Below are 137,847 nucleotides of genomic sequence, written 5' to 3' on the forward strand. Positions count from 1 at the left end.
AGGTGAGCTGGTTGCTGGAGGCTCTCCAGGGCTTTGGTGCTCTGGCAGGTGTCGGGACAAACCTGCAGAAATCTAGACACTTGGGAAAGAAGATCTCAAAGGCTGTCTGCCTTTCTAGGTAGGTCTGGGAGACAGTAAGATTCAGGAGTCAGGAACTTGCCTCATCGCTGGCCTAGGGTGATTTATTGCCTTGTGGACTCTGCCAGGCGTTGTGGGCGGTGACTCTTACATAGAGAACATTCTAGCGCACACCTGTGCGCCCAGGCTTCCTCCAAAGGCAATTCCATTGCCCATGAGCCAAGCATGAGACCAGTATTTTTCAAACTATGGATCAGCCAAGAAATCAGCGTAGTTGGGTCAAGATCAAACTTTTTTTAAAGAAATAGGACAGAGTGGAAATTATATCAGGCGGTAAATAGAGTCCCATGAAAGTTTTCTCAGTTGTAATTGTATATATAAAGCCCCCGACCCCCAACGGTATTACTCCTACCCCACCTTTTTAAGGGAAATCCAATCTATGCCACACAACTACAGATGGAATGCCAACAGTCTGATAGAGAGAGGACTAGGATACAGTTTTGGCCTTGAGGGCCTCTCAGCTCAGCGAGAAGTGGTTCTAGTCCCTAGTAGGGAAGGGAAGAAAATGAAGAGGCAGATGGTGATGGAATCCTTTACAGAAAAACAATCCCTGGGCAGTGGGATGGGGAGTAAGAGGAACCTCCATTTCTTACTTTATCCACTCTGTGTTATTTGAATGTGTTGCAATGAACATGTATGATTTAGCACTTTAAAAAGCCCAGTAAAAATATAAAAATGCACAAACGAATAAATGAATGAAATGTCATGTAAAACTCCTGACCTGGGAGAAAGAAAGGAAACCAACATCCAGGGAGCCGCTTTCAGACACAGGCTCATTTAGTCCTTTCAATCCAGCAGGAAGAGGCTCTTGATCCTCACCCTAAAAGCGGAGAGGCCAAGGCCCTGGGAGGGGCGCACTCTGCCCCATTTCACCACCTGGTAAGGGACAGAGCCCATGACGTTTCCGCTACAGCCTCTCTCCACTGGCCAACTAAGAAAAAGGGACCCTGACTCCAAGAACTTTATTCTACGTACACCTGAAATCTATGTAACTTTACTAAAAATTGTCACCCCAATAAATTTTAATTAAAAGAATATATATATATATAAACAGAAAAAAAAAAACTTTATTCTAAAGCTTTCGTGAATACTAAATGTTATCTTGAATTTTTAAAGAAGGAGTCCTTGTGTTTTGGGAGGTAGAGGAAAACTTGCCGGGTAGCTAGTCTTGGAGACAGAGGGCACTTCAGTGCACCAGGGGAGGAGGGAAGCAGAAAGGAGAGACAGCAGGCAAGTCCTGGTCTCCGGCCCCTCTCAGCCCCATGCTGAGTCCTCACGGGACCCTGGTACCAGCAGGGGCTTCCTGGCAGGCCTTGCCTGCCACAGTCATCAGGCTTCCCTGTCTCTCACTTGCCAGCCTTTGCAACCTGAGCCCTTGGTGCCGTGGAAGCCCTCCTGCCTCACCTCCACCAGGTTTACCTCCCCCAGCCCCCATTCTTCCCCATTATCCTCTACTATTTGTCTCCCGCCACAGGAAAGGGAAGAGAAAGAACAAGACTGTGGCTGGAGTTGGATGGAGAGACACAGTAGAGCTAAGGGAATTTGAGTGTCTTCTTAAAAATCCCGGCTGCATCACTTCCGTCACCATCATGGCTACTGATCGTGTTTATTAGGCTTTCACCAGGGCCAGGCATCAGCATTCAGGAATGTCCCAGAATCCCAGGTCACACAGGCAATCCGTGGCCAAGCCAGCCCTCCAGTGTGCCTCCAGAGCTGTGCCCGCACCCCCGCGGTAGGGCATCCTGCCTCTTGTGGTCCTGTCCCAAAGGAGAACAACTTGTCCTATGGCCACGGGAGCCTTGAAGCCTGCCCAGTTAATACAAACGCTTCCTTCCCTCACTGCTCTGGCACCCAACTTCCTGTTAGAGGCACATCCTTTTATGGGCCTGGACCCGCTCGCTAGCTGACCGGATGTTTTCACCACCTTCCCTGGCTCAGTGAAGTGTCTGCCTCAGTAGAAGTCATGGCACCAGGTCTGCATGCCCCCACTTGCTGGGATGACCAGAGTTGGCACCACCCCAGTTGACCGTATGCTTGCTCCATCCCTCTGTGGAGGGATGGCTGTCCCTTCCCTCCCAAGACAACTTATTGGCGTACACATGTCCTGCAAATGGTCAGCTTTATTGCAGATTACAGACGGCCAGTGAACAAGTCACTGCATGTCTTGACAATGGCTTATGCCTCACCCTGAGAAAGGGTCTCATTGCTCCCAACCAGGTTCTGGCACCCCAGGGCACACAGTGACCCCCAAGGGACTCTTCCCAGGCTTTGAGCTCAGCCACCAGACAGGCAGCTTCTCTGCCAGCAGCTCCCTATGTTGGAGACCCAGAGGTTGAAGAGAGCGAAGAATCCAGTCCAGGGAGTGGGGCAGGAAATCCCAGGTACTAATTCAGGACTCATTCATTATCAGATGCTTAGTGTCAGCACAGTGCCAGGTACCAAAGAAGTGCAGCGGACCTTTAAGGATGTCTGCACAGGACCAGAGAGGAATGGGCTTGGCCTCCTGCCACAGGGCCAAAACCTGGAGAAAAGCTGTCACGACCAAGGATCTTATGAATGAAGAGCTTTCAGATGCTCAGGGGTTCAGGTATCAGGACCTCTCTGAGAAAGACCCCCAAGCTCCTTCCTTGCAAATGAAGGCAACTCAGGTGAGTAAGGGCTTCCACCTGGAGGCAGAGAACTAGGTCTGCCCCCCAAAGGAGAGAGGCTTCTCACCTACACATCACTTTCTGCCAGTCTCATGGCCTGGTTCACAGGAGCCACACTCACCTCCAGCCTTCCTGACTCTTCCTATTAATGGACTTCCATCGCCATATGGTCCCCACCATCCGTGGGGGAGGGTTTTCAACTCTGCAGACATGGGAAGGTTAAATGACCCAATCAGGGATGCATTGCCGGCAGTAAATGAATCAGGACTCCAGTCTGGGTCTCTAATACCTCCTGCGGCACTTTCCACTTTTCACCATGTTCATCTTTTACCAAGGTGGTCTTGTGTCCTCTGCTAGACTGAAGGCCCAGGCAGGGCAAAGAGCGATCTCAGTTCCTTACTTTGTTGGTTGGTTCTGTCCTAATCACTAATCACAGAGTGAATGTAATCGTGGATGGATGTAATTAAATGAACTTTGGCAGAGACCCTCACCACTCCTCCCAGTTTTAACCCAAGTATTTCAAAATCTTATTTTTTCTTCCCTTTGGTGGCTTCTGTCATTGGACTCTGTGAATATGTAGAGAGCTTCTGAGTACAGACAGCTGAAAAAGGACAAAATAAGAATAGTCGATTGGTTGATAACAGAATTGGAAAGTCTAGAACCATGGGGGAGGGCACTGGTCCCAAAGCTACTGGAAAGAGATGAGGTGGGGTGGACAGAAGCCTCCCTAGTCCTGCAGGTGGCTCCTCCTGGTTGGTGGAGATGGGAGGAAGAGCCCAAAGGGCCTGCTTTTGTTCTATCTTGGCCAGTGCCCATCCCGAGGCTCCTGTTCCCTGAAAAACTGGCTGTTGGGTACTCACTGAGGAATATAAAGTGAGGCACCTCCCTGCAAGGGACTGCTGTAGGCTGGCCTAGGACGCAGACCCTCTGCCCCTGCTAACAGTGCTTAACTGAACCGGGCCTCTGCCACCGTGCCTCCTCCTGCAGCCCTGATGACTGTTCCTCTCTGTTTAGACTCTTTCCCACTGGCATTGATTGTTGCTTTTATTGGCAAACACTATACCAAAATAAAAATAAACACAAGCGTTTGTGCAGACAGAGAGGAAAGTGGATTCCGTGTCTCCAGGGCTGGGAAAAAAATTGCTCCAAGACCCAGTGGTCAAACTGACATCTGATCCTCCCCTCAATTCACCTCTGCAATTTTTATAAGGATGTTTGTCTGTCTCCTTCAACCTCGCAGGGTGACAGCCACCGTCTTCCCCACACACCCTGAGTGCTTGGTACACAATTCATAGTTGTGGACTGACACCCAGGCAGGGCTGTTCAGGAAGCCAGCATTTAGGGCTAGGCCTGGCGCCTGCCTCTCAGCTCCAGTTTCCACATGTAGCTGCCCCAGTGGCCAGTCAGCACCCCAATTTGGGGTTAGGGGTTTGGTCCCAGAAAGGTAGACAAGAGCTACACAGCCAAAGAAACTTCCCAGTGCTGTCCTGTGGTGTCCAGTGCCTAGGCCAAGTGTCCTGCAAGCTCAGTGCCGTGCTTCTGCATATCATCTTACCCCCATTTCACAGATGTAGAAATCGGGGCTGACATGCTCGTTTGCCTTACCAAAGTCATATAAGCCTGCTGTTCAGATGACAATCTGAAAGGACCTGGACTTGTGCCTAGACTCAAGTTCTTCATCTGTAATATGGAAACAATGACATCACCTCTTAGGTAAGAATGTTACGTATGTTTACTTGTTTACTGCCTGTATTCTGCTCTAACTGCAAACTCCAGTAGGCAGGGACTTTGGCTTATTCACGCTATGTTGTCAGAGCCTGGAACGAGCACCTGGCACATAATAGATGCTTAATACTTGCGTCCTAAATGGAAATGACATAAGCCCATGTCAGGCCCTGGCCCTTTGACCTGCGGGTACTTGCTATGTCCTCAGTTTTCCCCAGACTGGTGGAAGGAAGCCTCAGGCTGGGGCTGGGGGAACCTACTGCTGGCCTCGGGGCAAGCTCAGCAAAACCCCAGGAGCAGGGAGGCCACAACAGTAGACAAGGGGCAGGCTGTAAAGCCATGTGGACTTGATGGCTTCTCTCTGGCTTAAGCCCTCAGGTTCCCTTTTTCTTTTTTTATGCTAAAAAAAAGCATTTCTCTGGTCAGAGCACAGCGTGGTGCTGCTTCAGAGGTCCCAGCAGAGAAGACCCCTGCCCCGAGCTGTAGGTTTCTGGAGAAGACACAGGGTAGGCAGCGGGAGCAGACGCCAGACCAGGCCACGGAAGAGGCCGCCTAGCTAGCCGGTCCCTGAGGAGGTAGGCGGGGCCCGCGGGGACGCCGGGAGGGCGTAAGGGGGCTGGGCGGCGCCCGCGGGCGGTTCCCGCGCTCCCGCGCCGCTCCACCTTAAGCGCCCAGATCTCCTTAAGCGTGGGCGCTAGAGCCGAGAGCCTGGGGGCGGGGCCTCCCATGCAAATGAGGGGCGTGGGCCGGCGGGCCGGCGGGCGGGGCGCTGACTTGACGTCAGGCCCACGGCCCGGGCAGTTGGCTCGGCGGCGGCGGAGCGGCAGGAGCGGCGGCGCGAGCGGGCCGCGCGGCAGGGCGCGGGGAGCGGCGGCGGCCGAGCGGGAGCAACATGGCGCCGGCGGGCGGGGGTGGGCGCCCGGGCGGCGGGCCGGCCCGAGGGCGCCTCCTCCTGGCGGCGCTGGTGCTGCCGGTGCTGCTGTGGACGCGGGGGGCCCGGGGTCAGGGCGACCCTCAGCGGGGCGTGATTTTGGGCATGCGGCTGGCGAGCTGCAACAAACCGTGTGGAATGAACCCGGATGGCATCATCTTCGTGTCCGAGGGCAGCACGGTGAACCTGAGGCTGTACGGCCACAGGCTGGGCTCCATCTCCAGCAACCTGATCTCTTTCACCGAGGTGGACAACTCCGAGGCCCTTCACAACTCCACCCACTGCCCTGAGTTGACCAAGGACCTGGTCGTCCAGCAGCTGGTCAACGTGAGCCGCGGGAACACGTCCGGGATGCTGGTGGTGCTCACCAAGTTCCTCCGGAGGAGCGAGAACATGAAGCTGTACGCGCTGTGCACCCGGGCGGGCGCGGATGGGCCCTGGCAGAGGTGGACGGACAAGGACTCGCTGCTCGTCATGGTGGAGGAGGAGGGGCGCTTCCTGCCCCTCTGGCTGCACATCCTCCTCATTTTGGTGCTGCTAGTGCTGTCGGGCATCTTCTCTGGCCTCAACCTGGGGCTGATGGCCCTGGACCCCATGGAGCTGCGCATCGTGCAGAACTGTGGCACCGAGAAGGAGCGGCGCTATGCTCGCAAGATCGAGCCCATCCGGCGCAAGGGCAACTACCTGCTGTGCTCGCTACTCCTGGGAAACGTGCTGGTCAACACCTCCCTCACCATCCTGCTGGACAACCTCATCGGGTCCGGGCTCATGGCGGTGGCCTCCTCGACTATTGGCATTGTCATCTTTGGGGAGATCGTCCCTCAGTCCCTGTGCTCCCGACACGGGCTGGCTGTGGGTGCCAACACGATCGTTCTCACCAAATTCTTTATGCTGCTCACCTTCCCTCTCAGCTACCCCATCAGCAGGCTCCTGGACTTTGTTCTGGGCCAGGAGATTCGCACCGTTTACAATCGGGAGAAGCTGATGGAGATGTTGAAGGTGACAGAGCCCTATAATGACCTTGTGAAAGAGGAGCTCAATATGATCCAGGGAGCCCTGGAACTACGGACCAAAACCGTGGAGGACATCATGACCCAGCTCCACGACTGCTTCATGATCCGCAGTGATGCCGTCCTGGACTTCAACACCATGTCGGAGATCATGGAGAGCGGCTACACACGCATCCCTGTGTTTGAAGACGAGCAGTCCAACATCGTAGATATTCTCTATGTCAAAGACTTGGCCTTTGTGGACCCCGACGACTGCACCCCCCTCAAGACCATCACCCGCTTCTACAACCACCCGGTGCACTTTGTCTTCCATGACACCAAGCTGGACGCCATGCTGGAGGAGTTCAAGAAGGGTAAGGCCTGAGCCACTGTCCGGCTGCGTGTGGTCACGCCTCTCGGGCCAGTTTAGTCTCTGCTGACCCTAATGTTCCTTCCCTGGGATTCTGTCCATTTGCCCATCACTTCTAGGCCTCTGAGGTGAACGGTATTTGGGGCAGCCTCTGCTGTCTGCAAGGTCCTGTGCTTTGCTTCAGGTGAATCAGCTGAGCAAGGCCTTGGGAGCTGTCGATACAGGACAGATAGAGGCAGATGTCTTACGAAGGCCAGCACTGGGGCACCAAAATTAGATCACAAGCCCCATTGGGGTGTGGTGGGGAAGAGAGGGACCTGAGAAAACCTTCATCTGGGCCGGAGTGCTAAGGAGAGCCTTAAAAAGTGGGGAGACTTGGAACTTGAGGTAGAGGGAACCCCAGGAGAAGAGAACCTGCGTGGCGGGGGAAAGGGTGTGCTTGTGGCCCCGCAGGAGTGATAGATAGGCTGTGCAGGTCAGTGGTCAGTGGGGGAGGGGCTGAGTCATTTGGGGCCTTGTGAAGAGCCTGAAGGTCAGGAGGGTAAGTGTGCTAGGAGCTGGGAGCTATGGAAGGTTTGTGAGCAGGGGAGTGACGTCATGAGCTCCTAGCCCACAGAAGCTGATTGGGAGCTCTCCGGGCTGTGCCAAGTACTGCTTTTGACTCTTCAGCAGAAGCAGGCAGATTAAGTTTTGGTTATTATTCTGCCTTTCCCAGGTGCCAAACATAAGCTTCCCTCCTGTGGTCTGCTGGAATCTTCAGCTGGCCTTGCATCCCCTGTGTTTTTCTCTCTCATGGCTTCTTGGCCTGTTCTCAGGTCCTTAGGTACTTGGAGGGTTTACTCACCAGCCTCAGAGCTCAGGGCACACACCCCTTTTCTTTTTCCAACAAACTTTCCTCCCACCTCTGCCACTCCAAGCCCTCAGAGTGGCAGTAAACAAGCCAATTATGGAGTAAAACCCTCCTAGGCCATAGGCAGTGAGTGAGGAGGCAGAAATGCAGGCGCTTTGTGAAAGAATAGGGGAGGGGAAGAGCTCATCCTAAACCTGGGACTTTGCTTGTTTCCCATAGGTAGGGCTTCTGCTGGCTAAGGCCTTCCAGGCCACGTAGGGCCAGGAGCAGCTTCTGAGCCCTGGCTGGGAGCGAGCCCAGGCCCTTGTCAGTTGCTTCTGGAACACAGAGTACAGGGGAGCCTGGAACTGGCTGGGGCAGTGGCATAGGGAGGAGCTGGCCTGGCCAGGTTTGGTCTGAAAAGATGCTCAGGTCAGGCTGGGGTGGGGGTTGGTACCCGTCTTTTCCAGTTTGACAGACTGCATCTTAGCACCACATTTGAAGAGGACTTGAGTGACGTAAGCCCCATGGAGACTGGAGGAGGAGCAGAGGGATGAGACGGCTGGTGGTGATGGCACCACCTCCGGGGAGTTTTGGGATGCAGACCTCAGAACTGTTTCTCCCAGGTTCCCTGAGCCTGGGACAGAAAAGCAGTGAGGCTCTGTGCCCCACCCCCACCCTGCAGCCTTTGGGCCTTGAGGACTTCTCTGTCCTTGATCAGGAACCTGGTTAAAACTCACCAGGGCTGCTGCTTTCTCCCCACCCCTGTGGTCTTTGGGACTGCTGCTGATGACCCACCCTACAAGCATGTTGGCACCATTCAGCCCAGCTCTGGATCCAGCCAGAATGGATGGGTTTGGCCAGGCTTCTGGGGCCCTGATCAGCAGGGCCGAATCCTCACAGGGTGGGAGCTTCCTGGACTTGCTTGGCAGGGCCATCATTGGACTCTTGTAAAAAAAAAAAAAATGCCCCTCATGAAGCTGGGGAAATAGAGGTAGGATGTCTCAGGCCAGAGCGCTGCTGAGCGGAACTCTCCAGATGTTTGCTCTCCTCAACAGAGCTGTGGAGGGGGTGCTGATAATTCCATGGAAACGCAGGCATGGTCTGCCCAGTGCAACATGAAGATGTGGGTGTGACAGGATGGCCACCCCTAATGAATACACCCTGGGCTTCATGCCTGGTGAGCTCGCGGCCTCTGCTCTTCGTTCAGTCATTACCATGCTGCCCGCCCCCACCCCCCAGTATTGCCCCTCCCAGATCTTCCCATCTGGCATCTACCTTTTTAGTCTGAGGCCATCTAGGACATGGCAGTTACTTAGTGTACACCTGCAACTTAAGAGGTTTTCTTTACAAATCGGGGGTTTGCAAGGCTTCTTTTTAGCTAAGAAAAACAAGTGAGCACAGTTAAGGCAGCCAGCATTGTCAGCACCCTCGGAATCAGCTGGGGTGCCTTCAGTGGACCCTCCAGCACCTCTAAGTTGGGTGAGGCCCTGAGCTCTGCCAGAGCCTTGCAAGGTTGCTTTGTCTCCTCCCAGCTCCCCAGGATTGTAAGGTCCTTGAGGGTAGAGTGCTCAGTGCCTGGCAAGGAGAGGAACAGGAGGTGCTGACACACAGTGAGTGAGTCAAACAACGGATGGATGGATAAAGGAACAGCGAATGGACGGTGATTGTCTGGCACGCCTTACTGGTGTTCTTGCTGTTCCTTAAACGCACCTTGGCACTCCCGTCCTGGGGCCTTTGCCCTGTTCTTCCCTCGGCCTGGAATCTTCTCCCCAGGTGCCTCACTCCCTCATGTCTGCTGCACCCTCACGAGAAGGTGAGGCCTTCCAGTCACTGTTCCAACGGCAACCCCATACCACCTTGACATTCCCCATCGGTCTCCCTTGCCCCATGCTGGGTTTTCTTTTTCTCTTAGCATGTCTCCCTTTCTAACTGCCTCACTTTCTAACTGCCGTGTAATTAATGTTTACTGTGTTGTTTATTGTCGTCTCCTCCCATTGTGATATAAGTTCCAAAGGGCAGGTCCTCCGTTTTGCTCGCTGAGGTGTCCCTAGCCCCTGGAATGGTTCTTGGCACAGAGACGAGCTCAATAAAAAGTGACTGAATGGGTGAATGGCCTGTGAGGTTTGAGAAAGAAAGTTACGTCCATTTCAGTAGTGTTAGGATTTTGAGGGGCTGATAAGGGATGAAGAAAAGTGGGTGCTTGACTTTTGCAGCTGCGCCAAGAAAGAGGAGGAACGCTTGCAATGACACGTGTATTAATGGTTCAGGTCAGAGTCTGAGAAGCAGTTTGGGGTCTTGAGAGTGATGCATAGTTCTCCATCCCCATGCCTCAGTTTCTCTGTAAGCAGTCTGTGACCGTCAGGAATCAGTGGGAGTCACGAGTATGCTCCTGCACACTTACAGGTGGGCGTGTTCCCCTCGACTAAGGCAGGGGCTGCCAGCTTCCGGCTGCTTCTGCCTCCCAACTCAAGCCAGTTCCCACTCTGTCTTTCCTGAGCCCCATACTGTGCCCAGGCGCAGCACTAGGTGCTGTGGGACCTCTGGGAGAGAGCCTCCAGGTGGTGAGAGCTGTCAGCGCGCTGAGAGAGGCCCCTGCCCTGTGAACTTTGGTCCTTCTACTTAAAGCTCGCCTAGAACTGTTTGCTGTGCGGGTGTTGTGCTTGATTTGGTCTATAGCTGGAAACCTTAGAACAAAAGCTCCCTGGGTTATTCCTGGCCCAGCTGCATTTTTCCTGCATCACAGATGCTCTCCCAGGCCCTGGATGCAAAGTATGAATGAACTCTGCAGGAGGGGGTTGAATCCCACCTTCCAGCTTTCCTTGTGCCCCTCCCTCCTTCTGTGCCCTTTCTGCCCTTCCCGGGTACTTAGCTTCTCTTTAGTTGTCCTATCTATCCCCACCCACTTTATAACCTTCTAGCCCCCTGTAAAGAGCTGGGACCAAACTTTACCCAGCTCGGCCACTGACCCATAGGTGACCTGGGACCTATTACTGCTCATAGAAAGTTTGTGGGTTTTATATTGGAGGCAAAAAAAGCTAGAAATATTTTCATTATAAACTCCCATGTTTCCGTCTATGCCACATCACGTTTCCCCACCTACTTACTTTTATTCCTGAAGCAACTTTGGAAAGTCAACAAAAAAACAGTGCATAATTTTGCATTCACTTTTGGCTCCCACCATCTGCCTGCCACACTCAGTATCTTATTTCCCCCATTTGCTTTTTTCCTCCATTCATTCAACAAGCATCTCATCTTGAAGCCAGTGTGTCAGACCCTGTGCTCGCTGAGGGGGCAAAGAGGACTGACAGCCCTGTTCCCAGAACTCCCAGGGAGATAGCCGTGTAAACAGCGCAGCTGTGCCCAGCTCAGGTCGGTGCCATGGGGCCAGGCCTGCGAGGACTGGTCCTCACGGAGATGGCAGGGCCAGCAAGCTGTTGTGAACGGCTGAGGTTTCTGGTTGGGGTGCAGGTTGAGGGTGTTGTCATGTAGCGTAAGTGGGGAGAGGAGGGAGCAGAGCCAGTGTGGTGGTGCTGGGGTGAATAACTGGCGGGACCCTCTGTGCCCAGCCTCATGCCCACCTAAGCTTTTCACACCTGACTATGTGCACGGACTGCCCGGGCGTTTTGTTAACATAAAGTTTGTAGTCAGTGGGCTTGGGTGTGGCCTGTGAGGCTGCGTGTCTGACAATCTCAGAGGCTGCCCATGCTGCTGGCCCTGGGCCCACCGAGCAGCATAGAAAAAGGGTGAGCCCATCCGGCAGGTGCACAGGTGAGGTGCCATGTGGGGCCAGGCCCAGGCCCAGGCCCAGGCCCAGAGTCTGGGATCAGCTGAGAGCAGGCAGAAGCTTGGTCGAAGTGGCTCCTGGGAGGGATGAGAAAGAGCTAGGTGGGCATGGTTTGGGGGAGGCATCCCATAGAGGTCAGGTAGGGCCAGGGCCAAGCACAGACTGTGCTGGACCACGGAATCTCAGGTGCTGGGAGAGGACAGGCCACCTCCAGTGGGGGTGAAGGCAGCACCTGGTCTCAGACAGCTCCACCCGGAAACGGAAACGGCTGGGCTGGGCTGGTGATTTGATCTGGAGAAGCTGCCTGGGGGCGACTGTATCTGAGAGTGACAGGAGCTGCCTGCTGGGGCAGAGGTGCCAGCAGGGCAGCTGACAACACGCTGGCCAGGCTCCTCCTCACCTCCTCAGTAGTGCAGTGCTTGTGGGCACGGAGCTTGGCACCTCTTGCCCTCGCTGGCATCGTGCAGTCTATGGGAGCTTCCGCCCAGGAGCCAGTGTCCTGTTTACAGTTCTGTCCTAACGCTGTCATTTGTGCCCCAGAGGTGCTGCCTCGTGTCTAGGGCCCAAGAAGAGCTTAGACCACCCCAACAGCATCCCGGCGTTTACGTTTCAAATCTTCTATTTTTCGTTAGAAAGCCCAGCTCCAGAGTTTTCCTGGACACCGCTGGTCAGGATGGGACCTATTGAACAGATGTTTAACTTTGAAAATAGATGGGCGCGCAGAAACACAAAGCCACCCAGGTGTCCTGCGGGGAAAATGAATAAGGGGCTTGTCTTGCCAGCAGTCTGGGAAGACACTCCAGAGGAGGGGACATTGCAGCTGGATCTTCAAGGGTGAATATACACGGCCTTTCCTACTTCTGTGCCTCTCATTCTGGGAGAACTTGGACTAGACCACAGGATGAGACGTGAGCTTATCAAGCCTTGGCACCAACTTGGGGTTAGGCTGCTTCTGCCTCTTGTCACTGCTTCTCAGGCCTTTCTAGAGGGGCTTCGAGGTCAGGCCACCTCATGCCTTCTTTCTCAACCCCTTCCCCCATGCTGGTACTGTCACATAGATGAGCCGGAGACTGGAACAGCAAGGACACCTTGAGGGAAGGGAATGGTGCCCAGCGTGGCATGTTCCCTTTGGTCTCAGTCTCCTGGAGGGCAGGGGCAGTGAGGCTTTTATGGGACTCTTTCCTATAGGCTGCACAGCCAGGGGAGTGTGTATAGATGGCAAGGATGGGCGAGGCCCCTCGGTCACTGTTGCAGTGACTGATTTTTAGCAGAGCCCCCTGGTTCCTTCAGCTCATCCTGGCTCTGCCTTGATGCCTCCCTTTCCTCTCAGGGGTTTTTTGAACTTCTCAGCAGAACTTGCCAGGAGGGTGTGAGGGTGATGGAATTTCTATGAGATGCCCAAGATGGCCCCAGCTATGAGGATGGGGAGCAGCTTTCTGGCGCCGTTGCCATTTGTTGCAGCCCCAGGCCTCTCCTGTGAGCCACTCCACCTGCCATGGGGCACAGCTGTCCTGGGACAGGTTACTCGTCTTGTCACACCTGTGTGTGCTGAGACATCCCGCTGTCAAAGGCTTTGCGGCCATGGAAGAGTCTCCGGCTCATTTCATAGACGGGAGCCTGGACTTCTTAGTCTGTTGTTGATCCATTTATCATGTGATTTTCTTTCGACTAGTGGTTGTAATAAGAGAGATACAGCGCGTGGTCAGAACTTGAGAAAACACAAAAATCTACAAAACAATACACGAGCCTGTGACCCAGAAAGAACTACTTTTAATATTTTGAATTATTGTAATAACTTAGAAATTTAAATTTTTGTCTTTTTAGTTTAAAAAATCTTTTTAGTTTAAAAAATCTTGTAACGAACAGCAAGATCAAAACTGTTTTTGTTTTCACAGCCATGCTCTCCCATTAGCTGCCCATATATGTTTTCACATTGAAATCACAATCTCCCAGTAATTTTGTGCCCTGCTTTTCTGAAACAGTTTAGATTGGATCTTCAGGTTTCTCCTCTGATAAGCAGTGAAATCCTTTCTTTTCTCTGGGATTGTGGGGAGGAGCATCTGGGGTGACAGTTGAGCCCAGAGGACCGGAGCGTGCAACCGCAGCCTGTTTTGTGGGGGTTAAACCTGGTGTTGTTGGACCATTCGCCTCAGGGTATAGCCGGAGCCTCTTCCACGCTGCAGGGCCCTCTCACCAGCCCTGGGCAGGGACTGGGCAGGGCTCTCGATAGACTGGTTTCCCGGCTCTCTGGAATGCTTGGTTTCCGGCCAGCAGAAGCCAGGAGCCTGGGATGGCAGGGGATTCTCCCCCCACACCCCAGGCAGGCTCACTCCCACACACTCACTGTGTGCACACACACTCGCTGACACAGACAGGCTCACGCCTTCACACTCCCTGCATGCACACAGGCTCACTCTCACACACTTGCTGCGTGTACACACTACTGACACACACAGACAGGGTCACTCCTACACATTCACTGCATTTACGAGGTCTGACAATTAGGTTCGTGAACTCATACTAGAGAAAGTGCTACAGACCTCATTGCTGAGTGTCACTACGGTCACCTTTGAAGTACTCCCCTGGGGAAGCTATGCACTGATGCCAGTGCCTAGTCCACCCTTCAAAGCAATTTTGGAACTTTTTCTGGAATGGCAATCAGAGCTGTGGTCGTATTATCCCTGATGTCCTGAATGTCATCAAAATGTCTTCCTTTCAATATTTCCTTTATTTCTGGGTAAAGAAAGAAGTCATTGGGGTCCAGATCAGGTGAGTAGGGAGGGTGTTCCAATACAGTTATTTGTTTACTGGCTCAGAACTCCCTCACAGACAGTGCTGTGTGAGCTGGTGCATTGTCGTGATGCAAGAGCCATGAATTGTTGGTGAAAAGGTCAGGTCGTCTAACTTTTCCACTCAGTCTTTTCAGCACTTCCAAATAGTAAACCTCGTTAACTGTTTGTCCAATTGGTACAAATTCATAATGAATAATCCCTCTGATATCAAAATAGGTTAGCAACATCATTGCAACAAAGTTCGCGAACTTAATTGGCAGACCTACTACGTACTCTCCCCACACACAGACAGGCTCACTGCCATCTACTCACCCCACATCCACACCGACAGGCTCACACGCGCACTCTCCTCATCCGCACACATACACTCACCCACACACACAGGGAGGCTCACACACACACATACACACACTCTCCCGCAAACTCATATTCACCTCCCACACACACACCGAGACAGGCTCACACACATATACACCCCACACCCCCCCCACACACACACACACTCACCACCCCCCACATCCAGGCTGGCTGACTCACACACGTACCCCTCCTGCAGGCGCTCACGCTCCTTCCCTCCTGCCCTCTTGCCCCCACACATACATGCTCAGTCACCTGGCGTCCTGCTTCAGACTTATACTCATCTCATCAAACTTCCCTAAGAGTAGGTTAAAAACTGAGCAAATGCTTATGTTGTGGAGTTGTTTCGCGAAAGCCATCGCGTGTCTGACAGCAGCAGCTGTCCTGGGGGGGGTGGGGGGTGGTGGTGAGGGCTCAACGGGGCGGCACTAAAGGGCGCAGCTCAGTGCCTGGCACCATGGCCTCCTGCAGTCATTGTTCGCCCGTTTAACAATCGCTGTTACTACTGTCCGAAAGGTGCCCCAGTTGGCACTGGCACCAACTTGGGCCATGGTGGTTCTCACACTGGCTCAGGTGGCAGACTGCCCCACTGTCTGGGCGTGGTGCCTTTCTTGGAATTACGAATACACCGAGGTCAAAAGAGCCCACTCCACTCCGGTGTATAATTACCTGCTAATTCAGATGCTATCTTATCCGGACCCTCGTGTGTATATGGACCCTCGTGTGTATATTAAGGGTAACAGAAGTCGGAGCTTAAGGAAAAACCATATGGAAGAGAAACTTACAGCGGAGGCACTTCATTTCCTTACGTGTTTCCTGCAGATTGGAAAACGTTAGGCCTGCCGTTTGCCAGCACGCCCGTGTTCTGAGGGCAGGAGCATGTGCTCAGGAGGGCCGTTCAGAAGGCGGGCAGGGCAGGGCCTGACCACACTGACCTGTGGACCTCTGCCTGGGTCGGGCTCACCAGGCGCGCTCCTCCCTGGTGACCCAGTGAGGGAAGGAAGAGGCTGTGGTAGAAAAGCAGGGGGATCCAACGGAACAGAGACTCCCCAGGAAGCCCATTGTCCCTGGAAATGCCCCAGCCTCAGAGCTCTGGGACAGGGAAGAGCTGAGAGTGTGGGTGGGATGAAGTGTCTGTCCTCCTTCATCGTTAACTGCCACTGAATACTTACCACGTTGCGTACGGCGGGGTTTAAATTCCTCATACCCCTCTGTTCCGGCAGGTTTTTAAAAGAAACTACTTTAAAATGCACTCTTCTCTTTAAAGCGTAAATGCTTCTATGTCATTTATTATTTTTCTATAAATAATAGATTCTACAAATAAATTATTCTATAAATTATTCTATAAATAATTATTTTACAAATAATTCAATAAAATGTGCAAAGTAAAAAGAGTCAACAGTAAAAACGAGAATTCTCGTTACCTGTCCTTAATGCATGGCTCAGAAAAAAATGAAGATTCTCGTGATCCGTACGCAACGTGTTAACTAGTCCTCCAGTTGCTGGGGTGGGGAAATTGAGGCTGAGAGAGACTGAGAGTCTGCCCCAGTCACATGACAGCTAAGTGGCAACCCCAGATGGCTCCCCGGGACTCCCCCTCCAGAGGCCAAGCTCGTAACCACTGTTCTGCATCACTTCCCAATGAGGTTGTGATGTCGTAGATATTAAGAAAGACACCAGAAGACTGGGATTCTCCAGTAACTCCAGGTTGGAAAACTTACTGTCCGTTCTCAATTTTTAAAAATTGAGATGTAGTTGACATATGACATATTACTTTCAGGTGCACAATGTAATGATTCTAAATTTATATCTATTGCAAAATGGCCGTCACGATGAGTATAGTTACCATCCATCACCACACATAGTTAACACCATTTTTGTTGTGATGAGAACTTTTAAGATCTGCTGTCTTAGCAACTTTCAGCTGTGCAGCACAGTGTTGTTAACTAGCCATTACACTGTGTGTCCCATCCCCAGTCCTTACCTGTCTTATAACTGGGAGTTTGTACCTTTGACCCTCTTCACCCATTTCGTCCCCCACCCCTGCCTCTGGCAGCCACACCTAGATTTGCTTGAAAGTGAACTTTTCCTGGAAGCAAAGTACTTAAATCTCAAGTATACAGCTTGATCCTTTTTCACAAAGGAATGCCCTTGAACTTACCACTGAGCTCAGGAAACAGACCGGTCCCAGCAACCTAGATAGAGGTTCCCCCACGTCCCCTCCCAGTCACTGCCCCCGTCCATCCCCCCCATTCCAGTGTCCTGGGTTAGTTTTTTCCGTCTGTAAACTTGTGTAAGTGAATCACACAATGTGTGCGCATTTGTGTCTGGCTCCTGCTCAGCACCAAGGGGATGCCCTGCATCCTCTGTGCAGCTGTGTCGCTCAGGCTTTCCGTTGCTCTGTAGTACCACAACGGAAATGGTGGCCGTGGCGATATGTGTGCACAGCGTTGGGAGTAGAAATGCCAGGGCCTAGGGCGGGCGTGATGAGAGTTCTCAAGGGCTCACATTGGGCCCACAAACTCCGGGACTGTCGGCTATTTAGTAACTTATCTTATTTTAGCCAGTCAAGTAGGTACATGCTGCCATCTCAGTGATTTTAGTGTAGATTTCCCTAGTGTCATCTGTTATGGTCAGTGCCTTTGACACCCTGTTTCAGATTCTAATAATTGTCGATATTTGTGACGTCAAGCACTCTGATCTTTGTTCCTCAAAATTGTCTTGACTGTTCTTAGCCTTTCTCTTGGGGATTTATGGACTTGCGTGAACTGCATTGACTCTAGAGATGAACTTGAAGGTTTGACGTGTTTATAACAATGATCTTTTACCCCTCCGTGTATTTATGTCCTTCATTTCTTATGAGAATGTTTCATCGTTCTCTGTGTAGAAGCCGTACACAACGTTTCTTAGTTTATTCCTAGGTATTTGGTGATTTTAAGTGGTGTCTTTAAATTTTTATTTTCCAAATGTTTGTTGCAGACTGTTCCAACTGGGGTGGGCTGCAGTTCAGTTCAGACAGCAACCACCTGGGGTTAGCATTAGGTTGCACAGGTCTGGGGGCTCAGCCCTCTGTTTGCTGCCTCGCTGCAGATGCCAGCCACAGGTGGGGTTCCAACACCCCGGTCAGGTTCAGTAATTCACTGAATGACTCACAGTGACTCAGGAAACTGCTACATTTATGATGAGTTTTATTTGAAAGGACACACGCAGGATGAGGGCTTGCAGTCTCGGAGGCAGGGCTTCCATGTCCTCTGCCCCTCGAATCAGGGTGTGTCACCCTCCTGGCACATCAGTGTATTCACCAACTGAGAAGTTCCTCTGAGCTTTGGGGCCCAGAGTTTTTATCAGGGTTTCAGTGCCTTGACATGATTGATTAAATTGTTGATGGAGCCGATCTCCAGCTCCCTTCCCTGGAAGTGGGGCCACTGAGCATTTGCCCTGGATCTAGGGGTCTGCCTGCTGTCGTGTGATTAGCATAACAAAGAAACTACAATCACTCAGGAAATTCCAAGGGTTTTGAATCTGCCCAGAACTGGGGTCAAGGACTAAAGATAGTCTTTATCATACCACAGGAGCATAGAGAAATAACAGTTAATTTTTGTATAGTGACTTTGAATCCATTGGCCTTGTTAAATTTGCTCATTAATTCTAATAGTTTATTTTAGATTTCTACACACATAATTATGTTGCCTGTAAATAATGGCATTTTTATTTAATTACTACTCAACTGTGTATATTTTCTATCTTGTTCTTGCCTTACTCCACTGGCTAGGACATAGTGGGAATCACTGTCATTTGAGGTCTCGGGGAAGCTTTCACAGTTTATCACTAGGCATGATTTTGCTGTCGATTTTTTGTAGATTTTCTTTATCAGATCAAGCAAGTTTCCTTCTCTTCCTAGTTTGCTAAGAGTTTTTATAATGACTAGATGTTGAATTTTACCAAATGCCTTTTGAATACCTGTTGAGATGATTGTTTAATAATTAGTCTTTTTCCGTCTTACAACTAATATCCCAGTTTAGGTGAGCAAGTCTGAGCATACCGAGTGCTCCCTGTCCCTCCTTCCCTCACCCCTGCGGCCGCTGCTCCAACCAGCAAAGTCAGGTCAGCGCTCCCTCTTCAGGTTTTCATATGAGGGCCTAGAACGGTTTTCATAGGAAATTTGGAAAGGTTTGTCATATGATTCCAAGTTACCAACTGGGGTTCACCAAGGAAAACAGAAAGATGTTTCTTTTCTTTGTGAAGGGGATAGTTCAGTAGAAAGCTAGTCGCAGACCTGATGTAGCTGGATGTTAGTGAGCTGAGTGTTTAGCAGGATTTCTTGTTACATCTTCAGGACTAACCTGGAACACGTGGGCCCGGTAATTGTGGTCCAGCTTTGAGATTGATTGCCTGTAGGTATTACCTGGTTGCACACACCGGTCCAAGAAATGGGTGCCTCACAGGCAGCAGTAGGGAGCTATGGGTCTAAGCAGAGGTGTGAGAACAGAGGGGCTCCTCTTGCCAGGGGGGCCCTGCGAAGAGAGCACTGGGTGGGGAGGGAAAAGCAGATTAGGTTGCGCCAAGGGTCAAAAATCAAAAGGCGGGAACCCCTGGGCCCTCCTGATCACTTGCCTTGCCCTTCCTATGCGCATTGGCAGGCGTTGGGCCAGCATCTTTCATCCACTTCATTTTCCTCTGCTGCGTACAAATGCTGTGTTCCTCTCTGCCCTCTGGACCGTACCTGGTCTCTGGCCGTGTCCTCGCAGAGAGGTTCCCACATCACTGAGGATGCAGACTTCAGCATCTGAGCTCACGCCTTAGGAGACTTTAAAAACCTGTCCTTAGACCCAGCGATTCCCCTTCTAGAAATCTATCGTATAGACATGGAGATATAACCCAAACATATTACAAGGATTTTCGTAATGGCAAAAACAGGGGAAGGGCCCTCTTTGAGAGCCCAGTGGGCATTGACGTTGTGTACATACACATGGGCACAGTGAGATGTGATGAGGCCATTCAGGTTTAAAAAATACTCTTATGACATGGAAAAAGGACAAAGACTGTTACATGATAAAAAAATATATTGTCTTTTATCTGTGTATATTAATTTTAAAGACCAGAAAAAATACTCAGTTAACAGTAGTTGTGTTTAGAAAGCAGGATCATGAATGATTTTAATTTCCTTCTTTCCACTTTGTTACCAGTACTAAGAAAAAAATCGTGAAAAATAGATGAAAAGGAAAAAAGAAAGAAAATTGAGGAAATTATGAACACTGTTGATGATCTTAAGGAATTATTGTATATATTGAGGTGTGGTAATATGATTGGGATTTTGCTTTTAAAAAATGTCTTTATCTTATAGAGATACTTACTAACATGCTTGTAAAATTTATAGATGTTCACAGATAAAATCAAAATCGGGGATTTGCTTCAAAGTAAGCCAGTGGAGTGGGTGGGAGGAAAGAGGAAACAGGACTGGCCAGAGGAGTTAATTGTTTAAGTTAGGTGAAGGGCCCTGAGGGTGTAATTATATTATTTCCTCCCTTTTGTATCTACTTGATATTTTCCATAATAAAAGATTTTAAAAAATTAGAGACTACTGCCTAAGGGAAAAATCAAAGGCAGGAAGACCTGTCCCGCCCACCCCCAGTGTGAGAAACCAGCCTTAGGTCTCTTGACATCTGCTTGTCAACTGCTTTACCCTTAGGGCTGTCTGGTTAAAAGAAGGCCAGAATCCCTCCATGAGGTCCTGGTCCTGGGCTTCGTTTCCTCCCAGGAAGAGTGGGGTCAGTCCTAAGACAGGCATGTGGAGCAGTACCGAGCCCTCCCCCCGCCACGTGCTCAGCCTGACTGCTCTGTAGTTAGGGGGAGATGGGCCCCGATGGGGGAGACCTTGGTGTCTGCTGTGGGAATGGACAGCTAAGGCCTGGCCATCTATACAGGGCTGTTCTAAAGGGAGCTCTCCAAACTTTTGTGATCACACACCCTATTAGAAAAGAAATTTAAATTTGTACCTCCATTCATTCAAAAGGTATGAACATGTACTATTTTCTAATACATATGTTATAAAAACAGACACAAACATTTTTTAAAGAGGTGAAGATGAAATAACCGTAATTTTTAAATGTCTTGCTAATAGTTACCATTCATATCTTCTCTAGCACATACTTTATATATATAATTTCTCAAGGCACAACGTTCCATTACGGCACTATTAGTACTGACAGTGGCTGTATGTCTGTTTCAAATCATTTTCTTAATAGTTTTGATGCTCTGGCCAAGCACTCTGCCCGGACTTCTGGCGCCTGCTTGCCCTTGCGGATTAACAGGCTGGCAGGGGCAGAGACGGCGGGTGGCCTCTGGCCTCCGTAGGCCCTTGTGCTTGCTTATTCCTGGGACTTCCATGGTCAGGGACCCTGTGTATAAACAAAAGCTGAAGTTGCTCATTTATTTTGGATGAGTCTCTCCTTCGGAGACTCTGTTCTGAAAGGTCCCACACAGCTGGCCTCTGTGTTGTTCGTGTGTCTTGCTCCGGATGGCGAGGCCAGTCTCCCGGGAAGTCTCTAGAAATCATTTTACGTGCGGACCATGGGCCACCGTGTCTGCTTTACCATTTCTCTTTTCCATGAGGCTGTCTTCCTATCACTTTCTCTCTTGTTTTCTGTTGTACTCTTTTTATCTCTGTCTTGCCTTCCATTTTCATTTATTTCCTTTAAAAACATAACTAGCTAAAATGCCATCTTTTCATGGGTGGTATTTATGGAGTAGCTGACTTATTGAGCAACTGCTGTATATTTAGCCTCGTGCTAGGGGGTCAAGGAATGAATCAAGAAATAATGACTAGGGGCCAGCCCAGTGGCTCAGGTGGTTGGAGCGCCGTGCTCCTAACACCGACGTCGCCGGTTCGATTCCCACATGGGCCTGTGAGCTATGCCATCTACAGCTAAGATTGTGAACAATGGCTCTCCCTGGAGCTGGGCTGCGGTGAGCAGCCAGAGGTTGGCGTGAGCTGCCATGTGCTGCCATGGGCTGCCGTGTGCCACCATGAGTGGCCAGTGGCCATCGAGAGTGGCCGGCAGCCAGGAGAGCTGCCATGAGCTGCTGTGAGTGGCTGACCGACAACCGACTACCTCAGCCGGGGGGAGCGCAAGGCTCATAACACCAGCAGGGGCCAGGGAGCTGAGTCCTACACAACTAGACTGAGAAACAACGGCTTGAACCGGAGTGTGGGGGAGGCGGAAGAAGGTGGGGGGGAATAATGACTCTTATTAGCACTGGTGAGAGTGTAAGTTGGGCCCCCACTCTACGGAAGGTGATTTGGAGGTGTCTGAACACTTGGCCGAGTGACTGCATGTCTATAAAGGAATCGTCACAGCGTGGCATGCAGGTCACAGGATGCACGGGCGGGGACAGTAGGAACAACCGGAAACAAACAGATGGGACACACTTAGGTCCATCCTGGCATCCACCAGTTCCACGGGGAGTCGAACCGAGCTTAAAAAGTAAAATTAAAGCAATATATTTATTGTAGAAAAGTGGAAAATGATTAAGAACTGAAAGCCATCCTTATCCTACCATCCAAAATGTGCCTATTTTTGGTGCGTCTTATTCTATCCAGTAAGTCAGCAGTGAGATATGAGATGTGATCACAAAATACTGTGAATGTTTAAATTTAAAAAAAATTGATTACAGTAAAAGACACATTGCCATTAATCCCCCTCAAAATACTCCCCCTCACTTCGAACACACTTATTCCATCCTTCTTGCCACTTTCTGAAGCAGTTCTGGAAGTCCTCTTTCGTGAGTATCTTTAGTTACACTGTCATGGCTGCCTCGATGTCCTGAATCGATTCACAACGTTTACCTTTCATGGTCTTTGGTCTTTGACTTTGGGGAAACATTTTGACTTTGGGGAAGAGCTAGAAGTCACGTGGTGCCAGATCTGGTGAAGAAGGTAGATGATGACACACCGTAATGTTTTATTTGACAGAAGTTGCTGTACCAGAAGTGATGTGTGGGAGCGTTTCCGTTGTGATCACAAAATATGGTGAATGCTGCTGCCGTGTGCCATCCAACGGAAAGGCAGGGATCTTCAATATGGGGAAGCAGAGCGTCAAACCTTAGTAACAGTGTGTGACAAGTTTCAACTTGTTCAGTGCAGTCAGTCGGGTGTGAGCTATGGTTAGTCGGGTGTGAGCTATGGTTCAGAGAGGTGTTTTTTGTTTTGTTTTTAAAGATTTTATTGGGGAAGGGGAACAGGACTTTATTGGGGGACAGTGTGTACTTCCAGGACTTTTTTTTCCCAAGTCAAGTTGTTGTCCTTTCAATCTTAGTTGTGGAGGGCGCAGCTCAGCTCCAGGTCCAGTTGCTGTTGCTAGTTGCAGGGGGCACAGCCCACCATCTCTTGCGGGAGTCGAACTGGCAACCTTGTGGTTGAGAGGACGCATTCCATCCAACTGAGGCATCCAGGAGCTCAGTGGCAACTCAGCTTAAGGTGCTATGTTCAATCTTAGTTGCAGGGGGCGCTGCCCACCATCCCTTGCGGGACTCGAGGAATTGAACTGGCAACCTTGTGGTTGAGAGAACGCGCTCCAACCAACTGAGCCATCCGGGAGGCAGCTCAGCTCAAGGTGCCGTGTTCAATCTTAGTTTCAGGGGGCGCTGCCCACCATCCCTTGCGGGACTCGAGGAATTGAACCGGCACCTTGTGGTTAAGAGCCCACTGGCCCATGTGGGAATCGAACCGGCAGCCTTCGGAGTTAGGAGCATGGAGCTCTAACCACCTGAGCCACCAGGCCGGCCCCAGAGAAGGTGTGTTTTAAAGTGTGTAATAATCATCCTTCATCATGACAATACTCCGTGTCACACATCGTTTCTGGTACAGCAATTTCTGTCAGATAAAAACGTTATGGTGTATCCTCATCCAACTTATTCATTGAATCTGGCACTGTGCAACTTCTGGCTCTTCCCCAAAGTCAAAATGACTCAGGACATCGAGACAGCCGTGACAGTGCAACTAAAGACACTCACAAAAGAGGACTTCCAGAACTGCTTCAGAAAGTGGCAAGAACAAGGGGATAAATGTGTTTGAAGCGAGGGGAAGTATTTGAGGGGGATTAATGGCAATGTGTCGTTTACTGTAGTAATTTTTTTTATTTAAACATTCACGTTATTATTTGACCACACCTCATATATTGCTTTTCTCCCCCTCTCAAAATGAGGTGTCATTCTTTTCTGATTACAAAAGGGAAAAATACAGAAGTAAAACATACTGATTTTAAAATGCATTAAGCCAAAGCGTAAGAGAGCAGGGCCGATGGCTTATGCGGTCCTATCGTGTAGCCTCTGCTTTGCAGACATGGTGAGCACCATCTCTTTGGATAAACCCCTGTGTGCCACAGCCTTTTTGTTCCCTGGCAGCAGAGCACATCCTAAACCACCTGGGACGGCCCTCCTGGGCACACCTTGCACACCAGCCTGGGTATTTCCTTTGTATTAAGGTATGTCTGAGCCCAGGGTCCACGCAGTTTACATTGTGACACACACTACCAATCGCGAAGAAGAAATTTCCTTGTTCTGTGCTGCGCTGTTTTAGTCTCTGGGGTCTGATAATACATTTTAGTGTAAGTGAAAATGGACCTCCTCAGTGTTCTCGTAAGTTGCTCATTGATTAAACACTATGCTGGTGCCCTCCAGCCCAGCCCTCTGTGGGGGTTGCCCACCCACCTTAGATCTGTACAGGGGTCTCCTGCTGCTGCTGCTGTGCCCTGCCTGTCCTTCCGCCTGCCTGCCTGCGACTGCCTAGCTGCGATCAGCCCGCTCCTCCAGCTGGTGGAGGTCAGCACTATTAATAGTCACTTAATCCTGCTGTGGCGGGGCCAGGATGGAGAGAGGAGGAGAGGATTCTCAGGAAAGGAGGGCTCCATGGGAGGGCCTGAGAGCTCGGGCCAGTCCTGAGGACCTGGGAGCTGGGATGGCGGGAGGTGGGACTTGCCAGGATGCCAGCAAGGAGGGTGCCGAGGACACCATCTTGGGTGATGGCAACCCAAGTCTGATCTGGGGTTCCAGGCACTAACCAATGACAAAGGCAGCCAGAGCTGGTGAGTATAGCCTCGCAGGGCCCTTGTGGACTCTGAAACCCAGCACCTAGTGATGTGTCCTCCTTCTGGTCTTTGAGAGATGATAAAGCTTTTTATGAGGGAGGAAGACATAGCGGAGGAAGGCAACTGGGCTTCCTGGGGCCCTCGGCCCCGCCTGTGTGTGTCCAGCAAGGAGTCTGAAGCATGCCGTGCTCTAGGCATGGGGTGGGAGGAGGGGTGGCACAGTGCAGGCCTGGCCGAGCTGTGGCCTGCTCCTTGGGGACATGGACACCATAGCCGTGCAAGTGCTAGGAGAGGAAGAAGTGGGGCATGGGCTGGGCCACCCAGGGCTGAAGGGTAAAGAGGTGGCGGGGGAGGGTCTTCTCAGTCCTTACCCCTGTTCCAGGTGGCAGAGGATCTGCCCGGTCCCTCAAGGTCTCTAGAGGCCTTGAATGCAGTTCTGTGACTTGGGAAGGGACCTGGCTGGACAAAGGGTGACAAAGGACGAGGTGGGCAAGCTGGCAGCAGGTGTGGCCCAGGGGAGACTGAGGGACAGTGGCATCAAGATGCTCCTTTCCCACAGCCAGGGCACCCCTTTCTGGCCATGCTTGGGTTGAAGGCTCAGGAAGCCCCACGTCTCAGAGGAAGCAGTATGAGAGGCTTTTAAGTTACTTCGATGTGCATGCATCTTTCTGATTCTGAAGTTTGGACTACTGATGATGGAAATTCTGAACTTTCTACTCAGAAAAGTATGAAAAAGAAAATAAACCCATCCTGAATCCCCTATATTGTTAAGTTAAATCATATGAAATTGTTTGTTGGTCAAAAATAGTCGAATGTCAGCAATTTCATATGAACATTTTGCTGTTTTTCCAGTCTTTTTTCTTTGAATAAGGACTGCTTTGAAAAATGAGGGAGTCAGGGCCGGCCCGATGGCTCAACTGGCTGGCTGGAGCACGGTGCTCCTAATGCCGAGGTCGCCGGTTTGATTCCCACATGGGCCAGTGAGCTGCGCCCTCTACAGCTAAGATCGTGAACAATGGCTTTACTCCCGTGAGCTGGCGTGAGCTGCCGCGGGGCTGCCATGTGCTGCCAGGAGCAACCGGTGGACGGCAGCCAGCATAAATGGCAGGCAGCCATCGTGAGTGGCTGGCAGCTGGCGAGAGCTGCCGGGAGCTGCTATGAGAGGCCAACCGACGACCCGCTGAGGGGAGTGCAAGGTTGAATACAGCATGGGCCAGGGAGCTGTGTCCTATACAATTAGACTGAAAAAAACAACGGCTTGAACCAGAGAGGAGGGGGGAGGCGGAAAAAGGGGGGAAAATACACATAAAAAACAAAAAAGAAAAATGAGAGAGTCACAGCCTTTGGAGTAGATGTGTTATTTAAAATTTCATGTTTCATTTCTTACCCCAACCATCCTCCAAATCCAGTTATCCAGTTGAATGGATACTAATAATAAAGTGAGATAATTCATTAATAGAGAATTCTGTATTAGATTTAAATTCTATTCGCTGAGAATCATAAACATGTAAGTCCTAAGTTGATGTTCTTATTTTAAATGGTAGATAAATTAAGTGCTTTCTGAATTACAGAAGCTTCTCAATTACTGAAATTCAAAATAATTCCTTCTCTAGCCTGTATCCCTTCCCCTCCCTGTGTGAATTGAGTCCCGTGTCCCACTGCTCTGGGCTTGGGGACCGTCGGGACTAGGGTTTCCAGGCGGGAATTCCTGCCCGTTCTCAGGATTTTATTTTCGCTTTCCCGTTCCCGAATCCTGAGAAAAGGTGATCGGGAAATTGGGAAAATCTGCTCCTTGAACCCAGGTGGTTGGTAGTGTTGGCCGTCACTGTGTGGAAATGATTCATCGATTCATCGTGGAGAACGGAAAACAGTTTGTATCTCGGGATTCGGGAAAGTGAAAAAGAAAAAAATTCCAGAGAACAGGCGGGAATTCCCGCTAGTCGGGACCACTACTCTGGGTTTGGGGACTCCCAGACCAAAGCCCCTGCTGTAATGGACTGGAGGCCAGTGGAAAAGATGCCATACATGTAAATGCACATTACATGTCTATAGTGACTGCTTGGGGTGCTGGAGGAGGGGTTGTGGTCAGTGAGGCCTCAGGGAGAGGGTGACGTTTGAACAAAGACCTGAAGGGGAGAAGTTGTGCAGAGATGTGGGGGAGGAGCAGCCAGGTAAAGGGAGTGACCTCAAGTGTTTGAGGGACAGCAGGGAGGGAACAGGGGGCCTGACTGACAGCACAGGAGAGAGAGGAAGAGGAGGAGACAGGGTGAGGGGCCAGCACCAGGGGCTTGGGGACCTGGCCACTGAGGAATGTGGCATGAGGCCACCTGACTTCTCTGGAAGAGGGTCCTCTTGCTGCAGTGTTGAGAGTAGACATGGGTCTAGGATGAAGCAGGATGATGGTGAGAGGCTGCTCCTGCCCCATCGGTGAGAAAGAGGCTAGTGGCCCAGAATATGGCAGAGGCCGTGGAGGCTGCCAGAAGAGGTTGGATTCTGGGTGCCTCAGGCAGACAGAACTGATGGGTTTGCTGAAAGGGTTGGAAGTAGAAGGGTAAAGAAACAGGAAGCAAAGTTTACTCCCTTACTGCCCATCAGCTGGAGAGAGGGAGATGGTGGGAAGAGCAGGAGCTTGGTTTTGGAGGTTAAGTTCAAGGTGTTAGACATCCATGCAGAGCTAGCTGTTAGCCAACAGTTGGATGTATGGGTCTGGAGGGCACAGGAGAGGGCTGGGTTGCAAATAACTTATTTGAGATGCCTTGATGTATAGTTTGTATTTAAAGTCACAAGACAAGGGACCAGGTGCAAGGACTGAGCCCTGAGACCCTCCGCATTAAGAGGACGGAGCAGCCTCTGAGGTCAGAGGGACACCAGGAGAGCAGTGTCCTAGAAGGACTTCCAGGAGGAGGGAGAGAGTGGCCCCTGGTCGGAGGCTGCAGCCTGAGCGTGAGACCTCCAACAGGGAGGTCACTGGTGACCTTGGACAGGGGAACATTCTTCTAATAGAAAAAATGGCCCCTCTGGGCAGACAAATTCATAAAAGCAGACACAGCCCAGGCTCCAGTGGCTGGGGCAGCAGAGGGTGACTGACAGACCCCTGGCTCAGCACCTCTGTGGGGAGCCCCAACTGGCTGGCCAGTCAGTGCCAGTGTGCCAGTCTCTTACCCTGCAGAGTAGGGGTGCCAGGTGGTGCCCCAGGTGTGCACTCCCACAAGGTACCCATCTGGAGGGTGCTGCCACAAGAGGGCGCCACAGGCACCAATGGGTTCCACAGACAAAGGAGCCTGGGGTGGGAGGCTGAGAGTAGCCCCAGATGGCGCTCAAGGAGTCAGCTCATTGCTCCTGCAGGAGGGACATTTCCCTCCTTTAGAGGAGCCACCAGCCTCTCCCAGGGAGGCCCAGTGCAGCCCATGACTGTGGGTTGATGAGAGGTTTCAGTGGGGAGCACATCTCAGGTTACTGAAGCTGAGTCTTCAGGGCCTCTGACTCCTGGGGTGCGAGCAGGGGGCTGCTAACTGGGCCGCCTTCAGACACGCACTGCGTTCCTGGGCCCACGTGTGCAGAAGGCAGGACAGGCACAGAGGATCATTGCTCACCCTAGACTCACCAGTTCCCTTTGTTCTTGCCCCTTAATTTTGTTTTTTCCCTTAATGTTTTTCTCAATGAAAGAAGTATAGAAGTAAAACATGCCCATCAAATGGAACAATATAGAAGGGTATAGAGTAAGTGATAAGAACCCCACACAACTTCACGTGCCCTCAAAGTGACCACTGTGCCCTCTTCTGGACATTTCCAGCCCCTCCCCCACGCCATCCCATTTCTATGCAGGCAGATGGCACCACACATTCTGTCCTGTTACTTACTCTGCCACTAACTGCGTGTCTCATGTTTTGCTCCACATTTCATCCATCCAGCCAGCCCTGCCACCTCGTCCCCAGGTAGTTGTGCCCCGTTCAGCTTTCCTGTTGCATTCTCTCTGCTTTGAGGTTGTGAAAAAGAATGTTCTGATGACTCCCTCTGCCTTTGTGAAGAATACATCCGTAGGATAAGTTCCCACAAGTGGAATTTCTGAGGCCAAGGTTGGGACCCTTCGTTTTGAGACAAACTAACAGATTGGCCTCCTGAAATATGCCTGCCTTCCTTGCACTACCAAGCATTGTACCTGTGAGGGCCTGTCTGTGTCCCCAGCGCTGGGCATCGCCAGGCTCAGTGTGCCAGGCTGGAAAGGGGACCAAAGCTATCTGCTTAGTTCTTTCTGGTTCCGTCTGATGACATGGTCCAGCTGGTGGACCCAGGCCCCTTGGAGCATTGTTCTCTCTGGAGGGCTGTCCTCCAGCAGGCAAGGACATGGGGGACGTGCAGGGTCCTGGCCCCAGGACCTGGTAGGTGTCTTCCTCTTGTTGGCTCATCTCTCGAAGATGCTGGGAAATTTTTAATCGCGTCAAGCCATGGTTTTGTCTAGCAAGGTGCTGAAAGTGTTTTGACTACAACTCGCAGCTGGAAGTAAGTGTATCTTAGTGACGGCCACTGTGTGGGTGAAAATGTTTCCCAGAACAGTGTCCCCTCACCATGGTGTTGTCCTCGGATACGTTTGATTTTGTTTTTTTACAAATGCTGTGAGAACTGGGATCTCTGCTCTCCCTACGAGGCCCCTAGGGGTTCCAAAGAGGGGTTGGGGGATTTCTGGTGGCTTAGAGACCTGGAGAACGTCCAGAGATGTCCTTAGTGAGGCCCTAAAGTTGGATGGTAAAGGGGAGGCTATGAAAAGACTTGACTGTCACAGCTCTCCCGGGGCTTTCTCCCTTAGCCTGCTCCAAACCTGTGTCTCACATGGGGCACACCGTTCCTTCACCCTGAGTGTGGGCCCAGCCCTTCTGGGCTGTCTCCCTGTTGTCACACACTGGGGTCAGGGGCACGAGAGCAGGGTGGGAACCCAGGAGGATCTGGGAAACCCTGCCAGCCCATAATGCTGTGGAGGCTGTCTCCTTTTCCCCCCAGCTTTCTCTTGTTTTAGGTTTTAGGATGGCCCTTCTCCGATTACAGTGCCTGCCGGCCTAATTATATCCTGGGTAATTTGTTAATGACTCTGGGCAGAGAGTCTTTGCCTGGGGTGTGTCACAGCCCCGGGGCACCTGCAGGGGAGTTTTGCCCAGGAGCTGGGTGAAGGAGTATGAATGGCCCCTGAGGCCTCATGGTGAGTGGGCTCAGGGGCCTTCTGGGGGGCCCCAGGTCCCGCTGGCATTCACCTATCGCTGACAGTGGCCACTTCTCTGTCCACGGGTTGCGAGTGTGCATGCTTGCCTCCCCGGAGCCCCTCGTACCTGGAGCTAGCACGACCCTTCCATTTTCATTCTACTGAACAAATAGTCCTTAATGCCTTGACATTAAAAAACACTTCCAGTTTTCCTTTTCATAAAAGCAATAGACACTTCAGGAAATTCAGAAAAGGGAAAAACCAGCCCTGACCCCACCCCAATGACTCATGACCCCAAGTGTGTTAACATTTGGTGGAGGCGTCTCATGACTGGTCCCTTTGCTCTTGTTTGACTCATTGCATTGTCCCCCAGGGAAGTCCCACCTGGCCATCGTGCAGAAGGTGAACAACGAGGGTGAAGGTGACCCCTTCTACGAGGTCCTGGGCCTGGTCACCCTGGAGGACGTCATTGAGGAGATCATCAAGTCCGAGATCCTGGACGAGTCTGATATGTACAGTGAGTTCCACCCTCCCCACAGGCCCGGAGCCCCTTTCCTCCTTAGGCCTGGCACCTGCTGTCCTGGGTGAGAAGGCCACAGTGCGGGGACATGGAGAGCCGGCCCCCTGAGGCCCAGGCAAGCAGGGAGCACGCTGCTCAGAGCCGGGACAGGAGGCTGCTTGGGCCTTTGCCTCAGGGTCAGCCCGGGGACCAGCCCTGCTGCTTTTGTGTGGAAGGGCGGCCTGCGGCCCAGTGGCGGGTGGGCGGACTCCAGTCTGTTCCTGAGTCCACTGAGGGGACAGCGTGCTCAGCTCCAGGTTCCTTCTCTTGCAGCTGACAACCGAAGCCGGAAACGGGTGTCTGAGAAGAACAAACGGGACTTCTCAGCCTTCAAGGATGCTGACAACGAACTCAAGGTGAAAATCTCACCTCAGCTGCTCCTGGCTGCTCACCGCTTCCTGGCCACAGGTGAGAGCGGGAGGAGGGCCTTGGGCGTGACAGTTCCTTCTGCTGGGACACAGTCACGGGGGGAAAAGGACTGGGCCCCGGGCTGCTGCCCCTTGGGATGAGGACTGCACAGATGCCAAGTGTGGGGAGACCTGGCTGCCTCGGGGAGGGCAGGACAGCTCCCAGGGCTCGGTCTGTGATGTGCTTTGCCTATGAGCAGACTTCTAGGACGCGTCTGGGTCACTTTTGAAAATAAGTCCTGGGAGGACCTACAGTGGGCCCGTCGAGGCTTGTGCAGGAGGAGGGAGAAGGAAGCCCTTCCCCGTGCCCCGGGCCCGCCCAAGTGCAGCCCGTAGCCCATGCCCAGCTCCTCTCCTGTGAGGGGCCTGCAGCCAGCTCTGTCCACGTCTCTCCTGCCTCCCCTCTGCCTGCATGTGCTGGACTTGACCGCAGGACCTGGCCTCTAGTGCCGAGTCACAGCTTTCTTCTCACCTGGGTCACCGCTCCCATGGGGACCTGGCCTCCCTACTCTGCCCCCACCCCAATCTGACTTCCTTCCCAATCTTTACTTGCTAAAGGTGTGACAATTCCTTCTCTGTCTCCCCTGCCATGATACGTGTGATGTTGGCAATGAGGCTGACATGTATCAGGCACTTGATTTATACCCAGAATGTGCCTAAGTGCTTGTACGTATTGTGTCATTTCCTCACAATGACCCTAGGAAGTTTCCATCCCCATTTTACAGATGAGGAAATGGAGAGACAGGTCAAGTAACTCACCCGAGGTCATGCCCCGTTAGTGCAGGAGCCACCGTTCAAGCCCAGTGGGCACACAGACTCCAGTCTGACCAGTCCAGAGCCTGGGCGCTCCCTTCCTGGGGGTGCAGAACCAGAGGAAAGGGCCGGGCAGTGAGGGAGCTGTTCTCCTCTGTCCCCCTGCAGAGGTCCCCCAGTTCAGCCCTTCTCTGATATCAGAGAAGATCCTGCTCCGGCTGCTCAAGTACCCGGATGTCATTCAGGAGGTCAAGTTTGACGACCACAACAAGTACTATGCCCGCCACTACCTGTACACGCGGAACAAGCCAGCTGACTACTTCGTCCTCATCCTGCAGGTGAGCGCCCGCTCACACCTGCCCTCCTCGCTGAGACAGTGGGGACGCAGGCTTCTCTCCCCGGAGTAGAGCGTGCGGCCTGCCCTGAGTCTCTGTTCCCTGTTGTCTGTCGTCTGCCTGAGTGGCCGTCCTCCAGCCCTCCGCCCCCCACAGCTCCCTCTTGCCTCGTCCTTTTCTCCTCGTCACTCTGTAACCCTGACCCTTTGTTCTTTCAGGGGAAGGTGGAGGTGGAGGCTGGGAAGGAGAACATGAAGTTTGAGACGGGCGCATTCTCCTACTACGGGACCATGGCCCTGTCTTCGTCCCCCCCTGGTGAGTCACTGGCCACATCTGTGCTGCCCTCCAGCAGGCCTGGTGAGGGAGAGGCAGCGAGTGGCCCCAGAACCTCAGCATTTAGGTGTCTCATAACTAGTGGTGGCTCATAACTTATTTAGGTGGCTCATAACTAAAGCCACCTAAATAGGGAGAGGGAGATCTGCCAGGGCCGGAGCTACGGGGCCTGGAGGCGGCAGCCTGGGAGACCAGCAACTTGTTCCCTTGGTGGGGACGGGAAGGGCTTCTGAGAGAGGCCTGCAGGGCGCTGAGAGTCCTGAGAGGGCGAGACCAGCCTCCAGGGGTGGGGGACTGGGAGCAAGGACAAGTCAGGAGCCCAAGGAGGCTGATGGTGCTTGGTTGTGATGGGAAGTAGGAAGCTGTTGATGGCCTTGAGCAGGGGAAGTGTGGCAGCAGCATGGGCCAGCAGGCTCTGGTGGCCCTCACTGGCTGTCACAACAGGAGGAGAGCTGAGAAGAGGAGTCAGGTGGACGGAGGCTGCAGGGCCCGGGAAGACCGGGACAGGGAACCCAGGGTGGGGCTGAAGGGTCCGAAGTACTGTGGTTGGGAGCCAGGCCAGGGCCAGTGGAGACTTCTCGGACTTAGCCGCCACGTCTTGCTCAGGGTTGGTTCTGACAGAATAAAGGGCCTTGAGGGCAAAGATGATACCGGACACCCTCCAAGAGAGGTTATGGCTCATGCAGGGAAGGGCTGCTCTGGCCACCCCGAGTCCTCAGTGTCTCCAGTCATGGGTGGCTCTGGACCCCGTCAGAGGGCCCTTGTGGCTGGAGTGGGCGCACTGCAGGTGAGGGCCGCATCCCACCTGGGCAGTTCCTCACGGGTTGTGGGACCCCTCTGAGCCTCGAGAAGGGCCCAGTTTGCTGTAGACTGGAGAGTGGAAGTCTGCTTTGGTGCTAGGGGACAGGCCAGGCTTGACAAAGAGGACCCCATGCCTGAGCCAGCTCCTGGAGGGAGGGAAGCAGGGGAACACAGCTTCCAGAACGTGGTTTGGAGCAGGTGGCCACCCCGCCCCCCGGCTGACTCTCCGCCCCTCCTGAGAGCACCTCTTACCCTCCAGCTTGGGGAATCTGGTTCAGAAGAGCACACAGTCATGGGACATTTCCTCCAGGCAGCGAGGCCTCAGGACTGGGTCAGTCCTGGGCTCTGTCTCTTGACCTGGCGGCCCTCAGTTCCCACTTGGAAGGGCTGGAAGGGAAAGGAGATGACTTCTGAGCAGGCCTTGGGGGTCTGCCCTGAGCACCCTCCCCATCAGAGCCGTGTCCCCTTTTCCACTGTGCCCTCTTGCTGCCCGAGGGAGCCTGGACAGCTGGCCTGCTTCCTGTGGCTCCATGTCCTGGCCCCTGACCTGGACCCCACCCATCACTGACCTTTTCCTCCTTTGCTCCAGTGCCTTCAACCCAGGTCGGGTGTCCGCCTGGCAAGCGGAACTCCCTCCTCTCCTGGCTATCAGGTAACCTGGCATGGCTGCACAAATTTGCACTGCCACCTGTCTCCTGAGCACACACACCGCGGCTGCATTAACCTGTTCACACTTGTGGGCCAGCCTGGCCTGGGGTCCAGTTACTGGTGGCTTTGCTCTGGTCCTTGAAGGGCTTCCCCAAAAGTGTGTTGTGTGGTGTGTTGTGTTTTGTGCACACGTGCACGTCCCCTTAAGGACTGAAGAACCTTCGGGGATGCCCACACAACACACAATAACACAACACACATACAATACACAACACACAGAAACACACACACACACACACACACACACACACACACACACACACACACACAGATGACAGGTTGTGGCGGAGGGTTGCTCCCAGCCAGGCTGAGCTATTCAGCCCCCGAATCAAGGTCGCTCCCAGACCTCAGCAGGATGGCTTACTTGTCAGCTCACCAGCTTTCTCTAAAAAGCTTCCCACCTTTCTTCATAGGCTTTGCTGTTCATTCTGTGGCTGCTGGTATGAGATGGGGTCCAGGAAGCAAAGGGGTACAGCGGCTGGGCAGTTACTGCCTGTGTGAATGCCGTCTCCGCAGTTCCGAGCTCGGTGATTCCGGGGGCTGACTTATCCTCCCTAAGTCTTGGTTTCTTCATGTGAAATGGGAACAATACATGTGCCCACTAAGAATTGCAGGGAACAGTGAGGGAACTGATATAAAATGTTTAGTTGGAGCTCAATTATTATTTGTTTTTTCTCTATTGCAACTAAAATGTGACATTTCAGTCAAAATATTTAGGAAAAGACCAAACACTATATTCTGGTTCTGGCCTTTGATATGTCATACTCCTGAGCCCTGTCCTAGGACTGGTGGGAACTGTGCTGGCCAGACCATTCAGTTTGAGGGATGCCCATCCGTGTTCTGATGCAGCAGAAGGTGGTGGCAAGTGCTGCCCTTGTCACCAGTGTCCTAGCCTGGCCTGGTGAGCCCGGAGGAGGTTAAGACCATGACGGTGTTTTGGAGCTCCAGGCTCAGTGCGTGACTTAGAGACGTACCTGAGCCCCCACAGCCCTGAAAACCTAACACCTCCGTCAATTGTTTCCCATTTTCTATTCCTGCAGCTGGGTTTTTTCCTTCGTAACCACTAAAGCACACTATCCTATTGATCCTCTTCTAAAAAAAAAATGGTAAAAGGTGGATTGGAAGTCACTGGTCCCTTTCAAACATAACCAACTTTTAGTTGGAATGGGAAGCTGGTAATGGCCTTCGAGCAGGGCTGTCTGATGAACACAGATGGGCCATCTGGCGCTCATGGCCACCACCCCAGCCTCCCTCTTCCTCTGTGCACTTGCTCTGCTGTCATGTATGGCCTGGAGTTGGCGCGGACAGATGTGAATCCTGATGTTTTTATCTAATGTGGGACCAGAGATGCTTTTCCATAAGCTTTCTAGTTAGAGTTCCACCAAGTAGACGTGCCTTCATTTGTTGCTGCCCCCTTACATGTGACATAAACCTCTTTATGAAAAACATTTGTTGTGTTTAAGATTATGTCCTTAGACTATTCTTTCAGAAATGGAATTACCAAGTCAAAACCCCCTATTTTTTGTTACATATATTGTTTTGTTATAATCATAAAAGTACCAGAACTTATTTGGAAAACTGGGAAAATAGAAAAAAGTCTAAGAATATTAAGAAGCATCATAATTTCATTATTCAGAAACAACACTTCATATTTTGGTGTATACCTTTTTAGGGCCTCTATTTTTAATAGGCCATGTCACTAATTGGTGTTGGTTTTAAATTGAGTTCCTGTTACTGGTGTGTTAAGCATTAATTTACAACATTCCAACATCCAAATAATTAGTATGAAATATTAAGTGACCCCCTAGTATTTGTTTTTTCCTAGAACTTATTCAGAAGTACATTAAGTTCTAGAACCAGAACTTCCTTCAGGTACAATAAGTGACATGTGCACTTGACATTCTCAGTGGATACTACCCGGTCGTGGAATATCCAGAGTATTATCTTCTGAGTTTTCTGAATGACACTCAAAGGTGGCATGTCCCTGATTCAGGGTTACTTGGTTACAGCTCTGTTGGTCATTCAGTCACCTGGATGTTTGTTAGAAAGGCCAACTTAGTAGTTAGTAACTTAGCAGTTAACTCAGCAGATGAGCTTAGTCCACTTCCTGTTTGAACAAGCCAGCCTGCCTTCACGATTAACGTCTTTGTGGATTTCGTTGTTTTCTAAGTGTTCTCAAGAACAAGAGCTCATGATGCACATTAACGTGTGTGTGGTTCCCTTTTCAAACTAAGGAGCATGTTCCTTCCTCATTTGAAGTTGAGTCACCCCCCTTTCCTGGTGACAGTCAATGGAATGGAGGCCTGCGCTGCCCCTGGTGGCAGGGAAGGGCACTGGGACCAGCCCCAGTGGTGGGGTTAGGGGGCAGCCTGTAGCTGTGGGGCCCCCCGGTTCCTGGGAGAGGAACCTGCTACCCCAGGTGCCCCGGCCAGGCTGGGTAGGACTGTCCACACAGAACAGGTCATGTGCAGAAGACATGTTTGACCTCCTACGAGCATTTTCAGATGTGAGCAGGTGTCACATTGGGTGTGTGTGAGTGCAAACTGTGTACTCTTCCTTTTAATATAATTTAAACTTCTGCGGCTTATATCCACTGACATAAGCTGTTACTGAGATGAGGGGAGCAGCTGCCTTGACCCATCAGTTGTTGAGGAAATGAGGGGTTTGTAGCCATAAACTTCCTGCATCTTTGGTTTTTGTTTTCTGTTCTGTTTGTTTTGGTGGATGTTTTGATACTTATTGCACAACCCTGCTAAACAAATGAGTCGTTTGCTTTGATGATGTCGGTGAGAGCCTGTGCTTGGCCTTAGGAACCGTTCCTGTTCCCGCTGAGCGTCTGGGACGAGGTGGACAAGAGGCTGTGAGGGCACCAGGGTGCCTTGGGGCCTGACAGCCTGTCTCTCCCATAGACCGCTCCCCGTCCCACCCCAGCCCCCTGAGCCGCTCGGCCTCCCTCAGCTACCCGGACCGCGTGGACCTCCCGAGTGCAGCGCCCTTGGCGGGCAGCAGCAACCAGCTGGGCAGCTCTGTCCTGGGCCAGTACGTGTCTGACTTCAGTGTCCGGGCGCTCACGGACCTGCAGTACATTAAGGTGAGCTTGACCCGTGCCGCCTTCAGCCTCGGCTCTGCCGCAGGAACCAGCGGCTCACCCCTTCCCCCAGCACACCCCACACATGCTGCCCTCTACCCTGCTCCTCACCCTCCCACAGGCTCCTGGAGACACCGGCTGCTCATAGCTGTCCTCTGGACTCACAGCCTCCTACCTGCTGGCCTCGAGCAGGCTGTCCCCCTGCCCCCCACCTGCTTTCTGTGACCCTCGGCCATCCCTCTTGCAGATCACCAGGCAGCAGTACCAGAATGGGCTGCTGGCCTCGCGGATGGACAACTGCCCTCAGTTTCCCCTGGATGGGTGCACCATCTGCACGGAGAACCTGGCCGAGAAGCCGGAGCTGCCCATGGTGGATGAGACGACGACTCTACTGAACGAACGCAACGCCTCTCTGCGCAGAGCTTCCCCTGAGAGCGCCATCTGACAGGAGGGCCCGGGGCCCCCCGCCAGCTCCACGGGGGCCGCCCCAGTGGGCCCACCTGAGGACAGGGAGCCTGTCAGGCCAGATGGGGTGCAGATGGCCCATCTAACCGAGCAGCCAGGTGGCCCCCAGCCCACGGGGGAACTGGCGTCTGCCAAGGACCTGTGAGCAGCTCGGAGCAGCGGCTGCCCTGCCCTGGACCATGGGTGCTGGGCGGCCACCGTGAGCGAGGTGTTTTTTACTGGAGACTTTCTAAACTAGGCTTATTGCTCCTCCTTTTAAATATCATTTGGGGAAGGGAAGACAGGGTTAAGGAACTTTAAGAAATTGTTTTTTTCCACAAAATCTTTAAAAGGGGTGGGGTTTCTCACCCCAGGAAGCAATAGCCATAATCTGCTCCCAGCCACGACCTTTCGGCTATGTCCCCAACTCAGGGAGCCCACTCGTCCTCCCTCATCCTCCAGAGACGGGGTCCCAGAGGCCCACTGGAGGAAGGCTTTCTCTTGGGAGGACAGTTCTTTCCAGGAAGCAAAGAACCAAATAGTACTGAGAACAACTGGGACACGTGCATGGAGGCTGGTCTTGATGTCACTGAGGCCGAGGGGTCTGGGCAGCTGTGACCAGGGACAGATGCTCCCAGCGGCAGAAGAGCGTGCCTACTCCTGTCACTCGCTAGATCAAGGAATTTCTAAGAACTGCTGATGGGCCCTCCTGGTGAGTTGGGGCCAGTGAGATTCTCACCCCTGTCCCCATTGGTTCGCCTCATATCTGCCCCTTTGGACAAGTCTCCCCTTGTAATGGGGCTGACCCAAAGTGATAGGCAGGGTCTCCCACCTTTCAGATTGCTCGCCCCTGCTCCCTGCTGCTCTCACTTCTACCAAAGGTTTTCCCCTGGGTGGGGACAGCATCTACATTTGAGGTGACTTGGCTGTGATACTCCTTTCAGTTCTAGGAGGGAATCTGGTCGTGCATTGCCAGCAAGTGATACCATCCCTTCCCCAGCCCACAACCAAAGTCCAGTCTCAGACAGTGACCCAGGAACCCTGCTTTCCAGACTCCCTACTTCTAATCCCAAACCCCAAGGCTTCTTGGGGGCTGAGGACTGAGGACATGTGGGAAGCCAGCGTCAGCAGGTTCTGCATGGCCTGTCCCCTGGTCACATGGGGGACCTGCCTGTTCACACACGTCCAGGACCCAGGAAAGATTCCCACCTCAAAGGCACACTACTGGCAGCCCTGGATCCCCCATGTCGTAACCCTACAGTGAGGCCTCATCCTGGCCTGTGCTGAAGCTGGTGGTACTGGACCCCCAGAGCTCCACGCCCACAGGAACTCTGGCCCCAGCGCCTTTCCCTGGGGCCGAGTCAGGCCCTGCCGCACAGCTCTAGGCTCCCCATTCCTGGGAGGCTGTGGGACCAAGGACCGTGTTGGCCCTTCTGTTTGGTGGCACAGTTGCTGGGGCCCAAGATCGGGGGGGGGGGCTCTGCAGGCCTTGGGCCTGAGTATTGTTTGTTCACTCCTTCCTCAGCCAAGTGCTCTGCGCTTCAGGTGCCTGGAGAACCCTAAGTCTTGGGACCAGGAAATGTCTTTCACCAAGTATGCCTGCCCCTGGCCAGTCACAGAATTTATTCCTAAAGGTCTGGAGAGAAGGTGATGACACCCATGGGTTCTCAGACACCAGACCTGTTTCCTGTTGGGGGGACCCCTTAGTTTTCTACAGGAACAGCTTGCTTCCTGAGTGTACACAGGAGCTTGCAAAGCGGTGTTCCTGAGACCCGGGTGCCAGGCGGGGCCAAGTGCATTGCCCTGAACCGAGTGAGTGTATGAAGTACAAGGAGTGGGCACACACACTTCCACAGCTACCTCTCTGCACACACAATTCCTATCAACAGCGCGCCCTCCGCCCTTGCCCTGCCCTTCCCTTCCCCATTTATAATCTCTTCTTGCAGAGGGTTGTAATGACTTCCAGATATTATTGGTCCATGACTTCTTCCTCCCAGTGCAATTTTTCACTTCCTATTCCAACCTCTGGTTCCTGGGCTGAGCCCTACCTTGGAACGGGCCCGTCCCTGCGCGTCTGCCTGTGTGAGGGAGAACCGTGCAGATGGCCTCCTAAGGGGTAGGCAAGTCACAGCCACCGTAGCAAATGACTCTTATTTATTTTGCGTAAGATTTTAATTTGTATATTTTTGTGATTTATTTTGGCATTGTTATGAGTTTGACTCTCGGGGAGTTTTGTTGTTACGACTCTTGTGTCTTTTGTCACAAAATGATAATATTTGCTAAACAATATATGGAATTTATTTTTTGATTGGTAATAAAAAATGAAAAATGAAATCTTGGTGAGTCTACGGTTTACCTATTTGAGTTCCGTCAATATTCGGTACTTCTCATAGAGCTAGAAGTGTCTGTCACCTTTGTCAGGGCAAGTGGCAAGCATTCTATAGGAGCTGTTTAGCAGTAAACAAAGAGACAGAAATGTAATTTACAGCACATATATAACCATGGCTGTTGTCACAGGAGCTGCTGGACATGCGTGATAAAGGTGCTCAGCGGCCACAATTGGGAATCCCGTCGTGAGAGGGACACCTCGGGGTCTCCTGCCTGTGGGTCCTGGATGGGCAGTTGGAATGAGCAAATCGGCCCTCCGCTCTCCCCTGGGGGCTGAAGGAGAAAGGAGCCTGATCCAAAAAAACAGGATCACATTGTTTTTTAACATGCAGTTGCCTTTTCGTCTACCCATGGGCTGGTCGTGGTCTTGAAGTGGGAGAGCTCATCCCGGAAGAGCCTGCCCGAGACTGAGTGACCTCACTGCGTCCACTCCTGCGGTGCTCATAGGTACCTCAGCTGGGGCGTGTGACAGTGTGTTAAGGACTCAGTGACTCAAGCCAGCTGTCTTCACAGCAGACAAATCGGGAAGAATGTTTAAAGAAAGAAAGGCACTTGGGTCGGCAGAAAGGACATTCCAGATAAAAGGAATTACATGCAAAAACTTGTGTATAGGTGGGAAGAGTAAATTTCATCCATCCGGTTGTTCCACACCAGGTTCCACACTCCTCAGTCTAATGAGGCAGACCTCCTAGGAAGACAGTCACACAGGGACCCCTGGATTTGCTGTTACCTCTACCGGGAACACACTTTCCCCAGGTCTGTGAGGCTCACCTCCTGCTCCATCTAGGCCTCTATGCAAATGTAACCTCCTTAGAGAAGCCTTCTGTCACCCTCCATAAAACAGCTCGGCCCCAATCCTAACTGCCAGATATTAAAACACGATTTGTACATTTCCTGTTGTCCCCATGCTGGACATGCTCTAGAGATACTAGAACCTAAGCTCTAGGAGGGCAGGGACTTTCTTATTTCCACATAAATCCCAGCACTAGAACAGGACCTGGTACACTGCAGGCACTCAATGCAGGAAATACCTGTTGAATGAATGAGTGAATGAATGAATGGGTCTATAAGATAAGCACTAGATGCTACTAGGTGAGAGCACACAGCTCCCACAAACTTGACCCATCTAGTAAAAATGGTCGAGGAAGACCAGCTCCAGGAAGTGACGTTTGCAGACTTGAGAGAGAAGCAGGAATCAGCCAATGAAGCCACAATAGCTATGGATTTAAAACTCAAATATTTAGATAAAACATGGAAATATCTTGAACCAAATAACCAGTAAGGCAAATGGCCTAGGGAGAGTCAACGAGGGACTTGAAGATCAAGTGGCAAGTCTGCTGACGCTGTGACTAACCAGGGGGTGGGCAAGCATGGCACAGGTGGGAGGAAGCAGTTGGAGCAGCACTGTGAGGCCTCTCACTGTTAGCGGGAGGGCACTCCTGAGCAGCTGCCCTGCGCTGGATTCTTTAGGCCTTCGGGGATTGATGGTTTTCTGAGTGTGATCCAACTGCTGCAAGTGTCCGTACAAAGGTTTTCCCAACAAAATGAGTTATAGGTCATTTCCCCAGGGAGCCTGGGACCAAGGAAGAAGTAGAACTGCAGTGACAGATGCAGGCATTCCTGACAAGAGTGGCTGGGATGGGACTGGGGTGTTAGGTCGCGTTGGACCTCAACATCCTTGTCGAGTCACACGCTTCGTTTTTCTCCTGGAAAATAACAACATGAAGTAGAGGCGAGGGTCCAAGGTTTCCTTATTTTCGCCCCAGGGCTGCGTCTCCGTCCCTGGACCCACAGCAGGGTCGGGCTCCATCAACATGCATCCTACGGAAGTTTAGCTTCCCGGGGCCCAGTCCCGGTTTTCCCTTCGGCCTTCCCCGCCTCCAGGTCGGTGGTTCCGGGGCCTTACCTCAGAAAGCCGCACGTCTCCCTCACCGAGACCTCCGCCTACCGCTGCCCGCCCCGCGTTCCAGCCAGCGATCTCCCAGAGCTGGAGCCGGCCAGTGCAGTGGGTGGCCACACCCCACCCGGAGCCCCCAGTCCACCCCGTGGGCTGTCAGCCCCGCCCCCGGCCGGCCCCGACCCGCGCCGTTTGTTTACGCCCAGGCGCAGCCTAGCCCGCCCCCTGGGCCCGCCCCCACGCGCCGCCCATTGGCAAACGGGGCACGAGGCCAGCGCTGATTAGTCGAAGGAGGCGCGAGTCTGGCGCCGATTGGCCGGAGGAGGCGGAGGTAGGCTGCGCAGAGGCTGAGAGGGGGCAGCGGGCGATGGCGGCGGCGGCGGGGCGGCTGGGCTGGCTGCTGGCTGCGCTCTGCCTGGGCCACGCCGCCGGGGAGGCGGCGCCGGGCCCGCGAGTGCTGGGCGTTTGCCTGGAGCAGGCCGGGGCCGCGGGCGCGGCGTGGGCGCGCGGAGCGGAGGTGCCGGCCGCGCAGGAGGCCACCTTCCGCCTGCGCCTCTTCGGTTCGGGCTTCGCCAACAGCTCCTGGTCCTGGGCGGCCCCCGAGGGGGCGGGTTGCCCCGAGGGCGGGCCGGCTGTGGTGCCTGGTGAGGCTACGGCCCCGACAGGCGAGTGGCGCGCGCTGTTGCGCCTGCGCGCCGAGGCTGAGCGCCCACAGTCGGCGCTGCTGGCGGTGCGCGGGGAGCCTGGCGGCACGGCTACCGGGGAGGCGGCGGCCCCCGCAGGCGAATGGCGCGCGCTGCTGCGCCTGCGCGCCGAGGCCGTGCGCGCGGAGCTGAGCGGTGAGACGGCCGAGGAGGCGGTGCCGCCCTGGGTGCTGGGCCTGGGGGCGGCGGGGCTGCTGGCGCTGGCGGCGCTGGCACGGGGCCTGCAGCTGAGCGCGCTGGCGCTGGCGCCGGCAGAGGTACAGGTGCTGCGCGAAAGCGGCTCGGAGGCGGAGCGCGCGGCGGCTCGGCGCCTGGAGCCGGCGCGGCGCTGGGCGAGCTGCGCCCTGGGCGCGCTGCTGCTGTTGGCCAGCCTGGCTCAGGCGGCGCTGGCGGTGCTGCTGTACCGCGCGGCCGGCCAGCGCGCCGTGCCCGCGGTGCTGGGCAGCGCGGGGCTCGCGTTCCTGGTGGCCGAGGTGCTGCCGGCCGCCGTAAGCGGGCGCTGGACGCTGGCTCTGGCTCCGCGCGCGCTGGCGCTCAGCCGCCTGGCAGTGCTGCTCACCCTGCCGGTGGCCTTGCCGGTCGGGCAGCTGCTGGAACTGGCGGCGCGGCCCGGGCGGCTGCGCGAGCGCGTGCTGGAGCTGGCGCGAGGTGGTGGCGACCCCTACAGCGACCTCAGCAAGGGCGTGCTACGGTGCCGGACGGTGGAAGACGTGCTCACGCCGCTTGAGGACTGCTTCATGCTGGACGCCCGCGCCGTGCTGGACTTCGGCGTCCTGGCCAGCATCATGCAGAGCGGCCACACGCGCATACCCGTTTACGAAGAGGAGCGCTCCAACATCGTGGACATGCTCTACCTGAAGGACTTGGCCTTTGTGGACCCCGAGGACTGCACCCCGCTCAGCACCATCACCCGCTTCTACAACCACCCGCTGCATTTCGTCTTCAACGACACCAAGCTGGACGCCGTCCTGGAGGAGTTCAAGCGAGGTAACGGCTGGGAACCGCGGGGGGCTCGAAAGCCTGTGCCCCGCACCCCTATAAAAGGGGTGGGAGGTTATGGAAGCCTCTGGAGAGCAATGAGACCTGTAAGTCCCCTTTTAAAGACGATGACGGCCTTACAGCTCTGAATGACCTTTTGAAATATTTAAAAGTTGTCCTTCAGAGAGTGACACAGTGCTAAAGACAGCAAAACCCCCCTTTTCCTGGTAGGCCCCAATTTGGGGAGGTATGTCCACTAGGCTCCAACCCCCAGGTCTTTCCCTCTTAGGGTCATTTTTGTGGGTTTTTGTAGCAGGTCTAAACTCTTGGATAGAAACTAAAAGAACGTAGAAAAGAGTGTAGTCCCCAGGTCCCTGGAAACTTACGTGCCCACACGTACAAGTGCACCTCACAAGTAGTGAGGGTTGGGAGTCCCAATCTGTTTGCTGGTGGAGGGTCTTGCCTTTCATTTCTAGAAAACGCAACAGCTGTGAAGCACAGTGAAATGAGGGTGCCTGTGGCGTTTTCAGGTCGTTATTGTTAAGGTTGCTGATGGGCTGCTGCTTCCTGAGTGCAGGAAAGAGTGATTCAAAAATACCTTGCTGCAGGTGTGGAGCAAACTGCCACTTGGATTTGGATTTAACCAAAAGCAACTTCATGGGTGCTAATTCAGTCTTCCCTTCAGCTGTCTTTTTTTTTTTTTTTTTAAACTTCCCCCTTTTCTAACCCTGAGTAAGGTCTCTCAAACGTTCTCTCTTAACTCCACATTTGCATCCTCACCTTTGACCTTGGTTTATCCGAGCAACTTTAAGGTTGCACTCTCCAAATGTGAAGGTGTGGTTTCCTGTGCAGTCTTCTCATGGCCAGGTGTGGGTGTGCTCCCAGAGCTCCTTGACCGCCAGCCATCTGTGCTTCTCAAATCCGAAGTCCTGCAGGGTGAGCACAGGGGACACCCCAGGATTCTGGGTGGCCTTGAGGCTGGAGGTTGCATAATGTGAGACCAGGAAGCAAGCAAAGCCCTTGAGCTTCCTAGCACCTATGAGGTGTCCTGGCTCCAGCCCCCCCCCCCCCAGGTGTTCTGTGAGTCCCTGACAGTTGGGGAGTCTGGGCCTTGTGACCATGTAAGTCCTTCATTAGCGCTGTGTATACCAGACACTAGTGGGCACTCACGTGCATCATTTCATTTCTCCTAGTGGCTTGCCTAAGGAAGATTGTCACCTGGCTACAGTACTTGAACTCCTGTGCCTCCGATTACCTGGGAGGCTGCTTAGGGGGCAGCTCTGAGCGCTCTGCTAGAGAATCTTTTGGGTGCGCCCCACTGTCTCCCTAGAAAGTGGCCATACAGCCCCTCTTTGGGGCGGGGAGTACTGGGTGGGGGCCTGACAGAGCCTCTTAGTGGTAAATACTCCCTGTGGGCCACTGTAGTGTTCTAGGCAGTGGCGTCCAGGGTGCTGGGCCTTCGAGTCAGCGAGGAAGGGTTCGTTCATCCCGCCGCCTCCCCGCTGGAGACCCTGGGAAGGTAGGACTTGACATCAGGATGACACCTGTGAGCAGAGCACAGTGGCGCCTAAGGGTGTTTCACGATCACTGACTGGTGTGGAGACCAGTGATTCAGGGGTGCAGAGGAGAGAGGCTGGCAGGGTGCACATGGGCCTGGAGAGGAGACCCAAGAGGGCGTTTGGAGGGGCGTGGGGAGGATTTTGTGGGTGGCCAAGGGGCTTGGGAGGAGCTGCGGATGAGGCAGAGCACACGCACGGAAGCGGGGGTGGTCCTGGATGGTGGAGTCTGCTCAGTGGCCCGAGGCAGAGTCCTAGCGGGCAGCTGATGGGAAATGTAAGTGAAGGACCCCAGTGGAGGTAGAAATGGCCCCTCAGCCACAGGAGGAGTGGGAAACCTGAGAGGCGCAGGTATGTCCAGGGGAGGGCGGCAGAGGAGAGCCAGTGGCTCGGAATGTCCTGGAATTGGGAAGAGATCTGTTTATCAGGAGAGGAGCCAGCCTCCTGTCGTCTGGATCCAGCGAGAAGGTATCTGTGTCCTTTGCAAGAGCAGATTGGGTGCCATGGCGTGGAGTGTTGGAGTAGGCGACCCATGAGAGGTGTGCCAGCTCACGGACGGGCCTCCTGTGGACTGTGGCTGCAGAGCACAAGCCAGAGGGTGGCTGGGATGGGAGGCCGGGTTTACGTAGGTTTGGCAGGGAAGGAGAGGCCAAGAAAGACGGCCTGAGGGATTGCCATGGTCTGAGCCACGCCTGTGCTAGGTGACACTCTTGGAACTCTGGAAAGCCAAGCAGGTTTCGTGTGGCCTCATGCCAACCCATAGCTGCCTTACTAACAACTACTGCTAATGGTCGCTACTGCTTCTACTAATTACTGCTGTTAACAGCTACCACTGACAGTAACTACTGCTAACAACTACTAACAACTGGAAGCTGCTGGGGTGACTTGCAACCTGCAGGTTGAGGGGTGCGCCTCTGAGCCCTTGCCTCGTCTCCTGTGGTGAGTGAGGGCCACTCTTGGGGCAGGATGGCCGCCTCTTCCCTGTGACACCTGGAGCTGTCTCTGCTGCTCATGCAGTGTGGTCCTTTGGCAGGTGTCACGTGTCCGAGTCCGAGTCCTTCTTAGCCTAATGCCCTTCTTCATTCTGCTTATGAACAAAGGGCTGATTGCAGCCTTCGTGGCCCCGAGGTTTTAGGACTTGGTTCCCGACCTACCTGCCCAGCGTGTGAGGAGTGGTGCCTCTCAGTTCCTGCAGCTGGAGTCCCTGGATGGATGGCGGTGGGATGAGCCATTTGCCCCATCCTGTGCTTCTGGAGAGCTTGCCCAGGGAGAGCCCGCAGGCCCGGGCTGGGGCCAGTGTCTGTGTCCGGTCAGCCAGCCAGGGGCCCCCATGCTTTCAGAGCATTTAACCTTATCAGATGAGAGATGAACGTAATTCCTGCCGCTGCCGTTTCTCACTGTTGCCTTCTGGATCCCTCAGACACTTCTGTCTTGAGATGAAATCACATGGCCACTATTTTAGGGGCAGGTCACTGAGAAACTTCTGCCTGTTTCATAAAGGTTTGAAGGCAAGAGAGAAGTGAGTGTTCCGCAGGTAACCCCTGCCAGAGTAACTAGCTTCCTGGAGGGAGGGAGCTGAAATGGGTCATCTGTGCTCGTAGATGGCCAGCGAGCGCCTGGGAGCCTGGGCTTTCATTCCACAATCTGAGAAGACTGCTGGCCAGAATTGTGTGTCATGCCTTGGCCTTCTTGACATTTGTTTCTTGGCAGGGCCGCCGTGGCCCTTGTAGAAACGGAGTCACTCCCAGCACAAATATGAAGGGGTGGAAAGCGTCTAGGAGTGCTGCGTTCCCCATTCAGTGCCCGGCTCAGCCGCAGTGGGCAGCTCCTTCTCCAGGGAACCTGGCCTTTTCCTTCAGAAAGGGGGACACAGTGTAATGTGGTCATTTTACTTTTCATTTCTGTCTGAGGATATCAGAGCATCCTCTAGAAGAAAAAGAAGGGTGCTTTCTTTCCTTTAGAAGGGCGCTGAGGAGAGAGTCTCCTGAGACCCGGTCTGTTTTCTCTAGTGAAAGCCAGTGGGGTGTGGCGTTTAGAATGGACTCAGGAGCCAGCTGCCTGGGTTCGAATCTGGGTTTGTACTTCGGTGGGTTACTGACCCTCCTCCCATGGCTGCATTTTGTCTTCACGCTGTAAAATGGGAATAATCATAATAATGTATGCCTTGGAGAGTTGTCAGAGGGCTCAGCGCACTACTGAGTGAGTGCAGCCCTCGGGGGTCCACACACCATAAGCACTATATACGTGTTACGGCTGCACACAGGCGGCGCCTCACAACCGATGGCATCTCAGATGTGATGGCGTGCAGTGAGTGTGCCTGCATATTCCTTACAGCCTCATCCTTTCTTGGCGTCTGGTTAGTAGTCTAACAATAATCATACAGTAATACCTTTGAGTCTGGACATTTGCATTCCACCCACCCAAGTATACCCAGTCTACTTGGTACAGGGGGAGGGATTGGCACGGATGCTGAAGGAATGGGTGCAGCGTGCCAATTAAAGTTTGAAGAGTGTTTATAAACTCAGTGCCTTGCGATTACGTACAGGGTGACTCAAACAAAGACGGGAACTCGACTCTTCTTTACCAAGGTTCTGGAAGCATGGACCTTACCCTCTTTCGCAGTCTGTTCTCACTGGGAACCATTGTGTGGTTGGCATGTGTCCTCGGGTCTGGCTCCGTGGCTCTGCATGGCCCAGTGGTCACCGTCACGCAAAAAGGTCACCATTCCGATCTGAGATGTGCTTTAGGTGGAAACACCAGACTTCAAAGACTTGGTACAAAAAAGTAAAACATCTATTATTAATATTTTTTTATTGATTGCATGTTGTGGTATTTTGGCTATATTGAGTTAATTACAATATATTATCAGTTTCACCTGGGCTTTTTTTTTTCTTCCGCCTGGCACCCCCCTCCCCCCGCCTTCAGTTCAAGCCGTTGTTTCTCAGTCTAGTTGTGTAGGACACAGCTCCCTGGCCCATGCTGTATTCAGTCTTGCCCTCCCCCCGCCCCCCCCGGCTGAGGAAGTCGGTCGCTCATGCTGGCTGCCGGCCACTCACGCTGGCCACCAGCTGCTCTTGGCAGCACACAGCGGTCCACGCCAACCTCTGGCTGCTCACGGCAGCCCAGCTCCAGGGAGAGCCGTTGTTCACAATCTTAGCTGTGGAAGGCGCTGCTCACTGGCCCATGTGGGAATCGAACCGGCGACCTCGGTGTTAGGAGCTCAGAGCTACAACCACCTGAGCCATTGGGCTGGTACTCCCTTTTTTTTTTTCCCTAATGTAGCTACTCAAAAAATTTAAATTATGTGTGTGGCTTGCATTGTGTTTCTTTTGGACAGTGTAAAGTTCTACAGATGAAGAGCAGTCACCTGAAGCAGAGTAAATGCCTGAAGTTCCCCGGCATTGTGCTTTTTGTTTTCAAGCTTATGTTTAAACAGACAGGAAGCCAACTGTGAGGGACAGGAGGGGGACGCTCGCACAGCTGCTCTTCCTCCCACATGGCTAGGGCTCTGACTGGTTAGTTACCATTTGTTTGCATCCCCTGGATGACCTCACAGACCTTGGCTTCCGGAAGAAAAGGGCAGCTTTCAGAATTGGGAAAACTGCCCTACGAGTCAGACTGGGGTGCCCCTCTCGGCTCCCCCACTTAGACGGTCCCGGGAAGCCTGTGCCCTGCGTCTGCAGTCTGTCTGATGCACCCTTGTCTGAGCCAGGTTCACAGCTTGAAGCCATGCAGGCCCAGGCCTCCCTGCAGCTCTGCTGCCTGCTGGTGGCCGTGTGAGGTGATCGCAGTGTCAGGGGTTTAGCTTCCTCGCCTTGGAGGGAGGCCAGTGCCTGGCACCTCGTAGGAGCACAGTGTCCGTGTCTGTCGGTGGCCTTGCACCAGGTGGGACCAAGAAACATGGGTCCTGCTGTAGCAGGTGCGTTTCCTCCCCCAGGGAAGTCCCACCTGGCCATCGTGCAGAAGGTGAACAACGAGGGTGAAGGTGACCCCTTCTACGAGGTCCTGGGCCTGGTCACCCTGGAGGACGTCATTGAGGAGATCATCAAGTCCGAGATCCTGGACGAGTCTGAGCACTACCGTAAGTCTTGCCTCCCATTAGTTTTCTGGCCAGAGATGTGCTTTCGGGGCAGTGGGTCTCAGGTTGGCGCTGTTGCCCCCTGCGGGAGGGCCCACTCCGGTGCCTGCTACGGAGCTGTGGTGGCCCGTCCAGCGGCGGCCTTGCCGTTCCAGTGCCTGCATGGGGCTCTGCCCTGAACGGCCTTTCCCAGTCTCTCCTCACTCCTTTTACTTCTCAGGTGCGTTTGTGCATTACTGAAGTGTTCCCTCAAAGAACCTGCTCTTCACCACTGACAGGGTCTTCCCAGGACATGGTCCTGGCCCGTGGGTGTGTCTTAGAAGTGTCTGTCTCTTAAGGTTGTGGCAGGGTGGACGCAGATCCCATGCTTGAAGGCTGGGGCGTCACGTGGCACGTAGGACATTGGGCTGCACCCCTGTGTGCTGTCAGGTGAACTGCTTTGCCCACCCGTGTGTCCCACAGTGCGGCAGCTTTAGTTTTCGCTGCTGCCGTGTGGCGTCAACGGCCCCCAGTGTGCGTGCTTCCCAGTGAGTGGTCTCCTAGTGACCAAGGGTGCCTGTCACTTTGCTGCAGCTCCCATGTCATGTTAGCATTACCTTCTCCCAGCTCCAAGGAGAGGCCTGTACTCCTCGGGGTGTAGCTAGAATGTGGGCCACTGCCCGGCCTGGGCTCCAGCGTTACTGTGTGAGCAGTGCCACGGGTGTGGTCTCCAGGGCTGTGGAGGGGGTGCAGGCAACGTGCTCCTGGTTCGGTCGCGTTGCCGGGAGGGCTGCAGGTGCCTGAGCTGGCCTCTGCTCGCCCACGGCCCAGGAGACAGCGCGGCAAGGAGGCGGCCCACGGGTCTGAGCGCCCCCGTCAGGCGGAAGGAGGACTTCTCCTTGTTCAAGGTGTCCGACGAGGAGGAGAAAGTGAAGATCTCGCCCCAGCTGCTCTTGGCCACCCAGCGCTTCCTTTCTCGAGGTGAGGGTGGAGATGGGCCGTGGCTCTGCTCCCTTTGCTCCCCGTGCATGGGTCAGAGTGCGCAGGGCAGACACCGACAGCTCCCGTTCCCAGTGGGCAGGGGTGTCAGGAGACCCCATGCTTCTCCCTGCAGCCCTGCAGCAGTGACACTCAGGGCCCTGAGGGGGCCAGGCTGGTGTCACCTGTGTGCGCCTCGGCCGGTGGTGCATGGGGCTGCATCCAAGTGGTTCGTGTTGGGGCGGGGCCTCGGCTCCCAGGCCCACTGGCAGCACTAGTTGGATGGACAGCGGGCGTCGGGAGGTGACACAGGTCACCTGGGCCTGGCGGACACCATCCCTTTTGTCCGCCGTGGGCAGAGGTGGACGTGTTCAGCCCCCTGCGAGTGTCGGAGAAGGTCCTGCTGCACCTGCTAAGGCACCCCAGTGTCAACCAGGAGGTGAGGTTCGATGAGAGCGACCGCCTGGCAGCACACCATTACCTGTACCAGCGCAGCCGGCCGGCGGACTACTTCACCCTCATCCTGCAGGTAAGTGGCAGCCTGGCAGGGACAGCCCCGCAGTGTGGGGGCGCCGCTCTGTGTGCCCCCAGCAGCCAGGTAATCCACGTGTCTCGGTCTCCCTTCCTTTACTTCCCAGGGCAGGGTTGAGGTGGAGATTGGGAAGGAGGGCCTCAGGTTCGAGAACGGGGCCTTCACCTATTATGGCGTGTCTGCCCTGACACTGCCGTCCTCAGGTAAGCGGCAGCCCCTCCTGGGCCCAGGGTCCTGGCGTCCCTTCCTCCAGTGCCATGCGTCCTACGGGGTGGGCGGCTCGGGCCTGCTTGCTTTTCCCTCTCTGGGCTGTGCAGGGGGCCCGGGCAGCAGCCTCTCAGGGCTCGTCTTTGCTGCTCACCCCCAGCCCTGTAGAACCTGTCCCCGGAGGAAGTGTGTCTGCCAGCTCTCCAAAGTTCCTGGCCACTGGCCCTTTCCAGGGTGGTTTGTGGGATGCGTCTCAGAGGCCGTGCGTTGGCCCTGCTCCCAGTACGGCCTCCCCATCACTGGGTGTCCTTTCGCTAGTTCACCAGTCCCCAGTGTCCTCGCTGCAGTCCCTCCTGCAGCCGGAACCAGCCGACAGCACCCGCTCGTCCGCGTATTGTCCCGACTACACTGTGAGGGCCCTTTCCGACCTGCAGTTCATCAAGGTAAGGTGATTGTTGGGTCCCCCAGGGGCTGGATCCCCTGGGCGCAGTTTGTGTGGATCGAGAGTAGAGTCCGCTGGAGTCTGAGACTTCCGTCAGTGCAAACCGTGAACTCGCTCTGCAGAAACATGGCCTTGGCTCCCCAGAGGCCCCTCTGACGCCGTGGTCTGGTCCCGTCTCAGGGTCTAGGCACCCGGCTTATTTCTGAGATCCTAGAAACACTTTGCTTGGTCCTCGTCACTGTCCTCAGCCAGCTTGCGGTTGTCACTTTCTGCTCATCCTGCCGAGTGTGACATCCCCCCCTGGTTCAGGTGCTCATGGCAGGAGGGGTGCTGTGACCTTGTGCCTCACCATCTGTCCTCCAGGTCACACGGCTGCAATACCTCAACGCACTCCTGGCCACACGGGCCCAGAACCTGCCACCGTCCCCTGAGAACTCGGACCTCCAGGTCATCCCAGGGAGCCAGACCAGGCTCCTCGGTGACAGGATGGCCGCGGCAGCAGGTGAGCGCCATGTGGCCATATCCCGCTGTGTCGATCCAGAGGTCACTTGCCCTTCGCGGTCCCTGCCACTGGCATCACAGACGTGTCTGTCTGCCTCACGTTCTATCCTTCCCATCCTGCCACTCTTCTTTATGCTGGTTTTAATAGCTCGGATGGTACTGAGCTATAAACCAGCGGGCACTTGAGTTCCTGAAGCTCTGCGTTTCCTCTCCAGGGCTGTTAGGGAGGGTGGCTCAATTAGAGAGCAGGTGCCAAATGGGAATAAGTTCAAACATTCTATTGGCCATTTAGGATGGGGTCAGATCCCCTGGAAAGTGAAGGTTTGGGGTCACCAGTGGACCTGGCTCAGAAGGCGGGTGGCCATGGACACATCCCAGCTAGAAAGGACACATGCGGAGGCGTGTGATCAGGTCACGCGTGTATTGAAAGCGTGTTCCTCACTCAGGGTCCCACTGTATGCAGGAACAGCACATGGGAAGACAGACTCTGTGATGCGGGGTGGCAAACTCCCCGCTCGCAGGGCAAGGGGGGGATCAGAGGACTGAAGACTGGGCTTCGGGGAGCAGTGGTCAGCGTCTCAGAGCTTGCTCGTCCTTGTGATTCAAGGAAGTTCTTCTCTGTGGTGGAGCTCCTGGGGGGGCTCGGGGATACCCCAGGGCTTGGCAGTCCCACAGGGCCTGGCTCACCCCCTGCAGCGGGGACACCGAGCTCCTAGTGACGCTTCCTCTGCCTGGCCCTGTGCTGCCGCGTTCCTTGTCCTGACTCTTAAGGACCCTTCCCTGAGGTTGGAGAGGGGGTAGTCACGCCGTTTTCCATGGGAGGGATCGGAGGCAGACGGGCTCGGCACCCTCGCCCGGGGCCTGTGCATGCCCTTGGCCGTTGGCTGTGGGGACTCACGGGGACAGCTCTGCTGGCTCAGACCCACGCTGTAGGAGACAGGTACTTTGTGAGAGGTGACACAGAGAACCCCCCGCAGGGCCACACTGGTGGATCAGCCCCATTACCCCTTCTCTGGGTGTTGGGAAAGGGCGTCCCGGGTGGGGTGCACTGCGTCAGTGCCTGCCACCCCTTCTGAGTGAACGAACATCCACGCCACTTTCCAGGCCGGTTGCACTCCTGTGTCCCACTGTGGTGGGCTTTGATTCTGCGACGTGCCTCTGACACAGAGGTTCACCTCCACACTAGACTTTATTTTTATGGGAGCCTTTTGTTTTGTTTTCTTCCATGGGAGTCTTTCCTGGCTCCGTCAGCTACCCAGACGGCACGTGTCATGCTCAAGAGACAGGATTAAATCTGAGAACAATGGTGTTCTCTTCGTTTCTTCTCGGACCACATCCTGGTTCTTAAAACTCCTCTTTTGGCTTCAGCTGCTCGCTGGACAGTCAGTTCTCTAAGGAGAAATTCATGGTGGCTCTGTGAGCCACTCCCCTTTGTAACGATTCTGTCGCCATAATGTGGGTGATTTTCCCCTAAACACAACCTGATGTTTGCCCCCGTGAGACTCTCCTGCTGTCTTTTGACTCCTGCCTCTGTTTGCTGCAGTTTCTCTGTGGGTCTTAGTGGGCACACATGTGGAGTGTCACTGGGGGGCACTGCTTCACTAGTGCAGGTCACAGCCACTCCTGGCGGCCTGGGCGCCGGAATGGCGCAGGAGGCACGATGGTTTTTAACTGCCTACAGCAGGGTCAGCCAAGTGGACAGAGGGTTCTTGTAAATAAAGTTTTACTGGGACCCGCCCGTTTGTTGATGGATTATACGTGGCTGCCTTTCAGCGCCAACAGTGGAGTTGAGGCATTGTCACAGCCTGCAAAACCAAAACATACAGGCTCTTTACACAAACGGTTTCTGACCCCTGGCTGCCATTTCAGACTTGCAGCAACTGCTCCGCGTCATGTTCCCGGGCTGGGTTTCTGAGGGAAGCCCACTGGCGGCTCCATGCTCTCTGTCCCTCCTGTTCCGAGCAGCAGGTGTCCGTGTGCCACTGTCCTGGCTCCCTGCCCAGCAAGCGTCTGGCGGGCGGAGGCACTGCCAGTTCAGCTCAACACCCTGTCTCCCCCATCTGTCTCTGTCTCTCTCTGCTCTCTCCAGCCTTCCCAGTAGACCTTTCCCTCTTTGGCACATTTGGAAACTACAGTTGATAATTGACTGTGGACTAGTGAGCGTTTTTTGTTTTAAGAAAACACCCAAGGTAAATATTTTCTCTTTCGCCTTGCTTTCCTTTCCCGGCCCTTTAGAACTGCTCCCCTAGCCTGGGAGGCGTTTCTCCATGGGGTGTGTGGGCCCTTCCTGTCTCTTTTTGCTACTTTTCATTTCATTTTTCTGGAAGACAGGAGGATTCATGAAATACCTGCCCAGCCTTGGACGCTAAAGCTCCCTTCCAGGGCAGGTGCCCCTTGCCCAGTGCAGTGGCTTCGGCCTCCTGGGAGCAGAATCCTCGCCTCCTATGAAGGCGTTGTCAGGCTGACCATCTTCCTGCAGGCACTCCCGGCTCTGCCTCCACACCTCCTGGGGCTCCTCTGCCTGCCCTGCCCCTGCCTGTCCTAAAGAGGCAGCTCTGATATTAATTCTCCTTCCCCTCCCTCCTCTAGGGTCCAACCACAGCAGACCTGGCCTCCCAGCGGAGGAGAGCCCTGGGCGAAACCCAGGAGTTTAACTGCTTGCCAGGCAGCCCCGGGTCTGGGGACTAGACCAGCTCGTGGGGAACGGAGAGAGCCCAGTCGAGGAGTAGCTTCCTGCCAGCCTGTCCTGTTCCCTCCAGGCCATGTTTTAGATGGCCCTTTGAGTCGTGGGGCCTGGGCTGTCCTCGGAACCAGACGTCAGTGCCAGAAGCCTTCAGCAGGTCCTGCCTCTAGGATATGGGGGTCAGCCGTGCACTGGCCTGCTTCTGAAGAGTGAAGGGACCATGGCCATGTCCAGTCCCCAGGTCCAGGCTTTTCCTTGGGACAGTGCAGTGTCTGTATCTCCTCGGGCCCAGCTGCGATGTGAGTGCACGATGACTGCCTGTGTGTGGCCGTGACCTGTACTCTCTGTGTCTAATCTGCCAGCCTGCTGCTGCGGCAGCACTTCTGAGCAAACCGAGAGCACACCCATGGCCTTGGCCACAGTGAACCTTGTGGCGTCCCTGACAATGGCCTGTTTCCTGTTTCTAAGCACGCCGCAGCCTGTCCCATGTGCCAAACCTGGAAGCACGACACCCCCAAGTCTGTGCCACTAGTCCTGCTCCCTCCTGTGGAGGCGGCTTTTCTGACTTCTCCCAGAACTCTAAGCGAGCCGGCTGGCTCCCTGGGGACTAGGAGGTCCCTTCCTATTGCGCCTCTACCGGCCCTGCTTAGTTGTCACTTTGTGTTTTAACGAGGTCATGTGTGGGATGAAGGGCTCTTTCTGCTGCACCTAAACCTTTGTCGTTGGATCCCAGGGAGATCTATGTCACACCTTCTCCTGTGCCTCCATGACATGCACGGAGAGCACGAGGGAGGGAAGGGCTGTAAGGACCAGGTGGATCACCATCACCTTTCTTTTAAAAACATGACATCAGAGTTTTTCTTTCTCTGAAACATTTTAAGCTCTGCCTTTTTCCTGTCCCTCACTCGGGAGTTTAGAGAAGTGAGAACAAGAAAGAATTCTTTTTCTTCTGGTTTACCTCTAATTACTCTCCACTATTCAGCTGTATAGAAGCTGGGGCCTCACAGGGACCTGGGATCTTAGGTTAGATACAGAAGGAGGATTTCTGGAACCTTCCTCAAAGGAATCTGGGTCCTTATGTGTGACCAGCAGGAATGCAGGCCAAACAACAGTGGCCTGCTCGCTGAGTTCTCAAGGGGTTCTCTCCAAGAGCAAAATCCTAGGTGGGACACAGACAGATCTGCGAATGACGTCATTTTGTTACGATGTTGGGGAGCTGCGGGGGGAACTTGACTCTGTCACATCAGTCACATGTGGTAACATTGGTTCCGTTATACATCATTTTGCTTAAAGTCGCAGGACCTGTTGATGCTAAGTGAGGACTGACTACTAGAGAGTCATCTCCAGAGCAGTGGTTCTTCACCTTGGCTGCACAGAGACTCACCTGGCAAATGAAACATACCAGGCCCACCCCGGGGAGGGGCTAATCAGTCAGTCTGAGCATCAGGATTTCTGTTTTTGAAGTAATTTTAGATTCACAGAGAGTTCCAGCTTCCCCTAAAGTTAACATCTTACATCACCTTGGTGCCTTTGTCAAAACTAAAAGGTTAAAATTGGTATGAAACTGAACTCAATTATACTTCGTTTGGCTTTTACCAGTTTTTCCAATGTTCTTTTCAGTTGCAGGATCCAGTCCAGGAGACCAAGTTGCATTTTGAGCTATTCCTTTTTTCGTAACTTTTTATTTTGAAATACAGATTCATAGGAAGTTGCAAAGTTAGAGGTACCCGTCACCCTCTTTTCCTCAATGGTTACGTCTTACATAGTCCTAATACCGTATCAGCCAGGAGTCGGATGGGGGCACTGCGGATGTAGTTCTGTATCATCTCGCTTTGGGTGACCACCACCATAGTTGCAACACAGGACTGTCCCACCCCACCAGGATCTCCCTCCCAACCACCCCTCCGGCTGCCATCCTGAACCACTAATCTATCTAGTCGTCATCTCTATGATTTTGTCATTTCGAGAACATTGTATAAATGGGATCATACAGTGTGTACCCACTTGGAATTGGCTCTTCTCAGCGTAACGCTCTGGAGATGCATCCAGATCGTTGCATGTTGACCATCATCCCTTTTTGATGGCTGCGTGATACCTATGGTGTGCTCATTGTCCCGGTTAACGATATCTGGATGGTTTCCAGTTTTTGGCTATCCCAAATAAAGCTGCTATGAACACTCATTATAGGTTTTTGTGTAAACATTGATTTTCTTTTCTCTGAGGTAAATGTCCAGTAGTGCAGTTGCTAGGTCATATGGTCATTGCATGTTTAGTTTTTTTAAAGAAACTGCCAAGCTTCTTCATAGTGGCTGCACCATTTTACATTCCCACCAGCAACGTACGAATGATCCAGCTTCTCCGAATCCGGGCCAGCTTTTGGTATTGTTACTGTTTTTTATTTCAGCCATTCTGGTAGGTGCTGAGACATCTCATGATTTTCATTTGTGTTAGCATAATGGCTAATGCTTGTATTTTTATGTACTTATTTTACTTCGTGAAATATCCATGTTTTTTGCCAATTTTCTGATTGTTTGGTTTTTTTTTACTGTTGAGTTTTGAAAGTTACATATTTTAAATACTAGTCCTCTGTCAGGTTTTCGGTTTATATTTTCTCCCAGTCTAGCTTTTTTTTTTCATCCTCTTACCAGGATATTTTACAGAACAAAAATTTTTAATTTTGATAAAGTCCAGTTTACTTATTTCTTTTATGGATTGTGCTTTTGGTGTCATGTCTAAGAATTCTTTACCTAGTGTTAGATCCCAAAGATTTTTTTGTAAAATTTTTATAGTTGTATGTTTTATATTTAATTCTGTGATCCATTTTGAGTTCATTTTTGTATAAGGTGTGACACTTAGGCCAAGGTTAAGGTTAAAATTTACATCTTAACTATATACGAATGAGGTTGTCTTTTTATATGTTGGTGGGCAATTCATGTTTTCTCTTCTGGGAAATGCCTGTTCATGTCTTTTGTCATTTTTTTCCATTGAGTTTATCTTTTTCTTATTTATCCATAAAAGTTCATTATATATCCTGGATTCTAATCATTTGTAGGATAAATGTGTTGCAGAAAGTTCTCTGTTGTGTAGCTTATCATTCTCCATATTGTGTCTTTTGATAGTCACTCTAAATTTTTCTGCAGTCAGACTTACCAAATAATTTATGGTTTTTTGTGTCTTAGTGAATTTTCTATCCTATGGTCATAAAATAGTCCCCTACATTATCTATCTGCACGCGTATTGAAGTACACTGGGAACTGATGTGTGCGCTACTCCATCCCCTTTATTTCTCCCCAGATGGATAAGCAAGTGTCTGAGCAGCACATCTTTCCCCACTGTTCTGCGGTGTCCTCTCATAAAGCAAATGTTCACACACGTGTATTGATTGTGCAACTTGATTTGTTTATTGTTTCTAATAGTCTTTTGGTGGAGTCTTTAGGCCTTTTGCATACATGCTATCATATCTGCAAGTAGTGACAGTTTTACTACTTCATTCCCAATGTGGATGCCTTTGCTCTCTCTTGCCTGATCTGGCCAGGATTCCCAGGACTGTGTTGAATAGGAGTGGGGAACACCTTTGTTTTGTTCCTGATCTTAGAGGAAAAGCTTTCAGTTTTTATTGAGTATGATGTTAGCTAAGGGTTTGTCAAAAGTGGCCTTTATCATGTTGAGGTAGTTTTCCTTCTACACCCGTTTTATTGTTTAATCATAAATGGGTGTGTATCTTGTCAAGTGCTTTTTCTGCATCTATTGAGATGATCATAATATTTTTATCCTTTATTTTCATACGGTGTATCACATTGATTTCCATGTTGAAACATCCTTCCATCCCTGGAATAAACCCCTTGATGATGATGTATTCTTTTTAATGTATTATTTGATTTTTTAGTATTTTCAGAGTTTTTGCGTCTATGTTCATGAGAGATATTGACCTGTAATTTTCTTTTTTTTGTATTGTTCTCACCTGGTTTTGGTATCAGGGTAACATTGCCTTGTAAAATGAGTTAGGAAGTATTCCTCCAATTTTTTTGAAGACTTTGAGGAGTGGTAGTAAATCTTTTCAACATTTTTGGTAATGTGGGTTTTGTGGTGGTAAACTCCCTCAGCTTCTGTATGTCTGAAAAAGCCTTTATTTTTCCTTGATATCTAAAGGATAGCTTTGCTGGATGTATTCTTGGCTGCTGGTTTCTCTCAATATTTTAAATATTCATTCCGCTCTCTCCTGGCTTGTAAGGTTTCTGCTGAAAAATCCAATAATCTAATGGGATTTCCTTTGTAGGTTACAGCCTTTTCGCCCCCTGGCTCCCTTTAGAATTGTCATTAACTTTTGACAGTTTTAATATACTGTGTCTTGGAGAAGGTCTCTTTGCACTGAGATTATCAGGTGTTCTGTTAGTTTCTTGAATTTGAGGGGCCAGTTCTTTCCATAGGTTTGGGAAATTCTTGTTACTTGAATAGGCTCTGTTCCCTTCGCCCCTCTCTTCTGTCTTCTGGTATACCTGTTAATATCATGCTTGTTGCTCTTTCTAACGGAGTCAGATAGTTCTCGTAGAATTTTTTCATTTTTTTAAACTTTGAGTTCTCTCCCCACCAGAGTCATTCCTAGATTTCTATCTTTGAGCTCTCTAGGTCTCTCTTCCAACTTGTCTGCTGTTTTCCATGCTCTCTAATTAATTCTTCATCTCATTTATTGAGTTCTTCAGATTCAGAATTTAGTTGCTTTTTTATAGTTTGTCTCTTTTGTGAGGTACTTTTATTTGTTGATTTTATTCCTGAGCTTGTTGAACTGCCTTTTTGAGTTTTATCTCACTGAGTTTTTTCATAACCACAATCTTGATTTCTCTGTCATTTACATCAGTCTTTGAGTTTGGTTTCTGGTCTTTTCCTTTTCTCTCTGAGCTACTTTGTTATCTTGGTTATTCATGGTGCTTGATGGATTGTTTCTCTGACTGGGCATTTGAGGTAGTAAACTTTTTTAGGCACTGTTTGGTTCTTAACAATTGACCAGGTTGATTAAGTCTTTTATTTTCCAGCAGATGGTGCTATAATGCAAGTTTTTGTTTTACCTGCTCTACTGCTGCCTCTGGGATCTGTGTTGGCTTTGGTCAGAGAAAATGCCCCTTATTCCCCAAGGAGGTTAGCATCCCATGCCAGGCTCACCTCAGTGTCGGGGTTCCATCCTGTGGGAGATGGCAGGTGACGGGGCTCCAGAACTGTGAGTTCCCAACACTGTCTCCTTGTAACCAGAAGCTGTTAGCCATGCTGTGCTATCCCAGATGTCTCTGCTGGGTTCCACCGTGATGGGTGGGCAGGGGGATGAGTTCTCAAGTCTGCAGCTTTGCCTTCTTGCTGACAGTGGTGGCCACTAGTCTGTTGCTGCATACCACTGTATCACATCACAGCCTGGTTTGGCTGCAGTTGGAACCTACTCCTCAGGAATGTTGCTTCTGCCCATCCACCCTCTGGGCTGCTGTGTGAGGGGTGCAGCATGACTCCTTCCCCACTACCGTATCAGCTGGGGCTGCAGCAGGCAAAGGGAAGCAGCTGTGCCTTCTCATCAGTAATGGTGGCCAGGCGTCTGGCTGCCACACCTCTGCCACCTCTCCACCCGTCACCAGGTGTAGCTGCAATAGGCCCTGGCCCCTCTGGGCCTCTGGGCTGCTGTGGGTGGGATGCACCCCGACTCCTTCCCTGGTGTCACACCAGCCTGTGTGCCCCCCCCCCCGTCTCCGTCCTTCTCCTGTCCTGCCTACCCCGCTCGCACTGACCCGCCCACCTTTACATGTCTCAATGCACAGATCTCAGATGTGTTTGTTGAGCAGGGAATCCTGTTTGAATTAGTTGTCCAACTTGTAACTTCAAGGGGAGAAACCAAGGACTGTCCTTGTTCCGCAATGATGCTGACATCGCTCCTTTTTTTCAGCCTACAGATGTCCAGTTGCTCCAGCACCATTTGTCTTTCCTCCATTGACTTAACTTTTGAACCCGTAAAAAATCAGTTGCACATATTTGTATGTATTTCCAGGTTGTACTGTCCCATTGATCCATGTCCCTCCATCGATGCCACTGTCATACTACTGCATACAGGCACTCCTCGTTTTATTGTGCTTCACAGGGGTTGCATGGCTTACAGATGGAAGGCAAAACCCTCCACCAGCAAAAAGATTACAGCTTGCTTTATCACCATGGTCTGGAACCAAAACCACAACGTCTCTGAGGTCTGCTTGTAATAAGGTTTGAAATCAGGCAGACTCATTCCTCCATTTATCCTTTTTCAAAATTGTCTTAGCTATAAATTTAAAACTACTATTTTATCTACATCCTCAAAAAATCTTGCTGGGATTTTAGCAAGCACTGCATTAAACTTGTATATCCATTCGGGAAGAACTGACATGTTGACTATGTTGTATCTTCTAATCCATGAACACAGTAAGTCTTGCTTGATCTCATTCTTGTTTGATTTCATTCATCAGCATTTTGTAGTTTTCGGCATACGAGTCCTTACATACTTTGTTAGATTTACATCTAAGTATTTCATTTTTTGAAGCAATTCTAAATGGTCCTGCTTTTAATTTTGTTTATATGGTCACTGCTAATATGTAGGTCTTTATCTTATATCCTGAGATCTTACTGAACTCCTTTATTCTAGATTCCTTAGGATATCCTACATAGACGAGTGTGGCGTCCACATGGTAATGTTGATACCCGTGTCCCACCCCAGGGATTCTGATTTAATTGTCTGGATATCAGTACTTTTAAAACTTTTCCTCATGGTTCTAATAAGCAGCTGAGGCTGAGAACCACTGCATTGAACTTGTCCATCAACGAGTAGAGATGCTGCAGTGCATGCGCCAACTGCCCAGCCTGCCTTTCTGCACTCGGGCCTGTCATGCTGTCAGGCCGCATGGACAGGCTTGTGCTTGGCTGCTGAGGAACACAAGGCCTGGGCCTGATGGCCTGGCCCCTCCCAGCCCAGAGCACACGACTAGGCTATGATGGATAACCAACCAGTTTTAATGAACACAAAGTATCAATATGTATAAAAAGGTATTTTTGTCAGTCACGTAAGTGTCCCCACTTTCTAGATGGGGAGTCGTCTTCTCCATGGACTAGAATACCTGTTTCTCCTAGGAGCCCCGCGTCTGGGTAAACGCTGGCTGTGTCCCCACAGGGCAGGGGCTGCCCAAGGGAAGGGAAGCTGTGGGGCTCTAGCCAGCTTTTTCACACAGTAAGTTCTGAGAGGCCACCGACGTTAGACTAATAACTGCTGCAGATGGATGGCAGCCCAGGTGCCTTAGTAGGTGAGGAAGACTAAACCATCATGGAGCCCTTCCTCATCCTACGGCTGTTTAGAGCCAAATTCTTTTAAGATTCAGTCTCTGGCATGTAAGGACCCATCCCTGCCAGGAGCACATCTACACCAGCACAACTTGAAGCACAGCGGACGGATCCGTTAGGATCGCCCATGTGGAACCGGGTCCTACACAGACCCCCAATTAGCAGCTGGGGTGGGAGCAAGTGTTCCTCTGCCTGCCCTGCGGGCGGAGCTTGGTGTCCCACCTTGGAGGTGGCATAACGCAGACCAGCTGCGGGGTCCAGGCAGGAGCTCACACTCCAGTGCCAGGGCGGCGTTAGTGCCAGAGGAAAAATAGGGTCACGGGCCACCTCCCCAAAAGCTGAGTGGGCCACAAGCAACCCCCTGCATCCAGGCACTTTACCCCACAAGGAGAGCCACCAGCTGGTCAGCTAAAGTGGCGGGCGGGCAGGCCTGACCGAAGCCTTCAGACAGTGAGCACAGGGTTCCCTAAGGTATGAGCTCCAGCTCCTCAGCCTTAGGGCTTCTGAGGCAACCAGGGGGTGGCGGGCCTCAGACCTGCTGAGCACCCTCCAGCCCCAACACCAGAGTCCCCAAGACCAAAGTTGCCAGGGGCCGCCCCAGACGCCATCAGGGTTGCTGCTGATAGGAATGGAGTCCATGAGAAACCCCCGCCCCAGGCGTCGGCCAGCTGCAGGATGCCTGGCACCTGTGGCCTGGATGGCAGCTGAGCCACCACCCGACAGGAAACGCCCGTGGGGATGGAGGCTCAGGACTCCCCTGTGCTGCAGCCCGGGCTCCCAGGCATGGCTGCGGCGCCTCATCTGCACCCACCCTGTCCCCTGCTCGCCCTCCCCACCACGGGTCTCTGTGGCAGCCTCCCTAGTTGGCACCCTCACAGGGAGCAGTTGTCCCTGAGACTGGGAACCAGGCCGGGGCTGGGACTCGGAGCTGCTCCCCAGTCCTGACAGGGCCACTTGGGAGCAATTGGGTCAGGTCAGAACTATAGGCGTGAGGATGGGGGCAGGGGGGGCAGGGGGACCAGGGGACGGAATGGCGGCTGAGTGGCCCTGCAGGGCTGCTGTCATCGGGTGCGAGGATGCCCCACGTGGGCCTGCAGAGCCTCCCGGATGCCTCGCTGCCAGTCTCGTGCCAGCTGCACTGGGGTGACGGAAGCCTGGGGACGAGGGTGCTGGGTCAGTCGTCACCTCGCAAGCGCCCCGGGGGGCCCGCACGCCCACCGTCCTCAGGGCCTGTGGGGCTCACCTGGTTCCGCACGCCCAGCGGGGCTCCATAGAGCAGCAGGACCGTCATGGCTCTGTAGTGGCCGTGCCGCACAGCCTCGTGCAGAGCTGTGTCACCTTCCTGTGGAGAGGGGACATCATGCTCCGGCCCTCCCCAGCCCCAGGAAGGGCCATCCCCACTGGAGCAGCCACAAACAAGCGCCCACCTTGTCCTGTGCATCCATCTGGGCCCCACACGCGATGAGGTGCTCCAGGCACTCACAGTGCCCCGTGCGCACGGCCACGTGCAAGGGGGTGCTCCAGATCTGGGGGTGTGCGGCAGTGCCTGTTGCTCTGCATGGCGAGGCCCACACCCATGCCCACGCCCAAGGGCTGGGACAGTGTCAGCTCCGAGCTGCTCGCTGCCCCCCTGACGGCCCCCACCCCGCAGCGCGCCCTCACCTTGTCCCGGGCGTTGACCTGGGCTCCCTGGTTAAGCAGCTGCTGTAGGATGTCCAGGTGGCCTCCGCGGCAGGCCCAGAACACAGGTGTCCTGTCCAGCTGCAAAACAAAAGCACTGAAGCCCTGACACGCTGTGCGCCGGGCAGGCTGCCTGCCAGGGAGGGGACGGGCCTTCCCCAGTTCTCACCAAGTCGCGAGCGTCCACAGTGGCCCCCGCCTCCAGCAGCTTGTTCACAAGCTGGCTGTGACCTTTCAGACAGGCCCAGTGCAAGGCCGTGCGGCAGAACTGGGAGGTGGAGATGGGGGGGTCAGGTGGAGGGAGCACGGCCACCCTCTAGGGTCCCACCCCTGATCCATTCCCAGAACGGGTGCCCTGAACAGAGCTGCCAGCTGCCCATCACATGGAGGGCCCGCCCCTCCCACCCTCCCAGCTCAGGAAGCGCCGGGACTCGTGGCCCCATCAAACAGAGAAGCGGATCTGCTAGGCCAGGACTAGAGCTGAAGACGGCATCCTGCAGCCACCTGCCCTACCTTGTCATGGGCACTGGGGTCCCCTCCATCTGCCAGGTACTTGTCAATCAGGGCCTCCTGGTTCTCAGCAGCTGCCTTCAGGAACATGTCCAGGCCCACGGGCTCCAGCTGGGCCTGGGGCTGGGGCTGTAGCTGGACAATCAAAGACAAGACCAAAGGGACGCTGTCAGCTTGTACAAATAACAGGTTTTTAAAAACCCACCCCTAGGAGACTCAGGCTGAATAGGCATCAGGGGCCTGTGCCCACCCCCAAGTTCATATGAAGTCCTGACCCCAGAACTTCAGAACATGAGCTGACTTGGAAACTGTCCTTGTAGCTATAACTAGTTGAGGTCATACTGGAGTAGGCTGGTCCTGGATGCGATGGTCCTTATCAAACGGGGACATTTGGAGACAGACATGCACACGGGGAGAGTGCCGTGTGCACACGGAGGCAGTGATGTGTCCATGAGCTAGGACAGGCCTGGACAGAAGGACCCAGCCAGCCAACACCTTCCTCACACGTCCTCCAAGGCCCCGTGCATGGTGCTGGTGGGCAGCCCCAGCAGTCACACACGGGGGTGGGGCGCCAGGATGGGCTGTGTCCAGCTCGTCAGGTGCGGCTGGCAGTGTCCACTCCTCCCCAGGAACTCAAGCCCTGGGTGCGCCCCTACCACCCCGACTGCACCCACCTTAACCACGGGCTCAGGTGCCCTGGGGGGGACTCTGCGTTTCAGTCGTTTTTCTCTTCGTCTTTGAACCAAGTTTTCCAAGTCAGCCAGACTGTCCAGATGAAGTCTGGAACTGGCAAATCTCTCAAGCTGGGGCAGGAAGTGGGCAGAAGACAAAAGACCGTGCGAGCCGTCAGCCCTGGGGCCCGGGGGCAGGCTCTTGCCCTACCCCCCGGCTCTCCCAGGCCCTCACTGCTCAGACCGCAGACCTGCCCATATGGGCCCGGCCACCGCAGGCCGCCCCACACCACTCACTCTCCTCCTCTTCTCCTCTTCCACTTGCTGCCTCTCCCGGGCCACGGCCTCCTGAGGGCCCCGCCTCCAGTCGCTCGGCCAGCCTCCAGGCTCAGAAGCTTCATGTCCACATCCTAACACTTTCCTTTCTTCTCTTTCTCCACTTACCTGTAGGCACAGGACAGGGATCAAGAGGAAAATTAGGAGTCCTTTGAGAACTAGCTATGCAGTAGGGGTCCTGATAAGAGCTGGGTCTGAGGGCTGGCCTGACCCTTCTCAAAGCTTCTCGTGGTCAGCAGCATTGGCATGCTCCCTGCTGGCTCTCACCAGCTGCCGCCTACCCTGTCCTGTCAGCGAGGACACATCTATTTATACTTCTGGACTTGTGTCCAGGCAAGCTCAGGGCACATGACACCTCAGCTTCCCTCAGGGGTTGCTGTCCTCACATTCCTACCAGATCACGCCACACTGCCACCTGACCCCCAGCTCAGGGGCAGAAGATATGCCTCCTGGGTAAAATCCTGAATTCCTGGGTTCAGATCTTGGCTCTTCACGAAGCTGTTTCTTCATCAGTAAATGGGGTTGAACTAGTAGCGCAGGAGCTGTGCCCGGGCAGACGCTCCATTCTGCCCTTCTTCCCGGCCCAGCCCCGGGACAGGACGGCAGGAGCTGGGCGCACTGAGCACTGTGCGTTAGGGGTAGAGAAAGGTTGCGACAGGATGGCAGGGTGCTGGGCTTCCAGCCACAGAGTTCCCTGTCAAAGCAACACTGGTGCCCTAACTCTTGTGGCCACAGCCCCTCCTGCAGAGGCTGTACCACGCTGGGGCCAAGCTGGGCACTGTCACATCCCAGGTCCCCTATGCCCCACCTCACCAAAACGCGTCCCAAAGTGTCACTGGTGTCACCATTTCTCTCACTGCCCAGGGAAGTACACAGCACACTTCTGCCTCCCCATCCAAGGCGGCCGGGCCCCTGGCCCATTTCCAGAGCAATGGCTATCCTGGCAGCTGAGCTAAACTGAGACCCAGCTACACTCGCGTCTCTCAAGGTAACAACACTTGCTATACTCCAGGATTTTCATGTCACCATCACCCGACATGTTTCCCACTCAGTTTCCCTCTTACTCCCTAACCCCCCTTCTCACCACCTCACGTGAAAACCAGGCAGAGCAGAGAAAAACTGCATGTTTCTGTTCTAAAAACCCAGTTCTTGGACCACGGAGGAAGCTGCCTGCCCTCCTTGTTGTGCTGATGGCCTGGGGCATGCAGATGATTGCCTGGCCTCCCCCTACCCATGTCCTTACCAGCTGCTGGACACTGATGACGTCCATGGTCCCCCCGCTCTCCACTCCCCCAGTGAGGGGAGCTGAGCTGTCAGCCCTTTTATAGGGGAGCTGTCTCCTGATGGCAGGCAGGGCGGGACAGAGGCTTCCGCCCGGGCCAGATGACTCTGTGGCTCTGTAACACCCCCTAAAATACCAGCACAGGCCTGCGGCCAAGCAGGGAGAGGAGCTGTTCTGAGCTGAGTCAGGTGCATCCTCACACACCCGCCCATCCCCCCACCTGCTCAGGAGTAGTTCCACCCCAGACACGTGTCCTGGGGTACGTGGGCCGGTGGCCCACATTCAGGGAAAAACAGTTCTCACTCTAAGTCCAGGCACCACTCGTACAAATGAGTCAAGCGTGAGCCTCCACCAGTAGGACTGGCTGCCTGAGACCCTGAAAGGAGGCCAGAATCCTACAGGACCTGGGAAGGACAGGCCCGGGAGGCTGCCCTCTGCCTCAGGGACCCTCACAGCACCTGTAGGAGGAAATCAGGCTTCAAGGGATTTCCCAGCTCCCAGCCAGTCTCAAGGCTGCCCCCTCCTCTTGGTGGCTTCCTGCCCAGGGGCCCCTACTGCTCCCTCACCATGCTGAGGGCCAGTATTAAACTACACCAGCACGGGCCAAGGCCAGTCTGTCATCAACCACAGGCCTCGAAGACCTCTCCTCACCCAACACGCAGGGCCCACCAGACATTGTCCTGGACATGGGGCGTGCCCTTCCCCGGGAGGCAAGGTTGACATCCACTTCAGGTCCAAGTGCACATTAACCGCCAGTTCAGTCACAAAGCCAAACTTCCTGGTTGTCCCTAAGATGCCAGTGTGCCCTTCACCTGCTGTGCCTTGAACTCTGCCTTGACCTTTGAAGGGGAATCCGATAGTCAGTAAATAAGGCTCCAGACTCGGAGCCACATGAGCAGAGATGACCAAAACGAGGGGGGTAGCTGAGGTCAAGAACAGCCCAAGGCCCCAAAGGGCTGCCAACGGTCTCAGCCATGGCTGGCTAGCTGGCTGGCTGCGTAAGCCAGTTCTGAGACAGCTTCTTAAAGAAGCTCGGTCCTTACACTTCAGGGTGTTTTCTCGGAGATTTCTTGCCTTTGGTTATGAGGGAGAGTTACATAGACCTGCATGAGGGTGAGCAGACAAGAAAAAGCCTTTAGCTCTGGGCTCCACTGCATCCAAGTCCCTTCTTTCCATATCCCCAGACAGGCTTCCTCTGAAATTCTCAGCGGAAAACCAGCTTCTTCCACATGAAACTAACTGGTATTAACTCTGACTGATTAAAAAAATGGCTCCGTGTAAAAAAATCCAAACACAGCAAATACAGCTCCAAAAGACCCCCTGACTAACTACTGTCCCCAGTGGGCCCTGGGACCACGGGCGCCGATCTGCTACATGCCCTCAGGACTTGGTGCCTGTACATACATGTTTCTATAGGCACTGTGCTGTGGCCACGCTCAGCACGCTTCCTGCGCAAGCGCACACTGGCCACTGCACTGCGCTCCAGGATATGCGCCAGAATGGGGCAGCTTCCCCACAGCAGCACCTGGTGACTCTTCTTTATTTTATATCACACCCCGTCAGTCAGGGCCTCCCAGGGGGCACAACTCGTAACCGCCTCTGGAAATACGCATCTTTGTAGACATGGAGGACTATTTCTGTAGACAGAAGTCAGATTATTGGCCCTGTTCATTTACATTTTAATAGATATCACCGAACTGCCATCTACAGTGGCTTTATCAATTTCCATGAACCGGTATCAACAAAGTTAAGACAAGTGACAGTACGAAAGGGGAAAAATACCTATATATATACTCATATATATAAAACATAGGATCAATATCCATAATACATAAACAACTCCCATGAATCAATAAACAGAAAAATCATTTAAATGGACAAAGGGTACAAACAGGAAGTTCCCCTGGAGACAGGTGCTCAACCTCACTCGTCCTCAGCACAACAAGACAAAACCGTAGCACTTTCAAATCTATCCGACTGTCAAAATTACGCTTTACAAACGAGTGCTCATCAGGCTTGGAGGACATGCGATGTGCTGGCAATGTGTCAGGTGCCCTTGCCACTGCTCTCCATATCGGCACCCTTGGAACCTCCACAATGTCTTGGAGGCGGGCCCTGTTATCATCCTTATTTTACAGAAGAGGAAATGGGGACTGCCGGGTAAAGTGACTTACCAAGGTCACTCAGCTAGAAAGCTACTTTTAATTTGTCACATATCCATAGCTTCTTCTAATACTTATAGATTTGTTTTTTAATTTAGATCTTGAAATCTACTCAAAATTTAACTGTGAACATGGGACAAGGTAAGGATATAACTTTATTTCCCAAACGGATAGATATTTCCATGTGGACTCATTTAGAATAGGACCCCCTGCCCAGGCTTCAGCACTTGCAGCCCCACTCAATCTGCTCCCTCACCCCCAGTGGCCAAAATGGGTCTCCAGGCCTCAGTTTCCCACCCTGCAGCACTGATGCTGACCAAGGCAGGGGCCTGATGACCTAGTCTGTGTAGCCTTCATGGCAGCCGGAAACAGAAGAGTGGCGGTTCAGCTGGCCAGCAGGTCGCGCAGGTCACTGTTGCAGGGCAGCAGGTCATATGCTAGTCGTGCCTTCCGGTCCCTGACAGCCTTCAGGGCGGGGCTGTGCTGCAACAGGAGGGAGCAGATGTCCACGTGACCCTTCTCAGCAGCCTGTGGGGAGAGGCCTGAGTCAAAAGCCACGCCCTCACTGGGCCCTGCTCTTTCTTGTTCCACTTCTGCGGATCTCTGAATCCTAAAAAATGGAGATGCTGCTGTCTGAGTAGAGCTCCCGAGTCCTACCAAATCCCAATAACTTGCAGACAGACTGGCAGAGTACACCAGTGCCATTCTGGCAGTTAGCTTGAGTTTTTCTTTCTTGTGTTCTTCGCTCATGGACATTCTGCTTTGTCCAGGCGGCACATTAAAGATGAGAGTAGAATCGCGGTCTCTAAACAAACATTTAGAGCATCTACAGGGTGGTAAGCTTCACGAGCACAGGAGATATCAAACACGGACCCTGCCCCACAGGGACAGACAAAATCGGGCCGAGGTTCCCAGTTCTTCTCCTTTGAGACAGATGTTCCCAGTCCAGATGTCAACTACTAAACTACTTCCTCCAAAAAATAACAGCTAAGAGATTGACACAGATTATCTTACTTCACTTTTACAGTAACCATCAGAGGTAGGAACTATCATTATTCCCACTTTACAAATGAAGAAACTTAGCTGACTTGCCTAAGGCCACAGAGCTATTGTGGCAGCCTGGGGGTTATAAAGTAGGTCTATCTGAACTCTTAACAACTATATGATACCACTGTATTCCCTACTCCTCCCAACAAACTGATGGACTACAGGGGCTTTTGAGAGGTATCAAAATTAATATCAGTAGCAATCGCCATCCCAAATTGGAATCCATATATTTTTAAGCAGGTTCTCTTGAGTGCAGACCCAGGCTCTCAATTCTGTTGCCTCAATATAGGTGGTGGTATGTAGTGAGCAGTTGTGAGATGCATTCCAAGTAATCTTTTGCGAAAAGACAAAAGTGCCAATGTATACAAATAGTTTATTTAAAAAAAGAGAGAGAGGTCCAAGATAGCGGTGGCGTTAGGAAGATGCTGAACTCACGCCCTCTGATGAACACACTGAAACATACACTCATGTAGAGAGCAAGGCCTCCTGAGAACAACCCAGGGCAACTGAGCAGCTTCTGCACAGCAGACAGAAACCGTACAGAGAAGGCTGGGTAACCACAGGAGCCCTCCGGTGTGTTCATCAGAGGGCGTGAGTTCAGCATCTTCCTAACGCCACCGCTATCTTGGACCTCTCTCTCGTTTTTTTAAATAAACTATTTGCATACATTGGCACTTTTGTCTTTTTGCAAAAGATTACTTGGAATGCATCTCACAACTGCTCACTACATACCACCACCTATATTGAGGCATTAGAGGGGCTGGTGAACACCACTGTTTATGTGCCCCTCCACCCCCATGACCTCCAAGGGGAGGCGGGAGCTCCATCCAGGTGCTCTGGCCTACCTGCAAGACCGCCGCAGCGCGCCTAGGGCCCATTTTGGCTCCGAACAAAGGGAGCAAGCAGGACCACCGGGGCGTCAACACACACACTTGGCCTCCCCACCTGGCGCCTCTCCAGCCCAGTAGGCCAGTGCCCTGGGTGCCATAAGCACCCGCCTGGCTCCAACCAGCCTGCCCAAACCACCCAGCACACAGAGCCCACAAAGACCCCGTTTCTACACGAGGCCACTTTATACAGACTGAAAGTGAAGGGATGACAGGATATTGAAAGCAAATAGAAATGAAAAGAAAACTGGGGCAACAATACTCATATCAGACAAAATAGCCTTTAAAATGAAGAATGTAGGGGCCGGCCCAGTGGCTCAGGCGGTTAGAGCTCCATGCTCCTAACTCTGAAGGCTGCTGGTTCGATTCCCACATGGGCCAGTTCAATTCTCAACCACAAGGTTGCCGGTTCAACTCCTCGAGTCCCGCAAGGGATGGTGGGCTCCGCCCCCTGCAACTAAGATTGAACACGGCACCTTGAGCTGAGCTGCCGCTGAGCTCCCGGATGGCTCAGTTGGTTGGAGCGCATTCTCTCAACCACAAGGTTGCCCGTTCGACTCCCGCAAGGGATGGTGGGCTGTGCCCCCTGCAATAGCAACGGCAACTGGACCTGGAGCTGAGCTGCGCCCTCCACAACTAAGACTGAAAGGACAACAACTTGAAGCTGAACGGCACCCTCTACAACTAAGATTGAAAGGACAACAACTTGACTTGGAAAAAAGTCCTGGAAGTACACACTGTTCCCCAATAAAGTCCTGTTCCCCTTCCGCAATAAAAAATCTTAAAAAAAAAAAAATCTAAAATGAAGAATGTAAAAAGAGACAAAGAAGGACATCACATAGTGATAAAGGGGCCAATCCAAGAAGAGGACCTAACAATCATGCACCCAACATGCATCTATGCACCCAACATAGAAATACCTAAACATATAAAGCAATTATTAATGGACATAAAGGAAGAAATCTACAGTAATACAATAGTAGGGGACTTTAATACCCCTCTCACATCAGTGGATAGGTCATCCTGACATAAAATTAGTAAGGAAATAATGGCCTTAAATGATCCATTATACGAGATTGACTGAATAGACATTTGTAGAACATTTTATCCCAAAACTGCAGAATACTTATTTTTTTCAAGTGCACATGAAACATTCTCCAGGATAGACCACATATTAGGCCACAAAATAAGCCTCAATAAATTCAAGAAGATTAAAATCATAAGAAGAATGTTAACCAAAAATAGCATGAAACTAGCCATCAACTACAAAATGAAAACTGGAAAACACACAAATATGTGGAGACTAAACAACATATTACTAAACAATCAATGGATCAAAAAGAATATCAAACAGGAAACAAAAACTACTTTGAGACAAACGAAAATGAAAACACAAATTTCCAAAATTATGGGTTTCAGCAACAGCAGTTCTAAGAGGCAAGTTTATAGCTATACAGGCCTACCTCAAGAAACAAGAAAAATCCCAAATAAACAATCTAACTTTATATCCAAAGGAACTAGAAAAAGAACAAAACCCTAAATAAATGGAAGGAAATAGTAAAGATCAGAATGGAAATAAACAAAATAGAAATTAAAAAACAATAGAAAACATCAATGAAACTAAGAGCTGGTTCTTCGAAAAGATAACCAAAACTGACAAACCTTTAGCTAAACTCACAAGAAGAGAGACAGCCCAAGTAAATAACATCATAAGGGAAAGAGAAGTTACAACCAACACCACAGAAATACAAAGGATCATTAAACAATACTATGAAATTATATGCCTAAGAACTGGACAACCTAGAAGAAATTGATACATTTCTAGAAGCATACAGCCTTTGAAGGATAAACCAGAAAGAAACAGAAAATCTAAACAGACTGATTACTAGCAATGAAACTGAAGCAGTAATAAAAAAACTCCTGGGGGCAGCCAGATGGCTCAGTTGGTTAGAGCCTGAGCTCTGAACAACAGGGTTACCGGTTCGATTCCCACATGGGCCAGTGAGCTGCGCCCTCCACAACTAAATTGAAGGCAGTGAGCTGCCGCTGAGCTGCCAGAAGGACGGCTGGATGGCTCAGTTGGTTAGAGTGCGAGCTCTCAACAAGGTTGCTGGCTCAATTCCCACATGGGATGGTGGGCTACACCCCCTGCAACTAAGACTGAAAATGGCAACTGGACTTGGAGCTGAGCTGTGCCCTCCAGAGAAATACACTGTTCTCCAATATTCCCAAATTAAATAATAATAATAATAATAATAATATAGGGCCGGCCCGGTGGCTCAGGTGGTTGGAGCACTGTGCCCCTAACACCGAGGTCACCAGTTCGATTTCCACATGGGCCAGTGAGCTGCGCCCTCTACAGCTAAGATTGTGAACTACAGCTCTCCCTGGAGCTGGGCTGCCATGAGCAGCCAGATGTTGGCGTGAGATGCTGTGAGCTGCTGTGTGCTGCCAGGAGTGACTGGCAGCCATCGTGAGCGGCCAGCGTGAGCTGCTGTGTGCCACCATGAGTGGCTGGTGGCCAGCGTGAGTGGCCAGCAGCCATCGTGAGCAGCCGACAGCTGGCGAGAGCTGCCGTGGGCTGCTGTGAGCAACTGATCGTCGACTGGCGACTAATCTTGCCTCAGCCCAGGGGAGCGCAAGGCTCATAACACCAGCATGGGCCAGGGAGCTGTGTCCTACACAACTAGGCGGAGAAACAGCGGCTTGAACCTGAGTGCATGGGAGGAGGAAGAAGGGGGGAATACATATATCTCTCTCACTGATTTAAAAACAAAAACACAAAACAAAAAAAACTCCCAACAATCAAATCTAGGACCAAACATTTAAAGAGGAATTAATATCTATCCATCTCAAACTATTCCAAAAAATTGAAGAGTGAGAAATGCTTCCAAACTCATTCTACAAAGCCAGCATTACACTGATACCAAAACCAGACAAATATATTACAAAAGAAAATTACAGGCCAATATTGATTAACATAAATGGTAAAAATTCTTAACAAAATATTAGCAAACCAGATTCAACAATACATTAAAAGGATTATATATCATGATCAAGTGGGGTTTATCACAGGCATGCAAGGATAGTTCAACATCCAAAAATCAATCAACACAATCCATTATATCAACAAAATGAAGGATAAAAATCATGATTACCTCAAAAGATGCAAAAAAAGCATTTGACAAAATTCAACATCCTTTGATAAAAACTCTCAACAAAGTGTGTATAGAGGGAACATGCCTCAACATAAAGGCCATATATGACAAACTCACAGCTAATATCATACTCAATGGAGAAAAGCTGAAAGGTTCTCCTCTAAGATCAGAAAGAAGACAAAGATGCCCACTTTCACCATCACTTCTATTCAACATAGTACTGGAAGTCAGACAAAAAAAGGAAATAAAAGGCATCTAAATTGGAAAGGAATAAGTAAAACTCTCATTATTTGCAGATGACATGATACTATATATAGAAAACCCTAAAGACTCCACCAAAAAACTATTAGAATAAATGAATTCAGTAAAGTTGCAGGATACAGAATCAATATACAGAAATCTGTTGCGTTTCTACAGAACAATAATGAACGATCAGAAGGAGAAACTGAGAAAACAATCCCATTGACAATGGCATCAAAAAGCATAAAATACCTAGGAATAAATTTAACCAAAGAGAAGAAAGACCTGTACTCTGAAATCTATAAGACATTGACAAAAGAAACTGAAGAAGACACAAATAAATGGAAGGATATATCCTGCTCATGGACTGGAAAGATTAATATTGTTAAAATAGCCTTACTGTCTAAATAAATCAATATACGGATTCAATGCAATCCCTATTAAAATAGTCATGGCATTTTTCACAAAACTAGAACAACTAATCTTAAAATTTATGTGGAACCAAACATTTCCCCAAATAACCAACGAAGTCTTGAGAAAGAACAAAGTGGGAAGTATCATGCTCCCTGATTTCAAACTATACTACAAAGCTATAGTAATCAAAATAGCATAGTGCTGCCATAAAAACAGACACATAGATGAATAGAACAGAATAGAGCCCAGAATAAACCCATGCCTATATGGTCAATTAATCTGCAACAAAGGAGGTAAGAATATACAATGGGGTAAAAGTCTCTTCAAAAATGGGGAGATACACGCAAAAAATGAAAGCACACCACTTTCTTACACCATACACAAAAGTAAACTCAAAATGGATTCAAGACTTAAATGTAAGACCTGAAACCATAAAAATTCTAGAAGAAAACATAGGCAGTAAACTCTTTGACATTGGTCTTAGCAATATCTTTTTGGATATGTCTTCTTAGGCAAAGGCAACAAAAGCAAAAATAAACAAATGGGATTACATCAAACTAAAAAGTTTTTGCACAGCAAAGGAAACCATCAACCGAATGGGAGAAGATATTTGCCAATGATACATCTGATAAGGGGTTAATATCCAAAATATATGAAGAACTCATACAACTTAACATCAATAAAACAATCCAAGTAGAAAATGAGCAGAGGACCTGAACAGACATTTCTCCAAAGAGGACATACAGATGGCCAACAGACATATGAAAAGATGTTCAATGTCACTAATCTCCAGGGAAATGCAAATCAAGATGACAATGAGATATTGCCTCACACCTCTCAGAACAGCTATCATAAAAAAACCAACCAAAACAAATGTTGGTGGGGATGTGGAGAAAAGGGAACCCTCATGCACTGTTGGTGGGATTGCAAATTGGTACAGCCGCTATGAAAACAGTATGGAAGTTTCTCACAAAATTAAAAACAGGACTACTATATGACCTAGCAATTCCACTTCTGGGTATTTAGCTGAAGAAAACAAAAACAGTTAAGTTGAAAAGATTCCACGCCCCCCCCCCCCCCGCCCCTGTTCATTGCAGCATTATTTACAATAGCCAAGCTATGGAGGCAACCCAAGTGCCCATCAATAGATGACTGGATAAAAAAGTGGTACAGATAGACAATGGAATATTACTTGGCCATAAAAAAGAATGAAAGAATGAAATCTTGCCATCTGCAACAACATGGATGGACCTAGAGTATTATGCTGAATGAAATAAATCAGTCAGAGAAAGAGAAATACCATATGATTTCACTTATATGTTGATATAGAAAACAAAATAAATGAACAAACCAAACAGAAACAAACTCATAGAGAATAAATTGATGGTTACCAGGTAGGAGGGGAGTTAGGGAGATGGGTGAAAAAGGTGAAGAGATTAAGAAGTACAAATTACCAGTTATAAAAACAGCCACAGGGATGTAAAGTAAAGCACAGGGAATATAGTCAATAATATGGTAATAACTATGTATAGTGCTAGGCCGCACTTTACAAGTTATATAAATGTCTAACCACTATGTTGTATACCTGAAACCAACATAATATTGGAGGTCAACTGTAATAGAAAAAGTTTCACAAATTTAAAAGAAAGAAAATACTGCATGCCATCCAGATGCTGGGTATATCCATGCCAGTGTCCTACCTGTAAACATCCACCATGTGATTTACGACAGTAAAACGTCTGAGCAGCACCAGTTCAGACCATTAAGAAATAAGCAACCTGGGGTGGCCAATTAGCTCAGTTGGTTAGAGTGTGGTGCTGATAACACAAAGGTTACCGATTTGATCCCCACATGGGCCACTGTGAGCTGCGCCCTCCAAAAAGGAAGGAAGGAAGGAAGGAGGGAGGGAGGGAGAGAGAGAGGGAGAGAGGGAGGGAGGGAGGGAGGGAGGGAGGGAGGGAAGGGAGGGAGGGAGGGAGGGAGGAAGGGAGGGAGGGAGGGAGGAAGGAAGGGGAAGCAACCTGCCTCTCCAACTGTCAAGGCCCTTCAAACAAAATAAAACACAACATCTAGCTGTTCACTCAGCACATACTCCCTGAGCACCTGTGCCTGGTGCTGGGGCTGTAACAGTAAACAAGGTCAAGTCCTTGTTGTCTCTCAGGAGAGACAGGCTCCAACAGGGAATTTCAAGGTGGAGAAGAGTTAGGGAAAGTCAAGTGCAGGGTGCTCTAGGGCATCCAGTTGGGTGAGCGCCTTGTGTCAGAGGAACAGGTCTCTGGGATCCTGTTGTAGAAGCTGTCGAAGCTGAGATCTAGAAGGAAGGATGGAAACAGCCAGGTGAAAAACAGGAGAGGAGAGGCATCCCGGGGGATGAGCTTGATTTATATGGCCCTGGAGTGTCAGAACAGCAGCGTCAGGAGACTGAAAAAGACTAGCAGGGCCTGCGTGGAAGGGAGAAGGGGACGAGAGCTCTAAATAACTGGAGGAGGGAAATGCTTACGTCTTCTCTTGAAGTACACACAGGTATATGTTACTTCAGGAAACTTTGGACAATGAAATATTTATACGTCTGGCTTCCTCAGACTAACGCTGGTCCTTGAAATGGCCTTCGCCCCACTTTTTAATTGTGGTAAGAACAAATACAGCAAGATCTACTTGGTAACAAGTGTTAGAATGAACCACACAGTATTTATCACACAAGCACAGTGTTGTACAGAATTCCCCAACGGAACCATTTGCACAACTAAAACTTACACCGGTTGACCAGCAACAACCCATCTCCCCCCACCACCCCTGGCAATGCCATTCTACTCTCTACTTCTGTGTCTGACTATTTTATGGATATGCTTCATTTCAGAGGGATCATGTGGTGTAAAACAAAAAAACTGTTACATCTCTTTAAAATGTATCTACTAGTGTCTAAATACCGTTACACAGTGTTACAACCCACTTCTATCACCCATTTAAGAAAAAAGAATAACATGTATTATTTCACAGTTGATTGTAAAAACAATAAAACTAAAACAAGAACTTTATCTCTGTTGCGAGTATCAAGGCTGCTGCACCCACCCAAGCACCTTTCTGTCGCATCACACTGCTGGAGTACAGGTTGCTTGTTGTGGATTTGTCAGCCCTCAGGTCTCCCTGTTCCCAGCAGGGCCAGGGGAGTAGAGCGCATGGAGTCGGAACACTGACTGCTGTCAAGCTTTCCTTCTCCTGGAAATAACGCTCCTCAGTGTGTCTCATCCTCTGTGGCCGAGAACTAGCCACGTGGCCAGGCTCTACGCTAGAGGCATGGGATGTAGTCTGGACTGGACAGCCACTCATGAGAGACATGCCCCGAATGAGACTGGGACCACGACGTTGTACACCTGAAACTAGTCTACTACTGTATGTCAACTGTAACGTAAAATAAATTTTTAAAAAGAGCAAGCACGGATTTTGAGTGGATAGCAAAAAGTGTCAGCCCTGGGTTCTGTTGCTAAGTTAGGCAGACAACCACTTAAATATTTCTGTTTTAATATTCATATCCAGAATTGTGTTTCACAGGCTAGGATTTGAGAATATCCTTTGTGTTACTGGCTGTTTAAGTAAGTAAAGAGAATACATAAATAAATTGAAGAGGAAGGCAGGGGCTAATCGCAGGCTGCTGAACTAGCCGAAGGACTTGGTAAAGCTTCTGAAAGAGTAAGTTCTGGCACAATCAGAACTCTTGCCCAAGCAGGGGCAAGAGAGGAATGATCTACATAAACCACTTCTCAGAGATGCAGAGAAAGTGGGTAAAAGTGGGTGACTTAAGGGAGAGACCTAGAAGACTGAGGGCACTAATTCTAAAATAATTAAAAAAAAAAAAAAAAAAAAAAGACTGAGTGATGAGGGGTTGGGGTAGAAGGGAAACTCATTTTCACGGTATACAGTCTTGTACTATTCAAACTGGTTACCAGTGCACGTATTTTTAGTCGGAAAGTGCAAGGAAATGAGTGCTCTGGCAGCAGTATGGAGAGCGGACTACAGGCACAGGCAAGGGGCAGAAAACAATGGTGTGGAGAAGCATTCCTGACATGTTGCTAAGGGAAAGAGAAAAACGATGCTGCATTGAATTTCAATTTACATGCACAGGAAAAATGCTAGAAAATTACACATTAATCCTAAAGTGATGAAAGGTGAGCACTGAGATTACAAATCGTTTTCCTTTTCTACTTTATGCTTTTCCACTTTGCCCATGTTTCCTACAGTGAACATGTTATAACTTTTATAATGACAAAAAACAAGTTTTTGAAGGGGGAGAGGGGGCATACCTTATGTAGACTGGTCATGCCATCGTCATCTACCAGCCTAGGGTTGGACCCATGTGACAGCAGAAGCCGTGCAATCTCAGTGTGCCCACAGTAGCTGGCCCGGTGCAGGGCAGTGGCACCCCCATGTGTCTGGGCGTCACACTTGGCCCCACTTTCCAGCAGGAACTGGCATACAGCGTAATGCCCATTGCGGCTGGCGTAGTGCTGCAGGGAACAGAGACCGAAGTCACACAGCAGAAGCTGGCAGGCAGCGGGTGGGGAGTGGAGAGAGGATGGACCCCAGAGCGAGAGGCCTGTGCCCTCCAGGGGCCACCTCCATCAGCTGTGGGACCTGGGCAAGCGCCTTCATTTCTAGCATCAGTTTCCTCAATTATTTCTTCCTCACAGGATTGTTATGAAAATGGAATTCAGTAATTGATATAAAGCTCTCACATTGATTTAAAACACCAAGGTTCAGATGACACTTAAACAGAAACCTGCTGGGAGAGAAGAAAGAGAGGGAGAAGACAAAGGTAACCCTCAATCCCCCTCAGACAGCAGGGTCCCCGAGCCCACCTGAGCTCTCCCCAGCTCACCAGAGCTGTGTAGCCGGCCGAGTCGGGCTGACTAGGATCCGTCGCCTTCTGGATTAAATACTTCACTCGGCCCAGGTCTCCATTCAGGGCTGCTGACCAGATTCCTGCGCAAAGACAACCAAAGTATTTGATGACGATAGCGATGACACTAACCGACTGCAGACTTTAAGTCTTTGCTTTACCACTTGACCTCCATTTTCTTACCCATACAGTGGGGAATTCCTTCATTCAACAAATATTAACGGCGCACCTCCTCTGTGCCCAGGATTGCCCTAGGTGCTGGTGAAACACCTGTGAACCAGAAACGGGGCTTGTCTGACCAGGGCAGGAGGATGGGGCAGACACAGAAATCCCTTCTTCCCACTGCAAACACACATAGTAGGTAATGTTTAAAATGTTTGAATGTATGGGGCGGACGGGTGGCTCAGTCGGTTAGAGCACGAGCTCTGGACAGCAGGGCTGCTGGTTCAATTCCCACAAGGGCCAGCGAGCTGCGCCCTCCGCAACTAGAATGAAGTCAATGAGCTGCTGCTCAGCTCCCGGGTGGCCAGATGGCTCAGTTGGTTGGAGCACGGACTCTCAACCACAAGGTTGCAGGTTCTACTGCTCGACTCCCGCAAGGGATGGTGGGCTGCACCCCCTGCAACTAACAACGGCAACTGGACCTGGAGCTGAGCTGCACCCTCCACACCTAAGACTGAAAGGACAACAACTTGAAGCTGAATGGCACCCTCCACAACTAAGACTGAAAGGACAACAACTTGATTTGGAAAAAGTCCTGGAAGTACACATTGTTCCCCAATAAAGTCCTGTTCCCCTTCCCCCCCAATATATATATATATATTTTAAAAAATAAATAAAATGTTTGAATGTATAGTCAAATCAAATTCAAAAGCAAGCAAAGGCCATTGCCAGGTGCCTGACAAAGTGAAAACCACAGCCCAGTGGTGAGCGGACACTGAGTCTGTAGGATGAGGAGTCCTTGGAGATGGACACACACCTCAGGGGCTTTGGCTCCAACGTCTGAGCAGGGTCTGGAGCAAAGGCTGCAGGCCATGTGTGTGGGAAGGAACTAGACAGAGCAAGGCTATGTGCACAAAGCTGGGAGGTGCCATATCCTGGATGAACCGGGACGGGAAAATTGCCACTCTCCTGGCCTGAGTAGCAGCAGGGAGCAAGCCACCATGCCCAAGAACTTCACTCAGCAAATATGTACTGAATACTTACTCTGCATCTGGCACTGTTCTGGGCACTAAGGGTCAGCAGAGAATAAAAGACCTGTCCCCCCCCAAAAAAAAATTTAGTCTTATGGAGCTTAACATTCTAATTAAAGAAGACAGACAAGGAAATATATATATGAAATAAGTTAGGTGGTGCTAAGTGCTATGAAGAAAAATTAAGCAGAGGGGGGTATAGGCAGTGGTCTGGGATGGCATCTCTGATAAGGTGATATTTCAACAGAAACCTAAAGAAAATGAGGAACAGCAGCGCCATTTGACTAGGTGTAAGAAGACAACAAAGGCAGAAGAAACTGAAAAAAATCAGATGCCAGGACCTAGGCAACTTGGAGGTGTGGGACCCATATCTACCTGCATTACCCTCAGGGAGCAAACCCCCAAGCTAAGAATCTGTCATAAAAGCTGACCCAGACAATTGAACGCAGTAAGGGCCAGGCAGAGGCAACTTTTAAACATGCCCTATAAGGATGCCTCTACAGGCCAGCAAAGGCATGTGTGAGAACTTCTTTAAAAAGAGGAGCACGCTGTTGAGCTCAAAGAAGTTGCAAACCCACTGCCAGCAAAACAAATGGGAAAATGCATGCTTCAAAAATTAACCGTAATAGTGCAATCTAAGGCTTTAAAATATTTAATGTGTTCACAGAGATGAAGGAATAGAATCCACAAATCAATAGAATATTAGGAGGAGGGAAAAGAACAGGCAGATCTATAACAAAGTCAATACATTAAAAAGTAGAATCACTGAAATAAAACAATAGATGGTTCAACAGTACTGCAGACCCAAATGAAGAGAGAAATAATGACCTGGAAATCACCCAAATACAGAATGGTAAAAAGAAAAATACTTAAAGAGAGGTAAATAAACATGGAAAAAGACAGAATGTACCAAAATATGTCTAACAGAGGTTTCAAAAACAAAAAATGAGAAACTGAATAGAATGGGACAATGTTTGAAGAGATTACACCTGTGAATTATCCTTAAATAAAGACAACAATGAGTTCTCAGAAGAAAGACCATATTAAATCCCAAGAAGGATTAATAAAAACAAATCCAGCATGGTGAAATGACCAAACATCAAGAATAAAGACAACATGTAAGTCATCAAAAAGAAAAGATTATCACCCACAAAAGTATTATAGTGAGAGAGAATGTGTGTGTGGTGGGGAAACATGCTTACTGAAAAAACCATTAAAGGATATACTTCAGGACAAAGAACCCAGAAAGAAGATATGAAGGGGGAAAAAGTCCACACAACAGATAAGGATCTTTCCTATGTGTTCCAAACAGATAATAAATGAGCAAGCAAACACAACACAAGCACACCTCATTTTACTGTGCTTTGGCACCTCCCAGATGTTGCTTTATTTTACAAACTGAAGGCAAGACCCTCCACCAGCAAAAAGATTATGACTGGCTTTACTGAGACATCCCCTTTTTTCCGTGGTCTGGGACCGAACCGCAGTTATCTCCTAGGTGTGCCTGTAATATCAGATTGTAAAAACTGCTCTGATGAAAGCCAGGTGATCACAGTCACCTGGAGGTGATGGGGCCCTGTTTTGCATTGGTGAGAGTTTCTGGTGCACCGTCACCCCTGGTCAATACTTACCAGAGGCCTGTAGCACCCTCCCAGTTCTAACAATCTCAAAATGTCTCTAGACGTCGCCAAAGACTCTTAAGTAGCATAACTGCTAGTGAGACCCTTCAGGGGCAATGGGAGAGGTGGAGGGAAGAAGGCAGGTGTGAGAAGTGTTACCTCTGCGGCCCCACGGGGAGACCATCAGGCCCTCGACACTGGCCGCATCTGTTCTATATCTAGAGCACACGACCCGACACAGCGGCTCGGAAACGTTCGTTTCCCGCAGCTCTATCCCCTGGGAGGGCGCAGATCCCAGGCCGCCCCTCTCGGACACCCTCGAGGGCCGGAGTCCCCGCGTCGCACCGTGGAGCAGCTGGCCCCGCTTCCCTCCCTGCGCGCCAATAGGCGTTTCAGGGGCCGAGCTCGTGTCGGGCCGGGGCGGGCTCTCGGTGACCCAGGGCGACTGCACCCGGCTCCGTGTCCGCCTCACCCCTCTCGAAGTCCATCTCGTCCAGCGTCTGTCGCGCGCCAGGCGTCGCACCAGAGTGGGCGCAGCAGGGCCCATCAACGCTGGGCCGGGGACCCGCCATGCCGGCCTCAGCTCCACCCAGCCGTTGGGCGCGCACGCGCGCGCGCGCGGTCACCGGACCTGACCAGTCGGCGTCCGCGGCCCCGCCAGGCCGGCCAATCAGGCGCCCGGGCTCTCGCTCGGGAACCAATCGGACGGCGGGGCGGGACTCGGGATTGCGCGCCCCGCCCGAGGTGGCCGTGCTGGGGCGCCTCCAGCCTCAGCTGGGGCTGCAGCGTTGCGCAGTCCTAGACTGGACAACCTGGAGATCGCCCGGGCCTCGGAGGCAAGTGGTGCTCGCCCGAACCCGCCCTCCATGGTGTCCTTGTTCCCTGGTTCCCCGGGTCCTTCACCCCCCTCCCGCATCACCGCGGGCCCCGGAAAACGGCTTACCTTCACCTTGCGACACCCTCCCTCCTCACGCCCCTCCGGCCTATTTGTTGAAAACCCAGGGAAGGCAGGTGCCAAGGAGCAACTGTAAGCCCCCAAAGCAGGGACAGGGCCTTGGGTTGTGCCGACACTCTCACCCCACCGTGGTGCGCGCCTGCTTTATTGAATCAATGTACATAGATCAAAAGCGTCCCGGGCTGATGCCTGACCATGCAGACCCCAGTGCTTCCCTACAGCCGCAAGACGCCTGGGGCTGCAGCCTGTTCCTGGCTGGTCCCCACACCAGTCATGTGTACAGGACACTTCACTTTCACTGCTTTTATCTGTGGGCATGAATTACAGAGTCCAGGCTGGGCCCTTTTTTATTCTTTTCTTTTTTTTGGGGGGGGGGAATATTGGGGAACTGTGTTTTTCCAGGGCCCATCAGCTCCAAGTCAAATTGTTGTCCTTCAATCTAGTTGTGGAGGGCGCAGCTCACTGGCCTATGTGGGAATCGAATGCCGGCAACCCTGTTGTTAAGAGCTCAGGCTCTAACCAACTGAGCCATCTGGCCACCCCCTGGGCCATTTTTCTTAAAACTATCTGAGCCCTGTACCTCTCCTCCCATTAGACACTGGCTTGGTGCATGCTGGGTGGCCCTGGGGAAAGTTCCATGTCCCTGTAGCTGAAGCACTCAAGACTGACATTACTGGAGGGTAGAAGGTTGATCTTCCTCCTAACTTATAATAGTTGGAAGCCCCGGCCTCACATCCAGTCCACAACCTTAAGCTGCCTCCAGGAAGTTCCTTCCACCCTCACTCCCACTTCTCCTTCCCAGAGTTCTGGGAAGCCAGTTCCTCTATGGCTTTGACTCCCAATGCCCCCCCAGCCCTTTGGCCAGTAGCCAAGGCAGGCTCCCAAGAGGCTGTGGCCCTGGTCTAGTTCCCAGCTCCACAGCCACCACGGTGGGAAAACACAAGCCTGGGCTGTCCCACTATGGAGGGACACAGGCAGGCGGGGACCACAAAAGGGGTGTCTGCTTAGGACTATGGGGAGGTGGGTCTGGACCAGCCTTACTCAACCCAGGGAGTCTTCCCTCTTGGCACCCAGAGGTTTTTAGCCCAAATGTCTCATCTGTCAGTTTCATTTTCTCCATTTTATTTGTCAATATAAAAATACTCAAATATTTACAACAAATAAATATGTGGGGACACAATAAGTTACACTGTTAGGAGCCCTCCTCCAGGGCTGGGAGAGGACATGCCATATCCACAGCATGCCCACCCTCTCTCCCCTCCCAGCCTTGTGCAGAGGGCAAGTATAAAATACCACTGAACCCCAGGGCCAAGTGGGAGGCCCCTCCCACCCTTTCCCCCCAACACACAGGAGGCTCCATCTCCCTCCCCCCAACCCTGAAAACATTCACAACCCTAAGGGCAGGGCTAGGCCCACTCCAGAGCCCTGCACCGCCCCCCAGGAGCACAGCACCCTGCCCAGCCCACCCCCATATGTACATCGCTGCCCCTCCCTGTGGACAGGTGGGGGTAGGAGAGGCAAAGAGATCTGACCCCTTCCCCTTCATAGCTCCAATGACTCACCAGGAGGATCCCAGGCCAAGGGAAGACTGACAGAAAATAGGAAGGCTGTCCAACATGCCCACGTGCACAGGCACGCACACACATGGGTACACACACGCATACATGCATACACACACACACACATACACACACGTCCGACTTCTGCCTTGCAGTTTTGGCTGCTGGGGTCCCAGTGTCCGTGATTCACAGCCCCTCATAGAGAGGAGAAAGGCGCCTTCTGGGTGTCTGGTGCCCTGGTAAGTCATACCGAGTGGCAGTGCCCATGCTGAGCAGAGCAGGTCCTCATGGCTGGGCAGGGTCTGTCCCAGCAGAGCAGGTGCCCACGCCATGTCCCTGAGGTAGCTGGTGCCTGTGCAAAACAGGGAGCCGCGGCTCCCAGGCTGCCCTGCCGACGTGAGGTGGCAGGGTCCCCTCATACCGAGGATTCCTCGGGGTTGGAGTCCGGCAGGGGCTGGCGCTGCTGCAGTTTGCGCCTCAGTTCGTCCGCCAGCTCGGGCAGGGGGTGCCCCAGCCCCACACCACGGTCCTCACCGCCTAGCTGCAAGCGCACGTAACCGTTGGCGTTTGAGTTCCGCCCACCCCCCAGGTGAAGCCGAGTTGGGGACGGCAGGGGCTGCCCGGGGATGCCAGGAGGCGGAGAAGGGGGTCCGGCCCCGGGCTGGCATCGGGCATGTCCGGGCACAATTTTGAGCGAGCCATCTGAGTAGTAGTAACCAACAGGGTCCCAGAGTTTCTCATCAGTTTCAGGGCCAGGCCGGAAAGGGGGACTGGTGGGCTCCTTGGGCAGCTCCAGAGGGTACACCAGGGTCCTTTCAGCCGCCTTGGCGCCTTTCTCCAGCTCTTCCCGCAGCCGCCGGCGCAGTGACAAAACGAGCAGCAACAGTACCAGGCACACGGCCCCCAGGGCCACCACAGCCAGCCACACCAGTCCCAGGTTTTCCAGGGGTGCCCGGGCCTCCAGGGTCACTGATGGGCCTGCCACCACAGCCACCAGGTAGCCTTCGGCAGCCAGCCGTGCCCCCTGCTCCTCTGAAAAGCAGTGGTAGGCCCCAGCATGGCGGGGCTGGGCGGCCATCACAACCAGGGCCTGTAGTCGAGCATCATAGAGGAAGGAGCCGGGCTGTTCTGCGGGCAGGTCCCGGCCCCCAAAAGTCCAGCGGGCATGGGCAAGGTTGGAAGAGAGGCGGCAGGGCAGCACCAGGTCTGTGCCTGCCACCACCGTGATGTTTTTGGACGTGAGCCTGACTGCAGCGGCAGAGAGAGGAGAGGGAGCAGAGTTAGCGCAGGAGACCCAGGGCCAAGGGGAGATGCAGACACTTCAGCTCCGACCCAGGGCCCATCCCCCTAGGAGGGGGATGAAAAAAACCAGCTCACCTTTCTTACTGCCTCGAAAGTTACAGATGCCCGAGGTGTCTGAGACTGTCACGTGCTGGATCAGCAAGGAACTGGTTGGGAAACAGGGTCCATTCAGCACCCCAGTCCAACCGCCCGCCCGCCCTCCTGGTCCTAGCACGAGCAGAGCCCCACTCACCCAGAGTGGCCACCAACAGCCACACAGCGGCTGGTGTTGACACTCCAGGCACAATAGGGGTCCCGGGCGAGGACGCAGTCCGCGCAGGAGCGGTACTTCATGCAGTCAGCCAGGGGCAGCTGCACCAGCTGCGAGCGGGAGCCTGCAAACAGCAACCTCTGCAAGGGATGGAGGCACAGGAAGGTCAGCCAGGCCAGGACATACCCCGGGTGCAGCTCGCACTCCTACCGGGGAGCACAGGACAAAAGGGGCCAAGAGAAGGGAGGCCTGAGGACGCATGGAGGGCTCATTACAAGCTAGATGCCATCCTGAGCACCTTGTAGCCGTGACCTGCTTAGAAGGAATAGCAGTCCTGTGAGGCTGAGATAATCGCAGGCATGCACAGCTCACTGCAGTACAAACAGTGTAGGAAGTACTTTTTCTGCGAGGCCCGCCAGCCGTCACAATAGCACCAACATAGCATAAGGCGTTTTCCTGTTTGCATGGTGATTGCCAATCTGTCTTTCTTCAACCAGACTTTCTGCCATTATTTCATGTTCTGGGGAACCATCTGAGCTACAACAGTTGGTAACAGGCGAGCCCATGAAAGTTGAGGGTGCTGAGACAAGCCAGAGAGGGTAAGATGCTAGCAGCAGCACCTCAGGGAAGCAGGAAGGCACAGGGGTCGGGACTGGGGGGCAATGGGGCATCGTGAGGGCACCATAAACAAGCAGCCCGAGGCCCGGCCCAACCTCGAGGGTTCTCAAGGAGCAGCTGCCACAGCCAGGTTCTGCGAACGCTGCCCTGCAGGGACCTGGCTATATAAGACCTGCGGAGTGCTGCCATTTCCTGAAACTCAAGCAAAGCCAGGTGTGCTCGAGTGCCTGCCAGCCCAATACAGACAAAACAGAAGACCGGGGACAGTGAGGGACAGCAGCGGGTGGGCCCTGACCACTACCTTGCTCCGGGACAGGACCAGGCTTTCTACGGGCTCCTGGTCAAACACCTGCAGCTCCTCGATCAGGTGAACCCAAGGCCCCAAACTCACAGCCTTGAGCAGCCAGCCGTCTCCTGTGGGGGTTGGGGAAGGACAGTGTCAACGAGGGCATGGGGGCCCTGTCTCGGGCACACAGGCCCTCAATGCAGCCTCCAGGAGCCAGGCCCGCACACACACGTGCCTACCCGTGCCGATGAACAGCACTGTATAGGTGGCTCCATCCAGCCCCATGATGCGGTCAGCCACGAGGTGGGTGAAGTTGGTGTCCTTCTTCACAAGCAGGGGCCGGCCCCAGCGAGGCCTCACCTGCTCCTCCATCAGCGGGTGCTTCTTGATGAAGTTGAGGGTGTTGTCAGGCAGCTCCAGAGAACTGGTGTAGCCATGGCGACGGTGCCAGTTGTTGATGCACTAGAGGGCGGGGTTGGGGGGTAGAGCTGTCAGCCAGCGGGAGTGGCACTGAGGGCAGCATCACACCTTCCCCTAGGACTCACCGAACCCGGCCGCGGGCTGGGTACAGGGTCAGTGTAGCGGCCCCACTTCTGGGACTGCTCGCGGTACTCCTTGTAGGGACCCTCGAACACCCTCTGGATCTCTTCCAGCTGATACTCACAGACTGCTGACAAGTCCACGTCACCCCTGTCACAGCAAGGGAGGGAGCCCAAGGGTCAGGCTCGGTGCCCACTTTACCCCAGTTCAAGGCATGCAGGGGGAAGGAAGGGCCCAGCAGGAAGCAGTCATGGGCACACTCAATGGAATGGCAGCTGTAAGGTGCCCCCAGTGGGAGCACATGCCCAACATCCTGCTTCCAGACAACTGGCCACCTGGACTCCTGCAGAGGCCAGCACCCATAAACCACCTCTACCCCGTGGACCTGCTCCTCTGCATCCCAAGGAGTCCCGGCCAGCTCACCATCGTGCCCGAAAAACCGCAAAGAAGGTGGTGTTGTGCCAGGAGACATCCTGCAGGGTGTGCAGTGCCCGTAGCTGGTTGAAGTGGAGCTGCCAGTCAGGGGCCGAGCATACCAGCCGAGCCTTCAGGAACGTGGTCCACTTCTTCTGTAGGGTCCGTGCACCCCCCACATCTCCCTGGCAGATGGCAAGGGGACACTGGCGGTCAGCCCTGCCCAGCCCGGCCAGCAGGGCACCCAGCACTCACGGCCGCGGGCTTCTGTACCTTGCAGATGCGGGCCACACGGGCCACCACCTGCTCCGTGTAGCAGTCATACTCCACGGCCCGCTCGCTGAAGAAGAAGTAGACCTTGTCATCGTCGCCCGTGAAGCTCCCCAGGCTCTCAGGGACATAGGCAGAGCCGACAAAATGAGGTTCTGTGGGAAGGGGAGGAGGCTTAGCGAGGCCCTGGTGGTAACTCCCCCGCCCCAGCTCCCCCAGGCCCTATACCAGCTGCTCACCATTGAGCCAGAAGGCCAGGTACTCTGTCTTCATGGGGTGATGGGGCCCCATGTTACGCACGATAACAGGCTCCGTGCCCAGGAAATTATTGAGTGTGGCCGAGTACAGCTCGCCATCTACAAAGACAGAGGGTCAGCCAGGCCAGAAGGGAAGTGAATATACACTCATGCCACATGGCCCCAGATGGGAACGAGTCTTGGGGGACACCTCAGCCTGCAGCGGGGTCAGCCACTCACCCACAAGGAGGCCAGTATGGCCCTTAGCAGGGTCATAGGGACACTTTCCTTTCCCATCCTCAAACTCTCTGCGCTCCAAGGTGAAGGTGAGCATGTCCTGGAGTGGGGAAGAGGCAGTGAGAGTGTGCTGCAGAAGACGCGTATGCAGATGGGAGGAGGGCTGAGGGCGAGCACAGCACTCACCACATAGGTGCACTTGGGCTGGAAGGCGTAGGTGCCACACACGTACAGGTGGGACGCATTGTACGGCTGCAGGAAGCGGATGAAGTTGAAACACTCCGTCTGGGGAGAAAAATGGATCCAGGTAAAGGGTAAGGGCCTGGGACTGGGGACACAAGGACCAGGATGGGGACTCAGACCAGCACTGAAACGAAGGGAGCCCAGGGCAGAGAGCGTGTACCATGAGGCCCAGCCAGGGGGAGGAACTGTGGCCCTGCCCGCCCCTTATCCATGAGCACCCACCTGGTTGCTCTTCCCTTTCTGGATGCACTCAGACTTCTTCTCCGTGGGTGCCTCCCATGAGATCTGGGGACAGGGAGGGGACATGTCAGCAACATCACAGGTACACTCTGAATATGTGCACAGCATGGCCTGTGGCAGCAGCATGGGACACCAAGCAACATTCCATGCTCCCCACGCTCTGGGAGTTTATTTCAGAAGAGGACACAGACCCCAGAAGGCCCCATGGCAGCAGAACCCAGTAAGTGCTGCAGACAGGGGGAAGGTAGCTTTGACTCTGCGGAGAGGGCGGGCGTTGCAGACCAGCAACATTCCCACAGGGGAGGACGTGGGGTGGGGGGCAGCCCCTCGGCACTGCCTGTCACCTATATGTGTGCCTCCCACTCTCCCACCTCTCACCACTCCTTGCAGCTCCAGAGCCTCCATGCTGAAGGCAAACAGGGCCTCGCGGGCCCCCACGTACAGGAGTCCAGTCTGCTCAGTCAGGGTCAGTGTCAGGAAGTCCTGGATGCCCGTTTGGGAGAACCGCCGTGCCACTGTGGCCAGCTCTGCAGGGACAAGGCGGGAGTGAGCACGGCTGTGGATGGGCAGCCTTCCTGCGGCTCCAGACACCCCCCCACCCCGGAATCAGCCTTCCTCTATACAATGTTCTCCTGGGTCTAATCATCCCTATTCCCCATATTAGGGCCAGCACCCCACAGGCAGTGCAGCCCAGCTGCCTGACTGGCAATAAAGGGCATTTCCTGAATCACTGCCTGGCTCTGACAGCTCCCCCAGGCCTCCCTGGGCTTTCCCAGCCTGGGAGGAGGCGCATCTGGGCTGTGAGGAGGAAGGAAGGATATCTCAGCCACAGCTTCCGGCCAGAGGAAGCCATCAGACTGATGGTTCTCACTCAGGGTCAGCAGCACCTCTGGCTGCAGAGCTGGGCACTTCCCCCTCCCAGCTTCCTCAGTTGCCGCTTCCTTCTTTGCCCTGCTGCCCGCATGAGGGTCCAGCCGGGCCCTGGCCCCAGATCTAGGAGGGCAGGACGCACAGCAGTTGTAAGCACTCCTTGTCTTAGAAAATTTTCCACGCCAGCCGGACCTAGACAAATCCAGGCTGCACGGCTGGCCACTGGGACAAGCAGGGATGGCAGGGGAAACCGGAGGCTGGGACCAGAGATGGCACTAAAGCCTGGGGGCTGGGAAGCCTCGGTGGCATTCACCAGGCAGGGCACTACAACATTTATATAGTCACAGGATCCCTATGTCAGCCCCTGAAATAGTTGCCTACCTGTCCTCAGGGTCCCCCTAAACTAGCCTTAGTCTTTGGAGCCAACGATGGGCCCAGACACAGGCCAGCAAAGGAAAGCTTCATTAGCACCTGAGTGCGGCCTGTGGGAGCTGAGCTCATCCCAGGTCCCAGAGTGCAGGGCATGATACAAACACCTGACATCACTTCTTCAACAGGCGTGTTTGCACAGGAAGGGCTGTCAGGTCCACTGTCCCCCCACATGAGCATGTACACCTATACATACCCATCCAAGGCCACCAAAGGCACGAGTGTCAGGGCAGAAGGGGGTCCATTAGAGTTGATAAGGGGGTTCTTGGGCACAGAGTTAGTAAGACTTGGGGGGGGAGGGGACACCCTTGGCTCTCCACATATCCTGGCTCAGGTTTCTCTCACTGGTCTTTCAGTGCGAGGGACAATTCTAAGAGTGAAGCGTGGTGACAGTGATGCAGAATGGTCCCTGTCCTTTGCAAAACGAGGGCAGCCAGGTCCTCAGCATCAGAAGCAGGGATAGCCTAGGTCCTGAGCTGGACGATCAGTTCTGGGTCCTTGGGTCCACTCACTCACACTTTTTAGAAAGCTGGGTCCCATGCATCGACGGGACTCCATCCTGACAGCAGAATAAAGCTGGCAGACTCTGGGGGCAACTCCTTAGCATCTTCCCCCAGCAGCGCCTGCTGGCCTCCCGCTCTCCACACTGGTCTGTCTCCTCCAACTTCAGACACTCACCCCCAGAAGATATCGTCTTCCGGGGTACCAGGTTCCACCACACCTCAGCCCCGATGCCCAGGCCCCACAGCCCCACTGCCAGCAGCCAGACAGCCCAGTGTGGGGCCATGGCACACGCCTCGGCTATAAGCTCCAGGCCAGCTGCCCTGCTGGGGGAAAAGAAAGGGTCAGAATCAGAGCCAGAGGAACAGACAGGAAGGGAGCCCACACAGGCCCAAGCCAGGAGGCAATGACAGGACATTAGACCTGATCAGGCCTCTGCAGGAGCCCAGGGATTCTCCCCTTGCCCCTGTCCTTGGAGCAGAGACCTAGTCCCCTCCCACACCTGGCCTCAACCCCCAGCGCCTCCAAAGGACCATGGGGTCTCTCTAAGGAGAGAGGGGGAGAAGCTGAGTCAGCTGTAGGAGTGGACACTTAGAGAAACCTTTTCTGGCCTCCAAGCCCTCCCCCACTCCCTCTCAACAGGAAGTTGTTTAAGAAAATAAAAAGGGGACCCCTCCCCCACACTCAGGCCTGACAAATTCGAGGATTTCTTAAAATAACCTCTGGAAGCAAGACTTGCCCCCACAGGGGCTCCAACCAGCCCAAGGCCTAATTCTGGGAGGTGAACGCCTTAGCAGGGTGAGGGGGCCAACTGGTGGGTGGGCGGTGGGGGTACCTGATGCAGCAGTCGGGGGTGGGGGGGGGGGGGGTCCTGCCCCAGTTTCTCCCCTCCCCCAGCGCAAACAATAGCCAGGAAAAGACCGTAACCCTGGTCCACACCAGCAGGGCAGAACTGGGCCAGGAGCCGAAGGGGCCCAGCTTCCCGAGGTCCCTTTGTTGCCCAAGAAGGGAGGCAGGAAGTGGGTAGGATGGGCGTGGAAGTGACCAGGGCCTCGTCCGTTTCTCGCACCGCCTCTGAGGGATACTGGCTCTCAGGCTGGGGGTAGCGGGACAGGATTCCCGCTGGTCCGATCCGGGATCCCCCCCCCTGGCGGCGCCCTCAGGCGGAGTGTGGGGAGCCCCGGACGGGGGCGGGAGGGGATTCCTCCTAAACCGAGGGGCCGCCCCGCGCAGGTTCTGACGAGCCTTCCAGCTTGAGGATCGCGCCCCCGGCCCAGCCTGGACAGGCCCATCTGGGTTCATTTCCGCCGCTCCAGCCCTCCAAGGCCCAACACAGACACACAGAAGCCGGGGTCCTGCTCACCCCAAAACAAAAGGTCCCCGCCAAGACCCCGTCCCTGCCCCCCGCCCCGTTCTCCCCTCCCCCAGCTCCGGGGATTTGAACGCAAACAAAGCAGAGGCGCAGGGAGCGTGGCGGAGCCCGGCCTGCGTACGCCCCCTGTCGGCCCAGGACCCAGCGCGGGAAGGGCGCGGGGGCTGGGGACAGGCTCACCCCCACTAGTCCCAACACCTCCCCAGCACTCCCTTTGCCCCTTACCCCAGGCCCGGCCGGACCCCGCGGCGCACTCCAATCTGGCGGCACAGCGACGCCCCCACCCCCAGCTCCTCCCAGAGCAGTGGAAACCGGACGGTCCCGGGATGGGTGGAGGGGTGCGGGATGTCCCAGCGGTAGCCCCCAACCCTTGCCCACCCCGAGTGGCGGCTGCAGGGCGAGTGCTCCAGCCGAGGATGGGGCGGTCGGCTGGGCTTGGGAGCTGGCTTTCCAGGACAACCCGCCTCCCAAGCGGAACGGGCGGGGGGCCACGGCGGGGAAATCCGATCCCACAACATCGGCCTAGGTCCAAGCCCGCCCCAAACTTTCCGTCGGGGGTGGGGGAGCCGGGGGCAGCTCCCGGGCCTGGAGAGGATCCCGGCCGCGGACCCGACAGGATGAGGGACCCTGTCTCCTTAGCCCCGGTCCCCCAACCAGTCCCCGCCTCCAGACCCCCAGGCTGCGGGCAGTGCTCGCCTCGCACCGAGCCCCCGCGGGGGGCGCAGGAAGGATCTCGGACGATCAGCTGTCCCCCGCTGCCCCTCCTTGCGCCCTCAGACCCTGTCCCTCGAGCGTGCGGCGGCCCCTGCGCGAATCGGGGGACAAAGCAGCGTCTCCCCGGAGCCCAGCGGCTCCCGCCCCGCGTCGCGCTGGCCTCACTCACCTCCTCCTCGCCGCCGGAGTCCCTGGACGCCGCCCTCGCGTTTGGCTCCGACCCCAGGCCACCCCCACCCGCCCGCGCGCGCCTCCTCAGCGGCCGCGGTGCCACCTCCACTCGGTCCCGGCTCGGCTCGGCGCCCCTGGGCTCCGGATCCCCGCGCCACCGCGGCTGGCGCCGGTTCTTTCTCCAGCGATCGCCACTCCGCCCCTCCCCTGACGTTAAGGCCGGGGGCGGGACACGAAGGCCCGCCCAGGAGGGGGCTGCGACCCGCGGCGACCTGCCGGCCCCCGTTCCCCGCCCAGGGGCTCAGCCCTCCACCCCTGCCGGTTACGGCGTGGGAGGCACTCCGGCCATTGACGGGGAAAGAGGACTGACTCACCCAGTCTTTCCGAAGAGTCCCCCCTCGGGCCCACCGCGGCTGGGCAGCCGGACTCGGGAAGGGCTGAGGGGCCTCTGGGCGTACCAGAGTGGTCTGCCTTTTGGCCTCAAAGCCCACTGGCCCCTGCGGTCAGACTGGCACGGGCCACCCCAGCCAGTAAGACCCCTGCCTGTGGAGACACTGCCCGTTTCTCGCTCTCCAGGTACAGGGACCGGCTCAGCGCCCCTTGCTCAGCTCCTGATGAAGACCACCCTCTACCCCGAGGGCGCAGAGCCTACCCCCAGGAAATGACTCCTTCTGGTGCCACTGGAAGACTGAATAACAAGTGACATGAGCCCTGATGTTCAGATGAAAGGGGCTGAGGGCAGCCACGCTGAAGATCTACCACCTTCAGAACCGCCAGTCTCCGCCCACAGCCGCTCCTAGAAGAACCTGGGCGGTGCTGGGGTGTACTCCTTGCCAGCTGGTCCTCTGAGCTGGGCAGGTGGACCAAGGAACCCCAGGGAGTCCTCCCCACCGGCACCCAGAGACAGCTGCCACCTCCCCGCCAGGGGCAGAGGGCAGAGGCTGAGAGACAGGCCCCGAGGCTGATAGCTTTAAGGCCGCTGCAGCCCTGCCCGGGAGAAACACGTTAAGACCCAGTCAGCAGATCTGGATTATAAATTAGTCCGGACAGCAGCTTTTGTTCTTGGTGAAAACTTGGCATCTGAGAAGTAGAGCTACCAGAAGAGTAGTAGAGATAACTGGGGACACAGCCCAGTTTGGATACAGTAACAATTGGGTCTTTGCTGGTGCACATAAAGGCCCCTTCTCCCGCGCTGGCCAAAGCCACGTTTCCCATCTCCTTTCCACCAGACAAAAAGCTGTGGCCTGGGAGATAGAGGGCAAGCCAGTTAACTATTAGCATGAGGTGGGCAGCAGGCTCTCTGTCTGGCAGGGGGACGACACATGCGTGACCCCTGTAGGGGCAGACCCACTGTCTGTTTAGGTGGAGGTGACCAGATAGGCAGATCCCCTCACCTTCGTCCTATGCTGTAGACTTTGCAACCTGCTTTCACTATTTTTTCTTTCGCCCCACCCTTAGGCCCACCCTTGTAAGAATAAGTATTGTTTCTCCTACTTTGCAGAAAAAAATGAGTCTTAGAGAGACCTGCCCAAAGTCACAGATACTATAATAGCAAGGTCAGAATGTTAAATCAGGCCCTGGGACTCTCAATCCATCTTTCCACTATGTCATAGTACATCCTGACAACTTTTAGGCCCCAAAACGCTCCACTTCCTGTTGTTTCTCCTCACTTTTGAGCCCTACCCCCACCTAGGTGTGAGGGTTACCAGGCAGAGACTTGAGCTCCTGGCTTCACCTGCAAGATGGCCCCAGTGGAAAGTTTCAAAAGGTGGTTTGGTTTCACTGGCAGGGGCAGTCTTCCATACCTTACCCTGGGCTTCTGAGTTCTAGTGACAGACTCCAGGAGCCCTTCCCTCCCAAATGTGCCCCAAAGCTAAGGCTGCAGCTTCCCACACCCCTTTTCCACCTGAGCCCATTTCCTGCTGCATTCTGTTCATTTCCAGCACAGGCCTCTTCTGTGAGTGGCTGGGCAGGGGATAAGGTTTCCTGCATGACTACTTGCTCATGATTCATACTTTTTAGTCTAAGTACAATGGGTCTTAAATTAAGGGGGGGGAGACACCCCCCCCAAAAAAAAAAGTCTAGTTTATCAACCTCCCTGGGGTCTGTCTGGCATATTCTGTGGAAGGCACCCACCCTCAGCCTCAGGCCCTGACAGACCTTCCTATTTGCTCCATTTCCTCAACTGCTTGAGGCCAAGTCAAGGACAGTCAAAGGTGCTAAATGCCTTCCTGGCTTCTCTCCGGACCCACTGGCAGCTCAGGCTGTCCCCTAGAGATGGGTCCAGGAGTCAAAAGCCCCTCTCTCCCCCACACATCGGTCCTGTGCCGAGGTGGTCCTCCTGTGAGCTCCTTACCCCCTGAGGCAGCTTTTTGACAAGAGAGGCCAGGATTCGCACTGGGGTTCTCCAGTCAACACCACCTGGCCAGCTTCCTAGGGAGCCTAGAGCAGCTGTCAACCCACAGGGAGAAATGAGACCATCTGGGTCGGCTGTCCTTCTGAGGGCCTGGGGCCGAGGTCAGTGGGGACACAGGATAAAGACTTCCTCTCTACTTCCTCCTGAAGGAGAGTTATCAAAGCCACCCACCTGGGAAGCCTTTCCCTTCCCAGCCTCTCCCTGCCGCCATCACCAAAAGGAAGCAGGAAAACATCCGTCATCACAGCCCCGGATGCTGCTTTCCCAGGGGCTTCAATCAGGATATCCCTCTGCCTTTCCCAGGGGCTCAGATGGGGAAAGGACGAGTGGTGAGGTTGCCAGCACCACTGCCACATTCTGGGCCTAGAGGACGCTGTCTCTAACTGGTCCTAGACTAGTTTCAGATCTGGTCAGCTCCCAGCCAGTTCCAGAGTGGGCCCATTACACGTCCCAGGGGATGGTGTACGCCCTTGAGCGACCTCGAAGTGCACACCTCTGCTCAGGTTACAGTGAGGTCTCTGGAGGGACTGAGCCGTCACCAACACCTCCTCTCTCCTTGGTGTCTATTTCTCTCTGGGGGGTGAGTGTGTTTGGGGAGTAGGGGGGAGGGGACACTGCACAAACACCAGGACTGGGGTCTCCGCTGGTGAACAGCTCCATCCCTTTCTCAGAGCAACACAGCGGCAATTTAGAGACTGGAAACTCCCAGGTTCAACCTCGGAAGCCTCCCTACTCCCTCTCTGCCCTTGGCAGTGAGAACAAAGAAGGGAAATTTCAAAGGTGATTTCCAGGTTCCCAGAGCAAACTGGACAGCTGTGGATTAACTGTCAGGATGTGCAGTGTCAGAAGCGGGCAGCCTGAGGGAGGGTGCAGGAGGCTGGCTTACCAGAGCCTCCACTCTGTCGTCTTTTCTCTCTTTTATCGCTGGGTTGTAGGCCTCAGCGGTGCCCCGCCCCCACTAAGGGTGCCTGGGGTGTGTTCAGGGACAGAAACCAGAACACTCTGTCCAATCACCTGGGCATCCAAGTCACCCTGGCAGTTTCTTCCACCTCTCCCTTGGCAAAGGCTGTGAGGCAGGGAGGTGTCCTGCATGGTACCCATCCCTCTGAATTATAGATGCCCCCTGGCTCCCAGTACTCTGGGGACTCAGCGAGGGAGGCAGCTGTGTGTTAAACAGGCCCAGGAAGGGATGGGCTGCACTGTGGATCTGCAGACTGAAGGACATGGCCTGACAGCCCTTTACTTGAGGGGGTCTCTCTCCTAGTCAGCCCCCTGCCCCTGACTTCTGTGGCATCAAAGCACAAAGGAGAGGGACACATCAGCAGAGAGAGTCGTAAGCACCCGCGTTGTCTGCTCTGTCAGCAGACACTCGGGGTGCTGAGGAGCGTGCACAGGCCACTTGGGCAGGGCTCACCCTTTGCTACTTCTTGTCTACTCCATGGTCCCTGCAGAACCTTGACCCAACCCAGAGAGAGTCAGTAGGGGCCAGAGACTAGAAATGGATTCTCAGAGTTGGAGGAATAGACAGAGGAGAAAGTGGACACCCAGGGATCTGGGGAGACAGAGGGCTCACTGGCTTCTCAAGGGGGGTAGTTCAAAGACACTCAGCACCCCTTAGGGATCAGGGCCCACAAAACTGACCTGGGGTAAGGCTGAAGGAAGCAAAGCAGTATCGGGAACTGTCTTTGGTCCGGCCCCTCCACTCCTAAGTCTGGGGAATTGATGTCAGAGCTCAACAATAAACTGAATTAAGTGTAATTACAGCCTTGATCCACCATCTCCTTGTGGGGATCCTCCCCAGCGGGGGCGGGAGTGGGGAGTGGTCCCGGACTGGGTCCAAACACATGTTCCCCATCCCAGCTCCCTGGGTTTCTGACGGCTCCCGGGCACAGGAACAACTGCTCCTCCCTCCAGATTTACAAATGGCCCTCTGCTACAGGGGGACAGGGCCTGAGTCCCAGTCACATGACTGTCAGAGGTGAGCATTCAGCAAACTGGAGGCTGGGCAGAGCCCTCAGGAGAGGGATGGAAGGAAATCATCTGAACCACTGCGGTGAAACTGGACTTTAGTGTGCACAAAGAAACCTCACATTAGTGACAGAGAGAGGAAGGCGGGTGGGAGGACTGAGGCCCCGGGGCTTTGGGTGACGAGGAGATGCTGGGTGGGGAAGGAGAGCTGGTGGGGCAGACAGGAAGAGGCAGGGTCCCCGTGCTTGTGGGGGTCGTGGGCTGTGGGGGGGAGGGGCAGGCTCTTGCTTCGTCAGACTGGTCCTCTTCTGGCCTCTGTTCTTGGCCTCCTCCGGCTCCCTGGGCCCTGATTGCTGCCTGCCAGAGCCAAGGGCTCTGGGCCACCTTGCTCTGCTCCATAGATGCCTTTCCAGGGGCTGAAGTACTGGGCTTGTGGCGAGGAGAAACACAGGGTGTGGGAGCCTGGACCCTGACTCTCCAGCATCCGTTCAACATCCACGACAGGCCTCCTCCATGCCAGGCGCAGAGGTGGCAGAACAGAAGGTCACTTGGGCACATCTCTTCTGGATCCCCTCCATTCTGCTCAGGCCCCGGGCTGTGTGAAAGGAAGGGGGCGTCCTGCCCCCTGGCTTGGCCAGGCCATGAATCACTTTTCTTTCTTTTCATGACAAACACAGTTTCCCACCAAAAGACTAGTGTGATCTAGTTTCTTGGGGACTGAGGTGAGGTTTGCTTTCCAGCTTTCTCAGAGACTTGCGAAATCTGAGACCCAAGCCACAGCCTGTGGCGATGTTTCAGCCCCAAGTCAGAGGTTACGGGGGAAGGACAAGCAGAGAGAAGCCAGAGGAAAGACAAGTTGAGAGCCTAGCAGCATTGGAAGGTGGTTGGGTGCTCATCTCCATCAAGGGCTTGGGCCCAGGAGGGAAGGGCCCCTAAGCCAGCTGATGCTGCTTGTCAGAGGGACGGAGGCCAGAGGGAGGCTGCCAGGCAGGGCTGGACTCTCTTAAGTCTGCAGGCTGGCCCTGCGCCCTGGTTCTGACATTTACAAGCTGCCTGCCTGTGTGATGGGGAAAGCTATTTAACCTCTCAGTGACTCTGGCTGGCTTGCTCATCTGTAAAATGGGGTCATAACAATATCTGCTTCATGGGGGCTATGTGGGTTCACGTAGTAGAAAAGGACGTCATTCAATAAATGTTAGCGATGAATATCACCTAAAGAGTAGAGAAAATGAGGGTATGGAGTTGTTGCTACAGAGATCGAAGGGACCAAGGCAGCCTGGGAGCACTCCTCCTAGTAGAGTAGGAACCAGCCTCAGGTCTTCATGCCACGTGGGCAGAGGGTGGACAGTTGGTGCCTCTGGTGCCCCTTCCTGGCTCTGCTCATGACAAACTGGCCTTCCTGGTCCTGGTGCTCCCCTGCCTAGGGTGTAGGCGCAGCTTCTCCACCCCCTCGGCGTGCCCCACACTGGGCATCTTACTCTTGATAAGAATGATGAAGGGCCTCCAGGCGTCTCCCCTCCCCCCACAGCACCCTCTCCACTCATCTCTCATCCAGCAGCTCGGCAGCTGCAGTGGGGGTGGACATGCTCTAGCTCTGGTCAGCGCCTGACCACTTCCCTCCCCTCCCAGCTCTGGGGGCTGGAGAAGGCACCACTGGAGCTGCCAGTGGACCAGCAGCTCCAGCCAGCAGATGTAGGTCTGGGCAGCCATGTCCTTGAGTTTGGTCTGGTGCATGGCCTGGGGACTCTCTGGACATGGGTGCTGATATGGAAGTCCAACTGCATACAGCAGCTGCAGTTCCCCCTGCAGAGGTAGCTGGGGGTGGGGGGCCGGGCTCATCCACAGTGAGAGAGGAGGGGTTCAAAGTCAGAGAAGGAAAGGGTGGTATGTGAGTGGCTGCTCAGAAGTTGGGCAGGAAAGAGAGGAGAGGGACAGGGCAAGGGCCGGGGGCACAAATCAGGACCCCTTGGGAAGGCCCATGGAACGCTGGGGGGAGATGGAGGCCTGCTCCCCAGGGCTCGCACTTCCTGACAGTGGGCTGGGCTCCACCCCAGCCAACCACAGCCCAGCCTCTTGTGAGACTCACCCACTTGTCTGGAGTAATGTCCTGGCAAGTGACTATCCCGGCCAGGGTCCAGGAGCTGTGGCACAGGTAGCAGATCTGGAGAGCGAGCACAGGAGACAGGAGACCCCGACTCCTCATTCCCAGGCACTGCGGAGTGAGGGCTGGCCTTCCAGTCACAGGTTCTGGGGAGGCTCTTCCAGGAGGGCTCTGGGCCCCACTCACTCAGAGCTCTCCCTCTGGTGAATGACCTTCCTTTCTTCCTTCAGAAAAAAAGACACCCACCATCCAGAACCCCACACAGCCCCCAGCCCTGTCCTGGGGCTCCAGCAGAGAAAGCCCTCAGGGAGAGGGCCTGTCCACTCCGACCTCTGCTCTGCTCCGAGGTACCCACCCACGCCTGCGGGCTCTGTGACTGGGTGCCACTCTCCTGTATGGGGGGATGTGGCCCAGGGGTGCCCAGCCCGCCCCTCGGTGGGACAGCTGCAGACTGATGTGCAGCCCCTTCTGGACGGTCAAACCATGTTGAAACTGGAGGCAAGTGAAGAGGGGGGATGGTTTTGTTGATCATTTGCATGCCTTACCCACCAACTCATAGGCTCACTCTTGCCCACTGGACACTGAGGGGCACAAGGCAGATTCTGATCCCAGATGCACTTGGACTGTCAGTGCCCATTCGTTTATGGGACATTCATCTGTTGTGTGGAGAAAACGAGATACAGGGAGTGCCCCAAAGGCAGGTGAGGCCCTGATGTGAAGACAGCCTGCTCCTGGTACCCTGGAGTCTTCTGTGGACATGCCCCTTATCCCCTCAGGTGTCTGTCACCTTGGCCCCTTTGGACTACTTACGTCTGAGATAGGGAGGGTGGCAGGAAACGACCTGTGTGTCGTGTGTCTGTCAGATAATGAACGGACCCTAAGGCTGAACTGGGAGGGGAGAGGCAAGCTCCAGCTTGGTAAGAGTGGGCCTGAGCTCAGAACCAGCCCCAGGCTACCGGCCCCCCACTTCTCCTGCCCTTATCACCCTCCCCCTTAGGGCACCAGGTGGGGCCCCAGGAACCTCCTTAGGGCAGAAGCCAGAACCATTACGAGGGCACCAGACTTGGCACTGTGAAATACTGTCTTCTTGAACTCAAACACCACAGTGCAAAGTCCTGAGGGCTGAGGTCACCTGCCCCCTCTCCCAGCAGTACCTACCCTACTCAGGACCCAGCCTGTTCTCCAGCACAGCAGCTGAGGCCCCAGGTGGCCTGACCCCACAGGCTGGCCAAGTTGGGTGGCACGGCCCACCTGCCACCACAGGCACAGAGCAGACACAGTGGGGAAAGCCGCCACTGTGTGCTTCCACGGGGTGTGACTCCAAGCAGTGCTGCTCTGGGTTGGGCGCACGCAGCTTCTGTGAGCCAGGTCCACGTGCAGAGTCATGCAGCTGCGGTGCCCTGAGCCCCCCAGCGGATGGGCTGGCTCGCCAGGGGGGCTGACTGGCTAGCAATCCCCTGCTCCCCAGGGACTCCCTGTCCCCAGCTTGGCCATGCCCTCAGGAGGGAGGGCCACAGTACTTGGAACCCCTTCCAGCCTCTTCAGTCCTGGCAAATGGCTCATCGTCCCCACCCCCCACCCCAAAGCAAGCTCAGGCCTGTACACCAGACACTGCACCCTGACTAAGATGCAGCCGCAAACACTCAGATGTCAGACGGAGAAAGACACTTCAGGAAGGCAGTCACTTGGTCAACAAATCCCCAGGGAGCAAAAGGAGACAGGGTTCTTCTAAGTTTTTGGGGTGGGGTGGGTAGTATGCTGCTCAGAAGTTTCAATGAGGAAGTGATGAAACTAAACCAGGCTTCTAAGAACAGTAGGGTTTGAGGTGAGCTTAGCCCTGTGGGGATGAGGCAGGGCCGGAGCTGATGTGGGGAAACAGGCAGGACACGCGGGGAGGTCTGACTGCCAGGTGGCTGGACAGTGAAGAGGGGGGTGGGGGGCCCTGAGGACAGGGCTGGCAGCAGGGATCTGGACAGTGGGCAGTGGGGGCTGCTGTGAGGAGGGGGGCTGGGTTGTGGGGGACAGACTGGGAGTGCCTGGGGGAAGCTGGGGACAGAATCAGTAGAGATGGACTTCACCAGAGAGACAACGCAGCTTTATGGGAAAGGATTATAGGACATCCTTCATTTATTTGGCTTTTTAAGATTATTCGGGGCCGGCCCGGTGGCTCAGGCGGTTAGAGCTCCATGCTCCTAACTCCGAAGGCTGCCGGTTTGATTCCCACATGGGCCGGTAGGCTCTCAACCACAAGGTTGCCAGTTCAATTCCTCGAGTCCCACAAGGGATGGTGGGCTCTGCCCCCTGCAACTAAGATTGAACACGGCACCTTGAGCTGAGCTGCCGCTGAGCTCCTGGATGGCTCAGTTGGTTGGAATGCGTCCTCTCAACCACAAGGTTGCCGCTGAGTTCCCAGATGGCTCAGTTGGTTGGAGCGCGTCCTCTGAACCACAAGGTTGCCGGTTCGACTCCCGCAAGGGAAAAAAGTCCTGGAAGTACACACTGTTCCCCAATAAAGTCCTGTTCCCCTTCCCCAATAAAATCTTTAAAAAAAGAAAAAAAGATTATTTGTCTACAATGCATATACTTTACCCATATAATCAGAGTACAATGAAAGCTTTTAAAAATTAATTTTAAATAGGACGATGCCATTAAGATTGACTTAGGATTGCCTGGGTTTGGGGTGGGTGCAGGGCAAGGGGGAGGGACATGACCTGGAAAAGCAGCAGAGCCCTGGGAACAAAGGCCGCTCTGAGAGGGCATTGAGCGAGCTAATGGGGAGAGGTGGCAGGAGACGCCAAAGAGAGCATCCCAGGGCGATGGTCCCTGGGTGGCTGCAAAAGGGGCCTGTCTGCAGGGGGTGGGCGTGAAAGCCTGGCAGCATGGAGGGCAGAGAGGGAGAGAGAGGAGCAGCTCTCAGCCCTTTCGCTTGTAAATAATCCCCGCATGCACCGAGGTGGGGACTGTGGTTCTGAGGGCCTCGCAGGCTCAGGTGGGTGCCTGCATTTCAGGCCCTCCCCCCCCAACCCCGTGCTGTGCACAAAGCCAGGGGCTAAACGGGACCTCCCGCCAGCCTGGGGTTAGTCCCTGGGGCCTGACACCCAGCCCCCTCCTTTCCCACAGAATGAAGTTCCCAGGAAGGGCAGTAGGGTGGACCTAGGTTCTGAGGAATGCCCAGGGGGGAAATCTGAGAATCAGAGTAGGGTTTATTGAGAGAAAAAAGCCTCCACTTGCATGCGGTTTCACAACTTCGTTCTTATGCTGATTCCCATAATTGAATCTGGAGGGAAAATCCCAGGAAAACTATTCTGATCTGTTGGGTTTTCTTTTTTTTTTTTTTTGGGGGGGGGGGGTAATAGCAAGGAGGAAATGGTAGTTCTGAAGAAAAGCCCTGTTAACTACATTTTATAAACCGATTTTCCAAAGAGGGGAAAAAAAAACCCCTGCCCACTACCTGTAAGAGGGTTGGGCACTTTTTTCCCTTGTGTGCCAAGGGGTCTCTGGAGTGGGGCCTCACTGAGGGGGGCCCTTTAAGGAAGACTTTGACCCACTTACGGGGATAAGGTTCTAAAACTGAGGGTCCTTCTGACGTTGATTAAATCTGGCTTTAAAGCCTAGCTCTATAAACCTCATCCCTCTCTCTATACACCCCTCAGAGACCCAGTCTTTCCGGACAATCAGCAAGCCCTGCGGTCACAGAGGACAGTGGCCCGGCTCTGACTAAGGGTCACACAGTCCTGACCTCTGGCCGGCTGCAGAAAACATCTTACCTCAGTTATGTAGCAGCTCCTGAGCCCGAAGGTGGAATGACCCCGCTGGCTGCTTTCCCATGAGACGGACAGAAGAACACCAGAGCAGACCTCAGACTGTCCTCAAGACCTGAAGAAATGACTCATTGCCCTCACCTCACCTCCAACTAGTCAGCTCCCAGCATGACCCCGAACCCCTAAACCACAGTGTCCTGTTACTTTGCCCCATAAAATCTGTAACCTATAGGCCATCAGGGAGTTGGGTCTTCAAGATTAGCTCCTTGCCTCCATATTGGCCAACTCAATATTAAACCATTTTTCTTTCTATACTGCAAATCCCTGCTCATGTATTTCTTTGGGCCAGTGCTCCCAGGCAAACGGACTCAAGCATCAGGGTGCTGGTAAGACCTGTGGTCAGAATCACGACAGACAGTCTGTAGTGGTGCTTTGGGGGAAAAAAGCATCATTGTGTGCATAGGATGTGCCCAGACCACATCCTCCCCTTGAGTTGAGGAGGGTATGGGAGGGTCCAACCTCATCCAGACAAAAGAACAGGCAGTTGTACCCGGTACATGCATAGCCTTTTCTGAACCCCCACCCTCCCAGACCCCTGCCCCTGCCCTGTTTTAGTGCCAGTCAGAAAAGCAGACATTAGTCGCCTTCCTCTGACAATCCCGCTGGTGGCTAGGGGACCAGAGGCTGGCTGCCCAAGTGCCAGCAGGGGCAAGGGAGAGCCCTCCGTTCCGGTAGGACACAAAGCCAAAAGCCAGGTGTGAGAGCAGCATTTCCTGCTCCAGTCGCACTGTGACCAGTTCCTGAACTCAGCAAGCCCATGCTTGTCCCCGCTGGCACCACAGACTTGGGGCTCTGTCTTCCCTTCCACGAGTCATGAAAGGAAGCCTGGGCAGAGGCAAGGGTGTCTGTGGTGCCAAAGCCCCCTGCCTGCTCCCATTTCCTGCACAGCTGGAAGTGCAAGGTGGCCCTTCCACAAGCCTAAAGCCCCTTCTAAGTCCCTAAAGGCGTGTAGGGGTGTCAGTGGGGCTCCAGGGTATAGGGCCAGTACAGAGGCACTCCTTGGGGGGGATAGGGCTGTGCTTGTCCAGCCCCCACTAGCTCAGGTGGCCTAGTGCCTCCAGCACTGGGTGTGAGTGGAGGCTGGGAAGCCCCCACGGGAAATGGGGCCCAGGAAACCTCAGTCAACAACTTGAGGAGAGGCAGTCTGAGGGCGCGGAATGGGACGTGTCTGAACCCCATGCCGACAAGATGGGACCGTCCCCTGCCACTGCTGCCAGCAAGGCCTGCAGCTTCCAGCTTGTTTTCTGGGTCTCTCCCCGGAATGTGGCAGAGGACTTTTCTGAGAAGTTCTGTGCAGGATGCCTCCTTTCTCAAAGGGCCCCTCCTGCTCTCTGGGAAGGAAGATGAGGGGAGAGATGGGAGACAGCCTGCGGGGGGGAGGGGGGGAGTCAGTGTCTCTTTGTTCTGGTCCAGCAGGTTCTGACCCCAGAAACCACGGCCAAGTGTCCCTTTGTAGGATTTTCGTCACAAGACAAAAAGGAGAAAGGATGGCCGTTTCCCAGGAACCTCATCCTTTACAAAATTCCCTTCCAGTAATGCCAAGGGAGCAGGTTGCAATGGGAAGGACTATTTATGCTAAAAAAGGGCAAAAAGAGGAGGGAGAGGATCTTGCAGGAAGCCACTCGCTCTGCCTAGAACATTATGGGTCTCTCACCTCAGGTCACGACAGGGACCTGGACTCACCGAACCAGGCAAGGCTTCAACCGCAGCCCTTCCCCTAACGGCAATCAGGCCGGTGTGGACGGCAGATCTTGTCACTGGCAGGAGGATCCTGTGGGAGCAGCTCCAGCCAGGCTTGGGGGCAGCTGCTGTGGGGGCTGGGGGTGGGGGAGAACTAAGGCTGACCCAGGAACACCTGCTGGGGAGGACCAATATGGACCCATAGGACATGCCCTCCCGCCAGGCTGCTGGAACCCAGGGCTTACGGTGCAGGTGTCCTTGGCTAGTGCTCAGGAAGATGGCCTTGGATGCTTCCTGGTGTCGGGCTCCCTGCCTGGGATGCCAGGACCACAGCACAGCCTTCTCTGCTTTGGCCTCTCTGCACTCACTGGCTCTGGGTGGTGGCTGCCCTGGGGGACCTGCATGGAGCCACAATCTGGCTGGGCTGCACTCAGGCCCATCTGGAGGGCCTGGAGGTCCAGCACAGGCCGATGACTGACCCTCAGGGGAAGAATTCTGCCGCAGGCCGCATCATTGTCACAAGTGGGTCCTTTCAGGGGTTTGGTTGCATCTGAGACATTCAGATACAAGCAAATGTGCTGAATTGAAGGTCAATGCTAGAGTCAATCAGGGGAAGACTGATCCTGAGCTGGCTGACCCTGGGACATTTTAGACCCCAGGCTAGAGCTGGGTCCTGATGAATTCTTCTCTCTCTCTCTCTCTCTCTCTCTCTCTCTCTCCCTTGCTCTCTCTTTTTGTAAATCAAATTGAAACTGACAACCCCACTTCATGTGCTGTGAACCAGGGGGCTTGCAGAGGGGGCCTGGTCATCCTCACTCCCAGCAGATATAGGAGCGGAGCTTGGAGAGGTCACCTGACTGCACAAGCATGGCCATCTCTAGTAAAGATTAGGCCTGAAGCAGATGTTTGTGCTGTTTCCCTTAAGGTGGACAAGTGGTGTGTGTGTGTGTGTGTGTGTGTGTGTGTGTGTGTGTGTGTGAGAGAGAGAGAGAGAGAGAGAGAGAGAGAGAACCCCTTCAGAGAGAACAAACCCCTTCTGCTGGGTGCAGCAAGGGCCCAAGTGCCTGTGAGAGGCAGGAAGGAAGAGCTGAGGCTGCCCCTTAGGGAGGGGAGCACCAGAGCCTGAGCCCCCAAGGCATATGGTCTAGGTCCTCCACCACAGGCCGGCAAATAACAATAATTAGTAATGAGTAATCCAGAGGCAGGCTTCTTGCAGGCCCCAGGCCAAGAGTCTCAGCCATGAGGGAGCCACAGTCCTCTGGCTGGTATGTCCATAAAAACAAGATGAGAGGGGATGCATTTTTCAAGTGACCTCCTCCTGCACCCATCCTGGAGTGTGGCACCTGCCATCATTGCTAGGTTGCTATCTCTTCCCTGCCCCCACCAAGCAACCACATGATATGCTCCCCTTGTCCATACCACTCCTGCTCCAAGGTCAAATCCCTGACCTCAGCTTGGGCCACCACGACAGCAGCATGCAGAGAGGAAAGCTGAGCTTGGAAGTGACTCTGACCAGGACAGGTCATAGGCCATAAGTCCTCGCAAGAAGGAAATGATGAGGACATATGATTGATGGCTAGGAAATGAGAAGAAATGGTGACACACCACCTCTTCCTAGCCCAGGGTCCCTGAAGGCACAGGGCAGAGAGGGCAGAGAGGCCAGAGAGCAGACGTCACAGGCAGGGCCTGCCAGACAGCCTGGGGCTTGTGAGGCCGGACACTCAGCTCTGTAAATGAAAGTGCCTGTTCAGACGTGGGAGTGGGTATAGGCCCAAACAGAGCAGAGATGAGACCAGATGAGGCTGACGGGAGACAGGCTGGCAGCATCTGGACAGGAACAGGACTTCCGGCCCAGCTGCTGTGAATGGCACGCCTGGAAAGTTGCTTAGAGTGCTAAAGCTGGGCAAAGAGGCTGCATGTTTCTGCCTAGGCTACCAGAGGCTGGGAGGCCAGCCCAGCATGTGTCTACCTCCTCAAAGTCCTAACAAGAGGAACCCTCACCTATACTCTTAGCTGCCCAGGGCACATCAGTTCAGAGACTCGAGATGCTGCATGAACTTAGAAGAGACAGAGGGATTCTCTTTGGCTCCATCTTGACCTCCAGACGGGGCCCTGAGCAACCCCTGGGCCCTGCTCTCGGTGCTGAGGACAGGGGAGGAGCTGGAGGCCATGGCACAGCAGCCAGGGTGGGAGAGAGATGGAGTTGGGACAAAAGCAGGACGGCTGAGGGCTTCTGTCCCTATGGGCCTGCTGCAGGGACATTATCTTGCACAGCTGACCCACTGCTCTGTCTGCTGGTGGGAGGAGCGCAGGGGCTGTAGGCAAACCCTTCCTAGAGCACTCCCACCCAGCCCACCCTTCCTTTCTGGCTTCCTGCTGGCCCTGGAGGGTGGCGGAGATGACAGGCGGGGTTGGCTGGCTCTTCCTGCTTCTCCAGCTGGGACTAGAGCCCTTGACCCCAGGGGAATGTAGACCGGAAACCCAGCTCTGCCGGCTGCCCAAGAGGGACAAGGTTCTCCATGCACGTCTGTGAGTCCACGACTGGTGTGTACGTGCACATCAGTGCGTGGTGCCTGTGCTGGGGGAGCCACTGAGACCTGCGTGGCATGGGCATCCTCCAGGGGCTGCAGTGGCTTCCTCCCTTCTCTTTCTTCTCTCCCTCACTCACTGAGTTGTCTCCTGGCGTGTGGGTGCAGCCAGAGCCTGGGAGGCCCTCCCCTCTTATCCTTCCCAAGGATAACGGAGCACAGGGCCAGTGCCCAGGGCTGAAGACCAGAAGGATGCCATGGGTGTCTGAGGTTTCTGAGTGCCCAGGATTCTGCCCCTTCCTTTGTCAGAGTGTCCCTGCCTCCTGTCCCCTGGATCCAGGCCAAGTTGCTGTGCAGGGGTGACTTTAGTCCTGACTCCAGGGGAGACACACAGTGCAGGCTGTTGGGTCCCTGCACACTTGGCTATGTGATTGGCTTACAGGTGAGCACATGACCCATGCCAAGCCACTGAGACTCAGCTCTGGGACTCTGGTTAGGAGCCTAGGACAGAAGCTCTTTCTCTCCCCCTGGGTGGGATTGTTGGGGGAAGGATGTGAGACCTGAGTTTCCAGAACCAGCAGGGAAAGCCTGCCTGGGAATGCACCAGGGGGCCCACCTGACAACTGAAGACAGAGGACAGAGGGTGAAGAACCTCACACACCCTACCTGGTCCCCACAGGATCCCAGCGGAGCTGAGCCCAAGCTGCTTAGATGCAACGCTGAGAAGGCACTACTTCTTCACCCACTGGCTCAGGCCTGGGAGGGGCAGGGTCCCTCCTGCAGGCCACACCTGCTCAGGGCGGGTGTTTCAACAGGGCTACGGGGGATGCAGTTAAGACAGACTCTGGGCTAGTCCTCGATGGCGGTGCTGTTCAGGTGTGTGAAGCAATGTGAGGACAAGCCACGGGTTGAGTGGACAGACTGCAAGTCCACGGGAACTCAGGACACGAGGGACAGGACAGGAACTGCTGGGGGAAGGAGCAGGAGCAAAGCCATGGGTCTGAGAATGGTGGTTTCTGGGAAGGACACCCACTGCCTGGAATCAGGTGGTGAGGCTTGCTTCTCAAGAGGGAAGCACAAGGATAAAGGGGGCCAGCTCACAATGCCTTGCATGGCAGGATTTAGATATGACGTGATGGGCACTTTTCTTGAGTAAGAACAGGGGCAAGATGGTCAGAGTCGTCCAGGAGGACTTGCAGGGCGAAGAGACTGAGGTACGGTGTTAGGTCACAGAGGAGTCACCGCGTAGGGTAAGGCCCAGGCCCTGGGGACGGCCTCCTGAAGGCTCTTCAGGACCCCTAGGCCTCGGAAAGCTGCCTGCCCAGCCTACCCCCAGCTGAACTCTGTCACTTCAAGCCCTGCTCACACACTTGCAAAAATGCCAGACTGCCTGGGACCCAAACAAAGCTGGTCTGCACCAGGGCCTGTGTGGCTTCAGACTCTCAGAAAGACCCATTCTGAAGGGGCTCAGCAGCCACTTAGGTGGGTATGAAGTGCGGCCGGTACGCGATGTCCCCCCACCATCAGCTTCCCAGAGGTCAACCCTTTGAGGCTGGTTCCAAAAGATGTCTGATGTTTCTCACTGTGGAGGAAGTAAGAAGAACCCAACACTGACCAGCCAGGGGAGGAACTCACGAATCCTGTGAATATCTAGTTTCCGTTCCTCAAAAACAGTTAGTTTGCTCCCCACCCTCCTGGTCTTGGCCTGGAGGGTGGCCTAAGCCTGAGGGGCACGGCTCTCCCTGAGGTGCAGGGTAAGGGGCAGGAAAGAAAGGATGGTTCTTGCCAGTGAGAAAGCAAAGTGTAGGGAGAGGGAGAGGCTCCCCACTGTCCTGGGTGATACGGGACCCAGGCTTGTGCTCAAGCCAAGCCCTAGGAAGAACCTGATCCCTTGCTGATGTCCTCTAGAGCCAGTGAGAGAGTGCAGGGGCAGGCACAGAGCTGCCAGGGGACACGTGTCCCCCCTGCTCTGTCCCTAGCCACCCAAACCTACTCCAGTCACTTCAGGTGCTCTTGGCTGGGTCACCTGACACGGGACAGGCCATCTGCCATCACCATCCAGCAGCAGTGACAAAGTGGTAAAACTTGTTTGTCAGCTCTATTTTTACAGGGGCACACCACAAAGATATAGGGACAGGGGCACACAGACACAGGCGCGGTAGGCCCATGCCCTTGGCAGAGGATGTGTGGAGACCCCAGGAGTGAGGGCACTCAAGGGGTGTGCGGCTGAGTGGGGTCCACCCAGAGCTCGGCCCAGGCTCAGAGCATGCCCACCCCCAACAGCAACTCATTACACAAACACTTCTGCCACCAACAGTCCAGGCAGGCGGTCCCCAAACACAGAACGGACCCAGGCGGTGGGCATGGTCAGCAAGCTGAGTGGAGCTGCCTGCAGTCAGCCAGGCTGGTGGTGTGGCCCTTGGGGGACAGGAACCCCCACGTGTGCAGAGCCCTCAGTAGGCCCCAGGCTGTCTGTCCCAGGAGGACATCATCAGACTGCAAGGAGGACAAGCCCAAGATACAGGAACCATCTCATGGTGCCTCAGTGCAGCCACTACCCCCAACCCCCCACCCCCGCTCTGGACTTCCGCTTTGTGGACCTTTGTTTTCTTTCAACTTCCTCAAAGTCCCCAAATTTAACCAAACTGGAGAAAACTCCCATCCCACCATAAAGATTCTGGTTTTGTGTACCTTCCATATCCCTACAGGAAAAGACGGAACCAGAAATCCCTTCCCTGTAGCACTCTCGAGCCACAGCCTGGGGAGAGACTGCCAGACACAGGAAGTGTGGAAGAATGGGGCACAGCAGACAACAGAAGTTCAGCAGGGCCAGAGTGTCAATCACCTCACTAAAAGTAAGCAGGCCAAGACTCTGAGCTCTGCCAGGACACAAAGGGACAAAATCTGTCCCCCACACACTGTGGAAGAAAAAGGGGCCACATGCTGAATCTGACAAGGTTGGGGAGCCCAGCATGGCGGGCCCTACAAACTCAGAGACCCAAGTAACCACATAGGATGGTCTGAACATAAAAATTCCTGACTAAAAGCGGGTCATGGTAGGTAGGCACGTCTTAGGCACGTAGCTTCCTTGACAAAGGTCAGTCTTTACCTTAAGTGAGCCTGTCTGTTGGTTGTTTGCATCTAAGATAACATGCCCTTGGAATGTCAGAGTCATCCCTTTTTCCAGACCCCTCAGGGTACAACCTTGGGCACCAGAGCCCCTCAAGGTTATCTTGTTCCCCTCGCATACCATCTCTCTGCTCTGCAAATGTTAACTATTAACTGTCCTGCACTCACCAACGAAAAATATGTGTCTCTTCTTTTTCCTTTTTACCCAAATCTCAGAGATTTCCCCATTTTGCTTTCTCCCACCCCCTTCACCTACCACCCATGGATTCCATGTAACTCTCCTTAGTCTCCTCCTTTGATTCTAATGTATAAAATAAGCTGCTGTCCGCTGGGGCATTTGCTCAATCTGTTGAGAGTCTGTCTCCAGGCGACTGTCGTCAGTTTGGCTCAAATGAACTCATGAAAAATCATCTACAGGTCTGGACATTTCTTACAGTTTGCATGAGTCAACAATAACAAAACCCAAAAAGCCCCAGGAAGCTCTGGTTCTGGGTTGGAAGGCCGGGCTGGTCACTTTGAGGAGACAGTGGCAAATCGAGTTGTTATGTGCAGACATTTGTCTGCACAAGGCCTAAAGGACAGTGTCACAGGAAGGCCAGAGGGGAGCCAGAGGGGAGCCTCCCGTCTCTGGCAGAATTGGTATCGGGGGCCAGAGGGGAGCACCTGGAGGCCAACTCTGAGTGTACTCCTGCATGAAGACACCCTCCCCCCCCAGACCCCATGTGTCAATCGGACCTCTCTTCTCTGGGAGAGCCCTTCTCAAACCAGGCAAGCCCACGGCCACCAGTGGCCACTGTTGTGGCTGGGGACACTTTCCTTTTACCCTTTTAGTTCACTGGCTGGTTGAATAATTCAAAAGACATACAGCAGACTAAGAGGAGACCATCAAATCTTAATACTTACACATGGGGGATTCACATAAACATGAATATTACAAAGACAGTGAGGTAAACTGAGGTATATATGTCAGCTGGGACTCAGGACAGGGAGGCAGGCAATTCATCGGTAGATGAGAAAGAGTAAATGTTTGGTAAATTCTTGCCGGGCCACCGAGACACAGTGGGACACAGAAGGGAACCGAGGGAGCAGATGTTTGCTTGGGTGCTCCCGGTCTGCCACACGCCACCATTCATATGTGCTGAAGAGAATTTGTTAAGGTTCCCTTCCCGAAGCAGGTTTTTCTGCTTGAATCTCTTTAGGCAGGAAAGCGGGAGGTAACAAACTCTTCCTGAGTTTACTGGGTTTTCATTGTTTTCTGTTCGAAATAATCTGACCCACACACCAACAAGGGGCTGGGCAACCGTTTCTTTATCCTAAAGCACTTGAAAATGCTGGAAGTATTCTAATGAGTCCCTTACGAAGCAGCAGTCCCATATTGGCACAAGCCGGCCTGATCTGATAGGACACTTGGTGGCTCTGACACAGCAAGGACAAACAGCCAGCGCAGGACTTGCCTAAGGCCTCCCCTCTTGCCCCCGACCCTGTCCCAGGAGCAGGCTGTCTCTTTTGTGGCAATTGGTGGTTAGCTTTCCCAGGCAGGAACTTCACTAGCTTATAATTACATACAATGTGCTGTGATTGGTTCTCTCAGAAGCAGGTGCCCTTCTGAAACCAAATGCCTCATGGGAGAAGCCCAGGCTACAAAGCCTCACGGCCCTCTGGACACATGGACATTAGAGACAAGGGGGCCGACAAGCAGAGGCTGGTCAGAGGGCCTGCAGAGGGAGCGTCTCCAGAGAAAGCAGAATGGCCAGAACGGGGCAGAGTTCAGAGAAGGAGAGGAGTTAAGGTTGCGGCGTTCACTGATTCATGCTTTCCCTCATCCAGTGCCAAACACACGGTGTGACGCTAGAAGACACTGGCTGTGCCCACGGTCTAGCTGGGACATGACAAGGGGTACCTGCAAAGCCACGGGATCAGTGAGGAGAGAAAGTCATGCCTTGGGCAGCAGACAGAAGCTCTCCCAGCCTCAGGGGGAGGCTGGAAGCTTGCAGGAGACGGAGACACGCCCAGGCCCCAGGCACAGAGAGAGGAGGTGGGGAGTCCAGCAGTGAGGCCTGGCAGAAGTGTTTATGTGCAGAGCTGGAGGAGGGCTGCAACCCACAGAGCAGTCTCTTCCGTAGATCAGACTCTTTCGGCAGGAAATCTCCCAGACAAGAGTGAGAAGTGCCTGGTGGAGGGGGCCCCAGAGCTGGGAAAGCCTGGCCCCATATCCCCCAGGCTGAATCGCCCGGGGCCAACCTCACTCTGGCCTTGGTTTCCCCATTGCACCTCGAGGAGAAGGAAGGCAAAGCCTTTGAGCTCTGGGCGTAAAAGGCTCACCTGCCCGACCACCACTCCCTGTAAAACGGCAGCCCACGCCTCTGCTCTTTGGCTGCTGAGCAGACCGATCGTCTTTGAAGATGAAACGTGCTGTGGCCTAATGAGGAGTCAGTCGGCAGAGGTGGGAGCGGGCTGGGCTACAGGGGGCCCAGTCACCTGCCCTGCCTGGCCCCTCCCAGTCAGAACAGAACCTGGCCAGGGCAACAGCACACTTCACGTTTCTGGGCAGTGCCCCCACCAGCCCTGCCTGCTCCCCTTCCCTCTGCTGTGGGCCAGCTCCCTCTCAGACCAGGGTCAACCCCAGGTGGGCTCGGGCTGCCCCACGGGCAGCTGAGAGCTCCCGTGCCTCTTGCACTGCTCAGGACCAGCACGCCCCACATTGCCAGAGCACACTGCCGAGACATGCCAGACCCTTCAAGTTTCCAGGCCAAACTGGTCATTTCCAATATGGCAGCTGACCAGATGGATGCTTCACAACCTCCTTTACATGTGTGAGAACAGTCCTCAAAATAAAAGGACACCCTCAGCCCATTAGGTGAGGCCACAGGAGTGGCTCTAAGGTGCTGGAGGTGACACTCTTCATGTGGCCAGACCAGACACAGCCCCTCCTTTCCCTCTCACCACTTCCCTTCCTCTTCCCTCTTTCTTCCTTCCCCCAGCCCAGGCCTGAGGCCTGCCCAATGCCCTGCACAGACAGACCACCACCCTGGAATGCCAGACTCAGCCTCCATAACCAGGTCATTTCCCGGGAAATCGTTGGCACAGGAGAACAGGACACAGGACTCTCATAGGCGCCAGCAGGCTCGTAACAGCACAGCTGAGACAACCTTCCCCGTGTTCCAGAAGAGAACACACGCCGGGGATTCTCCTATCTTCTTAATGGCCCATTTGTGTTCATTAAGTAATTAATTCATTTATCTGATTTGCAGGATGATGCCCAAAGGCTGGACTTCTGCATCATGCACACGCCCCTGGAGGGAGCTTCTAGAATTACCACCTTCCTAAATTAGGAAGATGCCTATCTGTATTCCTCATCCGGAGCCCCCAAGGCTGGAGGCTCACTAAGATGCACCCCGATCCCAGGAGCCAGGCTTGCAATCCCAGCCTGATGCCCTCATACCCATCACTGCTTGCTGGTAACCCTAGGGCACACAGGCTTCACCATCCCAAACCCGACAGCTGCTGGCTCTGGGGATCTCGCTGCCCTAACTCCCACCGAAGTATGGCTTTCCAGAAAGTCAGTGAGGAAGAACTGGGGGAGGCCAATGACTTGGGCTCAGTGACAACCATGTTGAGGCAAGACTGGGCAGTTGGTCCCAGTCCTGCCCTGGGAGAACAGGGTGCCTCTCCCATCTGGACTTTCCCCTCACTTCACTTTACACCCCACTCCCCTCACCAGCATTTCCCCTCCTGCATTCTCTCCGAATGGTGCTGTAAGACCCATGGCGCACCCATGACCAACAGAGCCATGCCAGACTGTATAGGGTGCAGCAAAACCCAGAGCAGGGGAGCACCTGCTCACCGGAGGGAGGCAGCTTACTGGTCTCTGTCCCCCAGGGCCCACAGAGGTGAAGTGTGAGCAGCCCTCCCCAGGGGTGGCACCTGTGCAGGCGGGCAGGTGCCTGGTGCTCAGCTTGGCGTCTAGCTCGGTACTGGCTTTTGGCTGTTGCTCCTGGCAGGGTGGCAAGGTGTCAGAGCCCAGGTACTGCCCGAGGGATGATGGCCTCATGAGGCCCAGGGACCAGCTGAGCGCTAACAGCTGGGGAAGAGAAGGGAGGCCATCATTCATGTCATTCATGGGGTGTGGCAGCCGAATGCCTGGGGGCACTTTGGGGCCTTTGGGCCTGGAGGCCTCTGCTGGAGTAAGAGTGCAGGCTTCCAGAACCGGGATCCACCTCTCACTGGGGAGCTGAGTGTGCTGCTGTCAAATGCAACAAGCACGCACCCTCTTCCCAGGAGAGAAGGTCACATGGCACACAGGGCCTGGCACAGGGCCAGCATCCGTTAAAGGGGAGAACTAGGAGGAGCGGGTTCTGGAGGCTGAGCCCACGTGCCTAGGAGAACCAAGACCAGCGGAGAGGGTCTTCTCTGCCCCAGAGCGGCCACCCGTGCCTGCTGGCCCACTCTCCCGTGTCCCTCTTCCAGGTACTTTGGTCCTGTGGGGCTTAAACCCCCAGGGAGGAAGAGGCTGTGGACAAACCCCCCCCCACGCCTGTCACTGGGAACGATGGCCAAGGTCATTGTCATGGTGTGTGCCCTGTTTCACCCCCCAAGCCCCCCATTTTCCTTCCAGAGAATTTTAAAGAAAACCCGAACATCGTATCATTTTACCCATAGAGAGCTTCTAACAGGAAAGGAGAAGGACCCCCCAGAGATAACCACAATACCATTCTCCTGCCCAACAAAATTACCAAGAATTCCTTATGTGATCTAACACCTGGTTCAGTTCTGTATGATTGTCTCCAATATGTTTTGTTGGAATGGGGACTCCTCACAAGGTCCACACCTAGCATTTGGTTGATATATCACTTAACCTGCTAGCTGCCTCACCCCCATTTAAACTGTCCACCCTTTCTGAACAAATGGGCCAGTGTCCACCCACCCCACCACCCCGGACTGTGGCCTGCATAAGGCCAGGTGTCTGCAGCGAGCAATCCTTCCTGCCAGCTCCTGGGCCTGGCTTGGGCGGCCTCAGCCGAGCCCCAGCAAGGGCCATCCAGCTGCTTAGGAGCTAACCTGTGGATGGGGCAAGCAGGCAGGCAGGCAGGCAGGCTCCGAGCTCCTGGCCCCTCTGAGCCCTGGGGAGGGGTGGTGGTGCTGAACAAAGGAGCAGACTGAGGGTAGTTCACAAAGGGGCGAAGGCCTGGGCCCCCAAGCCCAGCTCCCTGCTTGAGCCCAGCTCTGCCTGGCACACCTGGCTTCCTACCCTTGACTCACCCGCAGACACCTGCTCAGCACCTCAGCGGCCCCGGGCTTAGACAGCCAACAGGAGCAGCTGGGCTGAGAGCTGGGAGTCAGGCCTGGGCCTGGGCTCCTGTCTGATCCCTTCAGAAGGGGAGAGGAGGGGAAAGGGAGAGGAGAAGGGACGCACTGTGTGGGGCCTCCCCACACCATAGTGTGTGCCTTGTGCAGGCCTTGCAAGTCTGGGGGTAGTTTCCAAAACAGGCCTGCCTGCTGGGGCTCACAGCTGTGCAAGCACAGAGGCAGGCTCTGCAGAAGCAGCCCTGGGGCCAGCAGGCAGCCTGGCTCGCTGGACCGGCCTGCTAGGAGCCCTGAGGGGGTGGTGCGGGAGCACGTACAGGGCAGTCCTGTTGCCCTCTCAGATCCTCAGTGCAGCAAGCCTCTGCCTTCCCACTGCTCACTCCCTTTGGTTTCCAGCTCAACCTGCCCCTCTCCCCGCCACCCGGGGGTTCCTGCTGGGCCAGGGCCTAGCCAGCACATCTCCCCACCTTGCCCCCACTTCTGGGAGCTGGTTCTGTAACCACTCAGCTCTTGAGGACAGACAGCTCCAGGCCAGAAGCAAATGATCACCTAAGAAGGCGGGTCTCCGCTGGCCTGGGCAGTCTGCCTCTCAAGAGGAGGCAGCCGAGTTCCAGCTCGGGCACTGTCCACAAAGCCTGCTGCTGCAGTGCCTAGTCCTGACTGCGGCCCCTGCTTGCCCAAGACAGAAGGCCAGGATGTGTGTGGAGGCCCCATGGCCCCCGCTGCTCCCTGGAGACTGAGCCCCGAGTGGGCCTTCCCTGCAGACACTGTACAGCTGTCCCCACCCTTCCCCCCAGACCCCTGTCCCAGGCCCATCTGCTCAGTGAGGCTGGCCCAGCGCCCTGGCTCCTTGCAGCCCACACCACCACACTCGTCAATCCTGAGTCTGCACGATGTGCTTCTTTGGCCTTTATCACCTTCTACCATGCCATGTAGTTAATGTGATTGTTATTATTATGATCTATGCCCCTCTCCCTCAGTAGAATGTAAACCCATGAGAGCAGTTTCATTCACTGCAGTGTCCCCGGAGCCCAGCACAGTGCCTGGCACACGGTGCTGGTTAATGCACACTCGTTAAATGAATGAGTGGACGACCAGCCGGGCAGGACTGCAGCTGGCTAACCTCTCCCCCTCAGGTGCAAGCCCGAGGCCGCTTGACGGCGGCCATTTGAAGCCCAGGCTTTCCAAACTCCAAACAGGAGGCTATGGCTTGATAAAAGAGGCCTGCTGTGTGGCTAGAGGTGGCCTGGGACGAGAAACACACTCCGACTCCCCTCCAAACCTGTTCCACCTGTTCCTTGCCTGTCTAGGTCAAGGGCTTCCCCACCCTGCCAGATGCACAGATCTTGGAGGCCTGCTTGCCTCCTTTCTCTCACATCCCATGATCCTCTGGTTGTCCTTGGGAAATACACCTCAAGTCTGACCACTTTCACCACCTGCGCCACCATCTCCCCAGGCCAAACTGCCATCATCGCTTACCACAGTTACTGCAATAGCCTCCTTTCTCCCCATCCCCAACAGTCTACTCTCAATACAGCAGCCAGAGTACATTGTACACATCGGATAAATCCAATTATGTTTCTCCTCTTCAAATCTTCCACTTGGGCAGGAAAGTCAAAGCCCTCCCACAGCTCGGAGCCTCTGGCGGATTGAATCCCCACTTACCTGTCTGACCTCTACTCCTACTGCTCCACCCTCAGCCCTCTGCTCCAGCCACTCTGGCTTCTGTTTCTTTCTCCAACATAAGAGGGCTTGGCCTGCCCCAGGGCCTTTGCACTTGACTTTCCCTCTTCCCCCAGAAACCCACATGACTCCTTCAGATCTATGCTCATCCTTATAAAATAGCATCCTCTCGACACTCCCTCTCCTCTTTATCTGGCTTTATTTTTCTCCATGGCACTTATCACCACCTGGCATGTCAAATATTTACTTTTTCCTTGGTCCCTGGGCCCAACTCCCTCTGGACTGTTTCATGAGAGAGGGATTGAGTTCTGTTCAGGGCTAAATCTTCAGGGCTCTGAGAAGTGTCTAGAGCACATGGGTGCCTGAGGCCAAAACCCTGCTGTTTCTGAGACAGTCCCAGTAGTCTCAGGAACCACAGGAGGCAGTTGGACCCTGAGATTCTCTTGGAAAATGCAAGACTTGGGGTTGTAGCGTCCTGACCACCTACAGAAGTCCTGACCCTTAAATTCATTTGTCTAGCACCTGCTCTTGCTCCTGTGGCTGCAGACTGCAGCCCGAGACAGGGAACCAAACAAACCAGGCACTGCCCTGAGAATCCTCTGCCCGGCACTCACCCCAGATCCTCTCCTCCTTGCACCTCCCTTCCAAGTGAATCAACTGATAGGGTTTATCAAGCACTTATGCATCAATGAAGGAAGAGGACAAGATTGTCCCTGTCTTCCCATCTGCCACCCAGGACTAAAACTCAAGGGACCAGCAGGGCACGTGTAGCTTGAAGCGGCAGGTGTGTTCCAGGCTGTCACCACAGAGAGCTGACGAAGGGTGGGGGAGGAGAGATGGTGCAGGGTTAAGGGCATGGACTCTGAAGCCAGCTCCACGGCTCTGCCGCTGTGTGACCCCAAGAAGTTGCCTAACTGCACCAGCCTTGGTTTCCCCATCTGTGAAAGATGGGTGATAAGCAGAGTCCCTACTGCCTGGGGCTGCTATGAGAAACAGGTAAGCTCTGAGATGGCACCTGTGACACAGACAGTGCTGGGCTGTGTGTTAGTCCCCACTGTTCAATTGGGAGGTGATGCGTGGAAAGAAAGAAATGCCAGCCAGTACACAGGGCTGTGTGCAGAGGTGGCTGGGATGGCCTACTAGGAGGGCCGAGAGGAACAGGCCACACTGGCAGGCAGCATGGAGAAGTTGGGAGAGGGGGCGTGTAGGCTGGATGTGGGCGGCTGTGGGGCTGAGGGGCCCTTTGAAGGCGTGTTTCATGAGGATCCGTTGGACAAGCCAGACTGGAAAGAGGAGTGCCTGCAGCCACAGACCTGGGAGGCGGCCATGCAGCAGCTCCGGGCTCCCTGTGGAGATGGGGAAATGCATGGAGGGCAATGGGCAGGCCTGAGCTGGTCCTCCTGCCCTCGAGCCACCAGGAGTCTGGCGTGGCCTTGCACAGCTGTGCCACTCGCCTGCAGCACAAGCTCTGACTCCTCCTTCAAGGCCAGCTCAGGACTCCTCTGTGAGACACTGCCTCAGGCAGATCAAGTCATGGCAACTGCTTCCCGCCTCACTCACACCCTGAATCTGAGGGTGCTTCCTGGTGCAGAGCCTGGCACACAGGACACACTCAGCTAAGGTCCCGTGAGCAGACAGGCAGACAGTAGGCGACTGGTGTGGTGGGGATGGGCCTGGCTGGGCCAAGAGGCGGTGGGTCAGCTCCGCCTGGAGGAGGCACACCCGAGGGGCCTGTTCACTCACCTCCGGCGCAGGGCACCTCCAGGCCCAGACACCCGGCTCTTCCTCCAGAACACTTCCCTCACCTCTCCGGCCACCCATCACATTCCCCCCTCTGCCATGCACAGGCCCTGGCCAACAACAAAACAAAGCAAAGCACAATCCCAAGCCTTGAATTGACCCTGACGTTAGAGCGCTCTCTGTCTTTCCTGTCACTGCCAAAGGCTGCTGGTGGGTGACTACCCCCACCTGCAACTGGCAGCCGGTCCTGCCTTCCCTGGTCCCAGTGCTCTGGCCTGTCACCGCGCCCTGCTGACACTGTACTCCATCCTCCATGGGGCTGGGTGAGCCCTCTGGCCCACACCAGTGCCTCTACCAGGCGGCCATCTGGAGCCTTCCGGGGCCACTCGGTCTTGTCCCACTGCTGCACCTCTGCCTGCCCCTGCCCCTATTGCTTGGCACCCCCATGACACTGTGTGGTCGCTCTGTTCTGCTTCACAGAGTTGCTCTGTGGTCAGGCTGTTAACGCTACGAAGTGATCCCTGTGCAGCCCACTCCCTCACTCGCCCCTCCCTAGGTCTCTGTCTGGGGAATATTCCCCTTGCACACACACCTCCAACTCAACCTTCACAAGTGTGTGCGCACCGAGTTCCTGTGTGTGCCAGACAGTGCTAGATGCTGACAAGCAGCAGCGCACAGAAACCATTTGGTCCCTGCTCTCCAGGAGCTGCTGGTGTGTGTGTGTGTGTGTGTGTGTGTGTACACACAGACCCTGAACAAACAAGAAAATATCAGGAAATGAACACCAAAAATAATATGAAACAGGGTGATGGTGCCAGAACACTTTGGATTGGGTGGTCAGGAAAGGCCTCCTGGAGATGGTAACATTTCAGCTGGAATTGGAATTACATGATGCGAGGTCCTAGGGGGAGAGCATTTAAGGAAAAGGACACAGCTAGAGCAAAAGCCGGGCCAGGCCAGCTCTGACAAGCTAACCCAAACGGTCACCTTTTGAGCTACCTCCCTGTAATCTCAGACTCAGCGATATGGTCCAGCCTGCCCCAGGATGTGCTGAAACATTCTCTCAGCACTGTGGGCAAGGGGTTATGCAAGCTTGCCCTCCCTGTACACCTCCGGTGACCAGAGACGCACAACCTTTAGCCGGGCCTGCCTGCCTCTCTAGGTGGCTGAGCGGTGAGCTGGGCGGTCAGGGTATCCAGCAAGTCTCCCAGGACCCCAGGGAGAAATTCATGACCGAGAGCATTCTCAGCCTCCCTGCCGGCACTATGGGGCTGGCTGTGGCCCAGGGTTGTGCTCTGAGCTGCCCGGAGGTTACAGTCAGAGCTCTTTGGAGAGCAGAGGAAAGGGAAAGAAAACACAATCTCCCTCCCTGCTATGGCCAGAATGCCTCACGCTGGCACAGGACCACACTGGGAGGAGCAGTTTCAATCTCATAGTATTTGTTTTCCACCTATAAAAAGCGAGATAAGCAGGGGCGGGAGGAGGGTTAGAGTTGAATGGGGACAGTTTCTGTTTGGGAAGATGAGAAAGTTCTGGAGATGACGGTGGGGAAGGCTGCACAGCAGTGTGATTGTGCTTAAGGCCACTGAGCTGTGCACTGAAACATGGTCAGAACGCTACACTTCAAGTGGTTAAGATGGTAAAAAAAAGAAACAGTTAAAATGGTAACTTCTGTGTTATACATAGACGAGTATACACTTCACCGTAATTAAAAAAAAAAGTAATATGTGCTCCCTGCTCCCCGCTCAATCCTCAGTGCCTAGTACACAGTAGGCATACAAAAAGTAATTGTCCCATGCAAGGATATGAGTGGAAAATTCACACTTGGCCTGGCTCTCCTGGCCTGAGGCTCCCAACCTTTGGGGAAGCACTGGGACTGGGACGAAGCAGGCTGCAGGAGAGCCCTTTGCTCGGCCACAGGCTTCCCAGGCCCTGATGGACTCACCTAGTGGCCACACCTGGTGGAGGCACAGACTCACCTGGGGCTCCTCCTGCCAGAGAGAAAGCATCTCCTGCTGGTCCAGCATCCAGGCAGTGACCACGAGGCTGAGCCGGTTTCCTGTGAGAGAAGGAGCAAGTAAAGATGGAGGGGTGTGACATTCAGAGGAGGGGTGCTGACTTGCACGTGGGGCAGGATACCCCTTAGAGGTGAACACAGGCGAGCCACTCTGGAGGACTTGGGCTTTGTCCTCTGGTTTACAGCATTTATTATTTATTTTAGAAGTAATCAAGCATGCACGATGGGAAAGATAAAAAATAAGAGAAAAAGTTAAGTAACTGGTAATTTCAGAGACTAGCATAGTAGTATTTTTCTTCTCAGTTTCTTTTTCTCTTGCTACACTTCTATTTGTCTGTGGATACACAGAGATAGGAAATGATCAATTGCTCTGCACAGACCTCTGCCTTTCCTTCCTTTGCAGCATTAGAAGCTATCAACCCATGCAGGTGGTGGAAAGTGGGTGACCTGGCCAGGTGAGGCCCAATTTTGTTGTTTTTTTTTCACCCAGCATCCAGTGACATTCCTTTAGAGAACCCCTCCTCATCTGGCACAAACCTGGGCTCCCAGGGTGGGCATGTGAGTCAGGCCTGGCCTGTCAGTCCCTGTGAGCAAGCCACTGAGGTGGCCTGAGGGTCTTGGATGGAACTATTAGCAGAGTGTGTGCCTTTGCATCGGGGCCACTGTGTGGCAGGAGATGATGAGAGCTGGCGCACGGAGCCAGCAGGACGGAGAGCGCCCTGGCAGCACCCTGAACTCTGTGCCTGACGCCTCCAGCCCAGGGCCGGCGGTTGTCGGTCAGGCGGTCAGTTGTGTGAGCCAATATAGTTCCTTTTGCTTGAGTCAATCTGAGCAGGGCTTGAGGCTAGCACCAAACAGTCCTGGTTCTCTCAGGATGGGGCTGGCAGCTCCTCTCTTCAGGAGTGAAGACCTCTGATGGGGCTTTTAATGCTAATGTTTGAGACTGGTTTTCATGGGTCCTTGAGGGCTGCAGTGAGATAAAGGAGAGGAGAGGAGGGAAGTGGAGACCAGTGGGTGGAGGTGTGGGTGGTAGTGGCCAGGGGAGGGTGGAGAAGGGCCCTTCCTCTGCCCGAGCTCCCCCACAGCCTCTGTCTACCACGGGGTTCCATCTTCTGTGCACCCCCACACTTGTTGCCCCCCATGAGATGCACATGTCAGCCCCTCACGTGCACTCTGATGTGGCCACAGCCCCTAATTCCTGCCACCACCAGGGGAAGCAATGGAGACTTCCTGACGCTGGAGGAACTACTGGGCTGGACCCAGCTCCTTAGAGCAGAAAGGCCCTTGGTGACAACTCTGTGGAGGGATCCAGGGTGTGCACGGACACCACAGGGAACCGCAGGAGGGGACACGAGGCACTGCAAACCCAAGTGCTTTGGGACAGGAGGAACCGCCCCCGGCTGGTGCTGCAAGCCCCCTGTGCCCCCTGGGCCCCCTGCCACCTAGGCCTCACGCTGTGCGGGGGACTTAGGTGGGCCTGGACAGGCTGGCATGGGAACCAGGGGCCTCATTTAAGTTTATTTTCTTCGATAGCACTTAGTCAAGAAAGTCAGAGGAATCAACGCAGCAAGAGGTTCTTGATTAAACAAAGAAAACAGGCAGTAGCAGGAGGCACCAGCACACTCCAGAGGGGCCAACATGAAAGGAGGGGGGGCCCAGTGCTGGGGCGTGAGGGCAGAGGGGCGCTCCACAGCTGGTGGGAACGTCGGTTGGTGCCTCCACTCGGTAAACTGTCTGGCAAGACCTACTCACGGTCATGTCCACATGCCAACCCATGACCCAGCAGTCCTCCTCCGAGGTACTTACAACCACGAACAAGAAAGGCAGCTGTACTGTCGCCCTAGGATGGACCCACAGGTCCACACAGCTCGACTCTCGAGGAACGAGCATGACAGACCTTTCAGTAGGACAATGAGAGTCACGCTGTGTGTGAGAGAAGCCAGATACACACCAGCATGTGTGTGTGACTTCACTTACGCAAAGAGCCCAAACGGGCAAGTAGCAGCTGCTGGAGGTGACGCGTGGGGGGCAGGTTCTGGTCACATTTCATTCCTTGATCTGGGTTCTGCTTCCACACACATTTGACTTGTGGGAATTCGCTGAGCTACTCACGACCTATGTTCTGTTCTGTTTGTAAGTTACAGTTCAATAACACTAGTCCTTAAAGAAGAAATTTAGCTGGGGGAGGAGATAGGATTACCAGATTTGGCCAATAAAATATAAGATGCCCAGTTAAATTTGAATTTCTTATAGATAAACAAACAATTTTTTTTTACCTACCCAAAGAAGAATGTTTTTAGCGTAAGTTTCTCCACGCCACATTTTCATTTTACCTGGCGCCCTGGGAGGGGCCAGGCATCCCCAGCCCTCGTTGGGAAGACCTGGCATTAGCCAGCGTGGGGCCCTCCCTGACCCTGAGTCCCCTTAGCTTTGACCCCTTTCTGCAGCAGGCTTCGGGCGTTCCCACCCCTACCTTCAGAGTCCTCAGGAGAGGGAGCCCCACATGGATTGTGCCATGGGACAGAAAACGGGAGTCCTTCATCCTGGGGTCCCCCACACTGGACCTCCGTGGGTGCAGTGGGACGCCTTCCTCACCACCCGGAACCCAAACCTGGGCCCCAGGCACATCACACACCCCGTGTGGCTTCCCCCTGATTGTCCGCCAGGACCTGTTCTCCACCTATTCCTGGCGCCCCAGAAGCAGCTGGGCCGGGAACACAGTGGATGGTGAATGGCCCCTCTGAGCTGCTGCTCCCAGGGAACTTGCAGCCAGAGTCAGAAGTCCCGTATCTGGGCTCAGTAATCCAAGCCAGGCCTGCCAGGAGCTCCTTCACCCCAGCAGGCAGGTGGGAGGGGCCAACCTGCGGGTGGCGGTGAGGCTGGATGGGGGGAGTAGGGGTGGCCTTTCCAGAAGGGAAGAGGCAGGTGGGCGTGTGGGTTAGGATAGGGCTAATGTCCAGAAACGAAGAAAAGCACCAGAAAAAGCAGTGCGGGGGGTGAATGGATGAAAAGAAACCCACATCCGAGGGTGGTGCTCCCCCTTGCTTCCTTTCATCCTAATGGCCGGCCCAGCCTTTTAAACACAGTCCCCTACACTCTCAATTCTGCCTGGGATACAGGGACGGGGACAGGGCAACTTTTTAATTTTAGGCTGTGAACTAACTCTACAGAGGAGAAAAGCAGACTCCCCCGCAAACACCACCCAGATTGTGCAGGGGGCTGGCAGTGGGCTAACTCAGCTGAGATTGGCTGGGGCCCTCCTCCCCGGGAAACTGCCTGACCCCACCCAGCAGGCCTCCCCGGAACTCAACCCAGGAGGACAAAGGAAGATGCAAAAGCCATAGGAGCCATCTCAGCCACTGTCATATAAGGCAAGGCTCCAGCCTGCTGCTCACAGCAGGCCAGGCCCCTGCCCCCCACCACCCTCATGGGCCTCTGTAAGACCAGGACACTGGATCAGCTCTCAGAGGAGCCCAAGGTGCTGAGAAATTTGGAAATGACTTCTCCAACTGCCAGCAGAGCCCGGAAGTGGGATGCAGGGTAGTGTTTCCCAGCCTCCAACACTCTCTCCAGTTCCTGCGAGAGGGGCAGCCCAGCTGGCACCCTGCAGAGGCTGTCAGGACAGGCTCACAGTCTGCGCAGCCCCCTCCAGTCCTCCGGAGGAGAGCCAGGCCCTGCCAAGGCTGAATTGCCCTAGAAGGCCATCTGGCATCTGGCCACAGGCCGAGCTGCCTTTTCCATGTCTCTAGGGCGGCTCAGGAAGCAACAACAGTGGCCTGTTCCGCTGTGGAAATGCTGCCCAACACCCTGCCTCAGGGCGCCTGCCCAGGCCGCCTCTCACGCCAGGGCCCTCAGTCCTTTGCGAGGCGTCTTCCATCCTACACACAAGCACTGCTGCCCAGGCAGAAAGAACCAGGGCCTGGTCTCAGATGAGCATAGCCTCCTTGGTTCTCTGCCCATCACCCACATGCAGGGTGGGCACACAGTGGGGACAGGGAGAGACAGAGCGGTGCAGGCAGCCACAGACCCACTCAGTGTACCACCACACAGTCACGCGAAGGAGCTGCTCGCTGCAGCATGGATGAAACTCACAATCGGAGCGCCGATGCTCGGAGGTCAAGGACACAGAGAGTGAGAACTCGCAAGGTCCCATTTCCATGCACATTCAGACAGGCAGGAGCCATCTGTGCAATGGAAGGAGGCAATGCCTGGGAGGGGCCCGAAGAGGCCTCTGGGGGCAGGGGCCAGGCTCCCTCTCGCGTGCTGTGGTGGTGGATACACAGGCGGTTCCCTTTGTAAACTGCATTGTGTGTCCACCTCTGCCGTGTCCTTTCCTGCATATATTATAACCAAAGGAAAAGGTCACTACTATCTAGTAAATAAGTGAAGTTCACATGGACAATCACAGCCCCGTGTCCTTCCTCCTCCCACCCTCCCTCCTTCTTTCTTTCAGGCATGGTAACATCCACAGAACCTTAGACTTAGCGAACACCTTGAAACTCACCTCGTCTGATGTCTGCCTATTCACCCATTTAAGCAGGTCCTCCACATACTTGACGTGGCCGTATTTCCCATGGTTACCCCTTCTCCAGGTGCACCAGCCACGCTTTTCTACCTTCGGACTCTTTTGGCCATTCTGGGCTGCGTCCTCTGAGGGCGTGTGGGGGATGTCAACATTTCCATCAGGGTAGCTGCTCAGAGCTGAGGCTGGTGCTCAGTTTCATGGCAACCCTGTGATTGCTGCACGGTTAACAGATTCAGCCCAAAGTGTTTTCTTACACGCTTTGCTGTCGAATCCCGTTTCCCAGGTTCTGTTCTTAATTGTGCAGCTGGGTCTCTTTTCTACTCAGCCCCTCATTGTGGTCTGTTCAGATCTTCTGAGATCTTCAGTTTGCTGTCAGTTGTACTCATGTCATGCGTGAAGCTGACCATTGTTCCACGAGTGGCCTCTTCCAAGACACTGGGTCTGCCCTGGCCAAGCTGTTGGTGGTGACAGAACACAGGGTCTGCTTCGAGGAGGCCTCTGGTGATCAGCTGCACCTTTTGCTGATGAGCCCATCTAGTCCTATATCATTCAGCCCATGTTTCCTTACATTGTCAGAAAGACACGATGTCAATCTCTACCCAAGGCCCTGGAAAAACCTAGGTCTTCTCCAGAGGATGATTCTGCCTGGCCTGTCACAAAAGAAGCGAGGAATCCTAGAAGCAGTGCTGCCCTGTCTGTTGTGTGCTCACAAGCCCCCATCTGGGAATGGAAGTACCTTCTGCACCTGCCCCGGAGGTCTCCACGGACGCAGAGCCTCCCATCTGCACACCTACCAGGACTGATGGGGGGTGTCCCTCTTACTGCAAGGGATTCAATTCTTGGCACAGCCAGGTGCTGTCAGTCTCCTCCACGACTTTACACTTCAAGTTTCTTCGGTCAATATTTGAATCCAGATGAAACGTGATGCTTCTCGACGAAGAAGACAGGAGCAAAAGAGGAGTTCTGTAGTGTTGGTCTTTCTCCATTACTGTCAGCCCCAAATGGCACTCCTGGGTTCAAAAATAACTGCACAAAAGCCCCTTTGAGAGGCCTTAGTTTTCCCCATGGTATTATCACTGGTCCGTGCTACTTGTCTACTTGCCTTGCTTTTGAACCCTTCCTTTAATCTTCTATATCTTTCAAAATCTGAGATCATGCAGGGCTTCTGGCCACAGCCCTGCAGCCATTAGCTACTGCCCGCTTCTTTCCTCACTGGTTCCTTTGCAATCCACAAAGTTTTACTGCAGGATCTCCAAGCCCACCCGATCCATCTTTCTTTTTGGAGTCTGCTACTAAAAAATCATCTCTCTCTCTCTCTCTCTCTCTCTCTCTCTGCTTTTTGCACTTTGTCCTCCAGAAGCAACCGCTCCACAAGCATGCTCACCAAGCCCCCATCCCCAGTGCCAGGCTCCAAAGACCAGAGAGTAAAGTCATACTCCTCCCTCGGATGCTTCAAGGGGTCCGCAAAGGGTCCCAGCACCCAGGGCCTGTGGAGGAGGTTTCTTGTGCTGTGAGCCTCGTCTTGGGGTGAGGAACCGTTAATCACATAAAGAGGAAGTAGAGAGAAGAAGAGACTTCTCCAGGAAGGGGAAGAGATGTTGGAAAGCTTGGAGACAAATGTTCATTGTGGTTTTGGTGGCTGCAAAGTTTTAGGATATGGTTGGAGCATAGGAGCCTTCAGTGGACAGGAGGAGGGAGAAGGTAGGATTGGGAGAGGCCCAAAGGCCCTCGTTAGGGTTTCCAGGTGGGAATCCCCGCCCATTCTCAGGAATTTTTTTCACTTTCCGGTTCCCGAATCCCGAGAAAAGTTGGTTGGAAAATTGGGAAAATCGGCTCCTTGAACCCAGGTGGTTGGTAGTATCAGCCATCACTTTGTGGAAACGATTCATTGTGGAGAACAGAAAACAGTTTATATCTCGGGATTCGGGAAAAGGAAAGTGAAAAAAATTCCTGAGAATGGGCGGGAATTCCCACCTGGAAACCCTACCCCTTGTAGGCTGGGCTATGTGAACTGCATCCTTAGGACAGAAGCCTGCAGGATTTTAAGCACAGGAGTGACATGGCCAGATGTGCTTTCCCCTCCCCCTCCCCCCATCGCCTTCTTCCGCCTCCCCCCTCCTCTCTGGTTCAAGCCGTTGTTTCTCAGTCCAGTTGTGTAGGACTCAGCTCCCTGGCCCATGCTGGTGTTATGGTCCCCCGGGCTGAGACAGTCAGTTGCCAGTCAGCGGTCGGCCACTCACAGCAGCTCACGGCAGCTCTCCCGGCTGCCGGCCACTCACGCTGGCCATCTGCCGCTCATGGTGGCACATGGCAGCCCACGGCGGTACACGGCAGCCCGTGGCAGCTCACGCTAACCTCTGGCTGCTCATGGCAGCCCAGCTGCAGGGAGAGCTGTTGTTCACAATCTTAGCTGTAGAGGGCGCAGTTCACGAGTCCATGTGGAAATCGAACCGGCGACCTCAGCATTAGGAGCACGGTGCCCCAACCTCCTGAGCCACTGGGCTGGCCCCAGCTGTGCTTTTGAAGGAAGGTCACACTGCTGGACAGTGTGGGGATGGGTCAGACAAGAGAGAGCCTGGAAGGAGATGGCTCCAATTGTCTAGGGCATGGTAGTAAGGGCTGGAACTTTGGCAGCCACAGTGGGGTGACGAGGAGAGAAGATGATTGTGGGAGATGGGGTAGCCTGAACAAACAGAAGGTGCCCACAGACTCCCAGGCTTCAGGCAGTGTGCAGGGGCTGATGCCACCAAGGGGCCATAGGAGACAGGGGGAAGTGACCATCCTTGGAAGGTGGTGACTTGTGCTTCACACAGTCTGAACTGGAAATACCTGCCCACACAGATCTGGTGCTGAGCAGAAAAGTCTGGCCACAGGATTGCCAGTTGGAGTTGAAGCCATGATGTGAATGACGTGGGGTCTCAGGTAGAGTTCCCCAGGAAGTGGGCTCTGAAATGGAGATGAGCAAGCAGGGGACTTACGGGGGGAGACAAAGAGAAGGGGACTTTTAGGATCACCTCCCACAGGGGAGTGAAGGAAGCAGGTTGGGCCATGGTGAAAGCCAGCCTGCGGTGACAACAAAGCTGGTCACCGGTCACAACAAAGCTGACCGGCCAGGAGCTCTGGGGCTGGCGAGGTCCTTCAGAGACATCCCAGTGAGGCCTTTGCAGCTGCCAGCACTGGCTGCTCCCAAAGAAGAGGGCCATCTTCAGGGAAGGGGACTGTCTTCTGTGGAGGCATCTCCTGGGGTGGCTGGCAGGGCAACAATTCAGCATCTGGGGAGGGGGTGCCCTGAGCACCCAGAAGGCGCCCTGAGATTACACCCAGTGACAGAGAAGAGGGCATGGGACAGAACCCTGAGGCATGGTCAGGCTCAAGTGGCAGTGGAGGAGAGGCACTTGATGATGGCGACTGAGGAGGGCCAGAGGGAGAGACAGAGATCAGGAGAATGGTGCTGTGAAGCCATGGAAGAGACGGACATGTTTATTCATGACGAAAGGCCAATAGGTCAGTGGTGACAGAGCAGGTGAGTGGAGTGGTCAGTCCTCGACTCCTGGCTCCTAGTCACTCCCACCACCTCCCCACACACACCCACATATAAAATTGAGTCGGGCCCTCTTTGGCAACTCCTCCTCACACTCCTGGCTTCATGGTGACCCCTTTTCCTTGGCTGACCCCCTCAGCTGCAGCCATGGCCCCTTGACCCCTAGACATGACCTTCATCTTGCTTCTTGTTTCTGCAGATGTTGAGTCTGCCTAAAATCTTAGGGTCTTTTGGACCTTGCCTGCCTCCTTCTAGAATGTTCTGAATATCTTCTCAGGTGAGAACTCCCTATAATACTTTGAGCTCTGAAGAATCTGGCATGTGTCCAGGGTTCAGACAAGGAGCAAGAGGGAATGGGGGGGTGTGGGGGGGTGAAGGAGAGTCTGGAGACTCTGGAGTAAGTGGTGGTGGACACAGAATTGGTATAAGGTAAGAGATACATGAACACATTCATGTGCTGAGGAGAAAGAGCTAGTAGAGAATAAAAAGCTAAGGGTATAGGAGTAAGAAGGGGTGATGCAGAAGGAAGACTCTGGAAGAGACAGGGCTGTTGGGCTCCTGAGTGTGGGAGGAGGGGTGAGGAGGAACATCCTGGCAGCACGGAGCATTGAGGAAACAGGGAGGCCCTGGAGAAAGCTGTGGTGCTCCTGCAAGTGTCACCACTTGTCCCCAACACGCAAAGACCTAATGACTTTGGGGTTGCTTTCTCCCAGGGCTGCCCAACTTCTGCTTTGCAGCCAGCTCTCCCTTGGTGCTCAGCATCTGGCTGCTTCAGATGGAAAAGAATCATGTTGACAGGATGCTGGAGCTCCAAGACTCATGGGAAGGTGCAGAGCTGGGCTTGAAAATCAGTGAGGAGCCAAGGGACTTGGGGTGGCAGTGCCCGGGCAAGGTCCCTGGCCAGGAAGAGTGGGGAGGGCTGCTGTCCAGGCTCCTTCCCTCAGGAGCACCTGACCCTGGCCTCCTGTGTAGAGGGAGGCATAATGAGGAATTTCCCCCAACACAGGAAGGATGCCCAAAGTCTGGGAACAACTCTCTCTTCCCTTAAAAAAAACCCCACCAAAACCTGAACATGTATCTCCATCACAGAAGCAGGGATAAGTGCCAAATTATGGCACTTACTTATTCATCAAATATTCAGTGAGCACCCAGGGTAATCTAGTCCCCGTTCCAGGCACTGAGGACACACCTACAACGGGAGCTTGCATTCTAATGTGGGAGGGGTAGATAACACACATGCAAATGCCAGGAACATTTGAAATTTCATGATAAGTCAGGGAAGAAAAGTAAGGTTCTGGGAGCGAAGGTGGGAGCTGATCTGGAAAAAGTGAGCAACTGAGGTCTCTCTGAAGAGGTGACATTGGGCAGAGACCACAGTGATGTGAGTCTCCTGCCAGTGTGGGGGTGGGTGGGAATAGTGGAATTGAGATGCAAGTCCCAGTGCGTTCCAGGGACAGTGAGGGGCAGAGCAGCAGGTATGGGTCACGGCCCAAGGTGCCTTATGGGCCATCTTACAATGGACTTCCTTCTAATTTGATGCTAAGACTTGGGGGATTCTTGGGCAGGGAGTGACTCAATTTTTTTGGTAGCTCTTTCACTGCTAAATGTTTTAGGTTTGATAATGATTATGTTAAAAAGAAAAGCCAGGGTCTTATCTTTCAGAGGTACCTACTGAAATAGAATAATCTGGGATCTGTTTTGCAGTGATCCGGGGGGCAGAGAGGTGGGGTAGGGAGAGCAGGTGAGAGTGAAAGTGATCCCCACGGCCGTAGGGAGCGTCTGCTGAGATGGGATGCGGGGCATGGGGCCTGCTACACCATCCTCTCTACTTCCGTGTATGTTCAAAATGTTCTGTAACAAAACTAGAAAGGTATTAAATGAAAGCGACTCTGGCTAAATGGTGAGAACAGGCTGTGATTCGGTAAGAGTAGAAGCGGGAGGCCAGTAGCATATCTGGAAGAGACATGAGTCCAAAGACAGCAGAAGTCATTTCCAGTATCTCAGTCCCCAAAGATCACTTTGCTACCCCGTCCCCCATGAAAACTGGGGTCATACTTTACATGTGGAGTCATAGTCGTGTTTCATCTAGCATTGTTTTGTGAACTTTCCCTTTCTTCTGTGACGCCATTTTTAAGTACTCTAAAATGTCCTGTAGTCTGGGCACAACTTAGTTTACGGGGGCACTGAGGCTGTTTCCAGCTGTTCACTATTATGAACATCACTGCAAAATATGGTTGTCATCAGATCATTGCTGTTTCCCCTGGGGTCAAATTGTCTGTAGAAGGGTTTGCATATTTTCAAGTAATCTGCTGGATTTGGCCAAGTTGCTCTCTGGAGCGATGGCAGGGACACACACACTGAGAACGGAGGAAGAACAGCTTATGTCTGCGCATCTTGCTGACAAGGGGCAAAGAACGCTGTCATGGTCAGGGCCAGTATTGTGACATTTTAAGAAGCGTTAGTTGGCTCCTCCATCTGATTAGGCAGATGGTGCCACCTTCCCCTTTACTCTGAGGGAGGCTGGGGACATCCATCTACTTTCAGGGGAGCGAAAGCAGCCCTCAGCTCGCCTTCCTCCCAACAGGGTTCCTGGGAGGGGCTGCAGAGGTCTGCTGGGAACACATGCTGGACCTGGACATAAGCTAGATGGCATGAGCTCTTCCCAAGGGCTGCCTGAGCCATCCAGAAAGGCCATGGTCCCCAGATAGGCTTTCTTCCAAGAACCTCCCTGTGGGGACAGAGCCAGAAGTGCAGTTTCCAGGCTCTCAGCTTCACCTGGAAAGGTGCTGGCTCAGGTAGTAAATGGCCATCAACTGTGATTGCATGGCCATCAGCTGTGGCTAGTTGGCCGTCAGCTGTAACCAGTGAGCCATTGGCCACTAATATAACTGCTGTGGCTACGCTAGCCGCAAATGGGGGCTAGCAAGAAGATGGTGGCTGAGCTAGCAAGAGCAGATTGCAGTTAGCATGGTGGATTGCAGCTAACAAGTGAGGTGGGTTGGCAGAGAGAAGTGGACGGCATGTTGCGGACAGTGTGGCTCCTGCTTCCTGTGTCTCCAACCCAGCCGCCAGCGAGAATATACTGGTATGACTCCCCTACCAATGGCTCCATGGGTGTTCCGTTTTGGCCTCACCATGTCCTGCGTTCGTATGTGGGGAGCAGGAGCTGAGACCCTGCATTACACCCTGCATGACACTCCCTTTCAGGTGTTTTTCTCCAGTATTTATTAGGCTGGTGCAAAAGTAATTGTGGTTTTTGCAATTTTTAACCTTTTAAACCGCAATTACTTTTGCACTAACACTAATATAACTGCTGTGGCTACGCTAGCAGCAAAAATGGGGGCTAGCAAGAAGGTGGCGGCTGAGCTTGCAAGCGGAGCAGTGAGGGTTGCGAACAGTGTGGCTCCTGCTTTCTGTGTCTCCGACCCAGGAGACACCAGCGAGAATATAGTGGTATGACTCCCCCATCTATGGCTCCGTGGGTGTTCCTTTTTGGCCTCACCATGTCCTGTGTTCTTATGTGGGAAGCGGGACCAGAGACCCCGCATGACTCCCCGCACGACAGAAATACAATAAAATGTCTAAATAAATGAGTAAATCCCACATGTCTCGAGGATGAACCCCTTTCCTGGTGACAGCTCTCAGTAGGAGACACCACTGGGCTGCTGGGGTGTCTGAAAGCTAGGTGAGGCTGTTTGTTTCATTCACTCCTAGGATTTAAGGGGAACTAACCAGGGGCCCAGAGCTACAAAAACACCAATTCCTGGGATGACAGCTTCATGATGCAAACAGACGAATGATGCCATAAATTTAGGATACGATGAAGGTACTGTGTTGGGAAGGATTATTAAGACAACAAAATTGGTGTTGGGTCCACTGGCTCTTTGCAGGTGGGAAAAATCCAGTTAGATCCATTTCATGTCTACAAAACCAGACTCCAGATGGGATTAAGAGCTGATATAAACAGAAGTATATAAGTACTGGAAAAAAAAGAGAACACAGTATTTTTAGGGGTCTTGGGGTGGGGAAGGCCTTCCTATTCAAGATAGAAAGATTCCATTGCAATCCGCTCTCTAATATCCAACCAACTTTACTGTAAATCTAAATCTATTCTAAAATTAAAAAAGATTATTTTAAAAAGTTTTTAAAAATTCAGTTCACTGGAAGATAATCATACACAAAGATTTAAAAAGGACAATTTACAGCCTTAGGAGAAAACAGTGTCTGAAACATATACAATAGGCAATATGTAAATTAATATAAAAAGAAGATAAATGACCAGACAGAAAAATGGGCAAAAACTATCAAGGGACGATTTATAAAAGAGACACCAAAGGCCAATAAACATGAGAAGATTGTCAATTTCACGGCAATCAGGGAAATGAAAATTAAAACCACAGGATGGCATTTTTCACTTACCAGACTGACTAAAACTTAAAAACAAAACTGAGAACACAGAGTGTTAACGAGAATGTGGAGGAACAGGTGTTTCCATGTCCGTTTGGTGGTATTACTAATTGGCACAGCTTTTTCTTGAGGGCCAGATTTGAATCGTGCATATTTTTGGGTGGCAATTTCACCTCAAGGAGTTCATCCTATAGAAACAGCTGCATAAAAGTACAAAGTTTGTAGATGTGGAGAGTCGCTGGACGAATATCCAGAATTAGGGGGCTGATTGCACACACATCAGGGAGCACTATGCAGCCATGAAAAGCCTGCGGTTCGGCATGCATGTGCGTGGGCATACACACGTACAGGTATGTGTGTGTACAGCCCCATTCTCTCAAACACAGGAAAAACGCTTCCCTTTCAGGACTGTGGAGAGGCCTCCTCTCTCTCCACAAGATTCACAGGGAACAGACTGAGCTCCCGTCTCAGGACTGCAGGTGCGCTCAGAATGAAAGTACCTAGTGGGTCCTGGGGAGGTGAGGCTGAATAAACTGCAGGCTGCTCCCAGAAGTAACTCCCTCCATAGAGGGTGGCCAGGGCTGCCTGTGAAGGTTGGGGTCTTCCAGGCCCCAGGACAGGCCTAGTTGGGAGAGTGAGTAGGAAGGGGCTCATTCTAGGTGGGAGAAGCTGCTCAGGGAAATGCAATGAATGTTCTGTGGCCTAAAGTGGGAGAAGGAAGCAGAGAGGAGAGGCGAGGGGCAGGTCCAGAGATGGTCTTATCTCCCTGGGGGCTGAGTTTGCTCACCTCTTTCAACAGTGTGCCAGGCAGTGTGCCAGAAGTGCAGCGGTGCGGCCATGACCCAGACAAGGGGCCTGCCTGCTGTCCCGGAGGGGACCTGCCTAATGGAGAAGAGGCTACCAGAAACAGAGACAAACAGTGGGGCTGTTTCGGGCAGAGGTCAGTGCTGTGCTGGAAATAACACCGAGTGCCCGACTTGAGAATGTGGGTGGTGGGCGGTGGGTGGGGAACATCACACAATGCAGCTGAGGTCTGCACAACAAAAAGGAACCTGCCACCAAAGGCTGGGGAGCTGAAAAGAAGAAAGGAGGGTGGGGACACCGCAGCCAGATGCTAATTGTGCAAGATAATTGTTTTTCTAATAAAACCATGGTAAGAAAACTGGTCTTTTTTCATTTGTAATGAACTCATTAGTGAGTTGTATTTTTAGTTCTTTCTCTGGGGTTTAGAGATGGGAGCTGCAGGAGTGGGAGGTTTGTTGGGACTGGAGGGTGGATCCTGGATCCCAGTGCCCCACCTGTACCAGGGGCTGGATGAGTGTCTGAGGGAGGAGGCTGAGGTGGAGGTCCTTTCACCGGCCCTGGAGGTCACATCCAGGGGGAGCTGCACAAGCAAGCACCAGCAGGTGTGGTGGTGACCGCACAAGCAGCTCAGGGCGCAGCACAGCTGTTGAGGCTATGGGGACAGTGGGCAGGCACCATGGTGGACCACTCAGGAGGGTAAGATGATAGATCGGTCATGAGGCCCGGGGCAGGAGGGACTGTTCCCGGGCATTCCAAGGACCCCCAAGCAGTGCTGTCCCCTCTAGGGGCCAGTCCGGCCTTACTGAGGAGGCTGGGTGGGGCCCAGGGGTGCGCGTTACCTCCCCCAGCCACTCCTGGAAATTGTCCAGGTGCAGTACTGGGAGCTGCTGGAGGTTGGTCTTGGGCAGCAGGCGTTGCCGGCTCCACGTCCAGGCCTCTCGGCTCAGCACAGCAGCTCCATGAGGTCCCAGAGGTTCCCGTCGGTGTACTCCCCGGGCTGGGCTAGGGCAGAGCATCAGGATCTGGCGAGCAGACAGAGGCAGCGGCGCCTCCCTGGGAGACAGGGTGCAAGCTGAGACACAAGCAGCAGGCGGGAGGCCAGGCGCCCACGTGGAGCAGTGCTGGCAGCCCATGCAGTGACTGCGGGTCTGCTGAGCATGCCGTCCTGCTCGATGGCACTCAGAGCCAACCTGCTGAACAGGTCTGGACTCACCTTACAGACATAGCTCAGGCTGATGTCCAAGGCGGTCTCCGGGGGATGTCCTGCTGCTCACTCCAGCTCAGGCTAACCTGACTTTTAACCACTCCAAGGCAAGACAAACACAAAGGGAAGGAAATGGGAGGAGTAGGCACCAGGGGAGAACAGAGGCAGAGAGGGGGCTGTGCTTGCTCAAGAACAGATGGCCCAGGGGACCATCCACTCAGCCTGGGACACTGATGCCCTATGTGAGCCGTTCTCTACTACTGCGTAACAAATGACCCCCAAACGCAAGGCTTAAAATCAACCTTTATTATCCTGCACGGTTTCTGAGGGTCGGGATCAGCTCAGGGTCTCCGGATGTAGGGGACGGGGCTGCTGTTGTCTCAGGGTTGGCGGAAGGAGCTGCTCGGGCTCACTCACAGGGTCATTGAGGTCACCGGGCCTCAGCTCCTCACTGCTGGGCCTTGCCATGGGCTCCTCACTGGGGAAGCCAGCTTCCCCTACAGTGAGGGACCCAGGAGGAGAATGCTTGGGACAGTGGCCGTGGCCTTCCATTCCTAACCTCAGGAGTGACATCCCACCGCGCCTGCAGATGGCTCACTTTTGGCCACATAGCCCAGCCTGACAACTACCATTCCGGTCAAGCCTCCAGCTTGCTTTCTGGGACTTGGAAACCGGAAAATCCTACTCCACTGCCCCAAAAGAGTCTTCCTCAAAAGACTTCTCTGTCCGTTGGGTGTGGTGACTGCCAGCTCCGAAAAGCTTCACACTGCAGCTTCCAGAGTCAGCAAGTTGGGTGAGAAGCAGAGTGAAAGTGGCTCTTGAAAACCCTCCAAAGGCGTCACACTAACCCTCCGTTTACCTGTGAGCCCAGCATGGCCAGTGCTCCTGGAGTGAGGGAGAAAATCCAGCTGGACCCAGGTCAAGTTAAAGGCCAGGGTCATACAAAATCCCAGTCAGGGTGGCACGATGCTTACAGAGGGACAGCAGGATCACACTGCCCTTTGTACAAGCTCACTGGATAAAGGACGGAGTAGGACGCCCCCACTAAATGATGCTCTCTGGCCAAACGTGTACTGTGGATTTCAAACAGGTGAGGTGAGTGTGTGACAAGTCTCCCTTTGCTGTCACAGGCACTTCTCTGCTCTTGTGGACTAGCGTGGAGTCCTGCGAGCCGAGGGCTCTCGACAGACGAAGGTGCCGATGATGACAAGCAGGCTGCCCCCCGTCGGGAAGGCACCGCTCCCACAGCCCCGGGAAAGGTCTTGGCTTTTCTTCACTTCCTGGTGCTGGTGCTGCTTCTCCGAAGGGAGGAGGACAGATCATGTCTCAACATTCAGGAAGTTTTGTGCCAACAAACCGATGCTGCGGAGTGGGGACTAGTACTGGGCTCCACCATTCTTCCAGAGCTTGGCACTTACTAGGGCCAGGGGTTTAGTGGGGCTGATGTTCACCTCTGGGCACTTGGGGCTGTGTCAGTGTGGTTGTAGCAGCCCGTGAGCCCATGGGAGGGGGATGCGTCCAGATTTCCCATGGGGTGGGGGCAGTCACAGAGTCAGCTTCGTGACTGCTAGAGAGCACTGGGAATTCAGTTTCATGCTGCCAGAGGAGGTGGAGTGTGGAAAATGAGAGCTGGTGTCGTCTGCTCTGAGCTGGGGAGAGAAAGTGTAGCTGTGACAGAGGCTTCTCGTCCATGGGAGGGAATGTCAGCCTCCTTCAAGGGAGAGGGCAGACAGCCAATTAGGGTGTGCCCTAGTGTTTCCCTGTGCCACCTCTCCTGGGGAACAGCAGGCAATATAACGGGCCCAGCATTCCCTGCCTTCCTGAGGAGCCACTTGACTGAGACGGCAGTGTGTGTGATCCCCAGGCCTCTACCACTGCTCGCAGCAGATCACGGAGCACTGGACCTCGGAGCCTAAGCACCCAGCTCCTCTCCTGCACACAGCAGGTCAAGAGCCAGCTGATGGTCCCAGCAGTGGACTCCATGTGCAAAGCAGCTTAGTCTGTGGCATGCTTCGTCTCCCCACCCTCCATCCCTGGTTGGCTAGGTTGAGGCTCATAGCCTGTGGGCAGCGAGCATCCAGAAGCTAGACCCTGGGTCACAATGACACTGTTCTATATTCATTGAGTAATCTCCCCCCCTTTCTCCTACCC

General features: G+C 53.7%; 6 protein-coding genes and 1 long non-coding RNA gene across 23 annotated transcripts in view; 3 read left to right on the plus strand and 4 right to left on the minus strand.

Annotated features, from left to right (window-relative positions):
* Positions 1-5,291: 5,291 nt before the first annotated feature.
* Positions 5,292-39,604, plus strand: CNNM4 (cyclin and CBS domain divalent metal cation transport mediator 4). Of its 4 annotated transcripts, XM_074332553.1 has the most exons (8): positions 5,293-6,805; positions 30,216-30,359; positions 30,675-30,809; positions 31,730-31,899; positions 32,115-32,211; positions 33,620-33,682; positions 36,648-36,829; positions 37,074-39,604. In XM_074332553.1, the coding sequence occupies exons 1-8, from the start codon at positions 5,404-5,406 to the stop codon at positions 37,269-37,271; spliced, it is 2,391 nt and encodes a 796-aa protein (XP_074188654.1). In that variant the 5' UTR covers positions 5,293-5,403; the 3' UTR covers positions 37,272-39,604. The 4 variants fall into 4 exon arrangements, with proteins under 4 accessions (XP_074188655.1, XP_074188654.1, XP_074188656.1 ...); XM_019716513.2 differs by lacking the exon at positions 33,620-33,682 and having other exon boundaries at positions 5,295-6,805; XM_074332554.1 differs by lacking the exons at positions 33,620-33,682; positions 37,074-39,604 and having other exon boundaries at positions 5,292-6,805; positions 34,152-36,690.
* Positions 39,605-41,574: 1,970 nt separating this feature from the next.
* On the plus strand, positions 41,575-60,634 carry CNNM3 (cyclin and CBS domain divalent metal cation transport mediator 3). Of its 5 annotated transcripts, XR_012496479.1 has the most exons (9): positions 41,578-43,246; positions 48,731-48,874; positions 49,682-49,831; positions 50,188-50,357; positions 50,467-50,563; positions 50,886-51,010; positions 51,373-51,511; positions 53,600-53,699; positions 54,100-56,374. XR_012496479.1 is itself a non-coding variant. In XM_074332556.1 (8 exons), exons 1-8 carry the CDS (start codon positions 41,923-41,925, stop codon positions 60,428-60,430), a joined length of 2,274 nt encoding a protein of 757 aa, XP_074188657.1. In that variant the 5' UTR covers positions 41,577-41,922; the 3' UTR covers positions 60,431-60,634. The 5 variants fall into 5 exon arrangements, 4 of the variants coding, with proteins under 4 accessions (XP_074188659.1, XP_074188657.1, XP_074188658.1 ...); XM_074332556.1 differs by lacking the exons at positions 53,600-53,699; positions 54,100-56,374 and adding an exon at positions 60,306-60,634 and having other exon boundaries at positions 41,577-43,246; XM_074332557.1 differs by lacking the exons at positions 53,600-53,699; positions 54,100-56,374 and adding an exon at positions 60,114-60,634.
* Positions 60,635-61,183: 549 nt separating this feature from the next.
* ANKRD23 (ankyrin repeat domain 23) lies at positions 61,184-78,343 on the minus strand. Of its 3 annotated transcripts, none has more exons than XM_074332560.1 (9): positions 78,214-78,343; positions 64,687-64,833; positions 64,393-64,521; positions 63,722-63,853; positions 63,378-63,476; positions 63,191-63,289; positions 62,956-63,054; positions 62,772-62,870; positions 61,184-62,682 (listed from the first exon to the last, which is right to left on the minus strand). In XM_074332560.1, exons 1-9 carry the CDS (start codon positions 78,229-78,231, stop codon positions 62,590-62,592), a joined length of 915 nt encoding a protein of 304 aa, XP_074188661.1. In that variant the 5' UTR covers positions 78,232-78,343; the 3' UTR covers positions 61,184-62,589. The 3 variants fall into 3 exon arrangements, with proteins under 3 accessions (XP_074188661.1, XP_019572068.1, XP_074188660.1); XM_019716509.2 differs by lacking the exon at positions 78,214-78,343 and adding an exon at positions 65,969-66,118; XM_074332559.1 differs by lacking the exon at positions 78,214-78,343 and adding an exon at positions 65,810-65,961.
* ANKRD39 (ankyrin repeat domain 39) lies at positions 64,695-82,251 on the minus strand. Of its 3 annotated transcripts, none has more exons than XR_002136235.2 (5): positions 82,094-82,251; positions 78,789-78,892; positions 78,214-78,417; positions 68,487-68,697; positions 64,695-64,833 (listed from the first exon to the last, which is right to left on the minus strand). XR_002136235.2 is itself a non-coding variant. In XM_074332561.1 (5 exons), exons 2-5 carry the CDS (start codon positions 78,994-78,996, stop codon positions 68,554-68,556), a joined length of 456 nt encoding a protein of 151 aa, XP_074188662.1. In that variant the 5' UTR covers positions 78,997-79,079; positions 82,094-82,227; the 3' UTR covers positions 67,670-68,553. The 3 variants fall into 3 exon arrangements, 2 of the variants coding, with proteins under 2 accessions (XP_074188662.1, XP_019572069.1); XM_074332561.1 differs by lacking the exon at positions 64,695-64,833 and adding an exon at positions 78,993-79,079 and having other exon boundaries at positions 67,670-68,697; positions 82,094-82,227; XM_019716510.2 differs by lacking the exon at positions 64,695-64,833 and having other exon boundaries at positions 67,670-68,697.
* A 1,426-nt stretch (positions 82,252-83,677) lies between these two features.
* Positions 83,678-93,708, minus strand: SEMA4C (semaphorin 4C). Of its 6 annotated transcripts, none has more exons than XM_074332563.1 (15): positions 93,481-93,708; positions 90,749-90,897; positions 89,150-89,298; positions 88,754-88,816; positions 88,475-88,573; positions 88,292-88,388; positions 88,055-88,171; positions 87,819-87,970; positions 87,555-87,730; positions 87,137-87,281; positions 86,831-87,053; positions 86,607-86,719; positions 85,670-85,827; positions 85,513-85,583; positions 83,678-85,383 (listed from the first exon to the last, which is right to left on the minus strand). In XM_074332563.1, the coding sequence occupies exons 2-15, from the start codon at positions 90,855-90,857 to the stop codon at positions 84,551-84,553; spliced, it is 2,505 nt and encodes an 834-aa protein (XP_074188664.1). In that variant the 5' UTR covers positions 90,858-90,897; positions 93,481-93,708; the 3' UTR covers positions 83,678-84,550. The 6 variants fall into 6 exon arrangements, with proteins under 6 accessions (XP_074188664.1, XP_074188663.1, XP_019572065.1 ...); XM_074332562.1 differs by having other exon boundaries at positions 90,749-90,894; positions 93,481-93,499; XM_019716506.2 differs by lacking the exon at positions 93,481-93,708 and adding an exon at positions 92,827-93,049 and having other exon boundaries at positions 90,749-90,894.
* A 3,694-nt stretch (positions 93,709-97,402) lies between these two features.
* On the minus strand, positions 97,403-114,522 carry FAM178B (family with sequence similarity 178 member B). Its single transcript, XM_074333924.1, is given in 8 exon segments — positions 97,403-97,652; positions 98,876-98,963; positions 98,966-99,000; positions 99,002-99,015; positions 99,299-99,470; positions 99,669-99,805; positions 105,183-105,263; positions 114,334-114,522. Coding segments are annotated over 8 exon segments (864 nt in total). The 3' UTR covers positions 97,403-97,504.
* Positions 114,523-134,742: 20,220 nt separating this feature from the next.
* Positions 134,743-137,847, plus strand: part of LOC141571601 (uncharacterized) — a 5,836-nt gene continuing 2,731 nt past the window's right edge. Inside the window, exons 1-2 of the long non-coding RNA XR_012496481.1 lie at positions 134,743-134,841; positions 136,827-136,955. This is a non-coding gene — a long non-coding RNA (uncharacterized LOC141571601). The remainder of the gene's footprint in view (positions 134,842-136,826; positions 136,956-137,847) is intronic.

The sequence above is a fragment of the Rhinolophus sinicus genome, linkage group LG05 (genome assembly GCF_036562045.2).
Source record: "Rhinolophus sinicus isolate RSC01 linkage group LG05, ASM3656204v1, whole genome shotgun sequence".
In the NCBI taxonomy this organism is placed as follows: Eukaryota; Metazoa; Chordata; class Mammalia; order Chiroptera; family Rhinolophidae; genus Rhinolophus; species Rhinolophus sinicus.

Bases quoted from the DNA above. Each gene is read 5' to 3' on its own strand.
- ANKRD39 (XM_019716510.2), bottom strand. From the start codon at position 82,193: ATGGCGGGTCCCCGGCCCAGCGTTGATGGGCCCTGCTGCGCCCACTCT. The intron at 78,893-82,093 runs GTGAGGCGGACA...GTCTTTGCGCAG, and splicing joins CGAGATGGACTTCGAGAGGG to GAATCTGGTCAGCAGCCCTG. The intron at 68,698-78,213 runs GTATGCCCCCTC...CTCTCCCCACAG, and splicing joins GCATGACCAGTCTACATAAG to GCTGCTGAGAAGGGTCACGT.
- ANKRD23 (XM_074332559.1), bottom strand. From the start codon at position 65,929: ATGCCCCAGGCCATCAGCACAACAAGGAGGGCAGGCAGCTTCCTCCGT. The intron at 63,477-63,721 runs GTAGGGCAGGTG...TCCACCTCCCAG, and splicing joins ACCCCAGTGCCCATGACAAG to TTCTGCCGCACGGCCTTGCA. The intron at 63,055-63,190 runs GTGAGGGCGCGC...GCACACCCCCAG, and splicing joins AGGTCAACGCCCGGGACAAG to ATCTGGAGCACCCCCTTGCA.
- SEMA4C (XM_019716503.2), bottom strand. From the start codon at position 92,461: ATGTTGTGGGATCGGATTTCCCCGCCGTGGCCCCCCGCCCGTTCCGCT. The intron at 90,898-92,168 runs GTAAGGGGCAAA...CTTTTCCCCCAG, and splicing joins GGGGTCCGGCCGGGCCTGGG to CAGGGCAGCTGGCCTGGAGC. The intron at 88,389-88,474 runs GTGAGTGCTGTG...TCCCCACTCCAG, and splicing joins AGCCCAAGTGCACCTATGTG to GACATGCTCACCTTCACCTT.
- CNNM4 (XM_074332553.1), top strand. From the start codon at position 5,404: ATGGCGCCGGCGGGCGGGGGTGGGCGCCCGGGCGGCGGGCCGGCCCGA. The intron at 31,900-32,114 runs GTGAGCGCCCGC...TTGTTCTTTCAG, and splicing joins ACTTCGTCCTCATCCTGCAG to GGGAAGGTGGAGGTGGAGGC. The intron at 32,212-33,619 runs GTGAGTCACTGG...CCTTTGCTCCAG, and splicing joins CCTGTCTTCGTCCCCCCCTG to TGCCTTCAACCCAGGTCGGG.
- CNNM3 (XM_074332556.1), top strand. From the start codon at position 41,923: ATGGCGGCGGCGGCGGGGCGGCTGGGCTGGCTGCTGGCTGCGCTCTGC. The intron at 49,832-50,187 runs GTGAGGGTGGAG...CGCCGTGGGCAG, and splicing joins CCAGCGCTTCCTTTCTCGAG to AGGTGGACGTGTTCAGCCCC. The intron at 50,564-50,885 runs GTAAGCGGCAGC...TCCTTTCGCTAG, and splicing joins CCTGACACTGCCGTCCTCAG to TTCACCAGTCCCCAGTGTCC.